We start from the raw sequence: 144,179 nt of genomic DNA on the forward strand, positions 1-144,179 counted from the left end.
TGGGTGCTCGTGTTTTCGTTCACCTTCCTGGAATTAATAAACGTCGACTCCAGCTGGTGTAACTTGGATAGTGCGGAAATAATATGTTTTGATTGAGCGATTTAATTTGTCAAATACATACAAACACACTTATTTCATTTCATTATCATTGGATCATAAATATAAACGGTATAACTGAACTATGACCTTTCATGATGACCTTTGACCTTAGTAGTGACCTAAAAATGTCCTTCGCACATCATGATGATCGCTAAATGGGATCCAGTATTACACCTTCACCCAACTAAGAAACTTGACGAAAAATTAAGATTCCCGAATATTTGGATAATGAAAAAAATATTTACATTGATGGTTTTCCCGACAACAAAAATCAGTATAAAGGTTAAAAGAAGGTTAGGTTAGGTTAGGTTAGGTTAGGTTAGGTTATGTCCTAATAAGCCTCACGTACATACAGCGGTCAAAACTTGACCAGTGTCACGCTCGTGTGGTAATATTATACCAACACGAATGTCAATTTTTCTCTGTTTATATTAGTAAGTTGATGGCCAGCGTATATAAAATATTCATCGCTTGATACAGCCACAAATGGAAAAGAGGGACATACTAATATTGGTGTACAGTATATATATATATATATATATATATATATATATATATATATATATATATATATATATATATATATATATATATATATATATATATATATATATATATATATATATATATATATATATCACACACTTCAACCCTCATATAAATTTAATTCAATAGATCACTTGATGAAATAACAAGTTAGTTAGACAGCAATATATTTTTATTTCTGTATTTGTAGTTTTTAGAGTAATTAATCCGGGTTTTACTTTTTATCTCGTAAACCAATATTATTACAAATACATATAACCCCGAAAATACAACCTAAACAAAATGATTTAAATACTGTAGAATTCGCGTATGATTTAGTGTATCTGTGTATTTTTTAATAGGTGTTTTATACAGTTGTTTTATACGGGTTTTAATATACAGGTACACTATACATACGGGTTACATATACAGGCGGCAATATACACGAGGTAGGTATAAGTATTCATATTTACTCTTACACAAATGTTTTATATACTCTCGCTATACACTGTCTCTATACATGTTATACTAAGCGGCAACGTGATTAATGTCTTTGCTAAAACAAACCCCCGTGTATACTGGTCCTGTGTATACTGACCCCGTGTATACTGACTCTGTGTATACTAACCTCGTGTATACTGACCCCGTGTATACTGACCCCGTGTGTACTGACTCTGTGTGTACTGACTCTGTGTATACTGACCTCATGTATACTGGCTCCGTGTACAGTGACCCCGTGTGTACTGGCCCCTGTGTACCGACCCCGTGTATACTGCATGCCACTGTGTATTCTCTAACCCCCGCCATGTGCAATAGGCCCCAGAGAACCAATGTCCGCTATGACCAACACACAACCCCCCCCCCTCACCCCCTCCTCTCCCTTCCTTTCATCCCATCTAACCCCTCCTCACCCCATCTCCCCCACCTCGCTGGTTTATTGTGGGGGGAGGGGGAGGGGGCTGGACTTTAAGCGAGTGTTTGGTGTTTTAATTAAAGGTTTATACATGTGACAAGGCTGTGTGACGGTGATATCACAGGCAGGTGGTGGTGGTGGGTGGTGGTGGTGGTGGTGGTGGTGGTGGTGGGTGGTGGTTGGTGGTGGTGGTTGGTGGTGGTGGTGGTTGGTGGTGGTGGTTGGTGGTGGTGGTAGGTGGTGGTGGTGGTGGTTGGTGGTGGTGGTTGGTGGGGGTGGTTGATGGGGGTGGGTGGTGGGGGTGGTGGTGGTTGGTAGTAGTTAGTGTCAGTTCAGTTGGTGACTTAATGGTGAGAGGTGAGTCGAGTTGAGTCTCTTCTTCACATAGACTCAGGCAGACTCATCAACGAGACTCAGTGAACTCTTACGATGAGACGACCTTGAGATTGAGAGACCATAACATCAATTAAACTTTCTCCTTTTTACCAACACACACAATAGAGTGACGCCTGAAGGACAGTCTTAACCTAACCTAACCATTATGGTCTTGTCAAGTTCACCATAGAGAAGAGAGAGAAATAAACCCATAGGCTATAATTAAATATAAAACAAACATCCATAAATTATACATAACCACATATAATTCACCAGCTTCCACGGCAATAATTTTCACGACGGTATTATAACCCGGAACTAATAACATCCACCTTTTAAAATATATCCACTTATCTCTCTGTGTGTGTTGTGTGTCCCTCTTCGTCAGCTAACAAGTTCAGGGAGGAGTGTGGTATGAGCGTCTGTCTGTCTCCAGGTGTAACGAGACAGTTTAGTATATCCGATCAGGTAGTTAATTAAAAGTGAATTCGACGATAATTGACTACAGCCTCCAGTGGTCTTTCATCTGACACGGGTAAAACTCCCTACATGGTGTGACAGGTATTCCAACCCCGCCACTGTTTATGTTGAACGAGTGCTCTATCTATCTATCTATCTATTTATCTATCTATCTATCTATTTATCTATCTATTTATTTATCTATCTATCTATCTATCTATCTATACCTATTTGCATACAAGTATACATACATATATACATACATTACATACATACATACACACACACACAGAAGCATACAGTATATATTAAATTCTTCATAGATACATACATGTGTATATATCCTAATTGTCAGTAAATCCCAGCGTCAATAATTCTGAGAGAGAGCCGAGGGGGCCAGCACACCTGCACCCTCACATGTGATAGGTAACATCTGCATAAAAGAATGATGGTCGCGGGGGGACTTAGTCATTCTACCTGCGCCACTAATGAAGGAGGTCACCTGTGTGGCGATACACAGCTCACCTGGGTAACCCAACATGTTTCTTTCATTTCTCTATCGGAAGAGAGGGGTGAGGAAGAAGGAGGGGTGGGGGGGGGAAGGAAATGGGGGAAGGAAATGGGGCTGAGAGAGGGGTGGTGCGAAGGAACGAAGGAAAGAAGAGAAGAGTTTAGATAAGGAGTAAGAGGAGGAGGAAGAAGATTAAAGTAAAGATTACCATAAACAAAACAAGACCCCCCCCCCCTCCAAAATAAAAGTCTTAAATCACTTGGTCACTATTCCATCTACACTTCACCTCCCCGGCCATCCAAAAAAAGTACCTGAGTTATCGCCCGGACAAGCAACCAACCCAAAAAGCACTCCTCTTTCGCACGCTCTTTGCACTGTCCCTGGAGACATCCCAATGGGGTCCGATCAAGCCAGTGTACAATCAAGCCATAATCAAGCCACATCCAATCCAGTCAGTGTACAATCAAGCCGGAATCCACCCAATCAAGCCAGAATCCATCCAATCAAGCCCAGCGTACAATCAAGCCAGAATCCATCCAATCAAGCCAGTGTACAATCAAGCCAAAACAAAGCGAGACATAAAGGGCATCATCTCTTGACACATATCTGGCTAGTCGTCAGCCCTTGATGATCGTTTGAGATGAGTTATGTTGTTGCTTGTGTGTGTGTGAGAGCGAGAGAGAGAGAGAGCGAGATTTTTACTTGTGATAATGGAGCCTGTGTGTGTGTGTGTGGTTTGTGTGTATGTATGTTTGTGTGTGTGTGTGGAGGAGGGTAGCAATGGAGCTAATTAATAAAAAGAGAGAACATGATGTGGACAGGTGAGAGGTAACAGGTGACAGAGGTGTGAGAGGGAAGGGAGAGGGTAGGGAAGAATGATGTGGTAGAGAGCGGAAGATGAAGAGAGAGAGAGAGGAGAATGGATAAGCAATAAGGATGGAAATTAAGAAAAAAATGGAGCAGAAAGAGAGAGAGAGAGAGAGAGAGAGAGGAATGAGGTAGAAATATAATGCAGGAGGAAAAGGTAGAGGAATGATAACAAAGATAGGAAAAGAGAGAGAGAAAGAGATAATGAAGCAGAAAGGGATTTAAAAAGAGGAGCACCATCAAAGAAAGAAAGAAAGAAAGAAAGAACTAATAAAATATCATAACGAAAGACAAACTGAAAGTGAGAGAGAAAAAAGAACAATAAAAACAGAAAGAAACAAGACAATGAGAACACAGTGATAAATCAGAGGAGGAGAGACATAAGAGGAATTACATAGGAAGATGCCTGACACTGATGGAGTCAAGATGATGGATGCTGCCTTGTGTATGATGCTGTGTTGAGAGAGAGTGAGAGAGAGAGAGAGAGAGAGAGAGAGAGAGAGCCACACCTTCCAGTCATCAAGTGAACATACAGACATTGACCAACTATAAGACTGACGTTACATCGCCTGGCGTTCATCTAAGTGATAGATGGACATCAGATCAGCTGTTGAGCGAGAGATTGCGGAGGCGGGTTATTGGACCTCCAAAATTGATGGACCAACTCTCTTCAAACAACGCCAAATTCTCTCTCTCTCTCTCTCAAGCCGTTACCAAACCGTGTCTTTCTTCACTCGTCGCCAAAGTTAATTCACCCATCGTCAAATTTTTCATTAACCAACGCCAAAGTTTTTTCAGACCGCCAAACTTTTCTTAACCAACGCCAAACTTTTCTCAACCAACGCCAAACTTTTCTCAACCAACGCCAAACTTTCTTTAATACAACCACCACCAATTTGCGTGACTACATTGTTGTTGTCAGTTGTTGTTGTTGTTGTTGATGTTAACTGCTATTGTTTTTGTCGTTTTTAGTTGTTGTAAGTTGTTGTTTTTAGTTGTTGTAAGTTGTTGTTTTTAGTTGTTGTAAGTTGTTGTTTTTAGTTGTTGTTGTTGTTGTCATAGTATTAATATTTAATCACCCAACACCCAATAATTACGACAATATGAATCTCCCTACCTCTTTCTAGCTCTGTGTGTCTGTCTCTCTCTTTCTCTTTGTGTGTCGTTCAGTCCCTCTGTGTCTGTGTCTGTGTCTTTCAGTTTCTCTGTGTGTGTGTCTTTCAGTCTCTCTGTGTGTGTCTTTCTGTCTCTTTGTGTCTCTTTCCGTGTCTCTGTCTCTCTCTTTTATCCCTGTGTCTCTCTATCTCTCTCTCTCACACTGCAGGGAATTAAACTCACATTAACGTCAACTCACACACACATTTCCGCCACTCCCCGAGATCCTGATATCCATTAAATTCCATTGAGTCACGACAAAATACGAGAGAATTAGAATTTAATGATGACATTACATTAGCCTGAAGCTTTGACAGGTTACATGCAATATATATATATATATATATATATATATATATATATATATATATATATGAGGATAAATATATGCACACACAACTGTCAGAGGTTATGTTATTTTTTGGTTAATTTGAGTAACCTTTAGGAGATGTTGGCATAGTAATATCCAAGGGCTTCAGGGTTACTTATTCACATCTCGAGGAAGTACAGTTGGGTGTGGTGTGTTCCCTGTAGATGCGAACAGTCCTGAGAGCACACGTACGCACGCACGCACACACTCATCTTTGTTTATTTAATACATTATTTCTCGTGGAAGAATTTTGAAATGATTTAATCCCTATTTACCTCGATTAATTGTGAAATGATTTTGTCTCGTTTGGTGTTGGACATAATATAAGTTAGTTGTAGTCCGTCTGTGTGGCCATCACAGCCTGCCAGCTAAAGGTCAAACACAAATAAACAAGAGAAGCCCTGTAGATGTATTTGACTTTGACAATAACCTTTGCCTGACCTCTCAACATAAAGGCAAGGCGGTGAGAGGTTTGATCTCCGTATGTTCGCCTGAGATCATCTAGAATACTTCTTTACTTACGTTTCAGTGTCTCAAGTCCACTGACCGGTCGAGACAGTACCACAACCTTAAGATTTTATTTGTGATTTACTGGACCTAAAATATAATTTATTCTTCTTGTTTTCTGTGTTGGAAGGAACTGTGTGGTGTTTTACTCTGGTTTGCCAAGTGATGGAGCGGAGACACTACAGTTCACTTCAAGATTCTCACTTTCTTTTTGATTTGTTGGTTCAGAAATGTATTAATTCTTTGCTATACTGTAACTTGTTTGTTCAGAGTTACAGGAGACTCTGTAGTCTTTGTACTTTACACATCAGTTAAATGAAGACAGATCATATATATAAATTATTAAGTTTTTGACGTCTTGAACGAAATTTCTAGTTTTTTTTACATGAGTTGCCTGTTTTTGTTAGTTAATAGCAGTCTCTACCCACATACATTCACGGGGTTTTAAACAAACCCTAAAAACATAGATCATAAATATAAGATAAGCTTTATGTTTGTCGGCTCTGACGCATCATGAATATATTGTTCCAGTTTTTATCTGTTTCTCTCCAACTTTTACAATCTATTCTGGCCGTCACTTCTCCCGTTCGACTTTTGGTGATTCTCACAAAGTTCGATCAGGGATAGAGCCTTTTGTCCGTACTGCTGTGGATATTATCGAAAACGAGGAATAATTTTTGGCTTAACTTGTTGTCCTATCATTCATAAGGTGGCCTTCGTTGGCTAATTATAACCCTTTAATTAACTCACCTGCTCCGTGTCATCTGTTAACGTATCAGAACTCGTCTAACAATTATCCAGGTGGTAGATTAAAACCTGAACGACAGACAAACAAAGGAAGTTAAACGATCATGCAGTTCTACAATACTTTCATAATGTTGGGTGAATTAGTGAGTGAAAGTCGGTGTTGCAGTGCCAATTTTTAAGGTGCCGGAGCTGTCAAAATAATTTCCGTTTCCTAAACCGTGTATATATATTCCTCTTCATCTACGCCACCACACCACACTTCACACATTAAGTTATAGTAAGCTATTAATCTATATCAATCAAGCAATCAATTTTATTTGGCATTAATAATACATATACAAAGCCGAATATAACCCTCATACAATTAATCTCTCCTTCAGATCAGTTTACATTTTATGACTTATTAATATTGTAGAAAGACTTTGATAACAGGTGCACTTGTAAACACTTAAAAAAACAATATTTCCTCTCATAAGTCTCCCTCAACCACTAACATTATCATCACTCAGGTATGTCTCCCTCAACCACAAACATCACCAGGTAAGTCTCCCTCAACCACAAACATCATCACCCAGGTAAGTCTCCCTCAACCACTAACATTATCATCACCCAGGTAAGTCTCCCTCAACCACAAACATCACCATCACCCAGGTAAGTCTCCCTCAACCACAAACATCATCACCCAGGTAAGTCTCCCTCAACCACAAACATCACCATCACCCAGGTAAGTCTCCCTCAACCACAAACATCACCCAGGTAAGTCTCCCTCAACCACTAACATCACCCAGGTAAGTCTCCTGAACCACAAACATCACCATCACCCAGGTAAGTCTCCCTCAACCACTAACATTATCATCACCCAGGTAAGTCTCCCTCAACCACTAACATCATCACCCAGGTAAGTCTCCCTCAACCACTAACATCACCCAGGTAAGTCTCCCTCAACCACTAACATCACCCAGGTAAGTCTCCTGAACCACAAACATCACCATCACCCAGGTAAGTCAACCACTAACATCACCCAGGTAAGTCTCCCTCCCGGTAACTCCCACAACATCACCATCACCCAGGTAAGTCTCCCTCAACCACAAAATCACCATCACCCAGGTAAGCTCCCTCAACCACAAACATCACCCAGGTAAGTCTCCCTCAACCACTAACATCACCCAGGTAAGTCTCCCTGAACCACAAACATCACCATCACCCAGGTAAGTCTCCCCAACCACTAACATTATCATCACCCAGGTAAGTCTCCTCAACCCACAAACTCCTCACCACTCATCACCCAGGTAAGTCTCCCTCAACCACTAACATCACCAGTAAGTCTCCCTCAACCACTCATCACCATCACCCAGGTAAGTCTCCCAACCACAAACATCATCACCCAGGTAAGTCTCCCTCAACCACTAACATCATCACCAGGTAAGTCTCCCTCAACCACTAACATCATCACCCAGGTAAGTCTCCTCAACCACTCATCATCAACACCCATCACCCAGGTAAGTCTCCCTCAACCACAAACATCACCCAGGTAAGTCTCCTTCAACCACAAACATCACCCAGGTAAGTCTCCCTCAACCACTAACATCACCCAGGTAAGTCTCCCTCAACCACAAACATCACCCAGGTAAGTCTCCTCAACCACAAACATCACCATCACCCAGGTAAGTCTCCCTCAACCACAACATCACCATCACCCAGGTATGTCTCCCTCAACCACAAACATCACCCAGGTAAGTCTCTTTCAACCACAAACATCACCCAGGTATGTCTCCCTCAACCAACATCACCATCACCCAGGTAGTCTCCCTCAACCACAAACATCACCATCACCCAGGTAAGTCTCCCTCAACCACAAACATCACCCAGGTAAGTCTCCCTCAACCACAAACATCACCCAGGTCTCCCTCAACCACAAACATCACCCAGGTAAGTCTCCCTCAACCACAAACATCACCCAGGTAAGTCTCCCTCAACCACAAACATCACCAGGTAAGTCTCCCTCAACCACAAACATCACCATCACCCAGGTATGTCTCCCTCAACCACAAACATCACCCAGGTAAGTCTCCCTAAACCACAAACATCATCATTATCCAAATTAACAATTCATTCTGGAGTCGACAACAGAGGCCGGTGTACAAGTTTTTCCACGAATCATAAAACCTTAAGGGACATGTTTGACACGTTTTTGCCCCGATGAGTAACCTGTGTGTGTGTGTGTGTGTGTGTGTGTGTGTGTGTGTATGTATGTGTGTATGTATGTATGTATGTATGTATGTGTGTGTATGTATGTGTGTGTGAGTGTGTGTGTGTCCTCGACGTTGCCACAGAAAAAGATTAATTTCACTCGTCCTTTTGTGGTCTTTTCAGTAGTGAGTGTAAGCATGAATGGAGGTATTGGGTGATGATGAAACATTAAAGAATGAACAGCAGAGAGTTAAGCCGTTCCCTGGATAATGAGACATGTGGATCTGGAAGAGTAGGAGAGTGTCTGGATGAGGAGGAGTGTGTTTGGATGAGGAGGAGTGTGTCTGGATGAGGAGGAGGGTGTCTGGATGAGAAGGAGAGTGCCTGGATGAGGAGAGTGTCTGAATGAGGAGAGTGTCTGGATGAGGAGGAGAGTGTCTGGAAGAGTAGGAGAGTGTCTGGAAGAGAAGTAGAGTGTCTCGAAGAGAAGTAGAGTGTCTCGAAGAGTAGGAGAGTATCTGGAAGAGTAGGAGGATGTCTGGAAGAGTAGGAGAGTGTCTGGGTGAGGAGGAAATCGTCTGGGGGAAGAGGAAAGTCCCTGAAAAGGAAAAGAGAGTCTGGAAGAGTAAGCGTGTATCTAGAAGAGGAAGAGGGCACCTGAAAAGGGAAATAAATACGTGGAAAGGGGGACGGATGCCTGGGAGGGAAAGTGAACATCAGAGAGACTAAAGAAAATCAGGAAGGGAGGGAGGGTATATGGGACAGGAGTTGCAGAGGTGGTAGAGATTGAAGGTATATGGAAAAGGAGATAAAGAGGTGGAAAAGAGAGAGTGTATATGGAAAAGGAGGTTAAGAAGTGGAAGGGAGGAAGATAGGGTATATGGAAGATGAAGTAAAGAGATGGAAGGGAGGAAGAGTATATGGAAGAGGAGGTAAATAGGTGGAAGGGTAAAAGAGTATAAGAGTATAAGGAAGAGGAGGTGCACAGGTGAAAGAGAGATAGTGTATATATGGAAGAGAAACCCTGGCGTGTGGCGCAAACAGTCTGGATATCTGGAACGGGGGCACAAAGGTCTGGAAGGTCAAGCCCTTTCCATGTTCTCACGGTCATTATATCCACGAGTGTGTGGCCAAGCTCGTCTCAAGGCCGCACCTGTCCACGGGCAGGTAGACGCGACAGGTGTGCTTTGGGGGGTGCGAGAAGTGTGAGGGAGGGGCGAGAGGGGTGTGAGGGAGGGGAGAGAGGGGTGTGAGGGAGGGGCGAGAGGGGTAAGGAGAGGTGGGATGGGGGTAAGGGTTGCATGATATGGGGAGATGGAGAGGTGAAAGGAATGGGGTGGGAGAGAACGGGAGATAGTGAGTGGGAGAAGGGGGTGAGTGAAAGAGAAGGAAAGGGGATGGAAAAGAGTGAGAGCGAGAGATAAGAGAGAGAAAAGAGGGGGTAAGTGGAGGGGAGATGGAGAAAAAGGAGGAAGAATGATTGAAGTGGAGGACTGGGAGAACTGTGGTAGGTAGAGACGATAGTTATGTTCAAGATGTGGTCAGAGTCGGGAGAGAGAGAGAGAGAGAGAGAGAGGCAGAGAGAGAGAGAGAGAGAGAGAGATTATGAAGGCATCACCATGACAGGGGAAGCAGTTAAGGAGGAGGGGGTGAGGGGAGACACTATGAGGGAGAATATGAGAAAGAGAATGATGGAAATGGATTTAGAGGGTAAAAGGAGGGAAAAGGTGAGGGTGATCCAGTGACCACAAAACACAGAGGCCAGGGAGGTAAGGAGAGAGGGAAGGAGGAGAGGAGGGGGGGAGGAGAGGTTTAATTTTATGAACACCAAGACAATACACAGAAGGTGTGGAACAGAGGAACCACCTCCAAGGAGATGCTGTAATGCAGAGGGAGGGAGTGAGAGGGGGTGAAGGGTGTGGAGGAGGAAGGTAAGAGATGTAAGAAAGGGAGGGGATGTGGAATTATGGGGAGGAAAATAGATGGAATGGGAAGGGATAGGGAAGAGAAGGGAATGGGATGGTAGGGGTGAGAGTAGGGGAAGAGAAGGAGGCCGGGGGACAAGGAGAAAAGGTGAAGGGGAAGACGGAAGGATAGGGAAGGGGAAGGGAAGAAGGTGAAGAGGGGAGGGGAAAGAGAGAGATGGGAAGGGAGGTTGGTGAAGGGGAAGAGAGAAGGAATGAGAGAAGAGGGTGGAGGAATAGGTGGGATAGAAGGAGGAGGGTGAGGAAGAAGGGTAGAGGAGGGAGAGGGAGGGAAGGGTAGGGGAAGGAGAAATGGGGTGACAAAGGGTCAAATGTTGAGTATGGATCAACCGGGAGGGAGAGGAAAGGTAGGAGAGGAGTGGGTGGGGAACCAGAGGGGGAGGGGAGAGGGAAGTGGACGGGAGAGGGAGGGGAGTAGGAGGGTGACGAGGGAGCGATGGGAGGGAGGGGGGACGAGAGGGAGGAGGGGTGACGAGGGTTTATGGAAGGACTATGAGAAGGAGGTGGAAGGGTGAAAGTATGAGGGAGCGAGTGAGGAGGACGAGAGGGCATTTGGTCTTGACAAATGAACTGAAATCAAGTTAGTTTTTACCTCGTTTCTCACGTTGATTTTAGCCAACAATAACACAGACGATTAATTTATTGCCTCTCTCACCTTTCACACACATATGCACCCAATTATTTACTCTTTCTCTCTCTCAGCCCACCTCTCTCTCTCTCTCACACACACACACACTCTCTCTCTCTCGCTCTCTCTCTCTCTCTCACACACACACACACACTCTCTCTCTCTCTCAGCTTTCCATTCCTCCCTGTCTCCCCCTCCAACTCTCATTTATTTCCTCTCCACTAGAAAGTAAACATATTTTTCAATACTCTCAACAGCCCGCAGAAAATATTGTTTTTCGCGGTATTTTTTTTCACGCCAATTTAATTTTGCAAACCCTGACATATTTCGCTAATAAGAGAGACTTCCAATTTCTTTTTCGAGACAAAACATTCATATTATTGTTGTTGTTTTTTTTTAATCCATAATTGGATCTATTCTCTTGGTCCATATTAATCCATCTTTGGCTTGATAATTAACAGAAGAATAAAGGAAGAAATAAACGAAGAAAGTAGAAGAGAAAGAAAAAAGAAAGAAGATAGAAGGAAGAAAGAAAAAGATAGAAGAAGAAAGCAGAAGAGATAAAAGAAATAAAGAAGATAGAAGTTAGAAAGAAGAAGATAGAAAGAAGATAGAAGAAAGAAAGAAAGAGAAAAAAAGATAGAAGATTGAAGTAAGAAGAAAGAAGAAAGGAGGAGAAGGAGGAGAGCAATACATCATCTAAGTCTGCCCCGCAATACGTCACCGTTTTCTTCAAGGGGAGACTCAAAGAGGTCCACAGACGAAAACATTCTCCCCAAAAGTAATACACGTCAAAGTATATACGTATAGGATTTGCCTCATAAATCCTGTTAGTGGGATTTCAGATTTGGGATTTCTTTCATGACAAATCCTTGCAGGGAGATTTCATAAGAGAGATTTTCTCTAAACAATTCTTATGAGGAGGATTTTCCCTCATAATTGTAATATATAAGATTTTTCTACATAAAGATCTTCGCCAAGAGATTTAACATATGTGATTTTCTCATTAAATCCTAGGGAAGAGATTTGATACACAGGATTCTATTACATATCCTAAGAAATATAGGGTTTTCCCGTTAATTCTGGCAAACAAAGTTCCATAATAGGATTTTCCCCTATAAATACTAATAGGATAAATCAGCTACAGTCCTGTGAGTCCCAGCTAAGAGGTCTCAGAGAAAGGATTTTTCTCCATAAATCCTCGTATATTATTGGTCATCTTGGTGTAATCCTAATGTTTAAAGTTTGGCCAGAGACACCATAAGGATTTACTGAGGAGAGGGGGAGAGAGAGAAATACTCCTTGACTTGGTTCTCTTCTGCCATGATACGACGACGTCTCTCTCTCTCTCTCTCTCTCTCTCTCTCTCTCTCTCTCTCTCTCTCTCTGCCACTGTTTCTCCACCCCTGTCAAGAGGTCATATGTCACTATTATGAATTCAAGAGGTCAAAGGCCATTATAGGTTGAGGTCAAGCGGTCAAAGGTCACTGTAATGAGATCAAAAGGTCAAATGTCACTATATTCTATTGCCAAGAGGTTAAGAAAACAAACGTCACTAGAGCCTGGGGTCAAGAGGTCAAGAAAACAAAAGTTACTATAGCCTGATGTCAAGTGGTCAATAATCCTTATAGTCTGAGGTCAAGAGGTCAAAGGTCACTATAGTCAGAGGTCAGGAGGTTATAGAGCCTTGTTTTGATAGGTCATGAGGTCAGGTCAGAGGTCAAGTTCATTGCACTTGTCGCCTTTAGGGAGAGGTGAGGTAGTGGGTAAGCTCCTGAGTCAAGTGTGGAGATTAGCTGTTATGGCCGTGTCTGAGGAGAGAGTTAGGGAGAGTTAGGGAGAGTTGTGAGAGGTAAAGCGATTAAGGGGAGTGAGGGAAAATCTGATGAATAAGAAGATACATGATGGGGAGGAATAACCCCGTGAATAATAACAAAGACGTGTGTGTGTGTGTGTGTGTGTGAAGCGGGGTAAAAGTTGTTCTTCGCTCCAGGACTCAGTAGGGGCAGGTCAGACGTCCTACCATGATAGGATCGAGCCTCAAGGATCACCAGCAAGTTTTTGTCAAGTCCTAAAAGTCCTGTAATGTTGTGTGTTGAGCATGACCACCTCTTCTACTGCTACCTGCTGGTCACTGCCCCGGGCCCGACTGTGGTTGTACCGGGTGTGAGACTAGGACAGTACGGTGGGTGTGGTTACAGGGTGTGTTGGAGGGTGTGGGTGGAGGGGTAGTACACTAGGAGAGTACTGTGGGTGTTGATGTTAGTATTGTGGGTGTATTGGTGTTGTGGATGTGGGGGGGGGGAGGGGGGCAATACCATATATGTGGGGTAAGACAGTAGTACAGAAGGGTAATATTTCATGTTATTTTAAGCGAAAGTAGTAGTTTAGGATAGTACAGGCAGGCAGTGTCAATGGTGGTGGTAGTAGTAGTAGTATATTTGGATAGTAACGATGGATAGTGTCTCGTATGAATATCCTGGATTTGGATAATAAAGAAAGATAGTGTATGTGATGAAGAGAAGAAGGATGGACTACTTAAAATTACAATCCCTAATCCTAAGACGGAGGTGTCCAGTCGCTGACGTCATCGACAAGTCCTCTGGCTTATCTGAAATCTAGAATAATTGGGGTCTTCATTCTCTCTCCACATCATCTTCCTCTCCATTGCCACCTCTTCCTCTTGTTCTTCCTCTCCTTTCTTATCATCTTCCTACCCTAACCTGTCACTACGTTTGTTTCCCTTGATCTTTTCTTTTACTTCATCACCTTCTCTTCCTTCTACATTTTTATTCCTTCTCTTCCTTCTGATCTTTCTTCTGCTATTTGTCTTTCTTCTTCATCTTCCTCTTTTCTCGTTATTCCTCCTTCTTCCCCTATCTCATTCTCATCCTCCATTTCTTCCACTTCCTCTTCCCTTTCCTCCTCCTAAATCTTTACCATAGTTCTCTTACTCCTCCTTCTGCTCCTTCTTCTCTTCCCTCCATTCCTTACCTCCTCTTCCTCCAGCTACACTTTATGCCTCCTCCTTCTCCTTCTCTTCTTCCTTCTCTTCCTTCTCCTCCTGACAGGGGCTGGCCACCTGGTTCGCGTCTTCACCATTAGGGGAAGGATTAACTGATCTGCTAGCATCTTGAGGCGACAGATTGTGAGAGAGAGAGAGAGAGAGAGAGAGGGAGAGTGCCTGGGGAGGTAGGGCTTGGTCAGTCAGCTGGTGTTCCTGGTGTTGTCTTTTACTGTAGGGGAGACTTTTGATGGTTTATGGAGAGAGGGTAAGGGAGATGGGAGGATAGAGGACATGGCGGGGAAGATGGGAGATGGAAGGGGAGAAAGAGAGAGAGAGAGAGAGAGAGAGAGAGAGAGAGAGAGAGAGAGAGAGAGAGAGAGAGGGGGGTTAATGTGCATTTATACACAAACAAATAAACATAACCTAACACACACACACACACACACCGCTATACCACCACACTACCACTCTTACACCACACCGCATCACTACCACACTAACACCATACCACACCACCACCACACACACACCACACCACACTACACACCACATTACCACAATGTCACATTATAGCACGCCACCACACTAACACCATATCACCACCACACTACCACTCTTTCACCACACCATAACACCACAATAACACCACACCATCACACCAACACCACACCATAACACCACACTAACAATACACCATCACACCACACTAACACCACAATAACACCACACCATCACACCACACTAACACCACACCATCACACCACACTAACACCACACCATCACACCACACCATCACAACACCATAACACCACACACCATCACACCAACACCACACCATAACACCACACTAACAATACACCATCACACCACACTAACACCACAATAACACCACACCATCACACCACACTAACACCACACCATCACACCACACTAACACCACACCATCACACCACACCATCACAGTGCTGCAGGCAGGGCGGGGCAGGTAGTGGTGAGGGAGGGGGAGAGGATCAGGGAGTAATGATGTAGATTGCCGGTGAGTCGCATCCACCATCTGGCTCCGTGTTGGTGCTGCCTCGGGGTACTACAGCCTGTTGCCCAATACCCGGCCCAGGGTACCCACGTCCTCTGTCCCCCGGTACCCCTGCTGAGGTGTTCCTTCTCCCTCCCTCCCTCACCACCCCTCCCCCCCTCCCTCACCTCCTCCTGTTAGGTTAGGGTACTACTCCTCGTCTTGTTCTTATTCTCGTTCTTCTTCTTCCACCACCAAGACTTCCTCTTCAAAGACTATGGTACCACTCCTCTTCTTCCTCTTCCTCTCCTCTTCAAAGGCCATGGTACCACTCCTCTTCTCCCTCTTCCTCTCCTCCTCAAAGGTCATGGTACCACTCCTCTTCTTCCTCTTCCTCTCCTCCTCAAAGGTCATGGTACCACCTCTTTCTCCCTTCTTTCCTTCCTCCTCAAAGGTCATGGTACCACTCTTCTTCTCCTCTCTTCCTCTTCCTCCTCAAAGGTCATGGCACCAATTCTTCTTCCTCTTCCTCTCCTCCCTCAAGGCCATGGTACCACCTCTCCTCTTCCTCTCCTCTTCAGCCATGGTACCACTCCTCCTCTTCCTCTCCTCCTCAGGTCATGGTACCTCCTCTTCGCCCCTTCCTCTCCTCCTCAAAGGTCATGGTACCACTCCTCTTCTTCCTCTTCCTCTCCTCCTCAAAGGTCATGGTACCACTCTTCTTCTCCCTCTTCCTCTCCTCCTCAAAGGTCATGGTACCACTCCTCTTCTCCCTCTTCCTCTCCTCCTCAAAGGTCATGGTACCACTCTTCTTCTTCCTCTTCCTCTCCTCCTCAAAGGTCATGGTACCACTCTTCTTCTTCCTCTTCCTCTCCTCCTCAAAGGTCATGGTACCACTCCTCTTCTTCCTCTTCCTCTCCTCCTCAAAGGTCATGGTACTCACTCTTTCTTTCTTCCTCTTCCTCTCTCTCCTCAAAGGCCATGGTACCACTCCTCCTCCTCCTTGAGACACATCCTCTCACTAACATGGCTGCTTCTGGCCGTGCTGGGCGTGTGGCCACACACACACACACACACACACACACACACACACACACACACACACACACCAAACACAAGCAACTGCACGTGCTAGAAGATCAAACATCTCTCCTTCCTCCCCCATCCCCTTCTTTCCTTACTTCTCCTCCCATCTCTCTCCTCCCATCACTCTTCCTCCTTCACCTGTCCTCTCCCACCCCCTCCTTCCTAACCCTCCTCCTAACCTCTCCTCTCTAACCCCCTCCTCCTCACACCCTCCTCCCTCACCCTCCCCCCTCCTCTCCCCCCTCACCCTCTCCTCCCTCACCCCCTCCTCCCAAGTGAATTAACCCTCTACAATAATAATCATCTGCCCGCTTTAACTTTCTCTAGGCCGCGAGTAACTGTCTAAACACAACCTAAACAGAAAAAAAATTAATCCGAATAAATTTGGAACAAGTCCCTGTCGAAATCCATAATGGTAAGAGTGTTTGTTATCCCGTGGCGTAGTCAGAGAAGAGGATTGCCAGTGAGGTTCGTTCACGAGCGCCAACACATCGTTCATGGAAGCTTCCCCCAAGAGAGAAATTCACTTTTTCTACTTCAAAGAGATGGAAAAGGTGCCTTGAAAACCCTCACACTTAATTTTGTTTTGACGCCCCCCACCCCCCAGGCTGAGACTCAATCAGGGGGAGGGGAGATGAAGTGTGTGACTCCGTGTGTACATATAAATGTGTGTGTGACAGATCGAATGGAAATGCGTACGTTGATTTTCATGTGCGTATCCGTGTATGTGTAATATACTGCATTGTGTATGTGTGTGTCTGCATGCATCAGGTTGTATGAGGGTAAGTGACAAAGTGTACTACTGTAATATCCTTGTGTAAGTGTGTACGCACGTGCAATGATATTAGTACACACACACACACACACACACACATCTGTATACGTGTACGCATTAATAATCACATATTATACATATACCACTATGACAGGCACAAGTGTGGTAGAAGCTCTAGGAAGCACCAGGGGGCACTCTAGTAAACACTGATGGACACAACGAGAGGCCCAGCACGACCCCACACCTGTCATCTTCTAATCACCTCGTACTACCTGCGCTCTAATTTATGCACGCCGACCCAGGTGTTGTATCAATAGGACAGGTATGATAGCACACGCAAATTGGGACTTAAGGGAGTTGTCGTTTATCAGGTGACCAGAAAAGGTATAATAGGGAGGAGGTAAATTGGGGGTAGCAAGGGAGGGTTTGTTTGTCTAAGTCCACCAGGTAGTGTGTGTGTGTGTGTGTGTGTGTGTGTGTGTGTGTGAGGAGCAGATCTTGGAAATATGTCACATTGTAAGGTATTATATAATTAGAGTTTTGCTCTCTCTCTCTCTCTCTCTCTCTCTCTCTCTCTCTCTCTCTCTCTCAATCTACGAGTATATATACACCCTTGTCTTTATCCATTTCTCTGTCTTTATCTATACATCCCTCTCCCTTCCTCCGTAAACCTTTCTCTCTCTTTACCACTTCTTCTCTACGACAGCTTATAGAACAACTAGATGGGATACGTTTGCATATATTTGTATGATTAATCTACAGCATATACCTGAGTAAAAGACTAACCTAACCTAACCTAACCTCCCTTTTGATGGTTAAAAGGACCTACCTGTCATTGATATATATCCAATCACCTTTAGAAGAGTATGAAACAAGTGCTTTACGTGTATGACTCATATAATTCCTGTATTTCACACGTAAGACTCATATAGTACACGTACTTTACATGAACGAGCTAGGAATTATACGTGTGTAACTCCAATACTTTCCCCTTACAGGATTTCATATTTGGGACATTGACCTTCACTCGCCCCCGTGGTCCTCACCCCACGCCTGTGACCCCAGCTGTACGAAGGAGAGGTCAGGGATCACGCTCACATACCGGGGATCTCGCCTCTGACCGTAATTACGAGAGCTTCTTGTGGTGTTCTTTGTTGTGTGACGCTGCTGGTGCTGTGAGGTGCTGTGGTGGCTTCCTGTGTGTGTGTGTGTGTGTGTGACGCTCCGGATGCTGTGAGGTGCTGTGATAGCGTCGTGTGTGTGTGTGTGTGTGTGTTTGTGCCGCTCATGGTGCTGTGAGGTGCTGTGTGTGAGACACTCCTGGTGCTGTGGCGGCTTCCTGTATGTATGTATGTATGTGTGTGTGTGTGTGTGTGTGTGTGTGTGTGACATTCCTGACGCTGTGAGGTGCTGTGGTAACATCCTGTGTGTGCGTGTGTGACGTTTGTAGCGCTGTGAGGCAGTGAGAAGCGCTCGCCACTACATCAAGTCTGTGTCTGTCTGTGTCCCCTTGTTGTTTGTGTATGTATGTATGTATGTATGTATGTATGTATGTATGTGTGTATGTGTGTATGTACTCCAAGGCCACGATGGGTTAAGTTGGTCACATCTCTCATTTTCTTTGTTATTCCTGTTTTTTTTGTCTTCGTTTCAGTTCTCTGAGTTTTGTTTCCAATAACATCGGGTGTCCGTGTTTGGCTTTAAGCTACCGTGTCATGTGTCGTCAGGTGATGTTTTTATCCTTTTTCCTAGAGTGACACGACTCTATGCATTTATTAACCTGAGGTTTTATGGATATGTATATCGTGTGTGTGTTGTACATTATACGTGCAACAGTAATGTAATGGTCAGTGTGCTCTTCTCGCAAGCATGAGGACCCGGGTTCGATCCCCGGGCAGGGTGAAACTATGGGCAAGTTTCTTTAGGCCATTTGCCTCTGTCTACATCTTAAACAAATTCACGCCTAGGTGGCCCTTGGGCCGGCCATCCTCGTACACAAGGAGAAACTGTCATTATTATTATTATTATGCGTGCAACTATACATGCTCTATGTAGTAGAAAGTACATTAGAATAGTATATTAAGATTATAAGGACTGTAGTACACTTTAGATAATATTCCAAGTAGAACAGTACGAAATGTTTGTGTCACTAAAGCATATACACGAAAGTTTTATTACAGAATATACAGAAACGTTTCCCTCATGCACGTATATTTTATACACACAAACGTTTGAGCCACGTAAACACGCGGCAAAATGTTTGAGGTGGAACAAACACACAAACAAGCGTGGGCCACATACAGTAATCGCCGGTACTCTTCACAATCTTCTCGTCTATAACAATAATGGCCGCAATGCTCCTCATTTTTAATGTTTTTTTCAACAGTGAGACCAAAAAAAAAAAAAAAGTGAAGCTCGACCCACCAGCTTAATTATGGCTACGACAAGTTTGAAATTAAACTCCTTTAGTTTCAGAGACAAGTGGAACATTGGAGATTTGTCTGGCCGGGTCCTGGCTTTGTCCTAACCAGGGAAAAGAGTCAAGGAGGTCCGGATACTTAAGAGAGAGGGCATGTGATCCCTCTCTCTCTCTCTCTCTCTCTCTCTCTCTCTCTCTCTCTCTCTCTCTGCTGAAGGAGACGCTGTAGAGGTCCCGAGTACTGAGACAAGAGGAACATTTGAGATTTGTCTAGCGGTGACTTTTCTTTGTGCCGGCTAATGGAAAAGAGCAAAGGAGTTGTGGAGGTTACAGTGTGTGTGTGTGTGTGTGTGTGTGTGTGTGTGTGTGTGTGTGTGTGTGTGTGTGTGTGTGTGTGTGTGTGTGTATGTGTGTGTGTGTGTGTTTCAATTACTTTTTTCATCTGAAGGAGACGCTGTAGACGCCCTTAACACTGAGCTAAACGAGCAAGACCTTTTAGATCTGCCTGATAATGTTTAATATATCGTTAACGTTACATAATTATCTTATCTTGTTGGAGAAGGTGCACCAGGGATCAGAATATGACAGAGAAGATGGCGTAATCGTCTTCCTTCTGCAGGATACGACCACGGCGCCCAAACGACACGTGAAGAACATTTGAAATTTGTTTAACTATCTTCAGCCTTTGTCCTTAATATAATTCAGCGGGCGGAACAGGACAAGGAGGGTATGGACGAGGGTATGGGGTGGTAAGGAGGTGGCAGGGTGGTGGCAGGGTGGTGTGGTGGCTGGGAGGTGGCAGGGTAGTGGCTGGGAGGTGGCAAGGAGGTGGTAGAGAGGTGGCAGGGTGGTGGCAGGGTGGTGGCTGGGTGGTAGGAAGGTGGCAGGAAGTGGTAGCGGGTGGCGGGGTGGTGGCAGGGTGGTGGCAAGGAGGTAGCAGGGTGGTGGCAAGGTGGCAAGGAGGTGGGGGGTGGTGGCAGGGTGGTGGCAAGGAGGTGGTAGAGGTGGCAGGGTGGTGGCTGGGTGGTGGTAGGAAGGTGGCAGGAGGTGGTGGCGAGGTGGCGGATTGATGGGGAGGGTGGCAGGGTGGTGGCAAGGAGGTAGGGTGGTGGCAGGGTGGTGGCTGGAAGATAGTAGGAAGGTGGTAGGATGGTGGCAAGGAGGTGGTAGAGAGGTGGCAGGGTGGTGGCAAGGAGGTGGCAGGGTGGTGGCAGGGTGGTGGCAAGGAGGTGGCAGGGTGGTGGCAGGGTGGTGGCAAGGAGGTGGATGTGTTGTCTATGGTGAAGGAAACTGAGTGGCATTGGCGGAAAACCTGTTGGTGTTGACAAGTGGAGAATAGTGACTATGTCCTGGCTGTGTCCAGGCCAGCTAACGGAGAGAGATGACGTGTGATATTATATGTTCGTGAAGGAATTGATGTTGAATAACTAATAAGCAAGGGAAGAGCTTCTTTGATCTGAGCAAATGAGAGAGAGAGAGAGAGAGAGAGAGAGAGAGAGAGACTCTTGCGTGAGGTGAAAAGAGCCATGACCACCCTGATGGGAGTCACTACCGAGACGAGATGTTATGGTATTATGAACTTTTTTCCAACAGAAGAAAGCGCTGAAAAGACCTGGACCAGCTACTTGTGGTGTGAAGAAGTCGCTGTACTGTAGGTGACGCCAGACTCTTTAGTGGCGCGGATTTACATGTAAAGCGTAAAGAGGTTCTAAACTCATGTACGGTTCACTAACAAGAAACTCGAAGATGTGAGTTCCTGGAAGGAGTCACTGGTGGCTCTTATAATCCTTTGGAGTAACAGATCTAAGACTTATGATAAGAGGCGAAACATGAAATGACTCAATCTCCTTTAAGGGTCGCTGTATATTTCTGTAACCCTTTAGTGGAGAGGACTTAGCCTAGAATCTGGCAGGAACACGACAGCTTTTATGTCCTCACTCCTATGATAGTTCTATCTTTAGGCAGGAGACGTTCTTAGTGGCCTGGACACAAGAAAATTACAAGATCTACTCACTAAACATCCTTCCCAAGACGATACAGACGTCAGCACCCTCGTAAGTCAGACACACACCTCGAGTGGTGATGAAACTCCCGGTGACCCGAGGAAGTGGCTACGTGGGCACCCTGCAGTCAGAAGAGGGTTCAGACAACCTCCTGTAAGAGAGAGAGAGAGAGAGAGAGAGAAGGAGTATCCTGATCATGAACGAGACACAAGCGCCACAGGTTCTCCACCAGTTAAACACCACCGTGGATGGACAGCAGCCAACACCAGGACCAGCGAGAGAGAGAGAGAGAGAGGAACCAACCATTAAATCAACCCCTAAAAGGTAAGCCGCGGGTCTCTGCACGTCGGCCGGGGTTGAGGGGCAAGTCTTACTGCTCTTCGACATGTACCACACAGCCTGGCGATGATTCTCGGTTGATCTAAGGCGTTATTAAGGTGTGGAGATGGGTCAAAGTGGGACGGCCCAACAAAAAAAAAAAGGCAAAAAGATCGAGGGTTTCTGCTTCGTGTTGGTTTGGGGGAGGAGTTTTTGTGAAGCCACCTGGCGCCACTGGACCGAACATACCCGTTGTCTACCTCCACTAAAACACACTTATCATACACATAGGAGACTCTTAAGACAGTATTAAGGGTGTATCTAGAAGGCACTCAATTGAGACCAGAGACACAATTGGGGACTCAAGAGAGATCCGGGGTCTCAGAGACTCAGTAAGACTTTGGCCTTTTGGACACACTCAGGTACAGTGAACTCTCGGTAGACTCGGTGACTTAAATACGAGTTAAATTCACACTTAGAAGACATAAACTCAGATCTTTATGTCCATTGAGACACTTAGAGCTGCAGATGGTCTCTGGGATTTTAATAGACTAAAAAAGAAAAATAATTCGATTAGACTCAACAGGTACTCAACGTTACATGGACTTAAATTTGCAGGAGTACAATTTAAATTCATTACCCATCATCAAACTCTTCATAATGGAGTGAGTACAACTTCTTCACCCTTAAATAAATCTGGTTGGGTTGAGTACGATTTATCTATCCTTTATGGACTCAGTATGTACTCACCGGATGTACTCAGATACTTGATGTTGACTTATCGTTCCGGTTCATAAGCACGGCATCCACTCGCCTCAGTGTGTGGGTATGGTTAGTTAATATAATACAAAACTTGTTTTACATTACCTTGGAGGTTACTATGACGTAAGTATGATTGTCTGTCGATGCCAAAAAACAGATTACTGTCCATGTAAGTGTTGAGTATAATTTAAGTATGAACGTGACGGACATAGTTAAGTATGTATGTGTGTATGATGTATGTATTATTTAAGTATCTTGGAAGTGTGCATAATGTATGAGCTAAGTATGACTGGTCAGGAATACATAAGAACTCTCCATGTGAAGTGTGAAGGCGTATGTACGATCCAAGTATGAAACATGGAGAATACGTAAGAGCTCTCTAGGTATACGTGTGTAGGGGTGAGTGTGATCTAAGTATGATTAGCCAATCACACGCACAATCATCATATATCAACTGACTGAGGGGCGCTGGGTGGGATGTCGACCACACAACTCGTCCCTGAGGGAGAACAGGGGGAGACAGGATAGAAAGGGAGAGGCAGGGAGAGTGAGAAAAATGACTGGGAACAGCGGGGAGAGGCAGGATGGACAGGGAGGCAGGGAGAGAAAGACAGGTTCAGGATTGACAGGGAGAGGTAGATTCGATAAGAGACAGGGAGATCAACTGAGCAGGGAGTCGACCACACAGCTCGTTTGAGGGAGGGAGGAGCAGGAGAGTAAGGGGGGGGTGGAGGAGACACCTGGGGCAGAGTCTACGCCCCCGGGCACCTCGCTAACACCTGTTGTGGGCGTGAGGGAGCGGCCAGGTAGGTACGAGGGTAACTGGGCTTACCTACGTGGATAGCTTGGTGAGTAGGTAGGTAGGTAGGTAGGTAGGTAGGTAGGTAGGTAGGTAGGTAGGTAGGTAGGTAGGTAGGTAGGTCTTGGTAGGTAGGTAGGTCTTGGTAGGTAGGTCTTGGTGGTGGGTGGAGGGTAGGTGGGTCTTGGTAGGTGGAGTGGGTCTTGGTAGGTGGGAGGTCTTGGCAGGCAGGTGGAATGTGGGTAGGTGGGTGGGGTAGGTGGGTGGGTGGGTGGGTAGGTTGGGTGGGTAGGTGGGTGTTGGGTAGGTGGGTCTTGGTGGGTAGGGTCTTGGTAGGTAGGTGGGTCTTGGTAGGTAGGTAGGTCTTGGTAGGTAGGTCTTGGTAGGTAGGGAGGTAGGTCTTGGTAGGTAGGTAGGTCTTGGTAGGTAGGTCTTGGTAGGTTGGTAGGTCTTGGTAGGTAGGTAGGTCGTTGGGTAGATTTAGGTTAAGTAGGTAGATTAGGTAGGTTAAGTAGGAAGGTTAAGTAGGTAGGTTAGTTAGGTAGGTAGGTGCAATAATAAGGTAGGTCGAACTTATTTACCTTGATGGGGAGATAGGTGGGTAGTGAGACATATTTGCCTAAATGTGTTAGTACATACGGAGGTAGTAGGTAGAGCCTTGCCTTCTTGGGTAAATAAGGATATACGTGAGTGAGATATACCTTGGATGGGTCGATAGACGGAGAGAGGTAGGTAAGATTTACCTTCATAGGTAAATAGGGTAGCTGAGGCTTGCCTTTATAAGTAGGTAAACAAAAGAAATTTCTTCGACCAATACTTACAGAAAACAGAACTCAATCTACTTAAGTCACTCTGAAAACGACATCCCCACTACTACCAACACTTAAACCAGACACTACCATCACTTAACACTTACGACAACTTGAAGGCATTTATGTCTACTTAAAATCACCCTTAAGATCCCCCAATTACTTTATATGGTCAAGATTTAAAGAGCTGGGAGAAGATTAAGGTACAGTATTTTTTTAGGGGGAGGTCGTTTTCTTTTTTTTTAGGTATAACTAAACTGGTTTACCGGGATGTGGGGTAACGAGGGAGGAGGGGAAGAGGAAGAGGAGAGGGAGAGGAAGAAGAGGAAGAAGAGGAAAATGAGAAGGATGTTGAGGAGAAGGCAAAGAGGAGGAGGAAGACGAGGACGAGGTGTAGAAGGAAATGGGGAAGAATAAGAAGAAGAGAAGGAAGCGGAAGAGAAGAATAGATGAGAGAAAGTAAGAGGGAAAACGGAAGACCAGGAGGAAAATCAGAAGAGCACAAAAGGAAGAAGAGAAAGAGGAGAAGAAGACAGTGATAAGTTAGAAGGGGAAAGGGAAGAACAGGAAAAAGATGAGAATGAAGAGGAAAACGGGGAGGAAAAGGCGAGGTGAGCCCTTGTGGAGGAGGAGAATAAAGGAGGAACATGGAGGAGAATGAATGAGGAGCATGGTGGGGTCACTTGGAGGAAGAAAAAAAGAAGAGTAAATTGGAAGAGGAGCACGAGGAGAAGCATGAAGATGGAACATGAAGCAGGACGGAGCGTACGTGAAGGAGGAACATGGAGGAGGAGCATGGAGTAATAACTTAAAGGAGGAGCGTGATAGGGCCTGGGGTAAGTCGGTCACGCTTGAGGTACTGCATCACACAGCTGCTGACCCCCTCCCTCCCTCCCTCCTTCTCTCAGCCTCTCTCTCTCTCTCTCTCTCTCTCTCTCTCTCTCTCTCTCTCTCTCTCTCTCTCTCAGTTCACCCATTTCCTGTATTATTATTGTCAATGACCATTGTGTGTGTGTGTGTGTGTGTGTGTGGCCGTGGCCTGAAGGGATCTTAAATAATATTTCATTAACTGCTAGAGTGATGGGTACAACGCCTTCATGGTCATCTGAGGCTGCAAGATTGAGGTAAGTAAGGTCATGTTGCAAGGTGAGGATGATAGGTAAACCAAGTCATGCTGCAAGGTGAGGATGATAGGTAAACCAAGTCATGCTGCAAGGTGAGGATGATAGGTAAACCAAGTCATGCTGCAAGGTGAGGATGATAGGTAAACCAAGTCATGTTGCAAGGTGAGGATGATAGGTAAACCAAGTCATGCTGCAAGGTGAGGATGATAGGTAAACCAAGTCATGCTGCAAGGTGAGGATGATAGGTAAACCAAGTCATGCTGCAAGGTGAGGATGATAGGTAAACCAAGTTATGTTGCAAGGTGAGGATGATAGGTAAACTAAGTCATGCTGCAAGGTGAGGATGATAGGTAAACCAAGTTATGTTGCAAGGTGAGGATGATAAATCCAAGTCATGCTGCAAGGTGAGGATGATAGGTAAACTAAGTCATATTGCAAGGTGAGGTTGGTAGCGAAGCCAATGTTGCCAAAAGAAAAAGATGTAAGTCAATATTAGGAGAAAATAATGGTAGATACGGTTGATTATGTAGCAAAAAAGGCTGATGAGAAATTTAAGTAATGTTGCGAGGATAATGTAACGGGTATTAGGTAGGTTAGATTATTTTGCAAGGGAGTGTATAGATAAGTTATGGATGGTTACAAGGAAGGGTGATATGTACAGTATGTTAGGCAATGTTACAATAATGTAATGGGTAAATTATCTTATGTTGCAAGGAAAGTGTATAAGTCAGATAATGTTGCAATAATGTAACAGATAAATTCGGGGAGGATAGAAAGTTAGATAATGTTGCAAGATCTCTAGAAGCAAAAGCAGAATTTAAGTATAGGAATAAATATGGCAACATAACGAGGTGTGTTAAATGATATGGCAACATAATGAGGTGTAGTAACTGATATGGCAACATAATGAGGTGTGTTAAATGATGTGGCAGCATAATGAGGTGTGCTAAAATGATATGGCATCATAATGAGGTGTATTAACTGATATAGCAACATAATGAGATGTACTAAATAAATGTGGTGATATAATAAGGTGGGTGCTGAGAAATGGACTAAATGATGTTGCATATTAATGAACTGTGTACTAAATGATGTTGCAAAATAATGAACTGTGTACTAAATGATGTTGCAAAATAATGAACTGTGTACTAAAAGATGTTGCAAAAAATAAACTGTGTACTAAATGATGTTGCAAAATAATGAACAGTGTACTAAGTGAAATAGCAACATAATGAACTGTGGACTAAATGATGTTGCATATAAATGAAATGATGTTGCAAAATAATGAACTGTGTACTAAATGATGTTGCAAAATAATGAACTGTGTACTAAAAGATGTTGCAAAAAATAAACTGTGTACTAAATGATGTTGCAAAATAATGAACAGTGTACTAAGTGAAATAGCAACATAATGAAGCTTGTACACATAGGTGAGAGTGTCTGAGGATGTGGCAAACGATCGGTGACCCGAGTAAGGGAGACGAGATCGTTTGTGGCATTGTTGAAGTGACTCAGTGTTGTTTTTCCCCCCAGAGTTACCCCGGGGTCAAGTCTTCCCCGTACTAACAGAGGTGATTACTATGCAGGTGAAGTGAGTGAGGGGGTGAGGGGAGGGGGTGAGGGGAGGGGGGGTTAAGGGGGAGATGAAGGGGAGAGGTTCAGGGGGGATAAGAGGCTGCAGTGTTAGTAAATAATGAACTTACTAATTAGTTCACAGTGAGACAGGGAGTAAGACAAGGCTGTGTTCTATCTCCAATATTGTTTAATATATATTCATAATTCTTAATGAAAGAAGTTATAAGTGAGTTGGAAGGAATAAAAGTTAATGGTAAAGTAACATCAATTATATACTATGCAGATGTTACTGCTCTTATAACGGATAGTGAAGAGGCATTACAAAAACTGGTTCACAAATTAGTGGTAAGAGGTGAAGAATATGGGTTAAGAGTTAGTGCTGTAAAGACGAAAGTAATGGTTGTTTCCAAATTGAAAATAAATCCTAAAATAAAAATTATGGTAGACAACATGGAACTTAAACAAGTGGAAAATGTTGGGTGTTTGGGAATTAGCATTAGCTGTGATGGTAGATGTACAGCTGAAATGGCAAGGAATGGTTGGAGTCCTTTGAAATGTTATAGAGAAATACTTGAAATGTACAGAAAAAGAAAAATGATCATATAATTAGAGAAATATTAATAAGGTTCGCAAAAGCTCAAGAGAAATACTTGAAATGTACAGAAAAAGAAAAATGATCATATAATTAGAGAAATATTAATGGGCAAAGTTGAGGGTAGGAGGGCCAGGGGAAGGCAGAGACTGGAATGGATAAATGAAATTAAAAACTGGGTTCTCTCTGATTGACTGATTATTATTATCTTCATTATTTCAATTACTATTTATTTTCATTTTTTTATGTATACTTTAATATTGTTTTTAACTCATGTCAAACCTGCCAGTTGTGGAGGTTCCCTGAAGACATAAAAATAACGTAAAGCTGTATACATTTTACTTGGTAGGCAGGACCGTCACAGCCTCGTAAAAAAAACACCTACAGAATAAATCACTAAACGATGTTTGCTCGTTTCTAAAACCAAAATTTCTTTCATGTGATTATTTTACTTACCCTTTCAAAACGATAGGAAAAGATCGCTATAGAAATAAATTGCAATATTTTCCATCCCATATTGTTCATTACATTAGCTGGGGATGTCACTGTTAACAGGTAGTGTATGAGCGTGGGTAGCATTACAAACATGTCAGATTGTTTTAATGATTTGGTCGTTTTTCGGCTCGTATAAAATAGTAATGGAAAATGTTATTGTATTTTGGTCTAGTTCATATTATTGTGAAATACTCTATTGTTATTTACCACCCACCTGCCCACACTATGTTATTTTACTGTTTAATTATCCTATTTAAAAGTTTATTCATTAATGCACCAAGTAAGTCTGAAATTACTGTTGCTGTAAAACTGCTACGAATACAGCTTATTACAGCCATCCTTATTGTTATCACTTAATGTACTCAACTGTGTCATAGCGGGTTGGTCGCCACTAGACTGAATATTTGGCTCTATAACAGTTAATATATTTGACTGTTTTCTCCTTCTCAAAAGCTGACTGACACTGTTAAACCACTTGTTATGTAACTTATTAACTGTTTGAGTATTATTGACTCTTGTGGCCAGTTACTGCATACTTTATGAGAGTTGGTGAGTGAAAGTTAGAGCCAGTTACTGTATACATTATGAGAGTTGGTGAGTGAAAGTTAGAGCCAGTTACTGTATACATTATGAGAGTTGGTGAGTGAAAGTTAGAGCCAGTTACTGTATACATTATGAGAGCTGGTGAGTGAAAGTTAGAGCCAATTACTGTAGACATTGTGAGAGCTGGTGAGTGAAAGTTAGAGCCAATTACTGTAGACATTGTGAGAGTTGGTGAGTGAAAGTTAGAGCCAGTTAAGAAAAAGAGGGCCTCATAATCTCCCACACTCATCATTACTCCCACTCACATCACACCCCTTTTATCTGTCATCTTAACTATGGAATAAAGTCACCAATTTACCTTCGCCAGCTCACAAGGTTCGGCTGTCCCTAATAGCACACTGTTGAAGTTAGCTTTAAATGAGTCACACTTTAGCTAAACACACTACAACTGTTAACGTAATTATTTATTAGTATTAATAGTTGTAATAGGAGTAATGACGGTAATAGCAGGAGTAATATCTTAGGTAAAGACTCGACGAGATATTACAGGACCAATAATGGGGATTTGATTGAAGTGAAAAGTTGAAAAGAACAATAACAATAATAAAAACAATAACAATACTAGTAATAAAAATAATAATAACAATAATAATAGCAATAATAACAATAATAACAACAACCATACTACTAATAACAATAATAAGTAAATAACTCGATATCTACAACACAAATAACTTGAGATAACAAAGAACTAACAACATACAGTAAGAATATAATGAAGCAATAAACTAACAAAGCTTAATATCATAATCCGACAGAATCTAATTATATACTGATTGAATACTTGTGTTATTGTATAAAAAAAGGCTTCAGGGTACACTTAGCTGAAGACGGTTGGTTTAATAAGCTGTGCGTGCAATGGTTTCTCAAATATGATTTTATGTAGAGTAAAAACGAGGATAGAGAGTGAGTTATCTGTCGAACCAAGATAGAGAGAGTGAGTTATCTGTCGAACCAAGATAGAGAGAGTGAGTTATCTGTTGAACCAAGATAGAGAGAGTGAGTTATCTGTCGAACCAAGCTAGAGAGAGTGAGTTATCTGTCGAACCAAGATAGAGAGAGTGAGTTATCTGTCGAACCAAGATAGAGAGAGTGAGTTATCTGTCGAACCAAGATAGAGAGAGTGAGTTATCTGTCGAACCATGATAGAGAGAGTGAGTTATCTGTTGAACCAAGATAGAGAGAGTGAGTTATCTGTCGAACCAAGAATGACTTTAAATGGAAGTGAACTAAGATGAAGAATGTAAGGAATGTGACTTTGTTTTTTGAGAATATTACTTTAAATGTCTTGAGAAAGTTAAAGTGAATTTGTGTACTGTATCTGTTTTGTGGATTTTGTAAAACGAATTTGATGGCGTCTTAGTGAGGAATGAATAGTACAGTATGAGTTTAAAGTTAGACAAGGCTGTGTGCTGTCTCCAAACATCGCGTCTAGTACCTAATCAAAATTCAATGTGACAACTTAAACAAACAATGTTCTGGAAATACTCTGTAACATTCCATGCCCTAATATCAAAATCACTGGGGGTCTGATAAACACCCATTGTGGCTTATACTCGGTAATCCTTTTTTGCTCAACCGCTCACAGGATGAGCATGGAGTGCACAATAAACTAGCTGCTGTCCAAGGCAAAATTCGATTCATTCAATCACTCACCTATCCCATCACTCCCCCCTTCTATCCCCTAACCCATCACCCACCCCTTCCATCCTCCACCCTCCAATTACCCAGCCCTTCCATCACCCACACATCAACACCTGTCTCACCCATCACCTACCTTTCTAACCTCAGCACCCCTCCCACCTCACCCCACCCTCCCATTATCCCTCTCACCACCTACCCCTCCCATCCAACCCACCTTTCCCACCCTTCACATCCTCAACACACTTCATCTCTTCACTTCTCACAGACCCAATTATTTATCCTCACTGTATCAAGCAAAAAGACAGATAGTTTTAGGCCAGGTTACACACCACCGTCAACTACATAATTACGTCTCTGACTTGAATGGCTAGTTAGGTTATTAGTATGACCAGCAGCTCTCCACCCCGGGTTTCGAGGGTTGCTGGGGGGGGGCCCTGAGGTGAATCAAAATCATGTGAGTATCTCAAACCTGTGAGCTATCTTCCTGCTTGAGAGGGACCCTGGTGTTAGATGTTTGAGTGGGACTTTGGTGTTAGAGTGGAACTTCGGTGATGGAGGGGGGATGTTTAAGTGGGACTTTGATGATCGAGTGGGACTTTGGTGTTTGAGTGGAACTCAGGTGTTTGAGTGGAACTTTGGTGCTTGAGTGGAACTTTGGTGTTTGAGTGGGACCTTGGTGTTTGAGTGGGACTTTGGTGTTTGAGTGGGACTTTGGTGTTTGAGTGGACTTGGTGTTTGAGTGGGACTTTTTTTGAGTGGGACTTTGGTGTTAGAGTGGAACTTCGGTGATGGAGGGGGGATGTTTAAGTGGGACTTTGATGATCGAGTGGGACTTTGGTGTTTGAGTGGAACTCAGGTGTTTGAGTGGAACTTTGGTGCTTGAGTGGAACTTTGGTGTTTGAGTGGGACCTTGGTGTTTGAGTGGGACTTTGGTGTTTGAGTGGGACTTTGGTGTTTGAGTGGGACTTTGGTGTTTGAGTGGGACTTTGGTGTTTGAGTGGGATTTATTTTTGAGTGGGACTTTACTGCTTGAGTCGAACTCTGGTGTTTGAGTGGAACTTATTTTTGAGTGGGACTTTGGTGTTTGAGTTAAACTTTGATGCTTGAGTGGAATTTTGATGCCTGAGTGGGACTTATTTTTGAGTGGGGTTTTAGTGTTTGAGTCGAACTTTGGTGTTTGAGTGGGACTGAGATTTTTTTACGGGGTATAGTTCACTCGGGCACAGGTCATCGACTCACAATGGGGCCTGAGATATTTGAATAGGAATTTGGTGTTGGAGTGGGATGTTTGAATAGGACTTGTATTGGAGTGGGATGTTTGAATAGGACTGGTATTGGAGTGGGATGTTTGAATAGGACGGTATTTGAGTGGGATGTTTGAATGGTACTGGTATTGGAGTGGGATGTTTGAATGGGACTGGTATTGGAGAGGGATGTTTGAGTGGGATCTTTTAGAGGGAGTTTAAGTGAGTTCCTACAAGAGTATGAGAGGGACCAAGACTTTCGTAACTACACTTCACCTTTCTATCCTTTCTCTCTTAACATGACAGGCATACAGACAGACAGGCAGGCATACAGACAGACAGACAAGACAGACAGACAGACAAGACAGGCAGACAGGCATACAGAGACAGACAGGCATACAGACAGACAAGACAGGCATACAGACAGACAAGACAGGCATACAGACAGACATACAGACACGAGTAACGGTAAACTAGAGAAAGAGGAAGAAAACAGATGATATATATATATCTCTCTCATAATGAGGCAAATACTCTTGAAGCAACAACAAAGAGGACTCAGAAGGGAGAGTAAAAAAATAATCTTCCTTTCCACATGGCGAATAATTTTTAAGCATTTCTAGGAGGTAGCGACGAATTCCCAAGTATTTATGTTTCCAGTAGTCTATTTCTGGTGACGTTCAAGCCTAAGGAAACTTGCGCACACACAAGCCACGACTACCGAGTTAGGATAAAGGATTTGCCTCGATGTTACAATGTGAAATTTTCATTGGCTGTAAGGGAAGGTATTTATTTACGTAGGAATCTTTAAAAAAATTTGACTTGGGAATGCATTGTGACAGGGGTTGGATTAGTATGACGGGGGCTGGATCAGTATGACGGGGGCTGGATCAGTATGACAGGGGCTGGACTAGTGTGACGAGGGCTGGATTAGTGTGACGGGGCCTGGATCAGTGTGACGGGGCCTGGGTCAGTGTGACGGGGCCTGGGTCAGTATGTCGGGGGCTGGACCAGTGTGACGGGGGCTGGACCTCACCTGTCGTACCTTCTTGGTGTTTCCTTAATTAATCATGACTTATGGAGGATTAATCTGAAGCCTCTGTATACTCTTCGTTATTCTCCTCTCTCTTATATCTCTTGTTCTCTCTCTCCTGTATCTCTTGTTCTCTCTCTCCTGTATCTCTTGTTCTCTCTCCCGTATCTCTTGTTCTCTCTCCTCTATCTCTTGTTCTCTCTCCTGTATCTCTTGTTCTCTCTCCCGTATCTCTTGTTCTCTCTCCTGTATCTCTTGTTCTCTCTCCTGTATCTCTTGTTCTCTCTCCCGTATCTCTTGTTCTCTCTCCCGTATCTCTTGTTCTCTCTCCTGTATCTCTTGTTCTCTCTCTTGTTTTTTCTTCTCTCTCCTGTATCTCTTGTTCTCTCTTGTATCCCCTTTTCTCTCTCCTGTATCTCTTCTGTCTCCTTTATCTCTTCTTCTTCTTCTCTTCCCCTTTCGTTTATCTCTTCCCTTTTTATCTCAATAACTCTGCCTTTCTCGCTCTCCTAATTCTCTTTTTCTTTCTATCTCTATTTACCCTTCTAAAAGTCAGTCAGTTTATCTCTCTCTTTCTTTCTTTCTCACAAATGTAATCTCTTGTATAATTCTTCTTCAAAATATCTCTAATTATCTCCTATCTCCAAATTACCTCCCAATTATCTACTATCTCTCAATTATCTCAGAACCTTTTCCCAATTATCTCAGAACTATCTTCCAGTTAACTCCCAAATATCTCCTAACTATCTCCCAGTTATCTACTATCTACTAACTATCTCCCAATTATCCCCCATTTATCTGCCAACTATTTCCCAATTATCTCCCAACTATCCCCCAATTATCTCCCAACTATCTCCCAATTATCTCCCAACTATTTCCCAATTATTTCCCAACTATCTCCCAACTATTTCCCAACTATCTCTGAAGATCAACATTACCATTTTGGCAGTGTGGAGGTGGGCATCTCTCACTCTGCCAAACTTGAGGTATCAGGCCGGATTATCCCACAGGAGAGACCCAGTAGTGAAGATAATGGGGGAGGAGAGGGAGGGGCAGGAGGGAGGGGGAGGAGAGAGGGAGCAAGGGGGGGTGGGCAGGAGGAGGGGTGGCAGGAGGAGGGGTGGGCAGGAGGGGGGAGGGGGGGCAGGGAGGGAGGGAGGGGGAGGAGGGCAGGGAGGAGGGGGTGGGCAGGAGGAGGGGGGAGGTGGGCAGGAGGAGGGAGGGGGCAGGAGGAGGGAGGGGGCAGGAGGGAGGAGGGGGGAGGGGCAGGGAGGGGCAGGAGGGAGGGGAGGAGGAGCAGGAGCAAGGGGGGCAGGAGGAGGGGGGGTGGGCAGGAGGAGGAGGGGGGGCAGGAGGGGGAGGGGGGCAGGAGGGAGGGGGGAGGGGGGAGGGGGGCAGGAGGAAGGAGGCAGGAGGAGAGGAGGAAGGGGGGCAGGAGGGAGGGGGCAGGAGGGAGGGGGGGCAGGAGGGGGAGGGGGCAGGAGGGGAGGGGGACAGGAGGGAGGGAGGCAGAAGGAGGGGGGGGAGGGAGGGAGGGGGACAGGAGGAGGACAGAAGGTAGGGGGCAGGAGGGAGGGGGGCAGGAGGAGGGGGGCAAGAGGGAAGAGGGGCAGGAGGAAGGGGGAGGAAGGAGGGTCATCTCCAAGCGCCACCACATTACCATCTGTAGTTCTGGACAGTCCGAGAGGATTCAATGTGTATCTCTTTCATGCCAGGAAAGAGAGGAACACATCAGGCGGGGGTCATCTCACAGGCAGGAACAAAGATGCTTCAACATTATGGTGCAGAGCGCGTGGGATGCAGGTGGTCGTAGCATATTCTATTGCTCTAGCATGGGTCTCTCTCTCTCTCTCTCTCTCTCTCAGAAGCATTGACATTGTGCCATGATGGTCGTCCTTGTGTGTGTGTGTGTGTGTGTGTGTGTGTTTCATCTCTCCTCAGGGGGTGTTTACGGGGGTGCCGTGGTGGCCGTACTTGTCTCCTTAAGGGGTGTTGACGGGGGCGTTCTGGTGGCCGTACTTGTCTCCTTAAGGGGTGTTGACGAGGGTGCAGTGGTTAGGATCATCATCTCTCTCAAGGAATATCAAGTGACCACCATAGACAACTATTCATTATTAACAACCTGCCATCATCATCATCATCATCATCATCATCACCACCATCACCTTTATTCTCACTTCCTCATATTTCCGTCATTTTCCCTCTGTTCTACTACACATTCCTCGCTCTTCCATTCCTCCTCGTAAGGTATATTCCAAAAATTCCTCAACTTCAGTATTATATTCCTGTCTTCTCTGATCACTCATGCTAACGAAGTAGAGTAACTCAGTACGCGGAGTCCTCAAAGGCAGTGGCTTGGACCCTCTCCCATTCCCTTCCGTATTGCCCATACCGGTCATGTCCAAACGCCTCTTTATAGTGCACCAGCAGTTCTGTCAACGACCACCAGAGGTCACCAGTCGTTGAACTCATACGGGAAGGGGTTGACAAGTAGTGTATTATATAAATAGTCCCGGATATTGAACCAATTAAAAACAGTAGATTTTTCTGGATCTAAACACTTATTTGACGTTGAATCTAATCATTCTTAATATAAATGACTTGTGATATAGTGAATCCCTTAATGAACTACAGTAGTCCATCATATAAGTAATCATTACTCTAAGTGATCCTTGATGTAAACAATTCATGCCCAAATTTATTGACGATTTAATACTGTAATGAAGTGGTTTGTATTTCGATAAGTCCCTGTTTTATAAACCCTTGAGTACGATGACTAATACGATGACTTAACCCTTTGAATATGATGACTTAACCACTGGAGTACGATATTATCTTAATGGGTTAAGCTATCATAGTACTCTGGGGGTTGGCATCGTATGTAAGGGGGTTTAATAGTCACCCTCCAACCCCCACCCATCCCTCTCCCTCCACCCCTTTCCACACCCCATTCCCTCTACCTTCCCAATAAGGCAAGAGATAACAGACGCTCTTTCAATATTCAACAGAACCTAATCACAAACGATAATATTCATGATCTTCAACAACTTCCATCATCTGAATATATTTAGTGAAGGAGAAATGGAACTAATTGGCAGTTCTAATATTGAAAGGCTTCACTTTATACTAAGACGCTCTGTACAGGTAACGAAGCAGGTGGGGTGCTGTGGCTAACTTATCATGCAGGGCGCGGTACACCTGTTCATGATAAATTATGTAACAGTAGTGGTGAAAGTAATTACGATGTTTGAGGTAACGAAAGTGAAATGACAATAGTAAAGAGGATAATAAAACAGGGAATTACATCAGCAAAATTTACGTAGAGACAATAGCAATAACATCAACAACAACAACAACATCATCCAGAACAGCAACAACAACAACAACGAGCAAAAACAACAAACAAGAACAACAAGCAACACCACCACCACGAACAACAACAACAACAAAAATACTAATAAAAACAAAACGAACACTGACAAATCAACAGGAAACCACAATCAATGAATTAACAATATTTACAACAGACGCCAACAAAAAATTAACAACAATACAATAATAGAAGAAAAAACACTAACACAAAAACAAAAACAAGAACAATAGCAAGCAATAACATCAACAGAAAAGAACAAGAACAATACCAAGAACTAACACTAAAAAAAAAAACAGTAAGAAAAAAAAATACAAATAACACCAAACAAAAATAAAAAACAAAAAATAAACAATAACAGCAACAAAAAACACAAAGATGAACAACAAAAACACCAAACCAATCACTCGACAGTACCGTACCCCGAGGTGACATTACTCTTTCATTTCTTTGTTTCCAATCTTTTCTGATCAGTGATTAGGGGCGACCAGCGTGTTGTGTTGGATTGTAAGCTGAACTGATCCTTATCTGCCCTATAGTGTTGTTATAACTCTTATATCCTGAAGCTTTATATCACTCATCAGCTCACTTCACTATTAATAATAATAATAATAATAATAATTAACGGTTTATTGAAAAAGTTCTGCAGCCCGAAGGCTGAAAATATACATTGGACATAAATGACTTATTACATACATTGGTGGTTTAACAAAAGCCTTCATTAGAGAAAGGTAAAGGAACATACAGTGAACATACAGATTAATGTAGGTGTTGAACAGCAAACTCGTAGTGTAGTAACTCCCTCCCAGATGGTGTTATGAGGGGCCTCACGTGGTGTAGTAACTCCCTCACAGATGGTGTTATGAGGGGCATCACGTGGTGTATTAATTCCCTCACAGATGTGTGTGTGTTACTGTGTTGTAGAGAAGCAGTAATTATCTGAGTAGTTGGATCGTTAAGGTGTTTACTTAGGAGGTTTTCTTCCTGGTCGTCTGCTTAACTCTTCTGTTATTCACATTGTAAAATTTATTCTATTTTATCATTTTTACTATTTTTGGTGTTACTATTCCTCTTCTTACTATTACTATTATTACTATTTTCACTGCTATTGACATTACTTAACTTTTTGTCCTATTGTTTGAACTATTGCCAAATAAACTAAACTGTTATACAATATATCTGTTCACATCGAAAATAATTCAAACTCGGTCAACAATTTACTTTGACATTTAAACAAATTCTGAATTCTCCCGACCTATGTATTCAATAATGCTGTTAGTCCACCTCAAGAGTATACTAATGTCTTCATATGTTAAAAGACTACATCCTAAACCATCTCTGATTACGGACTTCAGGTTAAGATTCCCTAACTCAAGAATTCCTTACGACTAAACACATTGGTATAATTTCTCTACGTTAGGTATAATTTATCAATGTCGTATCAGTATTGTTTATCAAGACAGTAATTAGACTCTTGGTGTATAACGAGTTTGTATTATTTGATAATCGACTTGTTGTTAGGGGGAGAGTATTAAACACACACCTAGGCATTTCTTAAAACGCAACTAAGGACACTAACAGATTTCTGCCACTCACAGCAAAGTTTTTATTGATGATTTTGTTTTGAACTTCGCTCCAAAACACAAAAACTCTCTTTGTGTATCAGATCATTCTAGTCAGGTGCTACACGCCAACTATTGCTAGGTTGGCGTGGATGGTTGCTTCCCCAGTAGTGATTAACACCGTCGTAAAGGGTCATAAACAATCCTTGAGACATATGTGTTAAGCTCTATTCGGTACGTTGGTGTAGGTAATGGTGATGGGACGACTGTGGATACCATCAGTTCGGTATTAAGTTATATTTTATCATTATTCAGGTGAGACACAAGGACCCTTTAGTCGAAGCGGCCCTCTGGTGGTGAAAAGCCAGCAACAGCGACCTGTGAGTGGGAGATATGGAGGGTGGACATGACAGGTAGGAGGCGAGATAGGTTACCTCCATCACTGATAACTTTACCACCACTAATATGCTCGGCCAGATACTCATCACTGAAGTATCTATCTCCACCATCTCCCGAGGTACAGGTAAAGTCAATATGAAACTCTGCTCTACATATGAAGTTCCATAAACACTCAGTGCTAATGAACTCATCAAAGTGTGTCACTGTGTACATCATGTCGCCAGAAATCGGTACTGAAGTCTCCCATACACCAACTGAGAGACGCCAGACAACACCGACAGTTGCTGATGTTAACAAACCAAGACAGAGACACGAATTAGAAGATGTTCTCCATTATTATTCTTAAGAAGGAGGGCAGGTGGTCGCCCAGGTGTTGTATTGATCATGTTAGCCTTAAGCTGTAGGTTTTTATGCCACGAAACAAGAGTGCCACCATAAGGTCTGCCTGGGACTGACCAATCACCAGTTACACAGCTTCTAACCTTAGCTCTTAACACCATCTGTTCTGAGCATCTCGTTAAACCTCTTCCATTATCAAGAAGCTTCAGTCCAGCAATCATCTTATATTACGTATGTTAGTTTCTCGATACTTGAATTATACCCTCCACTTATACTGAGATATTTACACACCTGAATCACACAAACTACGTAACATTTACCTGTGACAGTAATTAGAGATAGGTTTGGTCCTGAAGCTTTATAATATAAAAATCTGAACCTGTCTAAAATGTTTAGGAAACTTGAGTTTTGTAATTGTGTCAGATACAGTTAAAATACAGTCATTTAAAGTATTTCTCTTCCTTTCACTGTTTTCCTCGCTGTTTTCTTGATTTTCAGTTTATCTATGTTTATTTAAATATGTATATATATCCAAGATGAAAATCCCAATTTATACTAAACATATGAACAGACTAACACTAAAGAACAACACTATAACAACATTTGCAATACTAAACATTCCTAATCAAAACATTATAAAACTTAAACAAACGCAACAATAACTTTGTCAGTGTTGCTTGTACTGGCTGGGTGGCTATATTGGTGGAGGTGAGGCAGGACTCCGGTATCAACAATTACAGTGTGAGGACCTACAGTACTGACCAACACACACACACACACACACACACACACCCTCGCCGCAGTCATTAGATTTGTCAATGCCGTCACTATGAGTCAGACAATTTTAACCAGTGGTGGTGATCGTCCAAATTGTTCATGGATGTGTATCATGTGTCGCTTAGCCTTTCTCATATACATAACATTACAACTATTACACTTGTACTGATAACCAATACACGATTAAAACTCTCCTGGGAATAACGTCTTCATCTTGAAAAATAGATTGGGTCGCATTTTTTTTTTACCTCGAAAGAACAACACTAACGGTAACCTGAGGATAGGACTTACGCAACACGATAGTCATGTTTACAGAGTGAGCAAGTGAAGAGGAAAATAGAACACGTCTCGAGACAGTTATTGACTTCACTGACGGGCATAATGATGATAATTTACCGATTGTCTTGCTAACAAACACATGGCTGAGCGTCGAAGGAAAACCGTTCATGAGTAAATTTACCCTCTTTTTTGTCTGTGATTCTCGTTGTGAGTGGAATTCAAATTAATCAGAGCACGTGTGGAATGTTGGTGTGAGGAATGTGACCGCCACCTTTTTTTTATATATATACTCCAGTAGAATAAAAGACCAAGCAGTACTATTCAGTGACCTACGACAATAAAAAATTATAGTGATTTACCTAATTCTACTTAAAACTATAGAGGCATAACAAGGCACATCTATACTGCTAATCAATACAACTGCACAGGGACTTTTTGACCACCTTTTACATAGATATAATAATAATAATTCCTATCTTAACTAATATTAAGAAAGAAAAGGTGTTAATATTCCCGGCTTTAGAAGTGAACTGTCGGTTGTCAGGTGAAGAATGTACAGTACTTGATTAAAGAGACTTAAAGACCAAACAGGTGTCGTTTGTGTTTATAAGAACATGTTTAACATTTGATGGACAGTGTGTGTGTGTGTGTGTGTGTGTGTGAATTTCAGACAAATTCAACTAATATTTTCTAATTCCTTACAGTTTACATTGCATAACGTAAAGTGAGCGACAAAACTATTCCCCAGTTTTGTTTGATGACTTTTTATAGGTGGCGAAATAAAGATTTCCCTCGACTACACACAGCCAAGGTCAAAAGTTGGTGTGAAGCAGTGAAACTCTGTCACGGGAATGAGTCTCCGAACTTACATACCCTAACTGTCGTCTGGTGTGGGTGTGCTGTTTTACCTCATTTTTGGGGTCGATGTTGCTTCACACGAGCTGTTGACCCTGACGTACAGTACCTATGAACAGTTGGTATGCCTAACTGAGTAGCAAGATTGATCTGAGATGAGAATACCTTGTGGTGCTATGGTAGCTTCCCCTATTTTCACTTGGAGGTCCTGGGTTTCGAAACACCCCAATGTGGTTTAATGTGATAAATTATTATATTTACTGTAGATTACTGCACTACATTAAGCAATATGATTAAATTTAGTTCCTGGAAACTCAGGATCAATCCTCTCCAGGCCTCTCCAGGCCCACCAACTGTTCAAAAGTTCCCAAAGAGCGTGTCGCAAGGCTCGAGTTATTCCGCGATATAGTCATCCAAAACTGGGAAGATATTTTTGTCGCTCAGTGTACAGTCGCTAACAAAATTCCTGTCGCCTCTTCTGCTGCTCCCGAACCCCGAGATTCAGCCTCGTGAATCCGAAGCATTTATGGACAAAATAATGCACGTGTCTGCTGCTTCTGGTTCATGAGCCTGAATCTCGGGTTTTGTGGAGCAGCATATTTGGCAACAGAACTTTGCTTGCGATTGTATTGTATAGTCAGAGAAAAGAGTCGCTTTACACTCCCTAGCGTTATGTTCCGAAATCCATGACGAAGAATTTGGGTAAAGTGACAGCGAAGCTTCAAGGTTCGAGTCTAAATGGGTTTCAGAGCATAACGCTAGGGGGTGTAACACAACTTTTTTTTCATTCACTGTACATTCACCTTACCACTGCGCCAACCGAGAGTTGTGAGTGACCGCCAAAATGAGCGATGAGCGACCGCCAACTGAGAACTGTGAGTGACCGCCAACTGAGAACTGTGAGTGACCGCCAACTGAGAACTGTGAGTGACCGCCAAAAAGAGCTACGAGTGACCGCCAACTGACCCACCGGTGTTGAAAGTGTGCTTGGAGACTTTCTTAAGAAAACCTCATGATTGAGAAAGTTTGTAAGGCGTCTTCCGAGATTGTTGAGTGTAGTTTAATGGAGAATCTTTCACTTTCTTTCATCAATTTGGTAACAACAATGCATTTACAGGTACAGGTAGCGGTGCAGGTACAGGTGCACGAAGAGGTAGATGTGCAGGTAAAGATACAGGTATGCGTACAATTAGATATAGATACAGATAGTAGTGCAGGTAGAAATTCAGGAAGAGATGCTAGTACAGGTATAGGTCCAGGTATAGATGCAGGTAGACGTAGATGAGCAAGTATATATGCAGGTACAGATGCAGGTAGTAGTGCAGGTACAGTGCATATACAGCTACTAGTACAGGTAAAGGTATATGTGCAGGTACAGTTGCGGATATGTTTCTACGCCCCATGCGGTAACCCGTGTCTCCAAACGGCAGGGTCGCAGTAGTAGTATCACTGTTTATGAATGAATGAGTATTGGTCATGTAACGACGGACGTGATTGGTGGATAGGTTTGCTATAGGTAATATGCTATAGGCAATATAGGTTGGCCGTTCGGAGACATGGGTTACCACAGGAGGTCTAGGAACACATTTCCGCAACTGTACAGTCACTTCAAAAAGTCTTTGTCCTCAGCAATGAGAATGAACCGCTGGAGCGAACCCTGTGTGAGTCATTTAGTTCAGTTATGATTTTCGACCCATAGATGGAGCTTCATACAACTGGTGAAGCCATTCCCGCCTGGCGACTTTATACACAAATCACTAATGTGAGAGCTAGATTAAATTATAATAAAACATTTATGAGACCAATACTTTATAAAACAATATTTGGTTACTATACTCCCTTATCGCATATGTATAGACTATAGAGAAATGTTACAACACAAGTTTCCACATTATGAAGTGTCATTGTTTGGAATTACATATTGATTGTAGCTTTTTTTTTACATATCAGACCTGTCATTAATGTTATACTGTAATGTATTAACATTTTATCACATTTTGCATCATTAATATTAAGTGAGCAAAACCTGATGACTGTCGTATTTGTAGGTCGTAACTTGGGAACTAGCGATTATGAAAGGTTAACCTAACAAAGATCAGGTTAATATTGTTTACCTTGAATCTTTCGCATCTTGAGGTTCATGATGTCTCATTATCTGGTGACGTTAAGCTACAACAGGACACAGTGTATGGGGCCCCACCATCACCCCTACACTGTCGACCTCTCGGGTATGGTGATTTTCATTCAGGATTTACTGTATAATTATCAACCCCTTCCTTTCCTGCAATTGTGTGCAAACTATTATGCTATGACACACACACGCTAGTCAGGAATCGAACCCAGGACCAAGTGAAAATAGGGGAAGCTACCATGGCACCACAAGGTCTTCAATAGTTAAACTAGATTTTGTTGGTTTTACTCACAGTCTGCTCCTTCGTCTTACTAAGCAACGTTTGTAAAATCTTACCTAGTTATGAACTGAGCAGTTTGTGTGAATGATAAAGTAAATAAAATTCATATAGGTAAAAATCACTTTCATTTTACATCTCCAAGAAACGGTAAAGAATCGGAAACTACTAAAAAAAATCGTATACTATTTGGTGTTTCAAAGGAATCTGACTTCATTTCCGTCGCAAATGAGCCGTTGTGGAGATATGACACCCCCCCCCCCCTCCTCAATTACCAACAATATTGGTTGCACAAAGTGGGCAGGACTTTGAAGCAGGGGGGAATTGTGGGGTAAAAAAAAACGAAACGAAACCTAACGTAACTTTATAACCAGAGAAACCAAGGACCTGACCTAACCTCTGTTGTGTATAAAACTTACCTTAATAAACAGATGCTAAAGGATAGTGATGCTACTTGTAGGAGAAAGTGGTGGAGTACGTTCTTATGATCGTTGTATTCAGCTTGAAACAATGTAGAGCGAAATATTGTCGGTTGTTCCTTCTTATAGCCGGCATGAAGAACCCAACTTTTGATATCCTTCTACAATCGTTGTATATTTTGCATATGAACACCTGTAGCACTTCACAGAGGTTGGCAGAATACCATGAGCCTTAAAAATGTCAATGGCAGCGGCTTCGTTTTCAAATACACGATGAATGATTTGCCAAGCTGAGATAGAACACCACTGCAGAGAGAAGCCATCTTGCGAGTTGCGACTAGCCAAATTCATAACTCTGAGCATGCGCAGGAGTATCACGTCACACCGACAGCTATGCTGACTGGTTAGACATAGTCACGTGACACCAAGACTTAGGCTGCGTTCACACCAAACGAGTCGAGTCGAGCCATCAGAGTCATTTGACTTGAGTCAATTTGACTCGTTTCCGTTCACACAGAAAGAGTCAAGAAGAAACACGTTTGTCAGTATCCTGTCAGATGTCAAGCGGAATGGACACACATTCTCTCGCAGCCTTACATACTCTGTTGTGGATTCGGCGGTGTAGGAGGAAGAGAAACCTAGTATGGGTGTATGAACTCAACACCAAAACACCTGCTTTTGGTGCTTTTAGTCATTTGTTTCCAGCCTTGCTAAATCACAGAGACACATTCTACTGTTTCTTCAGAATGACAATGGAAAACTTCAAGAAGCTGGTAAATATGACAAGAATATCTGTAAAGAAAATGGACACAAACTATAAGGTATTTATTTTTTTTTTAAGATTAGCAACAAATTCCAAGCCGTGATCTGACTGGTCGCTGTCCGCCCATCGTCCCCAACACACAAACAAGCACCCTAACAGTTCAACATTCGAGCTACGATACTTCATTTGTCAATCAGGACTGGGAAAGGCTGTCACTGTTTTGTTTAAGAAATTCACAAAACACCTTTCTTCTTCTTCTTCTCCTCTCTGACCATCATCAAAAAGACGTATGCGAATAAAACACATTTTATTTTTTTAATTACACCAGCCTTCGCTCCTTTTGGCTTTGAACTCTTAATATGACGAAGAAGAAAAAAAGAAAAAAAAGTTGCTTCTATCTACCTCAATATTCTTATCTACTGAGGGGGTGAGGGGTCCGGGGTGGGTCGTCAACATCAGCGAGATTACGAGTTCTTTCATATGAACTCGTTCTGATTCTTGCGGGGTTTTTTTCTTATATTTTACGAGATATTTGATATTTTTTTCTCCATGTATTTATTTTTTAGTTTTTAATTTTTGTATTTTAAGAAATTGAGTATGATTTAGATGTATTAAATTAATAATATAATTCTGCCTAAATTTATAGTTTTGTGTTAGTGAAGTAAGTTATAAATATATCATGAAAAATATGAATACTTTAACAGAAGCACTTGGGTTGAGCCCCAAGACCTATCACCCTACTACTACTTTCCAATTTCCTCGCCTTTCTTCTTGCATTATCCACCAACCCCAAGTCCCTCCAAACTCCACTATCATTCTTCAAGTCCAGTTCCCGTACCACCAATCTACGCACCAGCATCAAGATCTCTTCACACTTTACTTCACCCATCGATGAATACTTTGAATTTGAAGTCAGTCAGTCAGCTAAGTAAAAGTTAAAATCCAAATATCTCTTCAGTGTTCAGGGGGATTCGAATATGATAAACTATTCAGAATTTCATTAATTTGATTTCAAGGAACTTAAGAGGATTATTAAGAACTACCTGAAAACGTTTTTATAGGGGAGGGGGGGGGGGCACAGCCGCCGACCCTCAGACCTGTGGATGAGGAGACCTTGATAAATTAAAGGTGTGTTAAGCATAATAAACATCTAGAGACTAATAATTAACGTCTTTAAACTTATAACACTATTTTCAGTTCTTTGGTTTATTAATTTTTTACCCAAATCATTATTGAAATATGTGACTAAATTTAATTTATTTTAGAGAATATTTTAGAGCCATATTTGGGTTCATAGTCCTATCCAATATTAATTTCAAGTTTATATTATTTCAGCTATATTTTTAATTCCTCTGTTTATTTTTATTTTGCCTATAAAAAATATTGACAATTTCATGCACTATAATCAAGGTAATATTTTGTCGATATTACTAACAATTATTTACGTTTTGAACAATTTGCACGTGTGGGATGGTCACTTTTATTTTTCGGGCTATTGTTGCCAGAGTGAGTGGTCGTACTTCAATAACTATGACCCCCAGGTGTATATACTATGTCAGTGTTTATGGTAGGCAGCAATAATAATAATAAGACTACCACTACTACTATTTTGCTGCCACTCGGAATCCAGTATGATGATCATCCAGCTATGATACACTGATATGGGTGATATGGCAGCAAGACATGGGTCACATAAAGGAGGCACCTCAAGGCAATTGAAAACTTTCACCAACGTAGTGTACGTTCCATCGTCCGAGTTCGCTGGAAAGACAAGAGAGCAATTGCCAGTATTCTCACTGACACCAACTGTAGGAGCATCGAGGCGACCATTATCCATGAACAACTACGCTGGACTGGCCATGTTACCCGCATGGACGACAGTAGAATGCCAAAGCAGCTACTTTACAGTCACCTAACGAATAGTAAACGTAATGTTGGCAGGCAACTGAAATGGTATAAGGATAGTCTTAAGACAAACCTGAAAAGGTGCCAAATCGACCCCCTTACCTGGGAGACCATAACTCCGCATCGTAACGCTTGGAGAAGCACCACACGAGAAGGTGTCAATGCTTTCAAGTAAGCCCGACTGCAAACCAAGGCAGACAAGCGCCAACGCTAGAAAGACGCTGCCGCCGTCCCTCCCGCACTAGATGTAGCCCTCTACATGTAAACGACTCTGCCAGTTCCGTGTCGGCCAATTTAGTCACCTCAAAACTCACCAATGTAGGTGATATCCTTAATAACTCATACCATTGTATCGTAGCTGGATGATCGTCATACTCGATTCCGAGTTACAGCAAAGTAGTAGTAGTAGTAGTAGCAGTAGTAGTATCATGATATGTATATGAGTGTGTGTGTCAGACTGTGTATGTACGTCTGTGTATGTATGATTGTGTGTATCAGTCTGCATATGTGTGTCTTTGTGTGTATCTGTGTGTATGTATCTGCCTGTGTATGTATGTATGTATGTATAAGATAGATCCAAATCAACATTACAGATTAGTAGCAGAGGATTATGACGGTAAGATTCGTAGTGAGGAGGAGTTATCGTTATTATACTCGTAGCAGCCAATAGGGGATACTGACAGTTTGAACGTAAATATGGAGAATAATATTGTAGGAAATGACTTATATAAAATTACTTAGTGGCAACATTCACTGATTCTGCCACACAGTTTGTTGAGTTTCTTGATGTTTCACGAGGGTCTTAGTTTTTGCCTTTTTCCGCTCACACAAACTGACATCATACTGACTCTCAAATGTTAGCCTTTAAGAAGCTTTTGTCTGTTTGTTTGTGTATTGATAATTAAAACGATCATCATAGCTGTTACACAAATTGAGAATGTATGTATACTGTAATTAACTCAGCGCACCTTTTAGACATGGTGAATAGTGGAAGCTGTAGTCCATTTTATTTCTGTGATAAATGTAAGGTCAACTTTAGTGCAGTGTGTATGTTGACAAGAAACACCTTAGAATTGTTGTCTTTTCCTCATAAGAGTGGAGACAGTTTTTCGTTTCATCTTTATTCCTTCTTGTAAATAATAAACAGGTGATCTTCACTCTTTCTGTTCCGGACAAACTACACGGGAGGGCTCAGTGGACATGAATGTGCATTCCATGGCTGGTGCACTTGTTTGTACCCGATACAGTAATTCTTACCTCATTCTCGTGTGCTTCCCCAGCTGCTTTAACTTTGTCTATTTCCACTTCTGCCTCCATCTTTGAGTCAGAGAGAGAGGACGAGGTCTTGTATTATTGTCTTTACCTATAAATAACAGGTGTGAGTCTTCAAGAGATTATTTTTCGGTATTTGGCGTAAATTAATGAACACCAAGGAAACAGAGTGGTTAGCTCATCAGCGCACCGATTTACTCACCTGGTTTGATCCCATGATACACCTTGTGGCTCTCTTACAGTCTTCATCAACCTCGACTGGTATTTTTTTTCACTTTTAAGCTTCTCATCTCCTAATTTCCCCGGTTTACTTATGCGTTCCCTTGGCTTACGTTATCGTAATCTGGACAAAGTGAAAAATATAATATTGTTCTCCTAAGAAAATAAAACCAGAATTCATAGTGTTACGAGTTAGAGACCATCTTTTCACATTCACCGTTTACCAGGTGGAGCGCAGAGTCGTTTTAGTCACCCCTAAATATTATTTATAATTTTCTTTAGTTATATTTACTTTTTGTTTTCTCTGAAGCAAGATGTTTGCGGTAACTATTATAAGATCTAATTTAATTGTAACATTTATTATTGTTGATTGGGTGTATTGTATTTGCATTATACTCTTGTACAGTACTTAAATAACAAGCATAATATAATTCAAGGGTCAATTTATAGTAGAATACATAGATCGATATTGTCTTGTTGTTGTTGCTAATAAGCTTAAACAAGATGATTTTCACCATGACACTTTTGTCGTATTTTACTCATAATCGAGATATCGGGAGTAGGAAATCAGACAACTACTAGAAAAGCTATATTACATTTGTTGCTTTAAGAAGGGAGAAGTTTTTGTTTGACTGAGATTACCATCCTTACTATACTTTATTTCTTTCAACTCATTTATTTTCATCTTATTTAGTTTGTTGGGTTACGCCTTAGTAGCCTGTCCATCAAGCATTATTACCTCGTCCGCCATCATTACATCTTCAGAGTGTAGGCGTGGTCAGGAGCAACACAGAGCGACTAATATGATTCCGGATCGATGTGATCTAGATTATCAAAGTAGACTGACAACTCTCAGACAAGGCACAATCGGGCAGATCTCATTGAAACATACAAATTCCTGAAAGGAATCGAAAACATGAAGCCAGGCCATTTGTTTGTGATGTCACGAACCACCAACACGAGAGGCCATAACTACAAACTCGCCAAGTTATCATGCAGAAAGAACATAAGGCAATACTTTTCCATACAGAGGCTGGTAGACCTATGAAACGGTCTATCAGCCCAAGATGTGGTGATTGTGGTAGACTTTGAAACAGTCTACCAGTTCAAGCTGTGGTACTGATTTAGAGAATAGTACTGGGATTCAAAATTGCCCTTCAGAAACTAATCAAGAACACTGGAGGATTCTACACAGGCCACTGGCCTCCTTCCGTCTAGTGAGTGGTCATTAGGTAAATAAGGTAAACAAGGTGTGGTCATTCGAGAACTGAATGTGGTCGTCATCAGCCACACAGTTGTCCATCACAGCACCTTACTAAAAACTAAGTAAACTTTCACTCACCTGTTCGTTAAAGTAAACGACTTCATATTTTCCACGCTTTATTGTTTGCACATCACCAAATGTATTCTTAATGATACTAGCACACAGAATCCTTATCTATCTCGGAAGATAACTCAATAAAGGAGACAGCACCAGAAATAACTTATGGAATTAACCAAAATTTCTAGAGATAATATTTGCATGATACGATACTGCACACAAAAATGGAAGCTAGAATGTACAGAACCTATTAGAACCTGACCCAACCTTACCTAACCCCACCTAACTACTTAACCTGTGCATTATCGTTTCGTTTTTCTTACTATGATCCAAACAGCATCTCTAGAAATAATGAATGAATTCAATCCAATATAAATCATAATAAACACGGCCTATAAGACCGTCGTTCGTTTCTTAACATGTAAACAAAGACCACGGGCGCTCCTGCATAGCAAAATTAAATAATGTGAACCAAAATGCGGTCCACAGAGATCCGACGGCGCCATAATTACAATAAATATTTTATTTCTTCGCCTACAGAGGACGTACAGACGTGAAATTACTGCCATATGATCATTGTTCGCGGTACTTTTACTCTCTTCTTTCATGCCCTGCCCACTAACAAGTAAATTATGATGGAAGGTTAGGCTAAAACGAAAAACAACATTACAATGTTGTCGCTTCGATTGGTAAAGATTTGGAAAAGGTCGACCACGGAATAATAACAAAAATAAGTTTTAATATTGTATTTTGTGGCGTTTCACGCGAATCTGACCTTCGTTTCCGTCGCAAATGAGCCGTTATGGAGATTTGACCCTCCAATTACCAATAATATTGGTTGCTCAAGCGGGCAGGGCTTTGGGTATTATTTTACTTGTCACTAAACAAATGTCGGGAATTTTATAGTTGCAATCGGTAATTTTGACAATTCTATGACGCTTTTCTTCATTGGCATTTCTGATGCAAATTACGTTTAAGCAGGATATTTAATATTTTATTATGCATGTTCGAACGTGGTGGTACGCACCCAGAACATAGAACGACTGTACAGTAGAGCTCCCAGTTAGGTTAGGTTAGGCTATGGTGGGTTAGATTCAAAACTGTTTTTCCGATGGTTTTCGGTGTGTTTTCAACACTTTTGGTTTTTGAAGTAGAGGGAAATTGTGGGGTAAAAACACGCAAAAAAATACATATTACGAAACGAAACCTAACGTAACTTCCTAACCAAAGAAACCAAGGACCTGACCTAACCTCTGTTGAGTATAAAACTTACCTTAATTAACAGATGCTAGAGGATAGTGATGCTACTTGTAGGAGGAAGTGATGAAGTACTGTATAGTGTTGTGATCATTGTATTCGGCTTGGAGCAAGTGCCAAACTCTTGATATCCTTCCACAATCGTTCTATATTGCCGGTAGCACTTCACAGAGGTTGGCTGAATACCACGAGTCTTAAAAAGTGCCAATGGCAGCGGCTTCGTTTTCGAATACACGATGAATGATCTGCCAAGCTAATACAGAACGCACGTGCAGAGAGAAACCATTTTGCGACTTGCCAACTGCCAACAAAAGATCAAAACTTCGAGGATGCACAGGAGTATCACTTGACACCGAGACTCTCGGTGATTGGCGGAACATACACGCGTGAGTCAGATGTAAACAGTGTTTCCTGCCAAAATGTAAGTACCAGTGTGAAAACGATGAGTCTAAAATACTCGAAAAATATACATTTCCGACGGAAACGAAATATTTTTTATTTTTTATTTATTTATTTTTTCTTTGCTTTATCTCCCTATATAAACAAATACTAAGTTTCGTGGTCAGCTTTTTCCGAATCTTAACCCTTCGATTTTATTGCTCAGTATCATCCAAACATCTTCTGAAAATTTGGTGCAAGTCCCTAAATTATTTCCGGTGCTAGCTGTCTTCTCCACCTCTACCCGTATACTGTATATAGTTACATACAGTCATATGTATATTGGCACAAGTGTTAATTTGCTTCCCTTTCCCAGCACCTGCACCACTACCACTATCGTTTACCGGTTCCATGACAAAACCCCAACGGGGTTGTCATTTGTCAACACTAACCTAACCTAACCTAAACATAAAAGTGTTTTATTTTATATTTTATATATGAGACTGGGGTTTTGTCCGGTCACCCATTTACCACCACCATCACCACCACTACTATCACTTCCCAGCACTACCATAATCACTTTCTCCAGCATCACCACCATACAATCACTTTCCCAACAGTTAATAAGCCCCAGAAGCAAGGTGGTCCAGCCCGTATTAGGAGCCTGCAGGGGACTTTATCTGCACCGCTCTCGTCCTCAAGTTTACTGAAGATTCAAGGCGATTCCCTCACTCACTCTCAATAAAGTGATACATCTCCATTTGAATCATTATTCGTAAAATATGATCATTTAAGCCAGGGAAGAAATACTACACACACTAAGTGGCGCTGTGGTTGACAAATTTGCCACAACCTCGGCTCATCGACTCCATTTAATTTCTATCTATAAAATACATTATACGACTAACAAAACATTTTATTTGTATATTTATCCTAGTATTTTAATGTTGTGTTCAGTGAGTCAGTAAAATATTATTACTTTTGTCTACGAATTGTTCCATTTTTTCTTCATAAATTTCTTCATTTTGCTGAGCTATAACTGTACAGGTATCAGTGATGTGGCTTTTGGGTAATTCAGTAATATAATTTAGTTGCCATTATTAATAACTTTAGACAATGGAGAATAAGTTACAATGTTACAGAAGATAATGATAAGTTACAGTGTTACAGAGGATAATGATGTTACAGTGTTACAGAAGATAATGATATGCTACAGTGTTACAGAGGAGAATGATAAGTTACAGTGTTACAGAAGATAATAATAAGTTACAGTGTTACAGAGGATAATGATAAGTTACAGTGTTACAGAAGATAATAATAAGTTACAGTGTTACAGAGGATAATGATAAGTTACAGTGTTACAGAGGATAATGATAAGTTACAGTGTTACAGAGGATAATGATAAGTTACAGTGTTACAGAAGATAATGATAAGTTACAGTGTTACAGAAAATAATGATGAGTTACAGTGTTACAGAGGATAATGATAAGTTACAGTGTTACAGAGGATAATGATATGCTACAGTGTTACAGAGGATAATGATAACAGTTACAGATAAGTTACAGTGTTATAGGGATAATGATAAGTTACAGTGTGATACAGAGATAAGATAATGATATGCTACAGTGTTACAGAGAGATAATGATAACACCAGCCTAATGATAAGTTACTGATGATACACAACATGATAAGTTATATATAATGATAAGTTACAGTGTTATAATCATATACAGCACAGATAATGATAAAGAAGAAAATAATGATGAGTTACAGTGTTACAGAGGATAATGATAAGTTACAGTGTTACAGAGGATAATGATATGCTACAGTGTTACAGAGGATAATGAAACACCAGCCTGAAAAATTCTATATATAATACATGAAGATATATTACAATAATCATATAATATATATCACAATATACAAAGAAACACAACCAAGTGTTTAATGTGGCACGACACGGGACGCTTCTCCTGCATACATGAACACATACATACATACACACATACATACATACATACATACATACATACACGTCACAGAACACCTGATCACGGTATACAACCTGTCCCACACACGGTCATTTAACACATGGTAACAGTGAGTGAGTGAAATGAGTAAATTCTGGTATAACTAACTGATGTATTTCTTCAACACTGAAACAAGAAAATTATACTCATGGTGTGTTGATATATATATATATATATATTTTGCTTCTTATATCACCCAAAGTATAATATTACAACAGAGGCACATATCATCTGGCTCTCTGGATGAGTATAAACACAATTACTAACAACCCTATCTCATGTTGTAACAAGGTATATGATTGTGTTCCTCCCTTCTATAACCTTATCTGGCATCCCTACCTACAACCTCGTCAGTCATAGATCATCTTTCTAAAAATTCGTACAGGTAAAAGGAAAATTCACTTGATATTTGGATAAGGACAACAACCTGACATCACACTGTGTCTTACCTCCATTCATATCGCTTATAAAGATTCTAGCTACTACCCTAACACATTCCTCCTTCCCTAGCACACTCCTCCTTCCCTAGCACTCTCCTCCTTCCCTAGCATACTCCTCCTCACCTAACATACTTCTACTTCCCTAACACACTCATACTTCCCTAACACACTCACACTTCCCTAACACACTCTTCCTCATCTAACATACTTCTACTTCCCTAAAACACTTCTCTTCACCTCTGAAATCTCTCAGCACCAGGTAATACTTAATAAATCGATCCCCATCCTCCCTACCTACCCTACCTCTACTGCTGCCTCACGACCAACATCACACACACACACACACACACACACACACCTCGACCGTGGCAAAACACGATGTAGATTTAGACACAATACTGACTGTATGCGTGTGGCACTTACCGACGAGCGTGACAGCATGCAGCAGAACTAAATATATAATTTCAGATACATTCTCATCTTTTACGATAAAAATGTAAGTAGCTGGTTTAGTGTATTGGCATCGAACAATATGGTATCTATGAGTTTTTGTGTTTTTGCAGAATAAGAGTGATTTAGAGGGTAGGAATGTCCATCATATGTAATTAATCATATAGAAATGACTTAATACACGATTTTTTGGAGGGTCGTTGATGATTTAATTATCTTGCAGCATAATCGTTGACATAATTAGGGTTGAAATGAACTGTAAGTTACAAACCATAAATTCCGTGAAGAAATATGTCAGATAGATACCTCATCTCTCTCTTCCTCAAGGTGTAGTCACAAGTGAAGCGAGTGGTGTTCTCGTTCTCACCTGGTACATGATTTGGTTCTTCCCCCGAACCATCAACACTCATGAAAACATTTTGGCTCACTGTCTTTTGAACTGTTTTGGGAAGGCACACGTGATAAGGGACAGGTTATTTTTTTGTAATGCTTTGGCACCGACAGATGTCCCTCGATCCTCCCTCGTCTCCCAACACATGATATGGCATCACTCACTTGGCACTCTTACTTGGCGAAGACAGGGGTCCTCGAGATGCTCCCCCCAACACACACTCCCCCATGCACGCCTAGTCCACTTAAATACACCTATATACAGGGACACATAGCACTGAGCACACTCACTAACACAGATGGAGAAATGTCCTCACTTAAGTTCCTGCAAGTGGGTGGTGCTCAGCACATTTGGGTAAACGCTAGCAAGACGAGGACTGCTGAGCGTGGTGAGAGAACTGTTTATGGCTCTTGGCTTTACTCCAGGCGGACGGGTGTTTCCCGGGTCGCTTACACGTTTTGGTCTTCACTTCCGACGCCTCGTCTGACTGATCGTTTTCTGAGGGTTCAGTCGTACCTAGTAACTGCTCCATGTATTCGGCGATCTCGGAGGAACCTATCCGCGCTCCTACAGACCCAACGCTCATGGGTTCATCATGCTCATATGCGGGGTTGAAGGCAGCGTAGGTGTTGAGCTCGGCCACCGTGTGGAGGATGGGCTCGTCAGAGCGTGAGGACATGCCCGCCATCCCAGCAGATGGCAGTGTTCCTAAGGTATCTTGCTCTCTCTCGGCGCTCCCGACTCCTGCTCCTCCTTTAAGGTCGTAATATCCTCGACTCTGGGAGGACGAGGGCACAGATCCGCTGAGGTCTCCCTGCTTGTTGCCTCCGTTGTTCCGTGAGGGAGAGTACCCAGAGTAGTGAGAGTCTGTCATGGAGCGACCGTCGCCCTCATCACGTCTGCTCAGCTCAGACACCACACTAGACTGTGGGAGTCCTGCTGACGTGTCTAGGCTAACTCCGATATTTGGAATCTGTGGATGAGCAGACACCCAGGGCTTGGGCCCAAATCTCTTGGGAGGGATGGGTGGTGGCTTCGGTTTAAAGTCGGGTTTAGGTGGCAGAGCTAGTTGGTTGTCGTCAGCAAGAGACAGCTTGTCGAAGTTACCAAAGCTGTCCTCTGATGCTGATTTGCTTTCGGAGTCTGCATGATCAGATGCGACGATGGGCTGAGCAGTGGACATGAGAAGTTTTGACAGAGGAGGAGCTAAACCGAGGCCCAAATTCCTCTCGTGATAGACGTCACTGATGGGCATCTCTCTGTTGAGGCGCGACATCTGTGTGGCAATGATGTGATCTTGGATACTCTTGTGACCCATGTGACTCATCTTCATGGACATCTCATCACCTGAACGGTAATTGTAGAGTGAGTCGTTCTCGTGGATGGTTGCTGCGTGGTTTGTGCGTGGACGTAACAGCTTACCGATGGAGGAGTCCAGCTGCACTTCCGGCATCTTTCTTGCCTGCACCACCTGCCGGGCCTCGCTGACCTCAGAGGTAGTGGTGGAGGTCACGTTGGCGCCAGAGCTAGAGGCTTGACCTTCGGCAACCTCAGCAGACAACTCACGTTCACTACTGCGGTCACGACGACCACGAGCCCCACCCAGCGTAGGGCGACCCACCTCCGTGCGGACACTGAGGCGGTCCAGGGTGTCCATGGTCGCACTCTTGCTCAGCTTGAGTGTGGCAGCGCTGCCCACAGTCGTGTACACACTCCTCACCGTCCCTGTTCTTCTGGGTCCAAAATCTGAATCTGAACTTTGGGATTCAAACCCGGAGGAGGCCTGGGAGTTACTCTTGTTGATGGAGACGTAATGTGGCCTCATAAACCCGGCGCTGACGTCACTCACGCGGCTGTGGGCGGACACGGGAGCTTTAGATGCGATGATGGGCTTGGCCAAAGGTTGGCGCCTCACTGTTGCCTGGCCACTTTCCCAGTCTGTCATGCTACTGGTACTGCTGGAACTGTCGGGTCGTTTGCCGCCCCCGTCACTTGCTGGAGACGCTGAAGTGTACATGGATCGTATCTTGTTCTGGTGAGCAAGAGTGAGAGAAAGGCGCGGGGAGGGCTGGGGCGACCCTGTATCACTTGGGGGCCCGTGGTTAGGACGGAAAGCTTGTGAGTATTTGGCAACGGGGTCGACAGGTGAAGGCGTGAAAGCTGCGTCACTCTCCCGCCCCTTCTGCTCGCTGGTGGAGGCCCGGGCGCCATCTGGCTCACCGCGGTTCCTGACGTAACTGGAGAAGGCACCACGACCCAGTAGGAGGGGGACAGAGCGGTGAGGAAGGAGCGGCTGAGAGGGCGGAGGTGGTGGAGGTGGAGCTGCCACGGACTCGTCCTCATCGTCGGTACTCACTAGGGACTCCAAGCTGCTGCTTGAGTCCACACTGAGGCTCTTTGGGGCATCTTGGGTGTCTGCAAGACAAAATAAAACATGAAGATAATACAGAGACAGCTTTGTCAGGTCTGAACAATCAATTAAGAAACCTTTCTATCTTATAATAAAGAATAAGCGAAAAATCTGGCGATCTGGAACTATCATATTTTATACCAAACGTCCAAATCCTCGGCAAGAATAAGCAGAAATAAAATATCATCATATACAGAGGATAATAAATAAAAAAGATTAATTTTCAGCTATAAGAGTGCATCTCTTTGGAAGAACTTATAACTTACTTAAAAAACTTGAATGACACAATATTCATTTTCTTTATATTCCATAATTAAATTATAAAAAAAGTACACCCAAGCAGTAAATTCTCCTTTTTTATCGTGTAGCGATATTCAAGAGTTAGGGAAGTGCAACAGTTAATAGTATCCAAGAATTAACATCAACAACCAAAAGTTAGCAATAACCAAGACATAGTAATAATCAAGACCTACAGTAGTAATAAACAAGAGTTACTAATAACCAAGACTTGGTAACAAACAAGACTAAGTAATAACCAAGACTTAACAATAACCAAGAATTAGTAATAAACAAGACTAAGTAATAACCAAGACTTAACAAAGACCAAGACTTAGTAATAACCAAGACTTAGTAATAAACAAGACTTAGTAATAAACAAGACTAAGCAATAACCAAGACTTAGCAATAAACATGACTTAGTAATAAACAAGACTAAGCAATAACCAAGACTTAGCAATAACCAAGACTTAGCAATAACCAAGATTTAGTAATAAACAAGACTAGGTAATAACCAAGACTTAACAATAACCAAGACTTAGTAATAACCAAGACTTAGCAATAACCAAGACTTAGCAATAACCAAGACTTAGTAATAAACAAGACTTAGGAATAACCAAGACTTAGCAATAAACATGACTTAGTAATAACCAGACTAGGAATAACCAAGACTTAGCAATAAAGACTTAGTAATAACCAAGACTTAGTAATAACCAAGACTTAGCAATAACCAAGACTTAGACAATAACCAAGACTTAGCAATAACCAAGACTTAGTAATAACCAAGACTAATAACCAAGACTTAGGAATAACTAAGACTTAGCAATAACCAAAGACTTAGCAATAATAACCAACGACTTAGCAATAACAAGACTTAGCAATAACCAAGACTGTAATAAACAAGACTAAGCAATAACCAAGACTTAGCAATAAACATGACTTAGTAATAAACAAGACTAAGCAATAACCAAGACTTAGCAATAACCAAGACTTAGCAATAACCAAGATTTAGTAATAAACAAGACTAGGTAATAACCAAGACTTAACAATAACCAAGACTTAGTAATAACCAAGACTTAGCAATAACCAAGACTTAGCAATAACCAAGACTTAGTAATAAACAAGACTTAGGAATAACCAAGACTTAGCAATAAACATGACTTAGTAATAAACAAGACTAAGTAATAACCAAGACTTAGCAATAACCAAGACTTAGTAATAACCAAGACTTAGGAATAACCAAGACTTAGCAATAACCAAGACTTAGCAATAACCATGACTTAGTAGTAACCAAGACCTAGCAGTAACCAAGACTTAGCAATAACCAAGACTTAGCAATAACCAAGACTTAGTAATAACCAAGACTTAGTAATAACCAAGACTTAGTAATAACCAAGACTTAGTAATAACCAAGACTTAGCAATAACCAAGACTTAGCAATAACCAAGACTTAGCAATAACCAAGACTTAGCAATAACCATGACTTAGTAATAACCAAGACCTAGCAATAACCAAGACTTAGCAATAACCATGACTTAGCAATAAGCAAGACTTACTAATAACCAAGACTTAGCAATAACCAAGACTTAGTAATAACCAAGACTTAGTAATAACCAAGACTTAGCAATAACCAAGACTTATCAATAACCAAGAATTAGCAACAGACGTCTGATGTAAGTATCTCACCGAACAGAGCGAGGAGGGCCTGATGAGCGAATTGTATGTTGCGTTTATTGGCCTGTTTCCCTGTACGTAGCGTCACCTCATCTCGCCCCACCTCCATCAAGTCGAATCCTGAACAGACACAGAGAAAAATAGTCATTACCTCATTATGCTTTATCGCTCCAAGTAACCACTCTGTTTTAAAAGAGCTGTGTATTTTTTTTCTACGAGTTATGTTTTTGTGTATGTAATTGCATGTCTTGTTATTCGTGTAGATTAACTTTTATTGCAGTACAGTATATCTTTTCCCTCTCTCTCTCTCTCTCTCTCTCTCTCTCTCTCTCTCTCTCTCGTTGTTCTTCACCCATAATTCTTTTTCTTTCTCTATCTCCCTATAACTTTGTCTGTTCCTCCTGTCTCCCTTCTCGTTTTTTCTTGTTATCCTTTCTCTACTTTCTTTCTTCCTTCCCTTTCTTCCTCTCCCTCCTTTGTCTTCCTTCTTCCCAGTACTTCATCTTCCTCAAACTTATCCTTTCTTCAGTCAGTCCATATCTCTCTCTTTCTCTCTCTACCCATTTCCCTCCACTTTTCTTCCCTCTTCTCCCTTTCTCTCTATACATTCCTTCCCACTTTCTTCCTTCATCTTCCACACTTCCCACTCCCTGTCCTCCTATCATCAACTCCTCCTCCCCCCCCCCCTTCTACTCCACCTCCCTCCTGCAGCAGTACCTAAAGAGGCGAGAAGTTCATGGCAGCCGTTCACCCTCCACAGTTTGACATGGACGGGAACTTCAATAGACTCGCTCTCTAAGTCCTTCAAGGTAAACTGGGTAATGACGGCCCTCATCACGGAGATCACGTCCTCCGCGTACTCTGGTGAGTCTAGTAGCTTGGAAACCGCCTGTAGGGACGTCTGTGAGAGACCTGTGGAGGAGATAAGAGGTGTGAGGTGAATCTCATGGGTGAGAGAAGAGATTTTGTAAGAAATTTTTACAATATGAAATGAATGGAGAAATCTGGTTATGAGTATGCCACCTGGAGACCTCACTACCTAGTATCCATGTCATCTAGTCCACACGTCACCTAGTACCCACATCATCTAGTACCCACGTCATCTAGTATCCACGTCACCTAGTACCCACATCATCTAGTACCCACGTCATCTAGTATCCACGTCACCTAGTACCCACATCATTTACTACACACATCACCTACTACCCACATCACCTAGTGGCTACGTCACCTATTACCCACATCACCTAGTACCCACATAACCTAGTACCCACATCACGTAGTATGCACATCATATTGTATCCACATAACCTAGTACCTACATCACGTAGTATCCACATCATGTTGTACCCACATCACCTAGTACCCACATCACGTAGTACCCACATCATGTTGTACCCACATAACCTAGTACCCACATCACGTAGTATGCACATCATGTTGTATCCACATAACCTAGTACCTACATCACGTAGTATCCACATCATGTTGTACCCACATCACCTAGTACCCACATCACGTAGTACCCACATCATGTTGTACCCACATCACCTAGTACCCACATCACGTAGTACCCACATCATGTTGTACCCACATCACCTAGTACCCACATCACCAAGTACCCAGAGACACACAGACACACTAGCAGCACTGACCAAGAAGAGCCTGAAGACTGGCGGAACACTGGGTGAGGCGCTCGCCGGGGTCACTCTGGGGGAAGAAGACACTGCTTGGAATCCCGTTGGCCGCTGGCTCGAACCTGAACCCGACACTCATCAGCAGATCCTTCCAGCCCGTGACGTTACCGACTTTGTTCTCGATGGACTTCTGTGTGGTGTACATGGCGTTACGATGACCACGGTGGATGCGTTGTAGGGATTTCTCCACCTATAATAATGTAAGAGACGACCCATGTGTATGTTGCCTTCTGGAACGTTTTATATATATATATATATATATATATATATATATATATATATATATATATATATATATATATATATATATATATATACACGAGCATATTTTGTGTTTATACCAGTTAATATGGTGGAGTTTGTATAGCTCACATACATGTACAGTATATATGCACATGCACACACACACAGTACTGACCAGGTGTAGAGTCACCCTCAAAGCATCTCGGCATTTGTCTGGCGTTCGCAGCAGCTCACACAATGCCTGGCCCATCAGCGCCACCTGTAGGAAGACGTGGAGTGAGTGGAGGGCAAGTAAAGGGAAGGTGGAGCTAGTGGAGGGAAGGTGGGGTCAGGGCTGTACAGCCGTAAATAAAGAGTTTGTACATGTAAAATAAAAGGCCAAGGGACACCAAAAGAATTCAATAATCTTAATAAGATAATGTCTTTCATCTTCTAACTACATCTGGTCAACTTACATAGTCTGGATCTCAACTATATTGTGTATAAGATAAGTTAAACAACAAACTGAAGTAATTTCAATAAAAAAATGGGACAGACAGAAATTTTGTCTACCTTTACTATTTTGACGGGAGAATTTTGTCCAAGGAGACTTTTATTTGTAAGGATCTTCTCCGTGTACCCAAAAAGTTACCTTATTTGAAAGCTTGACGTCAGCGCCTATCAGGAGGAAGCCAGCCCAGTTGGCGGGGTGGGCGAAGTGCTTGGTGGTCTGCACCGTCTGCTGGGCCTCAGATAAAGCTCGACTCACTCGGGCGCCCTGTGGAGGTCATCACATGTTAGTGAGATATAAATTTTTGTCCTGAAAATGGCATTAACTTTTATCCTGTCATGTTACTGTTGCTTAGAAATAACGGCTCATCTGTAGGTGTATATCGCGTGTATGCTGTATTGATATATCAAAAAGTATGGAAATTTATGCTAGTTTACAGCCATAAGACATTCACATCAGCGTACAAATTTAATCAAACTTCAATGGTCAAAGGAAATGGCTACTGTGAATTATTTGAAACATAAGACTCTGCTACAAGTGAGTTATACATTGTATCATTCGCCCTTTATGAATAGGTCGGGCAGGGAGACAACAAGTACCTGAAGGAGTGATGAGTAGAAGGTCCTGAAGAGAATCTTGACAGCGGTGTCCGGAACGGGCCAGAGGGACACCAGAACACACTGGGCCCCGGCAGCCAGCAGAGCACGAGTCAGACCCACCACACCATCACTGTTGGCTCGCCCGTGATGGTCCCGAGTGTGGCACGAGGACACTACCACCAGTTTGGCCCGCAACTTTAGGTTTAGGATGTCAGCCGCCGTTAGCAGGAACTCTGACAGTGCCGGGAGGTCGATGGTGGAGGCGATCTCCGAGCCCTCATCATCTAGGTGCTCATGGATGGCCTCAGGCTGAGAGGAGTGAGACAGCCTCTTAGACGCTCGAGACTCCACAAACTCGCCCGGGGAGAGAATCACAGCCGACAGCTTCCAGGAGACGTGGGAGGCCAGATGGATACACTCGACCTGGGATATGAGCCTCAAAATGGCCTCCTTGTTGGCACACGCTCCCGTCAGTGCCTTCGTCTGTAGCATTTCCGCTACTATGGTGGCTTCCTGCTCGGCATAGGGGATGTCCCCCCACCCCCACTGTTCCGTCACTGTACTCGGTAGTTTAGGGTTACCTATAACAAGTGCAGAGGTTTGTTCACCGCTGGGTTTGGAGTTCTTTGACCTCTGACTTACTCTTAGAGCACTAATAGATGGCACCACGAGCAGAGAATATCGTTCACACAAATAGTCATTACAGTTTGTGCCTTTGAGCACCGGGAAGGGGACGAGGTAAAGGTCCCCTTCTAGTACCAACATCAGTTCTCGCGACACCCCGGCCTCGGGCAGATGGTCTTCCATGGGCGCGATGAGCAGCTCATAGAGAGAGCGCAGGCAGGACGGTCCCTGCCATGTGACCCTCCTGGAGCGAGTAGACCCGGGCCGGGACGCTGGGCCGGAGGCAATAGACCCACTTACTGACCCCAAAGAGAAGAGAGACGACAAAGAGTAATTGGAAGAGTTGAATAAGTGATTCCTGTTGACCATCCTCAAGAAGCCAGTTCGATCGGCTTCGTGGTTGAGCTTGTCGCCGAGCTCCTCCAGGTGAGCGTTCCACATGTCTCCGGCCTCGCTCTCGGTCTCGCTGGCGATGCCCCCACGGGTGGCACCAGCACCACACTCCACCCCGAGGGCGTCACGCACTGACTGAATATAATGCTCCAGCAGTGACCCATTTGTGCCGGCCGCATCTTCCCCACAGTCGCCCTCCCGCTCAGCCTCCACTTCGTTCACGCTCACCTCATTGAACTTGACAATACCTGAGGAGAATTAAGACATTAATTTATGTATTGCTATATAACATAGAACAACCCTTGAAAAAACTAACAAACTACATTATAAGAATTCTGATTTACCATCGTAGTTCCTTGAAAACTTCAGTATTGTTTTAATCACCAGTATTTCCTAACACAAAATAGACACAAAGGCTGTAAATTTGAATATACACACAATATGTTTTTATATAACTAAAGCCTCCAACAGTCAATACAATGACAATAAATCAAATGAACCAAAATACTTACCTTTATTTGGTACTATGAGCCAGCTGTAGAGGCAGCCGGCAGCAATACTGTAGTAGAGGACAGAGGCTTTCTGCCGGTTTACAATTTCAACTATTTGGTCCACAGAAGCCGGAGTGGAGTCCTCGATCCTGGAGGCTCGAGAGGTAGTTGAGGCCCCCTGACGCTCAAACAGGAGGTCGACAAAGGCCCTCGTCCTCCCTCGCTCCGCTACCAGCAAGGCGTCTTCATTGCGGCCCAGACCAACTAAGACTCGCTGTAGCGCTTGATAAGAAGCGGTCTGCAGGTCGAAAAGTGAGAGGCGATAGTCCTGGGAGCCTCGAGCTTCTCTCCGTATGGTATCTAGTAAGTGGGCGGCGCGGTCGAGCTGTGTCTGGGCAGCCTCCAGGTCCCCATGACCCCACAGCGCCATGCCCAGACGATGTCGGATCTTAGCCTCGTCTTCGCGCCGGCCCAGCTGCTCAGCTATTTGAAGGCCCTGCTGCAGGTACGCCACTGCCTGAGTGGTGTTCCCGAGGGCGTGATGAACTCGACCCAGCGACGCATATGCCAGGGTCTTGGCCACCTGCAACACCAGAGGAGACGTTAGGACGGAAATTAATTGAACAAAAAACAAACTCCATAAGAATCTAAATCGACCATTTTCTACATTACTTTAACAAGGTGGATCGTCATAATAAAGTTCTTATCATGAACACATGATAAGAACACCTGAATGGATAGACACGTCTTGAGTAATAGCACAAGGAGACAAACCTTATCGTTCATCTGAGCAGCTATACTGAGGTGCTGTTCGCCGTGTGTCACCGCCTGCTCGAAGTTGCCGAGGGATTCGTATGCGAGGCTGATGTTGCCATGAGCTCTGCCCTGCTCGATTGGGTTGGTCAGTTCCTCGGCGATGCGTAGGTCCAGCTGGTGGTATCTGAGGGCGGTGGCGTACTCACACATCTGCTGGTACACTGTGCCCAGCCCGCACGCCGCCTCCGCCTCGCACAACTTGTCTCCCAGCTCCCTGTAGTAGAGGCCAGGTGGTGAGAAAAAACAAAAGATGATCTGACGTGAAAAGGTACAAGATAATTCAGGTAATATCAGGAGCAAAATCTGTAGCCACACCGCTTAAGGTCTAGTGAGCATCTACACACACATAGACACAACACACACACACACACACTACACAGGAAGATAACTCAGACCCACCTTGCTATCTGGTGCTGATGTTCCATGCATGATATAGCCTGCTCGAAGTTGCCCAGAAGTGAGTGGATGTGTCCCAGCTCGCCATAGGCTGAGCCCTTAGCGGCTGGCGTGTTGAGTTCATGAGAGACGACCAGGCGCTTCTCGTAGCAGACGAGCGCCTGCTGCAGGTTGCCAATACACCGGTGGGAACTGCCCAGACCACGGTACGCTCGTTCCTGGTCTCGAGGGCTCTTGGTCTTGAGAGCGATTGCCAGGTACTGAAAGAGAGCAAGACTTAAATAAGTTTCTCTCTTTTGAAGTTTACCTTACACGCAAATTAATCTTCCATGAGTCCCTCTACATAATTAAATTTCCGTTGCCATGCACGTATATGAATTTGTTTGACTGAACACAGCATTCATGGGTGTAAAATTGAAACCTTTAAAGTAGACAGTATACGAACAGATCCTTTCAGTGTGTAGATGAACTCCAGGAGGACAAATTTATTATTAAATTGACTAACATGAGTGATTAGTGAGAAGTGTTCAAACTGACCTGCTCGTGGCACTTGATTGCCTCGTCAGAGTCGCCGAGGGCGTCGTAGCAGTCACCGAGGTTGCCGAAGGCGCGACCCTTGTCGACGACGGCGGTAGTGGTGGAGAGCTGTTCTAGCGTCGCCAGCTGTTGCTCCAGGTACCCAATGGCGTCCTCGAAGTGGCCCATGTTGAGGCGCGCGATGCCCAGGTTACCAAAGGCCTGTGCCTCCAATGCCGCGTCCTGTAGGGAACCCAGAGTGTAAGACGTTAGTGAGGAGGTCGGGGAAGTGAGAGTGGGGTTGTTTACAAAGGATGGATGGGTAGTGAGAGAATTATCACTGCTGAATATTGATAAAAGAGGAGTTAAGGAAATGGCATAACAGAAAATGGAGAATTAGAACCTAAGAGAGAACAAGAAGTAAAGAACTCTTCCTGATAAAATAAAAATGGGAGTGAAGGAATTATTACTGAAGGAAAAGAATAGACCGCCCCCAGTAGCCATAAGAGGAGGCGTTACCAACAGTCACACCGGCGGGAGGTGACCAACGTGATCTCTCGGTCTGTTTACCTTGAGCTCCTTGGCCCGTTCCAGCTGCTCCTCGTAGCACTTCATGGCATTGGTGTAGTTGGCAAGGGACATGTGGACGGCTCCCAGGTGGCCATGAGCCTTACACTCCCCCTTAATGTCTCCCATCTCTTGTCGGATCGTCAGCTCCTGAAGGGGGGGGGGAGGACCAACAGATGGGCACAAATTAGTTATAAGTATACATGTATTTTATCTGCAGCCATATATCTTCACCTATGTGTGGTATCCTACAGCCATATATCATCCTACACGTACATAATTTCATCTGTGTCTGGTGTCCTCCAAGTGTACACAGGTGGGAGTGACACCGTACAAGTATACAAACTCCCTTATGATCCCCAGCGACCTGCCTCACCTGGGTATGGTATCCTAGGGCCTTGTCGAAGCACTTGAGGAGCCTGTGGGCGAGGCCGAGGGCGCCGTAGGCAGAAGCTTCTAAAACCTTATCACGGGACTGCTTGGCCAGGACGAGCTGCTTCTGGTAGACCTTCACCGCCTCGTCATAGTTCTTCATCTTCATCAACACGTCCCCGATATTGCCCAGCGCCCGAAACTTACCCTGAAGGTGCTTCATCATGTGTGCCAGAGCTGTGGGAGAGAGAGGGAGACAATTAGAAATAGAAGGAGAGAGACAGAAAGAGAGAGATTGAAAGAGAGAGAGAGAGGTAAGGGGAGAAGTGCCTCAGTGATGTGGGGAGGGACAATCGTCATGTGCACCAGAACTGTGAGGAAAAGAGAGAGAACCAAAAAAGTCGAGACGATGGACGGGGGTTGAGGAGGAAGGAAAGGGAGAGAGAAGAGAGTTGGTTAAAGAGAAAGAAAGAGAAAACTATAAAAGAAGGGAAGGATCAAGATGGAGGAGCACACAGGAGTAAACCAGCGTGTAAGCAACAGGGAGAGAAATATAAAGGCCATGCACACATTTTTTAAGTGTGTGTGTGTGTGTGTGTGTGCCGTGCCTCACTGACTTGAACTGATCTTGTCACGGACTTGCTAATCTGTCGCTCTTAATCACATCAACCAGCCAGCACCAATGAAACCTTTCTACAGTCATTATCGTAATCCATCTCTGCTGCCCATTTTCTTCTGTTCTTGCAATTTTTGGTGGAGACTTGTGAGTAGATCCGTCTGTGGCCGGTAGTGGGAGGGATGGGGGGGAGTATACAAATGTGCTTGGGTGACCTCGACGTGTTGCGCAAGGCTGGAGGGGTTGTTGGTCGACCATCTGAAGGTGACCCACATCACTACTACCTGATGTGGCCCCGTATCACCACACACACACACACACACACACACACACACACACACACACACACACACACACACCTACACACACACACGCACACGCACACACACACACTTGAGTCTGTATGTAGGAAGCACGTGTACACCTGTTTTAGCTCTACCTGAGAACGATTATATTTGTCACCCTTCCAGTCCTTTACAGAGAGACTCACGGCGCACAACACTGGCCAGCTGAACATTAATGTACCCGTGATTATTATGCTGGCCAGTGAGTATTACGAGTATTATTATGCTGGCCAGTGAGTATTACGAGTATTATTATGCTGGCCAGTGAGTATTACGAGTATTATTATGAGTATTATGTGATGCTATTGAGACAGGCAGCGGCCAGGCTTGTTATACTGGATCTCTCTCTCTCTCTCTCTCTCTCTCAAGTGTTTAGTGAGAGTGTTAGCGAGTGAGAGGCAACGTGTGGACAGGTAAGCTGAGTGAGTGGGTGGCTGGGGGTGGCTAGGTGGCTGGTGGGTGGCTGGGTGGCCTGTGAGGGTGGGTGTCTAGGGGGTGGTTAGGTGGAAGGCTGGTGGATGGTTAGATGGCTGGATGGTTGGGTGGGTGGGTGAGTGATGGCTGGCGGGTGTCCTATGTGGCTGGGTGGTTAGGTGGGTGGCAACACGTGGAAAATGGAGCAGCATCACACAAAAGCAGAATCGCCAGAATTAAATGAACCTGTTAGGGAGTATAAGGAATGAAGGAAGGAAGTGAAGGAATGGGGTGAGTGAGGGAGGGAGAGGGAGAAGAAAATGATAGAAGGTGAGAGAAGAGAGCTGAGGAGGGAGGAAGGAGTGGGGAGGAAATGTGGGAGGAGTGGAAACAGAGGAATGAGGGGAGGGAAGGAGGGAGGAGTGAGTGAGTGAAGGAAGGAGAGGCAGAAGAAATGAGGGATGGTGTGTAGAAGTGAGGGAGGGGGAGGGGGAGGGAGAGGGAGGGAGGTGTAGAAGTGAGGGAGGGGGGAGGGTAGAGGGAGGAAGGTGTGTAGAAGTGAGGGAGGGGAGGGAGAGGGAGGGAGGGTGTGTATGGGAGTGAGGGGAGAGAGGGGAGGGAGGGTATGGTATGAGAACAGGTGAGGAAATACACGAAGCTAAGGCTGAGATAAAGAAGCAGGAAGGAAGGTGAAGAGATAAAGAGAGATTAAGAGAAGGAAGATGGAGAGATAGAGAGAGATGGAGAGAAGGAAGATGAAGAAATAGAGAGATAACATTACGAGAAAGAATATAAAAAGAGACAAATTAAAAGAAAACTGGAACAGAGGGAAAAGAGAAATATATCTTATGAAAAGAGAAAAAAAGGTGGAGAGATTGAATGTATTTTAAGAGAGAGAGAGAGAGAGAGAGAGAGAGAGAGAGAGAGAGAGAGAGAGACAGACAGACAGACAGACAGACAGACAGACAGACAGACAGACAGATAGACCCATAATGAAAATAAATAAGATGAATGAGGAGGTGTGAGGGTGGTGACGCGAGGCATTGTGTGAGGCAGCAGACAGGTGAGGCAGACAGGTGGGTAAATAAATGAGGCTAACGCAGAGATGGGCAGAGATGCATTATGATGAGGGAAGATGGTGAAATATATAAGATGGAGAGGGCAGGGAGGAGAGGGCAGGGTGGAGAGGGCAGGGAGGAGAGGGCAGGGAGGAGAGAGCACGGAGGAAAGGGCAGGGAGGAGAGGGCAGGGAGTGAGAGAGCACGGAAAGGGCAGGGAGGAGAGGGCAGGGTGGAGAGGGCACGGTGGAGAGGGAAAGGAAGAGAGGATAGGGAGAATAGAGGGTAGGGAGACGAGAGGGAAGAAGGGAAGGGAGTAGAGAAAAAGAAGGCAGACGGATGAGAGATAAATTGACAGAAAGAGACAAGAGACAGGTGGAAAGACAGAGATAAACAAGAGACAAAGTGAGAGACGGAGAGAGACAAGGGACAGATGGAGAGACAGAGAGACACAAGACACAGAGAGACACAAGACACAGAGAGAGACAAGGGACAGATGGAGAGACAGAGAGACACAAGACACAGAGAGACACAAGACACAGAGAGACACAAGACACAGAGAGACACAAGGGACAGATGGAGAGACAGAGAGAGACAATGGACAGGGGGAGAGATAGAGAGAGACAAGAGACAGAGAGAGACAAGGGACAGGTGGAGAGACAGAGAGACAAGAGGCAGTTGGAGAGACAGAGGGAGAGACAATGGACAGGGGGAGAGACAACAACGAGACAGTGAGAGACAGAGGGGTAAGTGCCCTTGGTGAGCGTGGTGGTGGGTCGTCCAGGTCTAGGTTAGGGTGAGCCAGGATGTATTCAAGATACCCTCGACAGCTTCCAGATGACAGAGGATAGTGCCAGCCCTGGGCATAGTGGTGGTTGTTGCCCTGATGGTGGTTGGAGGTTATTGCCCTGATGGTAGTTGGTGGTTGTTGCCCTGATGGTGGTTGGTGGTTGTTGCCCTGATGGTGGTTGGAGGTTATTGCCCTGATGGTGGTTGGAGGTTATTGCCCTGATGGTGGTTGGTGGTTGTTGCCCTGATGGTGGTTGGTGGTTGTTGCCCTGATGGTGGTTGGAGGTTATTGCCCTGATGGTGGTTGCGGTTGCTGCCCGGATAGTGGGTGGTGGTTGTTGCCCTGATGGTGGTTGGTGGCTGTTGCCCTGATGGTGGTTGGAGGTTATTGCCCTGATGGTTATTGTCTGATGGTGGTTGGTGGTTGTTGCCCTGATGGTGGTTGGAGTTGCCCTGATGGTGGTTGGAGGTTATTGCCCTGATGGTGGTTGGTGGTTGTTGCCCTGATGGTGGTTGGAGTTGTTGCCCTGATGGTGGTTGGAGGTTATTGCCCTGATGGTGGTTGGTGGTTGCTGCCCTGATGGTGGTTGTGGTTGGCTGCTCTGATGGTGGTTGGAGGTTATTGCCCGGATGGTGGTTGGTGGTTGTTGCCCTGATGGTGGTTGGAGGTTATTGCCCTGATGGTGGTTGGAGGTTATTGCCCTGATGGTGGTTGGTAGTTGTTGCCCTGATGGTGGTTGGAGGTTGTTGCCCGGATGGTGGTTGGTGGTTGTTGCCCGGATAGTGGGTGGTGGTTGTTGCTCTGATGGTGAGTGTTAATTGTTGGTTTTTACCGCGCTGGTAGTTGTGGTTGTTGTCCTGATGTTGGTTGTGGTTTTTGCCTCGCTGGCAGTGATAGTAGTTGGTGTGGTTGTTGTGGTAGAAGATACACTATGTATGGTTGGTGATATGAGGGATAATGGTTGGTATGGTAGAATACATTGTTGGTGTGGTCAACGGTGTGGAGGTGGTGTTTGAAGGTGTGGTCAATGGTAAGGTTGTGAGTGAGTATGAAAGACATTGGTTAGTGTGGTAGAAGTGGTTGATGACGCCAGCGGTTGACAGTGATAAATAAAAAGGTCTCGGGTGAGGATAATGTGACTGGCTGTGGTAGAGGATGATGGCAGTGTGGTGGGTGTGGTAGAGGCTGTTGATAGCGTGGTGGGTGTGGTAGAGGATGTTGACAGTGTGGTGGCTAACTGTGGCAGAGGAAATTATCATCCTCACGTGTATTAGTTAGTGTATGGGCAGCCTCCTCCTCCTCCTCCTCCTCCTATTCATCATCATTATCGTCATCGTCATCAATTTCCTCTTTCACATTGCATATTTCTCTTTATTATTATCACACCTTATTTTTTCCTCTCTTCCTATTCGCAAGAAGAGTGTGAGCAGTGTTGTGGAGGGAGGGAGGAAGGGAGAAGGAAGGTAGGAGGTAGGAGAGCGGAAAGGAGGAAGAGAGGTGGGAGGGAGAAGGGAGGAAGGGAGGTAGGGGGGAAGAAAGGAGGAAGAAGGGAGAAGGGAGGAAAGGAGGAAGCGAGGTAGGAGGGAGAAGGGGTCATCGGCACGCGGGGGTGACAACAGATGACAGATAACAGAGTGTGGTGAAGCTCTGGCTGATATTTATGAGGTGCGTCTGAGTGTTTATACGACGACACACGTAAGGGAACGACTGCCGGGGAGGAGGAGGAGGAGAAGAAGAAGGATAAAGAGAAGAAGAAGATGGAGGGTAAAAAGGGGGAGGGAGTGGGGAAAGGAGGGAGGTAGAGGAAGATAGACACAGAAAATATACGATTAGAGAGAGAGAGAGAGAGAGAGAGAGAGAGAGAGAGAGAGAGAGAGAGAGAGACTATCACACACCTACGATGCCCCCCTGTGTATCTCTGAATTTACCTGTTCTATAAGACTCAGGGAAAGGCTGTTAGGCTAATATTAGGTTTATAATTATCCTCCTTGAGTCTGAAACCGCATTTATACTCACCTTATTACAACTGGATGGACTAGAGAAATGAGATGGTACGTTTTAGCAAGTTACTCCTTCAAGCTCTGTATACACTTGTTCAAAATACCTCCCACCTTCATGCTCTCTAATACTCGCTAAATGAGATCAGTTTGCGTCCTCAGTGAAACGATTGAATTTATGGACTCAGCTGGAATATACAGGTTGATATACTTACCGAGGAAGTACTTCTGACACTCAAGGGCGGTCTCTGAGTTGCCAAGGGCGAGGTGTGCCAGACCCAGGTTACAGTAGGCTCGACCCATCGACTTGCGGTCCTGAAGATCCTTAGCCAGCGCCAGGTCCTGGTCGTAGTATCTGATGGCTTCCTGCAAGACCAAACACACACGTACAGTCACAGCAACTTGGGGTTTATGTGTGGGAATTTAGTGATCTATCGGTGCTGTTATTTAAGCTGGTTATGTGGTCACCTACAGGCGATACTCTCCTCCCTAACATGCCTACAACTACTGTAACCTTCACTTCAATAGTTACATTATGAGGTGGAACCAAATTTTAAGATTAATTAATCATATCACAAGAGGTCTAGATATTAAATTAGTGATATAACAGAATACATTAGAGTTTATGGAAGTTATATCACTGAGAGATGTTTTTTTAAGTGAGGAAGTTAAATTATATATACTCCGAGAATAACTTTTAATGAACACCACAATGCTGTTAGTTTAACAAATTCAAATACGTCATACTGGTCTTGTTAATCTACACTAAATTGTGAGGTGGTATTTGATGACCCAGTAACTGAGAACACAACCATACTCACCTTGAAGTTGCCGAGGCAGTAGTGGGCGTAGCCAAGGAAGTGGCAGGCCCTGGCCTCGCCCTCAGTGTCATGGAGCTCCTGGGAGAGCATGAGGTACTGCTCGTAGTAGGGCACTGCCTGGGCAAACTCCCCTCTGGAGGAGTGACAGTTACCCAGGTTAAGGAGAGCACAGGCCTCCCCAGCAGTATCTTTGAGCTCCCTGGCGATGTTGAGGTGGGAGTGGTAGTGGAGGAGAGCCATCTCGTGCATCCCCAGCGCTTGGTACGCCACCGCCAGGTTACCGTGGGTTGAGGCCTCGCTCATACGATCGTTCACTTCTTTGCTGATGGTCAGCTCCTGTTTGTGGTACTTGATGGCTTGTTCGTAGTAGCCCATGGCAGAGTACGCGTTGCCGATGTTACCGTACGCCCTGCCCATCCCCGCGCGATCTTGAAGTAGTCTGGCGATGTTGAGGTGCGCCTGGTGAAGCTTGAGGGCCGCGTCGTGGTGGCCCATGAGCTGGTAGACGATGCCCAGGTTGGAACAAGCGCGACCCTCTGCTACCTTATCCTTAGTACTGAGGGCCATATCCAGCTGCTTCTCGTGCCACCGCTGCGCCTGGCCGTAGTCACTCATACAGCGAGCTGCGTGACCCAGCCCGGCGTACGCCCTCGCCTCAATTGTACGGTCACGTAAGTCCTGAGCGATCCTCAACACGTGGTTGTGGAAGGCGATGGCCTGGTCAAAGTTGCGCTTGTAGTGGTGACTGGAGCCTAAGTTACTGTAAGCCCGCGCCTCCTCCACTTTGTTGTTGAGGTGCTTGGCGATGCGTAGGTGTTCCATGTGGCAGTCGACGGCGCTGTCGAAGTCACCCATGGCCAGGTAGACGGCGCCCACGTTGCCAATCTCTCGCGCCTCCTGCAGCTTGTCACCCATTTGTTTCACCAGCTGAACACATTGCTTGTGAGACGCCAAGGCGTTAGGGTAGTCACCGATGGCTGTGTACACATGACCTGCCGACACAAGAAAACCGTCACAACTCTGGAACTCACAAATAACATGGAAAACATCAGATGGTCTCACGAAGCTTGAACCAAGACTAACATCAAGCACCAACCATTGGACCTTCAAAATCGTGGCACCACAGGTTCATTATTGCTTCAATTAGTGGTCAGGGTGTATACACAATGGTGTGGCCAGAAGTACAATCAGTATGATACAGCTACAGTGTAACGAGGTGACGCAGCAAATATCATAAGTGTTGCAAAGATAAAATGGCCAGTGTTTTGGCCAGAGTGAGTGCAAACTTGCGTGACGCATGTAGCGTAGTCAAGGTGTGACAGGAGTGTGGCCAAGGTATGGCAGGAGTGTAGCCATGTGATGGTGGCGGGGGGAGGTCAGGCGGCGAGTGTTTGAACCATAATAAAATGTGAGGTGGAGTGAGTTGTCCGCCGCCATGACCAATAATCAGGAGCATCTAGTGGTTACTGTGCCGCCCACACGCCCACACCCCTGCCCCCTACCCCGTGCCCACACCCAGACCTCGTGCTCACACCCCTGCCCCCTACCTCGTGCTCACATCCCTGCCCTCTACCCCATGCCCACACGCCCACACCTCCTGCCCCCTACTCCTTGCTCACACCTACTGCCCACTACCCTCTGGCCCACACCCCTGCCCCGTACCCCACGCCCACACCTCCTGCCCACCTACCCCTTGCTCACACCTCCTGCCCACTACCCCTTGGCCCTACCCCGTGCCCACCCTGCTACCCCACGCACACTACCCCTGCCCCCCTACCCCCTGCTCACACCTACTGCCCACTACCCCGTACCCACATTTCCTACCCCCTTACCCCTGCCTACACCTCCTTCTCCCTTCCCTTACCCACACCGCCTAACCTTACCCACACCTCCTGCCCCTACTCCTACCCACGCCTACACCCCCTCGGTCCCCGGTAAATGGCTCCTCCCTCGTTCACATCTGGTGGTGGTGGTGGTAGTGATGGTGGAGGTGGTGGTGGTAGTGATGGTGGAGGTGGTGATGGTGGTTGTTGTTGTAGTGTTTATTGTTAGTGGTTGTGTTGGTTTTGGTGGTGATTGTGATTGTGATTATTATTTTGATGATAGTTGTTGTAGTTGTAGTAGTGAGGATGGTTCTACAAGTAAATTGGTAGATGTTGTTGTTATGATCGTGGTTGTTGTGGTGGTGATTAGTTTTGGTAGTTTGGATCACTCTCTAATTATTAGCTTTGTTATAATATCTGTTGTAGTGATTGTTGTTGTGGTGTTAGCTGCGACGCTAGCTTAGCTTTGGTTGTGGCAGCTGTTGTGGGTGTCGTTGTGTTTCAGGGTTTTGGTGAAAGCTGTGACGGCGGTGACTGTAATACTGAAAGCTGTTTTTAGTTGTCATTAGGAGGCAAGCAGCTACAATAATAATAGTAGTAGTAGTAGTAGTAGTAGTAGTAGTCACTGAATGCCGCATAGATCTGCGGCTCAACTAACCCAACACAATTAGGATAGCTACTTATGTATTAGGATATTTAATATTAAGGTAATAAAATGGTGGCGAAGGTATGGCTATTGGGGGAGGCTGGAGGCCATTTTGAAAAAAGAAAAGAAAAAAGAAAGTAGTTGTTGTTGTTGTTATTGTAGTTGTTGTTGTAGTTGTTGTAGTTGAAGTGATGGTGGTAGTAGTGATTGTGATAGTGGTGGTAAAAGCGGTGGTAGTGGTAGTAGTGGTAATAGTAGTAGTAAGTCCTTCCTCATTGTGAAACCAGAACATTATGAACGGGCAATGGAGGAGTTCGGTCAAAATAACAAGGGATGGCCAAAGACACCTAGGCACAGTAATCGGCACGATGGACTTCAAGACCGAGTATGTAACGGAAAAGGTGAATGAGTGGGTTAGGGAAATCCAAGCTCTGTCTGAGATTGCTAACACAGAGCCACATGCGGCTTTAGTGGCATGGAGTCAAGCATCACTGGAACTACCTGATGCGCACTATCCCTGATATCGGGCCCCTCCTCCACCCTCTGGAAGAAGCTATCAGCGTCAATTTCATTCCCAAATTAGTGAAACACCCTCACTTAACCCCAGCAGAAAGATCACTCCTTGCACTACCACCGAGACTGGGAGGAATGGGATTGACCAATCCAGAGGAGATTGCGGCCACCGAACATCAAAACTCAGTTAAGCTTACGGCAGCCCTCACGGACCACATAATAGCTCAGAACGCAATAGGGGAGGTGGATACCAGTGAAGTAAACAAGATTCGAAGGTCCATTACGACAGAACGACAGCACGGCCAAGGTGATAAGTTGCAGCAACTGTTGCTGCAAGTACCAGAGAATTTGAAAAAAGTTGCTATAGCGCAGGAGGTGGGCGCCTCGAACTGGTTAACTACGTTACCGATAAGGGCAAATGGTTTCAGTCTCAATAAACAAGAATTTACAGATGCCAATGCTCTAAGGTATGGTAGGCCAGTAGAGGGTTTGCCCTCCCAATGCGTGTGTGGCTCTTCCTATGACGTCGATCACGCCATGGTGTGCAAGAAAGGGGGGCTTCATATGCATGAAGCATGATGAAGTAAGGGATCTCACAGCAAATATGTTGAAGGAAATATGCCGTGATGTCAGGGTAGAACCGACCCTCCTTCCATTGGACGGTGAGAATTTCCAACATAGGACTTCAAATACATCCAACGAAGCCTCTGTTGATGTCAGTGCTCGAGGATTCTGGACGAGGGGACAGCGAACCTTCTTTGACATCAGGATTTTTTATCCCATGGCCGCATGTCACCGTAACCTAGCTCTCGATGCTGCACACAGGAGGAACGAGAGCGACAAGATAAGGACATACGGGGAGAGAATTCAGAACGTTGATCAAGGCAGCTTCACTCCTCTAGTGTTCACAACCTCTGGTGGGATGAGACCAAGTGCAAGATGCTTCTATGCCAGACTCACGAAAGGTGCTATCCGAACAGAAGCAGCAGCCCAGAAGTTATGTTACAGCCTGGATGAGATGTCGACTGTCCTTCTCTCTCCTTAGGTCGGCTTTGCTCTGCCTCAGGGGAACGAGAGCATCGGCCCCAAAGCCAACAACAGTTGCAGATATTGACTATGTGGCAACAGTCAGTGAATGCCACATAGAACTGCAGCTCAACTAACTCAACACAGCTAGGATAGCTACTTATGTATTAGGATATTTAATTTTAAGGTAACAAAATGGCAGCGAAGGTATGACTATTAGGGGAGGATGGAGGCCATTCACGAATAAAAATTAAATAAATAAATAAATAGTAGTAGTAGTAGTAATAGTAATTATTTTAATAGTAATAGTGGTAGTGGTAGTGGTAGGAGCTGGTCTCTCAGGTGTGCGCGACAGGTAGAACATTAATGCCATTTGCTCGTTGACAGTATCGCGGGCAGCATCTCCGTTGATTTGCACTTCCACGAAAATCCAGTCATGCTCTAATGAATGACTCGGGAAGGTGGAAGGAGGAATAAGGCCTTTATTATTATTATTATTATTATTATTATTATTACTATTATTATTATTACTATTATTATTATTATTATTATTATTATTATTATTATTATTATCTTCTTTGTCTCTAGATTCATTATTTTAGTTCTGCCATCACCCTATAAGTCTGTCTGTTTTGGGACATTCTTCTTTTGATTCTGTTCTAAGTAACTGTTGACCCTGTACTTCTACCCCTTCTTCCTTTTTTACCCACTTTCCTTCTTAACTCTTCTCTCTCCCTTATTCTTTTCCTTCCTAGCCATCCCTTTTCTCCCCCCTCTTTCTCCTCAATCCTACTCTCTCCCCTCCTTCCTTCACTTCCCAACTTTCCTCTCTCCCCTCCCCCAATCCATCTCTTTCCCCTTCTTTGCTCTTCTATGTTCTTCCTTCTCTCTATTACCCTTCTCACCTTCTTCCTTCCTTCTTCTTTCCTTCCTTTCTCTATCCTCCTCTCCCCTTCCTCGTCTCATTCATCTCCCTCCCTCTCTCCCAAACGACCCTTCCTACAACCTTCTCTCTTCTCCTATCTTCATCATCGTTCTCTCATTCCTTCTCTTCTCTTCTTATTTTTTAACTCTCTCACTTTAGTTCCTTCTTTTTCCTTTCTCTTGAGGTGGACGAATAGATGATTGCTGTTGTTGTTGTTAGTTGCACGCACACACACACACACATACACACACACATCCCTAGCCCGAGAATTGCTGTTCGACATCACAACAGCATCCAGCCCATACGTGCACGAACTGATCGCTATAAGAACAGCCCAGTCCCAACCATTGTAAAAATTATCAATAACTTGTAATAAACCAGTGTATTCACTCCCAGTAAACACTACTCCTTGCACTGTCACTATGTTGAAATGAACTGTAGTTTGAGCTTTTCCCCATTTAGTTATTATATATCTTATTTGTATCACTTATGTTACTTGTATATATTATTTGTAATTCGAAACCCATTCCCCAAATATAACTGTATATTTTCAGCCTCTGGCTGCCAAGCTCTTTCAATAAACCGTTAATTATTATTATTATTATTATTACACACACACACACACACACACACACACACACACACACACACACACACACACACACGCACACGCACACACACAGGCTCCTGGTTGGCAACACTTTCACCCCCTCACAGAAAAGTCATCTCAACGCCATATTTTTTTCTCCTCTTCTTCTTCTTCTCAAGACTTAGTTGTGTCCGGCAAGAGTTTTATCTTCTGTAAATAGTTCCAGCAATGAGAGTTAATGACGGAGGGAGTTCTATTGTCCGCGACTTTTATACTCACAGATTGTCGCTTCTCGTTATTTTGAGGGGAGGGGGGGAAGGGGGCAGGAGGTAGAGGGTAGGGGGGGAAGGGGCAGGGGGTAGAGGGGCAGTGAGCAGGGGGAAAGGGGGGGGGTCGTTTCTTTTACGTTTCGCTAACAACTTTCTGTTTTTGTTCACTTACGACACAAATGTTAATGATATAATTTTTTTTTTAAACTCAGTCGTGAAATATTTTTAGGCATTTATAGTGTTGCCATCGTCTGTCTGTCTGTGTCTGTCTGTCTGGCTGTCTGTTCTGAATCATCACAGGTATACATGGATCTTGCTGTAATATTACTGTAAGAATTTGAATACTCTAATCTAATGCTCTGTCACTTTTTGAACCGGTTTATGTATTGGCTTTATGTTTAGTTCATTAAAAAGTTTTCGGTTAGGTTAGGTTAGGTTAGGTTAGGTTAGGTTAGGTTAGGTTAGGTTAGGTTAGGTTTGGTTAGGTTTGGTTAAGTTAGGTTATGTTATCCATTGCCTACCCTTTCAATTCATTATAAAGGGATTAACATTTGCAGTAATTTTTTGCAGTTTAGATCAGCCGGTACAAAAGAAATGTAGTAATCCCCACTATGTTCAGGCCCTTGAGCAGCGTGTAGCCTTGTGAGGGTGTCCAGGAGGTAGTGAGGATAAGAGGGAGAGGTATATGAGATAAATATGGGGAGACAGAAAGGAAGAAGAGGGAGAGGGAGGAACAAAAGTGCTTCGGAAGGAGGCGGGGGAGATGAAGGGGAGGGGGGGGGGGGCGAAGCATTACGAGGTGGGGATGAGAAGTAAGGGAGGTGTGAGGAAGGTGTGAGGAAGGTGTGAGGAAGGTGTGAGGGAGGTGTGAGGGGGGTGAGGGATACACTATTGGGCCATAATGAACCGTGAATGACTCGTGATCTGTGGTGGTGATACCTAAGCAAGACCACGCCCACCTCCTCTGTAAACACTGTCAACACCGAGGCAAGACCACGCCCACCTCCTCTGTAAACACTGTCAACACCGAGACAAGACCACGCCCACCTTCTCTGTAAATATTGACAATATACACCTTTGACTTTGAAAATACCCAACGTTCCTTTGGGTATGTTTGTAAACAGGCGATATCCTCATTTGTAAATAAAACACACACACACACACACACACAAACACACACACACTGAAATACCCAAATATGCTGACCTGCAACAAACACCCTCCTCCCCTCCCCTCCACCCACTGCCTTCACCTCATTCTCAATCCATATCTCCCTTCGTCCCTCCTCTCCCCTTTCTCTCTCTTCCCTCCTTCCCCAGGGAGAGGGAGGTAGGGAGGTCCGGTTAAGGAGAGGCAGAGATAGCCATCCTCTAGTCTAGGGAGCTGTGTCGCCGTTTTTACACGTCTGATCATTCCTTATCATCTCTCATCTCAACACACCTCATCATGTACAGTGTGTGTGTGTGCGTGTGTGTGTGTGTGTGTGTGTGTGGTTCCCACACCTAAGCCCAGAACAATAGACACAAGCGGTGTTTTTTACCAAGTATTGCCAAGGTATTGTCCCGCCTCTCCTCGTTTGCTGGTGAGGCGATAAGGTGTTTCTTCAACCCATTGTATCCACACCTTCGGCGTCTTCTAACATCCCAGTGCCACCTCCTCCACCCACCCATTGCTTCTACTTTGCCGCCCCTCCACCTACAGTACATCTAACTCACCTCGCCACCCACGCCACCCAATCCCCCACCCTCGACTTCTCCAACAATTCCAATTACATTGTTATCTATCTATCTAGCTGTGTGTGTGTGTGTGTGTGTGTAGAGGGACTGGAAACTAAGAAGTAACGGGTACTGATTCCAAGGTGTACAATAGGTAAGGTTACCACAGACGTAGGTTATACTGCACTGTGGGACCCAAGAACACTCACCAAAACAGAGCGATGGACACCTGTTTTATATATAAGTTAAGGAACATTATACCCAGAGACTTCCATCCGAGAGATTACCAAGGAGGAGAAATAAATATTGTGTATGTTCTCTTGATCTGGGTGTAGCAAAGTCCGTGTGGTGGGTAGGGAGGTGTGGATGGTGGTACAGGTGTGGGTGAATGTGTGGATGGTGGTACAGGTGCGGGTGAGCGTGATGCAATAGATCTGTGTAGAGGGAGAGTGATAGTCGGGGGCAGACAGGCGGCAGGGTGTCGTCCTCCCGGGCATTGTATGGATATGAGCACTGCTACCATCACCACTATCACCACTACCACCAATCACCACCACTACCATCACCACGGCCACCACTTGACAACCATGCGACCACTGCCACAACCACCACCACGACCACCACTAATGATATACCTGCAGCAGTAACATAAACACTACTACAACCACCACTACCAATTTCAGTTGCATTTACAGTAGCAATAACACAACAAGGTATAATAGCAGTAGCAGTAGGTTGAGCAAAACAGCAGCAAGGGCAGCAGCAGAAGCAAACAGCAGGAACACCAGTCAGTGGACCTATCGGAATACATCGTCCCCTTACTATCCCTAACAGCCAGCATCGCTCCTCCTGCCATGGCATCCCTGCTATTGTGTACAGCCACCACCTCATCCCCCTTCTTTCCACTCACCACCACTACTCTCCCACCATCCTCCCGCCACCACCACCACCACTACCTCCACCTCTCATATTCACACTTATAGCCACACCGCCTCAACTTCACGATCCTGCCTCCTTACCCCCCCCCCCCTACATCCACAGTCTTAATACATCCTTCCAAGTACCCTCATTCATCCTCGTATCTACACCTACACAAAGCTTCACTGTGTTACACCTTGTACCTTAAACATATCGGCACAGTCTCCAACACCTCAGCTTTATTTTCTCGACCTAACTCGCTATTTTGTGATGCATTGGCGACGAGACCAGGAGCTGAGATGAGGTGTTCCTTCCTTCATCCTGTAGTGCGGTGAGGTTGGTGTCCCCTTGTGGTAGTACTAGACAGGTGTAGTGGTGGTATACACACACACACACACACAGGGTCACAATATATATGAATGACCAGCATAAATAACTAACGGTACAGTCTTCTGTGTGTGTGTGTGTGTGTGTGTCCACCACTGTCACCACAGTACCGTACCATACCATACCATACCATACCATACCACCGCAACATCATCACCACCATCACCACCACTACCACCATCACATCACCACTACTACCACCATCACATCACCACCACCACCACAACCACCGCCACACCATCACCACCGCCACACCATCACCACCACCACCACCGCCACACCATCACCACCACCACACCATTACCACTGCCACACCATCACCACCACCACACCATCACCACCACCACACCATTACCACCGCAACACCATCACCACCACCACACCATCACCACCAAACCACCACTAACAGCAACAAACTCAACAGCGCCCACGGTCACACACAATGTACAAGTCTTCGATACACAAATGGCCTGCAATCTGTCACTCCATAAAGGGGGGAGGCTGGAGGCAGGCAGGCAGGGGGACGTGGGGGAGAAAGGTGTTCATAAAGGGGAAGGGGGAAAGGGGAATAGCTAAGGGGGTCATTGGCCCATTTCCTGGAACCTGGAGACTACTGTTGTGTACCACCAATTTGGGTCCCCCCCCCCTCTGACAAGTGAGGAAATTGAGTACTTGGTCATGAAATCTTTAGTGTACCACCAAAACCGTTTTATCAGAAATTATCATGAAGATAGATAGAAATTACCATTGCAATAAATATATTTGCCAACTAGACATACAGTAATCCTGACAGCTCTGTCCTCTTGTTCCACCTTAATACAACCCATGTTGTACTGCTTCCCTCCCTTATGTTTATCAACTCCACTGAAAATCATTTATATATTTATAATATAAACGTAAAAAATAAAAATAAAATAAAATAAATGAAATAAAATAAAGGTGTTTCAATTTCAATATCAATATCGTACACTGTAAAGCGAGACTAGAGTTACAGTCATCCCAGTGGTCGTGTGATGACCAACAGATGACCAAACTTTACGACATCCTGAGCTCAAGACCATCCTGGGGGTCCTAGAGGAGGGAGTGTGTAGGATACCGCCATGGCCAGGTTGACGCAGGATCTGTCATCTTCAGAGGAAGGCGGCGATCTATTGTTCTTCTCTGCCACCCCCTGACACCCTTACACCATAACCCCCCCTGACACCCTTACACCTTAACCCCCTCCCCCTGACACCCTTACACCATAACCCCCCCTGACACCCTTATACCTAACCCTCCTGACACCCTTATACCTAACCCTCCTGACACCCTTGCACCATAACCCCCCTCCCCTGACACTTACACCATAACCCTCCCCCCTGACACTTTTACACCATAACCCCTGACACCCTTACATCTTAACCTCCCCTGACACCCTACACCACAACCCTCCCCCTGACACCCTTACACCATAACCCTCCCTGACACTTACACCATAACCCTCCTGACACCCTTACACCATAACCCTCCCCTGACACCCTTACACCATAACCCTCCTGACACCCTTACACCATAACCCCCTCCCCTGACACCACCTTACACCATAACCCTCCCCCTGACACCTTACACCATAACCTCCTCTGACACTTACACCATAACCCTCCCCCTGACACCTTACACCATAACCCCTCCTGACACCCCTTACATCTTAACCCTCCCCTGACACCTTACACCATAACCCCTCTCCCTGACACCCCTTACACCATAACCCTCCTGACACCCTTACACCATAACCCCCCTGACACTCCTTACACCATAACCCTCCCCCCTGACACCCTTACACCATAACCCCCTGACACCCTTACACCTTAACCCCTCCCTGACACCCTTACACCTAACCCTCCCCTGACACCCTTGCACCTTAACCCCTCCCCTGACACTTACACCATAACCCTCCCCCCCCTGACACCCTACCTTAACCCTCCACACCACCCATAACCCTCCCCCTGACACCCCTTACACCATAACCTCCCCTGACACCTCCTGGCCCATCAATTGCTCAGTACTCAGCACCCGCCTACGTGCCAGGGAGAAGTGTGTGTACATCAACCAACTATATGTGTACAGTATGTATGTATGTATGTGTAAATGTGTTCATGAATACATCCATCGTATGTTTACATGCTTGAGTGCATACACTGAGTGTTGCGTGCATACATGAGTGTGTCCACATACATGAGCGTGTACATACATGAGTGTGTAAACATACATGAGTGTGTAAACATACATGAGCGTGTACACAACCATGAGCGCGTACACTTATAGGAGTGCATACACATTTCTGAGTGTATACACATATAAGAGTGTGTACACAACCACGAGTGTGTACTAACCATGAGTGTGTACACATACATGAGTGTGTACACATACCCACACCAGGGTCAGGCAGCATCACCAGTATAATGTTAAAAATGTTACAATGGAGAACCTGAAGCCATTATCACCCAGCCATCATCATCATATCGCGTTGTATAACCTCTACGAGACTGCTCACCCTCCTCCTCCTTCCCTCCTCTCATCTCCTCCCCCTTCACCCCTTCGTGTCCTTCCATTCTCTCCTCCTCTCCCATCCACCTCCTCCTTTTCCCTCCCACCATTCCTTCTTCTTTCTTCCTCCTCTCCTCTCCCATCCCTCCTTAGTGCCCCCTCCACTCATCTTCACCTTTCCTTCAACCCCCATGATAGTGTCCTATCTGACTACCTCTCCCCACTACAACCACTATTGTCACTGGTCATGCTGTTGGTGGTAGACAAGAGGAAGGGGGTAAGGGAGGGGGTGGAATTTAGCTGGTCGGAGGGTAGGGGGTAGGCTGGGTGGAGGGTAGGGAGGCAGGCTGGGTGGAGGTAGGGTGGGTAGGTCGGAGAGAGGGGAGGGTAGGCTGGGTGGAGGTAGGGTGGTAGGGCTGAGGGTGGGGATGGGCAGGCTGGGTGTGGAGGGTAGGGTGGGTAGGTCGTAGGGTAAAGGGGTAGGCTGGAGGGTAGGGGTGGGCAGGCCAGAGGGGTAGGGTGGACAGGCTGGGTGGAGGGTAAGGTGGGTAGGCTGGGTGGAGGGTAGGGTAGCAGGCTGGGTGGAGGGCAGGGGTGGGTAGGCTCGGATGATAAGAGGCCATAACGGTGGGCAGGCCAGTAGGAGCAGCAGGATGGGCAGACGGCCAAGGTGATGGCAGGAAGAGATTGGATGGCAGACGGGATATGAAGTGATGGAGGGCAGGCTGTGATGGTAGGCAGGGATGAGGTGGTATGAGGTTGGCGGAAAGGATGCAGGCCGGGAGCAGGGATGGATGGTACGGGGGTGGGAAGGCAGGATAGAGGGTAAGAGTGAGTGCTGGTGGTAGGGGTGGGCAGGCTGGTGGAGAGGGAGTGATGGCATGAGGCTAGGGGTGGGCAGGAGGTGAGGTTGGGTTATAGGGGTGGGAAAAGGAGTTAGACCAGGGTGTGCAGGCTGGGTGTTGGTGTAAGTTATCTCCTCCCTGTTTCTCAGTGTATCACAGTGGGTGTCTCGCTAACCCATTACCACCGCCCACTCACCTACCACCGCCCACCACTGCCACCCACACACCCACCACTGTCACCCACTAACCCACCACTATTCATTACCACCACCCACGTACCCCCACACCAACTGCCGTCACCCACACACCCACCACTGCCCACAGACGCCACCCACACGCCCACCATTACCCAATACCGCCACCACACACCCACTACTGCTAACTGCCGCCACCCACGCCCCCACCATTACCCAATACCGCCACCCACACACCCACTACTGCTAACTGCCGCACCACACGCCCCCACCATTACCCAATACCGCCACCCACACACCCACTACTGCTAACTACCACACCACACACCCACCACTGCCATCTACCGCCACCCATACATTCACCACCGCCCACCACTGCCACCCACTCATCAACCACCTGTTTCCTACACACTTTCACTGCCTACCACTGCCACCCAACCACCCATTACTACTACCCACTGATACCTACAACTACCACCCACTACCACCCATCGATTTCTCCCACCTACCACCACCACCATCTACCACCATCACCACTACCACTCACCCATCTTACCACACCCTCCCCCACCCACCCACTTCCTTCTACCCACCACCCACCCACCAACATACCCCCCCCCCCGCCCACTCTGGTACGCCCCCACAACAACATAGACTTTTCATTTAATCCATTGTGGGTATTTTTCCTTGGCAACACACAGAGAGATGCAATGTGTCCTGAGCTCCCACACGAGATTAGTAGCATTACATTGACCACTCCAGCCTCTCTACCACCACACATCCCGGGTCTTATAACGATGTTTAGGTAAGATGTTTATTTTGATATATATAAGAGGAACTGTTTATCTTTTTTTATATATAAACATGGATGCTGGAATTCGAATCTTTGAGTGTTTTGTTTGTGTGTGTGTGTGTGTGTGTGTGTGTGTGTGTGTGTGTGTGTGTGTGTGTGTGTGTAATAATAATAATAATATACTCTCTTCATAATTATTACAAGAAATAATCGTAAAATAAGGAGTACCGGTATGACATGTTATTATTGTTATTATTATTAGTATCATTAATATTTATTCTGATTTTCAATACGCTCTTAATTTTCTTTACGGCTACAGGTGTCATTAATCTTCTTTAACTCGTATTTACCTTACCTGGATCTCCCACCACAGGTATCGCATGACAGCACAACGGTATTAAGGGGTACAAAATCCCAGGAAATCATAATAATAATAATAATAATGATAATGATAATAATAGTAAGATTATTATTATTATTATCATTATTATTATTATTATTATTATTATTATTATTATTATTATTATTATTATTATTATTATTACTATTCCTTATCACTATCATTACTATTATTACTAGTAGTGTGTATTAGTATTAAACAAAATAAAACAAAATCTTGAAAAACCTGAGAAAAAGAAAACAAAAGAAAAAAAAATCTTGACAGCACTCAACCCCCTCCCTCGTGACGTCACTTAATTGGGGAAATTGTCTAAGCGTCAGAGAGTTGAGAGACGCGCGTGTGTGTTGCCTGAACCTTCCTGAGTCAAGCTTAACGCTGGTATTGGTGAGGTGAGGTGTATTGAGTGGTGCTTGTGTTGGGGAGCGGGGGAGAGGGGGAGGGTAAAATGATGGGGAGGAGCGCTGGAGGAAGGAGGGAGGATAGGAAGGAGGGGGTGATAAAAGGGATGGATAGTAGGGGGAAGGAGGGGGTAGGAGGGATGGTAGGAGAAAGGAAAGAGGGTAAGAGGAATGAAATTGGAAAGGATGGTAGGATAGGAGAAAGAGACAGAGAGAAGGAGGGACTTTGGATAGATGGAAGGGAGGGTAAGATGAGGGTAGATAGGGCAGAGTAGCAGGAGGGAGAGCACAAAGGGAGAAAGGAGGAAGGGAGGGTAGAATGACAGAAAGGAGAGAAGGAAGGAGGACAGGATAGCATGGTAGGAGGAAAGAGGGAAGATAAAAGGAAGGAGGAAGGGAGAGAGAATGGAGAGTGAAGGAGGGAGGAGGGAGGGAGGGAGGGAGGGTAGGCTGGTAGTAGTGAGGGGAGGGAAGGAGGGTAGAAAAGCAGGAAGGCAGGAGGGAGGGAGATTAGAATGGCAGAAAGGAAGGAGGGAGGGTAGGATGGCAGAAGGGAGGGAGGGTAGGATGGCAGAAGGGAGGGAGGGTAGGGTGGCAGAAGGGAGGGAGGGTAGGGTGGCAGAAGGGAGGGAGGGTAGGGTGGCAGGAGGGAGGGAAGGAGGTTTTGATGAGGGTTTGTATTGTTGAGGTCCTCAGCTGCCAAGCAGGACATGCAAGTTGGGTTAGTAATCTCTCTCTCTCTCTCTCTCTCTCTCTCTCTCTCTCTCTCTCTCTTTGTTCTTCACTTTTGTTATCCTCGTATCTGTCTTGTCTTCTCCTCCGTCCTCCTTCTCTTCTTCGTTCATTAATTCTCTTTCAATATCTCTAATATGCTTCATCATCCGTTATTACTACGCACGTCATATATTTGTTCTTCCTCTTGTGATTCTCTTTCCTTCTAAATATAATTATTCTTCTGTTCTATGTCTCTCTTTTTGTCTTTATTATCTGCATCTTCATCACAATACAAGTGTCTTCTCTCCCTCCCTCCCTCCCACCCTCCTTCCATTCTTCCTTCCCACATCTCCATCAATCCTCTCTTGTCTATTTCCCCTTCCACTTCATTCTCCTGTCTGTTTTATTCATCAGTATCCTCTTATTGTGTATTCTCTTTATGGTATTCATTTATCAAGCACTCTCTTATTCCAGTAAGTCACGACTCTATTGTCCGGTGAAAACAGTTCCATTAGTCCTTATATTATTGATTATTGTTATTTTGTATTTTTTTTGTGAGTCTGAAATAGTCATTAAGTGTTGGGTCACAGTTGTGTGTGTGTGTCTGATGAGCGTGGGTTGAAGCATGTACCTGTATTGGTAGTGTATGTACGTATGAATGTATATATGTATGTATGTATGTATGTATGTATGTATGTATGTATGTATGTATGTAGCGTAATATATATTTGGACATACTGGCAGGTGTATATAAGCACTTTAGAGGTAATTAGCCACTTAACAGGTAAAAAGAAAGTACTGGCCGGTCAGTAGACACACTGGTAATACCATCAAGACTGACATATTCACTGGCAGTGATCAAGGTAATTAAGTACTGTCCAGTAAACAGAGGTACTGGCACATAAATGTACTGTAGGTCTTGCCGTCTAGGAGCTTGGAGGTACAGCACCTGGTATAAGATGCCACAAGCTAGTCGACACAGGCACAGGTAAGTGGACGACAGAGCCATGCAAGAGCTGTTGTTGAGTAAACAATACATAGAGACTAAAGAGGCAACATCCATGTGGTGGAGGTACAGTGCTATACAGTACATACTATGATGCTAGTCCCCGGCCAGGTACACAGACACGTCAGCAGGAGAACACAGACACTAACAGGGTAATTAGACTCAGATGAGGTGATAGTGACTTACCTAGGCTGGTGAGGGCGGAGGCAGCGGCCTGTGTGTCTTTACACTTCATGGCTAACACCAGCTGGTAGCGGTGTGAGGTGAGGGCTTCCTTGTAGTTGCCTTTACTGAAGTAGGCGCTGCCCAGGTTACCGTGAGCCCGACACTCTCCAGCGATGTCCCCCAACGACTTGGCTACTGCCAGGTCCTGCTGCATGTATGACACCGCCTGTGTAGGAAGGAAGAAGTCCCCAGTGTTAGATGAAAGGTGACTATTAATAAATTTCAGAAAAGTTCATATTCTAAAATGAAGTGACATTTGATAAAGGTTGCCTGGAAAAGTACTAATTGTCAGGTTACAGGTTGTTGTAAGTGTGTATTTCCGGGTTACGAAACTAACTCTTAACTACTGTGGGGGAAGAGTTTGACGTCCATGTGGTAAGATTATATTACAGGAGGGAAGCTGTGACCACCATCAGGCCTCCCACAGCCTGGCCAGGAACGTAATAGAGTATTTACGTACAGGTTGTGATGGGGACAGGCAGATCCTTTCTCACAAAGATCTAAGGATTATACTCTGTCCTTTCTGCTTGAGGGAGTGTGTACTGTGTTCATAAGCGGTGGTCAGGTGTGTGTTGGTTCAGGTAGATGTTCCGGGAGCTGAGAGGACACATACAGAGGCTTTGTCTGGTGAGCTTTAATGCACTTATCATTTGGAGAGGTTTACAGCAAGGTCTCTTTGGTGAAATGATTCATAAGTTCGTCTGATAAGCTTGCGTCAGATGGCTCGTGTGGTGAAGCTTAAATATATATCCAGTTTGTCCACAGCTTAGGACCGTACCGAGGAAATGAAAAAAAAAATCACTGCAAGCTTTGACAATGAACCTCACCTGGCGTTCTCTTGCAGCAACATGTTTATGGAAGCTACCTCAGGCCATGATCTGCGCCAGGCAAGCGTTTCCTTATCTTCTGCTTATAGTGGCACTGTCTTAAGGTACGAGCATTAGCATTCTCGCCCTTCTTCCATGAGACGTAGGATATCAAAGTTATATGTCCGCCATCTACCTGCTGTGTACCGTGTTGCTCAAAACCTTCACCTGTGTAGCGGGGGACTGAGGACTCTCACCTGTGTAGCAGGGGACTGTGTTCCGCCTGGGTGAGGACGCATCATCCACACAACAATACGCCTGTCGACTCTTGCCAGGCAGCGGCGGTGGCGGCGGTTATGTTAGATTGCCAAGTTTTTGTGGCGAGAGAGGCAACCAACCTCTGTGTGTGTGTGTGTGTGTGTGTGTCCTAAGTAGCTCTGATGTTTGGAGTCTTTAAGATGTTTCTTGTCAGACCTTCTGAAACTTTTTAATACCTACAACTCAACAGCTCTACTTAACAACCTTTTGAAGCTCTTTTTTTAGTCTCTCCTTTTTGTTGTGCCTTTACAAACCTTCTTCACATCTTCACCTAAATTATTCTACAAGGCGAACACTTACGAACCTTGTGAAGCATCTCTTTGTGTATCTTAAATTGTTACGAGTGTGAGGAGACTCTCGACGACTTTTTTTTAGTAAATGTGCCTCAGTTAGAGTAACAAATGATACCAAACCTTTATTTATCCTTCTATTTAACTTAAGTGGCTTTAACCCAGAATTAAACGCCTAGTTAATGAAGGTTAGAGCCGCAGATTGGTCCTGTAGGGAGTTTATTTACAGCTGACCTTGCATCAAGCACTACAGTACGTACACAGTTAGGAGCACCAGTGACCTTGTATAGATATATGCACCAAGAAGCCACTGACTTTATCAATCAATCAATATGGATGTCCTAAAAAAGAACTCTACTGACCCATAAGAGGGAAGGGACGGTCCAGTATCTTAGAGTTAAGAGCTGAGTAATGGTCACACATATATAATATAATACTGACCTTATCCAGGGAGTTGAGCGCCCAGTAAGCCGAAGAGAGCGCCGAGAAGACTGAGCCCCTGAGCTTGAGGGAACAGGTGCCGATCTTCAGGGCTGACTCGAGGACTACCACCGCGGCGGTGTAGTGACCAGCGGCCAACAGCTCCTGACCGATGACAGAGATGATGACGAAGGGGCTTTTGTCCAGGCGCATCGTCTGTAGCTGATGGTAGGTCGGCTCCAGGGTCGCTGTAGGGGGAGGAGTAGTAGTCAGATTGGGTCAGAACAGGTCACCTTGTGTTAGACTGGGTCATAGCAGGTCACCTCGTGTTAGAATGGGTCATAACAAGTCACCTCGTGTAAGTTTGAGATCAACAACATGGGTGTTTGTGTTTGAGAACATCTATTTGTTTTGTACATTACGCTTTAAGTCATTCTACTTTATTGGCCCACGTAACCACTGTATATAATAAGTTGTTACAAACGTAACAGCTCGGGACCTGATCCTTTGAGTCGTGAAGTATCATAGGAACCCCAGCAGCCTGTAGCGTGTGAGCACTCCAGAGAAGATTTTGATTAAAACACACTATCTACACCTGCTGACACACACACCAGCTGACACACACACACACACACACACTATCTACACCTGCTGAGACACACACACACACGCACTATCTACACCTGCTGACACACACACACACTATCTACACCTGCTGACAAAAGGACGTATAAAATAGATGAATTAAACTGCTAGATGAAATTTATACACACTAAAGTATACTAATGCCTCATCGTATCTTAATGGGACATGATCTTACGCTTATACTGTACTCACAACGTTACGCAGGAGTGAGCCCGGAAACATACATATTCATTCCACATATCATACTACAATGCACTAGATAATTACTAAGGATAGTAGGAACGAATCTTTTTTTTTTATGTGACATTTCCGTATTAAGATGATGGGTTATGATAAGCAGAGAGAAAAATAATAATTTCATTTACAAATTTTCGTGAAGAGCCGTTAAAACCGTTATGACCGTTGGAACCGTTTTTTTATTAATTTGAATAACTGATTAACTCGTTTGTTATGTGATTTTATTATTTGTGTTTTTACCGATGTTTTATTGTTAAGGGCGTTTATTGATGTTATGTATTATTATTATTTTTTTATTATTATCATTATTATTGTTTTTTTAGTTATATACTGTATTTATTTGAGTTTTTACACCCAAGAGGTATCTCAATTGTATCCTGTATCCCAACTGTATCCTAATTATTTAAACTGTAACCAGACACAGAAATAAGTGATATAAAATAAAGTAAACTGAGATCAAATATAGATAAATTCATGCCACAGGAGAGAGAGAGAGAGAGAGAGAGAGCGAGAGAGAGAGAGAGAGAGAGAGAGAGAGAGAGGATATATACCAAGGTAGGGTGGTAGATCGATTCCAATACGGAGTTAGAAATAAAGATAGGTGTAAAAGAAGAGAGATACCATGATAGATAAAAAGAGAGAGACATGTATTAGGATAGAGATAAAGAAAGAGATACCAAAATACAGATAGAGACAGACAGGTACCAAGACAGAGATAAAGAAGTAGAGAAAGATATCAAGATAGAGATAGAGAGATAGAGAGAACTACCATCAAACATCTCCAACACTCTACCACCCTCACCAGACTACACCATTTAGTATGCAAGTGTAGTACACATAAATTCTACCCAATTGTTTAATAAAAAAGGAGAGAGAGAGAGAGAGAGAGAGAGAGAGAGAGAGAGAGAGAGAGAGAAAGAGAGAGAGAGAGAGAGAAACACTATTGTAAGCTGGGATCGTTTAGTATGAGAGGGTGGTAGAAATAAATTACTATTGGAACATTAACAAACAAATACTAATTATGAATGCTAGAGCGAACACGGAACGCTGCTTGGGTTCCTTCATGGGTTGGTTGGCTCGTGTCTCTGGGGGTCTTGGGTTCCTTCATGGGTTGGTTGGTTGGCTCGTGTCTCTGGGGGTCTTGGGTTCCTTCATGGGTTGGTTGGTTGGCTCGTGTCTCTGGGGGTCTTGGGTTCCTTCATGGGTTGGTTGGTTGGCTCGTGTCTCTGGGGGTCTTGGGTTCCTTCGTGGGTTGGTTGGTTGGCTCGTGTCTCTGGGGGTCTTGGGTTCCTTCATGGGTTGGTTGGTTGGCTCGTGTCTCTGGGGGTCTTGGGTTCCTTCATGGGTTGGTTGGTTGGCTCTGTGTCTCTGGGGGTGGTTCCTTCAAGGGTTGGTTGGTTGGCTCGTGTCTCTGGGGGTCTCCTTCATGGGTTGGTTGGTTGGCCTGTGTCTCTGGGGGTCTTGGGTTCCTTCATGGTTGATTGGTTGACTTGTGTCTCTGGGGGTCTGGGTCCTTCATGGGTTGGTTGGTTGGCTGTGTCTCTGGGGTCTTGGGTTCCTTCATGGGTTGGTTGGTTGGCTCGTGTCTCTGGGGGTCTTGGGTTCCTTCATGGGTTGGTTGGTTGGCTCTGTGTCTCTGGGGGTCTTGGGTTCCTTCATGGGTTGGTTGGTTGGCTCGTGTCTCTGGGGTCTTGGGTTCCTTCATGGGTTGGTTGGTTGACTTGTGTCTCTGGGGTCTTGGTTCCTTCATGGGTTGGTTGGTTGACTTGTGTCTCTGGGGGTCTTGGGTTCCTTCATGGGTTCTTGTGTCTCTCTGGGGCTGGTTGGTTGCTCGTGTCTCTGGGGGTCTTGGGTTCCTTCATGGGTTGGTTGGTTGGTTGGTCCATATTACTTATACTATTGAAGGTGGTTGAGTCCTGACCAAAACTTATCACCTCATCGTTGGGGTGTGTGTGTGTGTGTGTGTGTGTGTGTGTGTGTGTGTTGGTGGGTGTACTGTATATACCAATAAAATATGATGATTTATTTACATTATTATTAATATTTTTGTAAGATCATCCCTCGTCAGTCAATCACTCCTGCACATCTCCTTGGCTGGTGTTGAGAAGGTACAATTATAAACCTCAGTACGGTTCTTCAGATGCTGTGTTTATGGACTGTTGTATGTGGCTATGAAACACCTGTGCTATATATACAGTACATACTTATTAAGGTCCCACTGTAGGAGATGATGAAATACAGAATAACTACAGAAATACAAGAACACGGTATATTTCGATCATAGCCTAAGGTCCTCTTCGACAACGTGTTATGATCCCCTACAGTGTGATGTTATGATTTATGTAGGATTATGTTATTTCTTCAGTTATTTATTAAGGTGTTTTATTCTTGTGTCAGGTAAACAAATAAAGTGAAAATTCCCATTGTAGAAAAACAACGATAATTTGATAAATAAACATACAGCCTCTCTCTCTCTCTCTCTCTACGTGGCACCACCGAGACAGGCGCCTCCAGCAGACTATGGAAGGTGAGGCGTAAACCGTAGTGCATTACAGTCGTCCAGGAGGGAAGACTAAGTACACAGCAATACCGGGAGTCTGAGAGCTTCCTTTGACCTTCTACTGTATATGACATTTGCACCTCACCTTCTACTTGACCTTTCTCTTGACCATCTAGATTGACCTTCCACTTGACCTTTTACTCATTCTCCCACAGTGGCTCATAACCTTGAAAACGTATTATTATTATTATCATTATTATTATTATTATTATTATTGTTTTGTTGTTGTTATCGAACGAGCTTTGTCTACCTCTATATTTACCTCTCTGGTTCCCACTGCTGAAACATTAAAGCAAACTGGCCTCTCCCTTCCCTCCCACCCTCCCTCCTACGTCTAGTTCCTTAACCCCACAACCAAAACTTAGTAACCCACAACTATAGTCTCGGTATAATCTTGACGCCATAGTGACCACAAACTCGGCATCCTATTCCAGCTAGTCAGTTCTATACGTTGTTACGTGTCATCTATGAGAGAGAGAGAGAGAGAGAGAGAGAGAGAGAGAGAGAGAGAGAGAGAGAGAGAGAGAATTCAATGTAGGGAAGATGTGTGAACCCGAGGCTTGGGAGTATTGAGGTGGGGACTCTAGTTAATCCTTTCCCCACCTCCTTGACCTCCTGAGTCTTTTGGCTGTGTGCAGGGAATAGGGCCGTCCCTTCGCTTCACCGCCTACACCCGAGTCTTCTTGGCCAGCCCTGAATCTTCCTGGCTGGTCCTGAATCTCCCTGATTAGCCCTGAAGCTTCCTGAACCAGCCTGATCAGCCTTGAATCTGCCTGGTCGACCCTGTATCTCCCTGGACAGCCCTAAAGCTTCTTGGATGGTCCTGAATCCCCCTGCCCAACCCTAAATCTTCCTGGCTGGTCCTGAATCTCCCTGATCAGCCTTAAATCTTCCTGGCTGGTCCTGAATCTCCCTGATCAGCCCTGACCAGTTAGTTCTCAGACTCTCAGGTCAGGCCATAATGCTCCTCAAAAGGCCCGGCTCTGACATATGGGTTACAGTACATGTATTCTTGGCCAGTGGTAAGACTGCTTGGTTAAATAATTATGTGGCTGGCCTGGCCACCTATGAGACTGGCCTGGCCACCTATTAGACTGGCCTGGCCTTCTATGATACTGGCCTTGCCACATATGAAACTGACCTGGCCACCAATTAAACTGGCCTGGCCATCTATAAGACTGGCCTGACCACCTATGAAACTGTCCTGGCTACCTGTGAGATTGGCCTGGCCACATATGAAACTGACCTGGCCACCAATGAAACTGGCCTGGCCACCCATGAGGCTGCCTGGTCACACGGTGCTGGCCAAAACAAGCTGGCCAGAGGGAGGAGTGTGCTATGCCAGCCACTCAGGTGCACTGGGGAGAGTGTGATCTTACCTGGCAGCCTGTTACTTGCTCAGCCGTGCACCCTCACCACCGCCACCCACCACAATCCTCACTGATACTACCACAACTACCGCCACTCACCACAATCTTCACTGATACTACCACAACTACCGCCACCCACCACAATCCTCACTGATACTACCACAACTACCACCACCCACCACAATCCTCACTGATACTACCACAACTACCACCACCCACCACAATCCTCACTGATACTACCACAACTACCACTCCTCACCACCACCCCACTACCACCACCCACCACAATCCTCACTGATACTACCACAACCACCACTACCGCCACCCACCACAATCCTCACTGATACTACCACAACTACCACTACCACCACTCACCACAATCCTCACTGATACTACCACAACTACCATTACCACCACCCACCACAATCCTCACTGATACTACCACAACTACCACTACCCACCACAATCCTCACTAATACTACCACAACTACCATTACCACCACCCACCACAATCCTCACTGATACTACCACAACTACCATTACCACCACTCACCACAATCCTCACTGATACTACCACAACTACCACCACGCACCACAATCCTCACTGATACTACCACAACTACCACTACCGCCACAATCCTCACTGATACTACCACAACTACCACTACCACCACTCACCACAATCCTCACTGATACTACCACAACTACCACTACCACCACAATCCTCACTGATACTACCACAACTACCACCACCCACCACAATTCTCACTGATACTACCACACCTACCACCACCCACCACAACCCTCACTGACACTACCACAACTACCAACTCCACCCACCACAACTACCACCACCCACCACAACCCTCACTGACACTACCACAACTACCAACTCCACCCACCACAACTACCACCCCCACCTACCACACTCACCACTGATACTAACACAACCACCAAGCACATCCTTCGAGTATCAGTGATGAGACTCGTACATCCCTAACTCGAGGATGACCTTATCACAAACTCCTAAAAAACATAAGAACTTAATTTGTGCTGATAATCGTCTTTATTATTATTATTGTTGTTTTTGTCGTTGCTGTTGTTGTAGTTGTTGTAGTTGTTGTTGTTGTTATGAAAGCCACAACAGGGAACAAAAACTACAGCAAGAGAGAACAACACACAGTCAGCCACACCTCTAGTACAGTTACACAAACACTCCTTCACCAACTATTATTTTTACCTATTTTGTTTATCATACAAGTGAGTGAGTGAGGCAGGGAGATCCACCCAGCCACAGTTCGGCCACACCAACACCCACACCCCCTTCTATGTTTTCCTGCACTCCATCACCATAAATCACCACTAACTATCTCGCTTGTATTTGTGTGCTTGTGGTGCCTCCTGCTGGGTGGAGATGTTGTTGTACGTCCATCCGTCCGTCACTTTGAGTATAAGTAAATATTGTCCATGTAATAACTCGAGTTCTATTGGCTGTATTGAGGGTAGACTTTATACATAGGTTATTTATACACTGATGGTGAACTCTATTGATTTTGATCTTGGTGAGGGGGTGGAGAGGAGGAGGGTTGTGGTGGAGGTATTACAGTATTAGTATCACGAGTTAAATACAGTGCAGTATATCTCCTGTCCCTCCACTCGGGCGAAGACGAGTAACTCAGTTATTATTATTATTATTATTATTATTAAAGCACTTTACAATTGATTAAAGAAAGATGCATTAATGGGTTTATTCGGCGTGTATTACCGTGTTAATTTATTAGTAGTATTTGTGTTGTGCTGAGGGTCACAACTTATTAATAGTTTTGAAGTGTCTCCAACATACACAAGTGTCCAGCGTTGCTTGATTACATAATATACAGGTTTATTTGTCTTATCAGTATCATTTTACATTATATATATATATATATATATATATATATATATATATATATATATATATATATATATATATATATATATATATATATATATATATTAAAGAAGGTCAACCTTGGACAGACGGAAAACACATTTAAATAATTTTCAACTGGTATTTTCAACAAAAGCAGATGGCGACCATAAGTCGTGTGAGTCAGGGTTGGCCTGGCTGTGTGTGGGAGATAAATTATGTATCTTATGAAATACGTCAAACTTAAATGATAATAAGAAATCAGATTTGTCGATGCGGGTGATTCAATCAAGGTATTTGAGAATGTCTGCAATAGGTTCCTACATAACACCAGGCACCAAACACTGAACAAATCACAAGTAAATACAAGGTAGAACAATTAAATAAGATATATGAAAACGAACGAAAATTTTGTCATTACTTAAACAAAATTATGAGAGAAAGCGGTGCATAATGGAGGATTAACTATAAAAAAAACATCCTAGGCGACACGCGGAAAGTCACTGCACATGATGGACGACTCGGTGGGCGGAGGATCAACGGGTTAAAGAGAGGGAGGAGAAACCAAGGGAAAAAGGAGAGGGCAGAAGACGTATAAAAGGAGGTGGAGTTAATGGGATGAAAGATAGAGAGGAAGACGGGAACAGAAGAGAGAGGTTCAATGGGAAGAGCCATTAGGCGGGGAGGGGGAAGGGAAGAAGAGAAGTCTCACACACACACACACACACACCACTGGATCCCGCTGAGTATCGACACCACCATAAGTAATACCCAGTGGAATGCACTCCAGCCCCTTCTCTCTCTCTCTCTCTCACACACACATACACACACAATCCCTACCTTCCCCCTCCTCCCTCCCAGTATCACCCACGGAGAAGACAGTGGTGGAGGGTCCATAGTGACTTGTACCCTGTGTATTCAGTGTCACTCTCAACACCCATCACAACTCACCTACACCTGAGATCACACTAGCACAACACACACACACCTCAGATCACCCCCTCCCCCCCCTCTACCCTCCGGTTCATTGTCCAATTCTCAACGATCAAATCTAAGATCACTCTTAACTCAGTCTACACTCCCCAGTGATCAGTTCTAAGATTAAACAGTTCCTAAAGATCACAGGTAACTTTTTCTTCAGCGTACAGTTGGCAGGAGGCACTATACAAGCGTCCAGAATAACACACATGGCTGGGGTCTCGTCCAGAAAGATCAATTAATTATGTTTAGTGAGAAATTAATAAGAAAATCAACTAATAAATTACATTTAGAAGGTAATTAAGAGAACACGACAATCAACCCTGATCTGTGGGTTTACAGCTAGTGAAGCACCCTGTTGCTGCTTCTTACCTCAGTGAGTCACGAGTGTGGCAGAGGCGAGGGTTGGCCGGAAGTAAAACGAAGTCAGATGAAAATTCGGCTGACAAACGAATGCTACATCTCTTTCTTTGAGACAATTTAACCATTTAGAGGGAGTTATGACTGTAGGAACCCAGAGACCACCCCAGCCTCTGAGGTCACCCAGTGTATTGACCAATGAAAGTGGAGATCATTGTGTATGTTGATTAATGATTGGTTATAACTCCATTTAAGGCTACCAGAGAACAGTTAAATCACGTGTTTGTGCTGACCAATGAGCGGCCACATTTGCTTGTGTGCTGACCAATGAGAGTTGAGATCTCCATGATGTGGTCAAGACACATGAACGATCGGCATGCGTTTTGACCGGTCAGAACGTCAAGTGCATCCACCAATGAGAGGCCAGATAATCTTGCCTTTGACCAATAAGTGGCCAGATCACATTCTCACTTGACCAATGAACGTGGGGATCACCGTGTGCGGTGGCCAATGAGCGTAGGGATGAGGGCATTAGTAAGCACGGTGAGGCGAGTGATTTGATAATGGAGGAGTGGAGTGGAGGACGCGGCTTAGGACTCTCCTCCACTATTGTCGTGTCAACAAGTATATACCTCCAACCAGCGTCCCCGGCCACTCACCTTCCGTCCGTCCCTCCCTCCCTCATCACCCCACCCCCCCACACCATACCAAAGTAGATACCCTTAACAACGGACACCCCCTCCCCCAAAGTGGTCACCTTCAAAATCAGATACACTGAATACTTTCCTACCGTCCACCCGAGTACGAAAGCCACTTGAAAATGGACATCCCCGGACAATGGACACCTTTAATAGTGGACATCCATCACACCGACCAACCTCCCTCGGTGTCCTATCCCACATCCCCATATCGAGAATGCATACCCTTCCTCACTACAGTGTCCAATATTCGGCTGACCCACAGAAGGACACCCTGGGACAGTGGACATCCCGATCGAGACTACCAAAGAAACCATCAACGATAGAAAACATGAATAACTGAAACCAACAACTGTAGTAATTATGAGAAGTAGAAAATACGTCTAACCAAACCTATTAATAGTAAAACCCGCGACTAGTAGAGACCAACCCGAGACCCGAGACCAGTTTCTAAGGTGAAGCGTGGTTGCCTCTACGACTATGGTTCGATACCCACTTAAGTCAGATGTGAGTAGGGCGTCGTGGAGTGTGACTCGACCTAACATAGCAGGTTTATTCTCCGGGTACTCCAGTTATTCCTCCTGTGCTAAAACTGGACCAATGGAGGATAGTCATTACTGGACTTCAAGGACGACCATTGAGTTATGACTTAAGAGTGATTAGTGACCTGTTTTCTGATGGTGTGTGATTGATAGTGCGATTGAAGAGGGTTTTTTTTTTTAGGGGGGCGTCCAAAGCCGATACCCACCCTTTTCTCCTTTTCTTCCCCCTCTTTCCCATCCCTCTTTTATTCCCACTCTCCTTCTCCCTGCCAACACATGCACTCCTTCCCTCTCACACTTCGCTTTCTCACTTCTCTCCCTCCCCATCCCTCTCCTCCTCTCACTCCCCATCCCTCTCCTCCTTCTAGTCCTCACATCACTAGAGGAAGGGCTCGCGACCAGGATAGCGTAGCAGACACACTTTGCATGTATAATGTACCCAGGCAGCTGACTCAATCCCCCGCGAACTGTAATACATCGGGGGTGGTGGTGGTGGTGAGGATTGTAATGGTGGCGGGGTGATAGTGGTAGTGGTGGTGGCGGTAGTGGTGGTGATGGTGATGAAGGAGGTAGTGATGGTAGTGATAGTGAAGATGGTGGTGAGGAATCTTGAGCCACTCCTTATAATCACACCTTTCCTCACCCTCCTCTTCTCTTCCCCCGTCACCCTCCTTCCCCCTCTCCTCATCCGGGTCAGTGTCTGTGCTACAAACACCACCACAACCATTTTTCCATCACCCTCATCAAAGAAAATCTTCCCCAAGCAGAAATATTTAAAAAAAATCCCACTTTAAGTAATCCCTAAACACCTCAATCCACCTTCTAAATTCCCATACCTTTAAAAATAAATCCTAAATCCCCCAAAATATGTCTTTAAAATAATAAACTAATCGCGAATCCTTTTTGGAAGAACTTAAGAAAAAAAAAAAGATTATATAGTTAGTTGTGTAAATTGAAATTCGTATACCAGCCATTAATCCAAACAGATTCAGAGCCGCTGCTTGCCTTATTTGGTGTGTGTGTTACCTCACCCAAGACCCTCTATAGTTATTGAATTGATACAAGGCGCCTCTCCCCCAGCTCTTGTCCTCATCCCCACCCGAAGAAGGAAGGGTAGAGGGGAAGGAATGGGGGAGAGGAAGAGTAGAGGGGGAGGAAGAGGGTGAATGAGGACGTTTTTATTGGGAGAATAGTATGTAGAGGTTGAGGAGCTAGAGAGAGAAATAGAAGACGGAAAGAGAAAGAAGACATGAGAAACAGAGGAAAGGGAGGAAGAAAAAAAGGAAGAAGAGGTAGACGACGAGGAAGTAGAAGAGAAAAAAACAAGATGAAGAGAGAAGAAAGAAGCAGAAAGATGTAAAAACAAAAAGCAGCAGAAAGAAGAGAGAAGAAAAATAAACAAGAAGAAGAGAGACGAAAAACAAGAAGAGAGAAGAAAATAAATAAGAAGAAGAGAAGAAAAATAAACAAGATGAACCATGAAGACAAAAGCTCAGAAGTCAACGGTCGCCGCGGCCTTCATGACCTCAACTGGTGAAGGGCAGCAAATTAATCAAACTAAGAAGCTCCCAATAAAGAGAGAGAGAGAATGGCCATCACGACCACAACTTAAAACTCACTCTTACGGGAGGATAAACAGTAAGAAGATCTGTCATTAACAACACAGACAGACGGACAGACAGATATCTTCAAGTCATTCGTTGAAGGAGCTTTAACAAACGAATATATCTCCAGTTGGTTCACAAGATGTGTCCAAGTGGCTAATTTGACATCTTCAGGTGACTCATAAGACGTCTTCAGGTGATTCGCTCTACGTCTTCCGGTGACTCACTCTACGTGTTCAGGTGACTCACAACACGTCTTCAGATGACTCATTAGACGTCTTTAGGTAACTCACAACACGTCTTCAGGTGAGTCACTCGTTGAACACCGATGCAAAACACAGTTTTGATCAACACTCGAAATCAAATACCACTTCCCTTAAACCTATTTCCAATTAGAAATATGGACTTCAAAAGACAAAAAAAAAAATCCTTCTTCCCAAATTGGAAATGGAGAATGACCATCAGTTTAGAGGACACATAACACTAAATCATTCTTCCGGAAAAAATGCACATCACGAACTGCTGACTCCAACACGTGAGAAAGCTTAGGTCAGGGAGACCCGACCTCTACTGGATTTAATTTAGTCTCCCCTAAAAGAAAAAGAAAAAGATGTAGATTATCTTTGTCACACATTCGTTCTCTGGGGAGAATAGGGCCATAGAGAAGGTCTTTTGTTGTTTTAAGTCAATAGGTTGAGAGAAAATCGTCCTCAGAATACAAACACATAATTTCTGTCCACTCATTTAAGAGAGATAGATACAAACAGAAAGAGAGAAAGGGGGAGGGAGATAGAGAAATAAAGAAAGAGACAGAGAGGAAGGGACATAAAAATAAAAACAGAAAGAGAGAGAAGGAGAGACAGTAAGATATATATATGGAGAGAGATAAAATAAATGTAAGAGAAAGAAAGATAAACAGCGAGAGAGCGGGTGCAAGGGACCTGACAGACAGACAGAGATGGAGAATCCTCCCACCACGAGTACTGGATTAAAAACGTGATAAAGTGTAGGTGAGGGGAGCGACCTCCAGCAGGCAGGTGAGAGGAGGGCGACCTCCAGCAGGTAGATGAAGGGGTCGACCTCCAGCAGGCAAGTGAGGGGGCGACCTCTAACAGACAGGTGAAGGGAGCGACCTCCAACAGACAGGTGAAGGGAACGACCTCCAACAGACAGGTGAGGAGATAGACCTCCTGCAGGCAGGTGAGGAGAGTCGATCTCCAGGTGAGCACAGTGCCAGGTTGTGGATGATCTGCTCTGGCACCCCGGATGAAAAGGTTGTGCTCGGCCACCAGTGTAGCCTTTATGAATAATTAAATTATGGTAATAAAGAGGCCGACTACACCACGCCGCCCCTACCCCTTGTGTCACCTCCAATCTCTCTCAGGTCTCGTGTGTGTGTATGGGATGGAGATGCAGGAGAGAGAGAGAGAGAGAGAGAGAGAGAGAGAGAGAGAGAGAGAGAGAGAGAGAGAGAGAGAGAGACCAAATGCAGATGAGTGATGGGTTAACGTTGGCTTACACTCCCTCGTCTCCATATTAGACAACTTAACGTCAAAATATTAAAGAAAAAAATTATTCATACTTTAATTCTTAAGATTTTTCGTGAGATCCAGATGTGATTTAACCCTGAAGTCCCTCATAAGAAACTCTCTTTAGACACATATCAGGAATCTTATTAAGGCATGAAAAATATAAAGAAAATACAGAGGTCAGTGGCAGAGAGAATCCCAATATCTTGTCTTTTATCCTTCACCTTGTCCTTTTATTTTTCACTGGAAATTTGCATAAGAATATCATGTGGTAGTTTCCGCGGACAGATTTGGGATTTGCGACTTTCTTAACATTTTTCCAGAGGTTAAAGATCAGAGGTCAAACAATAATTGGAGGAGAGGGAAACATTACACAGAGAGGGAGAACATATGATTATGCAGTATTTTTCTTTGTATTTATTGTACAATGGAGTCAACTGCTGCCACACACACACGTTTTACTGAGATATTATTATTATCATTATTATTATTATTATTATATATGTTTTTTTTTTTCATTTTACTTCAATAGTCGATAGATTTTTTGAAGAATGCTTTTCGACGTTCCGACATCTTGAGGAATGTGTGGCGGAAGGTTTGAATTAATTGCTTGAATTTTAATATTTTTTCTGGATGATGCCCCCCGTCACCCCTCCTCCCTCACCCTGGTCACCCCTCCTCACTCCCGTCATCCCCCCTCCCTCACTCTGGTCACCCCTCCTCCCTCACCCCCGTCACCCCTCCACCCTCACCCCTCCTCCCTAACCCCCCGTCATCCCTCCTCCCTCACCCCTCACCGTCCGTCCACAAAGCACATTGAAAAGAGGAACACACCCTGTCTCATCACGCTCGTCAACAGGACCACACCAAAAATAAAAAAAATAAAAAAATAAATAAAAACTTACACAAGCAATCAAAAGATTCTGGCGTTCATTTTCTCTTTTGTATAACGATGTTTATGGAAGGTCGTAGTGTGAGCTGGAGAAGTCAATAAACTAACTCCACCTCCTCACACACACACACACACACACACACACACAAACAATGAAACAAGATCATCATTTTCTCCTCCTCGTCTCCACCCAGTGTCGCGATGGCTTGTGGTCGAGGAGGTGTCTGCCTGGTGAGCGAGGAAGAGGACTCCTTAACCAATCTGTCCTTATCTCTTTAAGTTTAGGACATACGGACGCCACCAAAAGCTCCTTAACCAATATGTATGTATGTATGTATGTATGTATGTATGTATGTATGTATGTATGGATGGATGTATGTATGTATGCATGTATGCATGTATGGATGAATGGATGGATGGATGGATGGATGGATGTATGTATGTATGTATGTATGGATGTATGTATGTATGTATGTATGTATGCATGGATGTATGTATGTATGTATGGATGTATGTATGTATGTATGTATGTATGTATGCATGGATGTATGTATGTATGTATGTATGTATGTACACTACATCTCCAGGTGTTACTCGTCCTCCAGCCGCCAGTACATCAACAAGTGTACATCACTATACACATTTATGGCGTCATTACTAAGCTCCAACAACAGCTGGTGGAGGAGGAACAGCACCAGCTCCAACAACAGCTGGTGGAGGAGGAACAGCACCAACTCCATCAACAGCTGGTGGAGGAGGACCAGCACCAGCTCCACCAACAGCTGGTGGAGGAGGACCAGCACCAGCTCCATCAACAGCTGGTGGAGGAGGACCAGCACCAGCTCCACCAACAGCTGGTGGAGGAGGAACAGCACCAGCTCCACAACAGCTGGTGGAGGAGGACCAGCACCAGCTCCACCAACAGCTGGTGGAGGAGGACCAGCACCAGCTCCACAACAGCTGGTGGAGGAGGAACAGCACCAGCTCCAACAACAGCTGGTGGAGGAGGAACAGCACCAACTCCATCAACAGCTGGTGGAGGAGGACCAGCACCAGCTCCACCAACAGCTGGTGGAGGAGGACCAGCACCAGCTCCATCAACAGCTGGTGGAGGAGGAACAGCACCAGCTCCACCAACAGCTGGTGGAGGAGGAACAGCACCAGCTGGTGGAGGAGGACCAGCACCAGCTCCACCAACCAGCTGGTGGAGGAGGAGCAGCTCCACCAGCTGGTGGAGGAGGACCATCAACAGCTGGTGGAGGAGGACCAGCACCAGCTCCACCAACAGCTGGTGGAGGAGGACCAGCACCAGCTCCATCAACAGCTGGTGGAGGAGGAGCAGCACCAGCTCCACCAACAGCTGGTGGAGGAGGAACAGCACCAGCTCCACCAACAGCTGGTGGAGGAGGAACAGCACCAGCTCCACCAGCAGCTGGTGGAGGAGGACCAGCACCAGCTCCACCAACAGCTGGTGGAGGAGGAACAGCACCAGCTCCACCAACAGCTGGTGGAGGAGGAACAGCACCAGCTCCACCAGCAGCTGGTGGAGGAGGAGCAGTACCAGTTCCAACAACAGCTGGTGGAGGAGGAACAGCACCAGCTCCACCAGCAGCTGGTGGAGGAGGAACAGCACCAACTCCAACAACAGCTGGTGGAGGAGGACCAGCACCAGCTCCAACAGCAGCTGGTGGAGGAGGACCAGCACCAGCTCCATCAACAGCTGGTGGAGGAGGAGCAGCACCAGCTCCACCAACAGCTGGTGGAGGAGGACCAGCACCATCTCCATCAACAGCTGGTGGAGGAGGAACAGCACCAACTCCAACAACAGCTGGTGGAGGAGGAACAGCACCAACTCCAACAACAGCTGGTGGAGGAGGAACAGCACCAACTCCAACAACAGCTGGTGGAGGAGGAGCAGCACCAGCTCCACAACAGCTGGTGGAGGAGGACCAGCACCAGCTCCAACAGCAGCTGGTGGAGGAGGACCAGCACCAGCTCCATCAACAGCTGGTGGAGGAGGAACAGCACCAACTCCAACAACAGCTGGTGGAGGAGGAACAGCACCAACTCCAACAACAGCTGGTGGAGGAGGACCAGCACCATCTCCAACAGCTGGTGGAGGAGGAACAGCACCAACTCCAACAACAGCTGGTGGAGGAGGAACAGCACCAACTCCAACAACAGCTGGTGGAGGAGGAACAGCACCAACTCCAACAACAGCTGGTGGAGGAGGAACAGCACCAACTCCAACAACAGCTGGTGGAGGAGGAACAGCACCAACTCCAACAACAGCTGGTGGAGGAGGAACAGCACCAACTCCAACAACAGCTGGTGGAGGAGTGACCGCAGATCAGGACTCAGGTGGCTGAAGACCAGGAATGTGTGGAGGGAGGAGAAGGGAGGTAAGGAGAGAGAGGGAGAGCAAAAGGGAGGTAAGGAGGGAGGGGGGAGGTTGAAGAGCGAGGGATAGGGAGGCGAGGAGGAGGAGGAGTTAGCGGGTGGGAGAGATTACAGATGTCTCTTGTAGGTATCATCACAATAGTGGTGCTACAACTGACTGCCGGGAGGAAGGAGCAGAGAAGGATTAGGGCCTCCTTCTCAGAGAACTTGGCTTGGGGCAGGAAGGAAGGGGGGTAGGAATGGAAGTAAGGATGTAGGGAAGAGAAGGAGGCAAAGAGTAGTGTACGAAGGGAGGACACAAGGAGGAAAGGGGGCAGGGAGGAATGTAGAAAGGGAGAAGACAAGGAGTGAGGAGGCAGGCAGGGAGGGGATAAGACTCCCCACTGAGGGAGTGAGGCTGGGGGACAAAGCTAAGAGATGGCTGGCCAGATGCAGCCCCACAACCTACACTATAATCCTTCATAACCTCCACCCCGAAGTCCGGGATCATCCTTCTCCCTCCTCATCCTCTTCCCCCTCCTCTTCCTCCTCCACTCATTCCTCGCGGTTCATCTTCGTCCCTCGCGGTGCCTCTGAACACTCGCGGTTCTTTTGAGAACTTGCGCTACCAGATCCCCGTCTGGAGGTCCCACACCAGAGTTTTCGTGGTCCTCGCTAGCCAAGCTTTCCTCGACCTCTTACGTGTAATCCTCCAAGCTCATGAGGATTTTGAACTCGCGAAGTCCCTTGAAAACTCACGTTCCCAATTACTTGCACTTCTACTGTAGATTACCAGCTGGCAACAGACTCCGCAGACATCAGCCACCACAGGGTTTGCGAGCCAAATGTCCCCCGGATCAAAAATACTCACGCATCTCAGAAAACTCGAGCTATTAATTGCTTTACTCTTCAACGCTGCCAAGTTGCGAGTCTTGCCTTTCCAAAACACACACCTCACAGACCACACCTTACAAAGACGTGACGAACCAGATCTCTCTCTCTCTCTCTCAACTCTTTCCATACAGCTGTAATATCTTCTCTTGTTCTTTTTTATACAACATCCAGGGGTAGAATTCCACAGCTTAGGGTAGGAAAGGAAGGAAGGAAGGAAGGAAGGAAGGAAGGAAGGAAGGAAGGAAGGAAGGAAGGAAGGAAGGAGAGAGAGAGAGAGAGAGAGAGAGAGAGAGAGAGAGACCTGGCAGCCAAAGGGTCGGGTCACACTATCTTACTGCCACCATCATCCTCCGCGCGTCTCTGTCATCAGCAACCCTACACGACCATCCCTGGACACCTACGGACACTTTCAATGGACTTTAGACACTTAGATATTTTATTCTGTATTCTGAAGACTTTAAACACATAGATATATATTTTATGATGACACTATACATATACTATTTTACAAAGACTCGTACAGCCGTGAAGCTTTACCACAGGGCTTTTAATACCTAGGAGCACTTTCAGAAGATTTCGAACACCTTGAACCACTTGACAGGATTCGAACACCTTGAACCACTTGACAGGATTCGAACACCTTGAACCACTTGACAGGATTCGGACACCTTGAACCACTTGAGAGGATTTCGAGCACCGTGAAGCAATTTTAGGTGATTTCGGACACCCTGAAGCATTTAAGAAGTTTTCGGATACCCTGAAGCACTTGAGAAAAAATCGGACGCACAGAAGCACTTGAGAATTGATTTACGCAGCTACACTAACAACTAAAATCAGTAGCAGCAACACTCACGAGGAAACACTTCCTGTATAATAACTTTCAGAACTCTCGATATATATGAAAGATTCTCTAAAGTTTTGACAGAATTTTCGAACACCTGTTGAACTTTTAAAGCACATATGGACTGTTATAGGACCTGCAGTAAAGGCTTCAACACACGCAAGTTACAGAAAAAAAGGAAGTAAAATTTTGATTCATTTGGACCAATTTATGAAACCTTGTTGACGAAACACTAAATGCACTTCTAGTCTCTGCAACAACACCAAATCTTTGCTTTACTTGTTGAAAAATATGGTCCTGGCACAATGGTGTTGAGCTGTCGACATAACACAAAATTCCACTGAAGAAAATTATATTATCTGGTATAATAACTAACTGGACAATATCATGTCGCGGAAGTGTCCTGGGGCACTAGTGCTGCCATCCCTCCCCCCACCATGCCTGACATCACCCCTTTTCGCTTCTTCACAAGCCTTTACCATAAGAATGTTGCCTAGCAATCAATAGCGCCTGGCGTTCCTGTACACCTCACACAGATATGCTAAATGAATCTTCGCTATAAGAATGTTCGCCCGCCCTCTGCTTCCAATGACTCTCCCTAATGGACCAAGCAAGTACTGTGACCCCTATTTACTGTGGTAAAGGAGCTGGTAAGTGACGGGCTCTGAAGGTTCTTGGTGGTGTCTTGGTGCGTCCTGATGGGCGAAGCAAATCGCAATCCAGTTCCAATGGTGTCTGTCTTGTTCATGGTGGGAGACTGTTGGTTCTGGTGAGTTTACTGTGTCTTAATCCAGCTCTAACTAGTCCTACCACAGCCCCGAATAGATGGTGGTAACACTGGGAGTAATTGGACATCATATCCCTCGGTAGCTTTACAGGACTAGCAAACTCTCACCTAGTTCTTATTTCTGCTTATTAATAGCAGAGACTCAGGAGGTTCTCAACCAGTTCTAGTGTGCCCTGACAGGTTCTGATCAATCTAAACAAATCACGGAATTCCCCTAACTAGTTCTAGCTTCCCCTGAGCAGCTTAAATCTACGTAATCCTCTCGCAGGTCATGGGTAGCCCTGGCAAGCTTTACCCTATACGACAGTTGACAGTGATTTTACTAGTCTTGAGCAGCTTAATCCCGCGGACTACTGGCCCATGTTGGCCTTCAGGAGTCTAGTGTAAACGTGTTAGACTCGACTGACTTAACCCTGTAGACTGTCATTAGCAGTTCTTAAGGTTCACAGACCACTATATTTTTTCTTATTGTAGGGACTGAAGGTGAGGTGTGACTGACTAGTTTTGGCTAGTTATCAAGGCAGCGGGTGGAGAGGTAAGCTAGTCGTGGCTAGTTTTCAGGGTGGCAGGGCTTGTCTTGGCTAGTTCTTAGGGTGGTAGGATTTGTCTTGGTTAGTTCCCAGGGCAGTAGGGTTTGCCTTGGCTAGTTCCCAGAGCGGCAGAAGAGATTAGCTAAGCCTGGCTACTTCCCAATACAGCGGGGAAAGGGGAGGCTAGTCCTGGGTAAGTCCCAAGGCGAGGATAAGAGAGGAGCTAGCCGTGGCTAGTTGGTGAGGGGGGAGAGGGCCTAGTCGTGGCTAGTTGGCGGGGGAAGGGGGGGAGACCGTGACGCCTCGGCCGCTGTGACGGACGTTTACGATTGCAGGCTAATTCTGTCCTGAATGATCCCGCTGACTTTATGGTTGTTTACTGAACCCACCAGAGACTACCACTGTGCTGCCTTGTGTGGTCCCCCGCCCACACACACGCACACACACACACACACACACACACAGGAGAAGGGTGAGAGAGACACTGTATGCTGTATGGAGGTGAGGGTGAGGGAGACACCGCGTGGAGGTGAGGGTGAGCAATCAGCAGAACATCACACAGCAGAGGACAACAATCAGCAGAACATCACACATGTAGGCCAGCAGTCAGCAGAGCCAAGATCCAGCAGAGTATCAGAGCCTGGCCTGCTGACCCCACCTGTTACATTATTTACCCATTGTCCAGGTGAGCCATAACTCGTTGCCGAGCCCTCCACGCGCTACCTCGCCTGGATAAGACCTCGAAGGGTACAAAGGTAAACTAATTAACCTGAGTCAGCTGTTGACCTCCATGTCTCATAGAGTGATTTCCAGATCCCGAGGCCTAATTTTCTTACCCTGGGCTTAAGTCCGAGTGTGAGTTAGTCTGATAAAAGTGACTCCCAGGGTTCAAGGCTTACTATTATCAGCTTTCTCGACATGGATTCAAGTTAGGTGTTTGTTAATCCAGGTGTTTGTTAATCCAGGTGTTTGTTAATCCGGGTGTTTGTTAATCCGGGTGTTTGTTAATCCGGGTGTTTGTTAATTCAAGAGTTTGTTAATCCAGGTGTTTGTTAATCCAGGTGTTTGTTAATCCAGGTGTTTGTTAATCTAGGTGTTTGTTAATCCGGGTGTTTGTTAATCTAGGTGTTTGTTAATCCGGGTGTTTGTTAGTCCAGGTGTTTGTTAATCCAGGTGTTTGTTAATCCAGGTGTTTGTTAATCCAGGTGTTTGTTAATCCAAGTGTTTGTTAATCCAAGTGTTTCTTAATCAAGAGGTAAAATATTACTCCCACTCATCTTTCTGATATAACCAGGAAGGAAATCAAGTACTTTATAGATGTCAATAAGTTAAACCCGTTGAAGCTTTATTTTTAGTACTGCAGTCTTATCCATCTTTCTCTTTATACCTTAATCTATATACTCTCTCTCTCTCTCTCTCTCTCTCTCTCTCTCAACACATGACCTCCTCCTTCACCAATAAGTCTCACCCCACCACCTTTATCACCACCACGGGGCGTTGGCCGAGTCCTTTCCACAGAGTCTCGTCTTTAAAACTTTCTAAACTCAGTATTATTTCTAAGGTCTTTTTTGGTTATGGTTCCACCTTTTTTTTCTGACATATAATATATTCATAAGCTTTCACACAGTCATCATATACCTCCACACAGTCATCATATACCTCCACACAGTTATCATCATATACCTCCACACAGTCATCATATACCTCCACACAGTCATCATATACCTCCACACAGTCATCATATACCTCCATACAGTCATCATATACCTCCACACAGTCATCATATACCTCCACACAGTCAGTCATCCCTCCACACAGTCATCATATACCTCCACACAGTCAGTCATCATACTCATCATATACACAGTTATCATATACCTCCACACAGTCATCATATACCTCCACAGTCATATATACCTCCACACAGTCATCATATACCTTACATATACCTCCACACAGTCAGTCAGTCATCATATACCCCCACAGTCATCATATACCACACAGTCATCATATACTCCACACAGTCATCATATTCCTCCACACACAGTGAGTCATCATATACCTCCACACAGTCATCATATACCTCCACACAGTCAGTCATCATATACCTCCAGAGTCATCATATACCTCCACATATAACCACTTATAAAATGAACCAGCACTACCATCTCCATCTCCTCCTCCTCCTCCTCCTCCTCCTCCTCCTCCCTCCTCCTCCTCCTAACATCCTAAAACCTAAAGTACCCGGTAAATCCATGCATCCAAAACAAGCAATTTCGACTTCTTTTTTTTTCATTGGGTGGGTGGGTGGGTGGGTGAGGTGGGTGGAGTGGAGGGAGGAGGCTTTACTGAGAGTATTAGTGAATATATTGTGGGCAGGAGAGCAGTATAATCCTGGTAGTAGATTTATCCTCGTGTGTGTGTGTGTGTGTGTGTGTGTGTGGTGACCAGGTAGGATCGAGCGATAACATCTTGTGCGTGGTGACACTTACAGTAGACCTGAACCATGTCTCCCCAGTCAAGCCATAAACGACACTATACAACTCTCTCTCTCTCTCTCTCTCTCTCTCTCTCTCTCTCTCTCTCTCTCTCTCTTCTATCTTCAACACGTAGCAGAATAGGAGAAGACAAGGAGGAGGTATAAGAAGGAGGAAGAGGAGGAGGATAATCGATAGGTTAAAGAAAGGGAGGGTTGAAGGGATGGTAAAGACAATTAGAGATAAAGTGGTGTTGAAGGAGAGGTGTAAAGAAGAAAGAGAGGGGGGGAGGAGAAGGGAGGTGAAAGGGAATGATGAAAGAGAAGGGGTTAAAGAGGAGAGAATAATGGGTATGAGAGAGATAGAGAGAGAAAATGAAAGAACAAGAAAAGGAGGAAGTAAAAAAAAAAAAGGGATGACATGAATGGAGGAAAGAGGAAACAAGGAAACAAGAGGAAAGGAAGGGGGTTGACGTAGAGAAAAAGAGAGGGAAGATCGGTAAGGAGTCTTTGGGGGAAGGGAGTGAGGTAGAGAAGGGAGTGGAGGGAGTAGATGGAGGGAAGGAGTAGAGGGAGGGATGGACATGGCTGGAGGAGTTGAGGAGGAGAGGTAAACGTGTCACCCGTTCCCCCTCTTACCCCCCCTCTTACCCTACCCCCCTTACAACCTTACCCCCCTCTTACCCCCTCCTCCCCCTTCTCTTACCCCCTTACCCCCCTCCCTCCCTTTTACCCTACCTCCTTTACCTTTCCGCCTCTCTACATCTGACACACACCTAGAGAAACGGTCATGTAACACACCCTCTACACGTCAATCTCCACGCCCACCGCGCCCGAACAAGCGTATGACCACCTACTGTACCTAGCGACACACCTACATCTCCAAGTTCACAGTCACGCCCACACTACACAAGCAAAAAATAAAACAGTTTCCTCCACAATGTAAACAAACAAGGAAACGCAGAAGCTACTTAATTGTGTACTGTACATAACAACACTCCCAATGTCTGTCTTTACGCCACTATCTCATCACCTGTGTTTTAATCGTAACCTGGAGGTGGACACAGCCTGGCATCCTTAGATCTACTGTATTGTACACACGAAGGACCTCAACAAATTCACAGGTAGAGAACTTACATATGAGCAGATCCTACACACAGGAGGAAGGACTCTTACACTACACACAGGACGAGGGACTCACCTTTGAGCGGACTCTTCATGGCGGCCTCGACGAGTCCGGCCAGTAGTTGAAGGGACTTGGGATCCTGGGCGAGACCACTGCTGAAGGCGGCCAAGGCGTCGGCATGGCGCCCCAGACACTGTAGAGCCACGCCCTGCCGGTAGTACGCCTGCCGGAGGAGGAGGATCAAGTTAGTCCTTCGTCAACGCTCACAACATAAATATACTAGTGTATTATAGTCAATGGTCTGGTATATATTGGTTAATACATCTAATACATTGTATATTCTACAATTAGTAATACATACACACATACTGTACATACATACATACATACATACATACATACATACATACATACATACATACATACATACAAACAACATACATACAGTACATACATACATACATACATACATACATACATACGGTTCACCTACACATAAACTACAAGATAAAGGTTATGTTAGAACAAGAGATACAAACAGTACACTGGCAGGACACCTCACGCCCCCCAGCATCCACGACGTACAAGTAAGGCGCACTGTGGAGACTTGCGCGCCATCTTGCGGGTGCGCCACACACTGCGCAGGGTGAGCCAGGTGACCAGAGGGCGTCTCCGGCCGCGGGTTGCCCCCTTGTTGGCACTACCACCTCCACCACGAAGCAGAACCATGGCTCCCACAACAACCTCTTCTTTGGCACTGTGTTGAAGCACTACAGGGTATGGTCAACGCTGCATGGTGCCTCTGCCTCAACCTTCCTGCCTGCTTCACCACGCCCGGTCACTCCTCACTAGCTGTGTCCACTCCACAGCTGACCTCCAGAGTGTCACTGTCTTACTCGGTCTCACTGCTTAATGTCTTCACTAACACACAGGATTTGGGCAACATAATCACCAGCCTTATTGTAATGTTCTTTGGTATTTTTTCCTGAAATACAGTATACTTATATATTCATTCATCTGTCTATCCATATAATTTTCTATCGATTGCAATATACTCGTATATCTCCATCAAGTCGTACCTTCAGGGGAAAACAAAATTACTATTTATCAACTCTCTTGTATGTCCAATGAACAGATCTCCAGCTAGGAAGCTAACGTCTTCACGATCCATTATTTACGAAAATAAAAAACAGGTACTACAGTGGATCAAACTGTGAGCAGTAGTGATACACAGCGTTGGTCACTTAACACCACACATGAATCAACGAGATGAGCCGTTTTTAACTTGTGTGTGTGCGTGTGTGTAAGTGCGCACGCGCACACTTTCGCTCTGGTAAAATGGTGAGTGTATAGGTAAAATACTAAGACTAAGCTAACTAAGTAAAGCATTGAGCTAGTCTGTGAACCAATGTGGTAGTGTATAAGTGAATCATTGTTATAATGTGTAGGTGAAGCAGTGAAAGTGAAACTGTCCGAAGCAAAAAAAAAGTAAGTTAATGAAAAGGAAACATATTGCCTTAGTGAAGCAGTGAGATGACGGAGTCCTGGGTATATTCACTCTCGAATCTGGTGAAGAGTTGAGCTAATGAGAGGTAGAGATGGTGAATTAGTGAAGTAATAAGGCAGTAAATCAACCTCGTGAAACAGTGAGATGAAGGAGTCGAGGGCAGGTGAGGCATCCTGGGCACGCATGAGATCAGCGTGAGGCGTGTGATTAATGATTCAGAAGTGGGTCATGAAGCAGTGGCAGGAGGGTGGTGATCAGCGTGAGGTGTCGCTGATTAATGGTTCACAAACCCCTCCGCTGGCCACCCCACTGTCTAGAAGGATGCACCTCTACACTCTTGCCAACCGTGTGTGTGTGTGTTTGTGTACGCGCGCCCGTATAAATCAGTGTGTGTGCGAATGTGTGTGTGTGTGTGTGTTAAGCCTAAATGAAACGACACTAATAAACCTAGTCTTATAAAGATAAACAGGAGTACCACAGGCCGAAACTTTGGTCCTACAGCATTTAAATATTTACAATCTTTATCAATCAATCGCCAAACAAATCAAGATTCCCTTCCACGGCTCCCTGGGTCTACTCCAAACAACCACATCGGAACTTAACAGCTTGAAAAGAGTTTATTACTACATTTTTTCAAATTGATATTACAGGTACTAAACAGAGGGAGCTGAGAGTATGTAACATGCCCCTGGTGCTGCAACCAGTGAGGTTCTCACACAAGATCAAACCGACGTAGACCACATCTCTCTCTCTCTCTCTCTCTCTCTCTCTCTCTCTCTCTCTCTCGCCCTCTCTCTCTCACTTAACTGTTTTAAAGAATATAGTGCTATTCTGAACAAATGTAAGCGACTGTGCTTAAAAGGGATTCGTGATAAAATTTGGTAAAATATTGACGCGCTCGATAAAACTTCCAAGTGTATCTGCTTATGCCTCGAATGGAGAACAATACACCTCTGAATAATACAACAACCTCCTGCTACTTAGAGAACTATAGGGAAGTCAGCAAATACTTAAATGGCGTGTAAAAGAGATTCAAAGCATGTTGCAAGGCTTTAGATAGCATTAAACTCATGCCTGGTAAGTATGGAAGACCGGACCGTTGTCGTGGTACAGTGGCCCACAGGTATAGCATTCCACCCCTCGGTGGCCTTACCGAAAATGTGGCGACGTCAGAATCACAGCCGAACCTTCTTTGCAGAGATTACATTCATCATATAGCTTAGCACAAATCTCGAGTACATATATTACCGAGAAAAAATAATTATATATATATCGTTGGCAATATGATCGGAAAGGGCACACTATATTTGTGGGCAACTGTACCTCCGATATTTGGAAAACTCAAGATAGAGACGAGTGCAGCGGGCTGGAGGCCGCAGTTGTGGAGATTGGAGGAATCATCTAATGGTTTTGCGACAACTTCGAGAGGTAAGCGTCAAAGATTAAACCTTAACTCACATATTTGGGAAACTCAGTGGATGTAGGAGAGTAAAGGGCTGCAGGCCGTGTCATGTGCAGGCCGCAGTAATGGTGACTGACACATGAGCTGATGGAGGAATCCACATTGGCTGCACAATCAGCTAAGCGACGCGTGACTTGACGGCAGGAATCTACCGGCTGACATGACGCGCCGGACCTGCCGTGCAACAGGTCTTACGCCGCCCCTGAGGCACCACCAGGGGTCTCTCTCTCTTCTTAACCATAAAAGGGTTAAAGGAGGGATGAGGGAGGGGTTTGGAAGTGACGTGAGGAATGGGGGGTGGGGGGGCGGGGGGGTGGAGGTAAAGCAGAGGCGTGACGTGTGATTCAGGTTTAAGGAACTAAGAACGAACCCCATGACCACCAACATCGACGACTCCAACATGACAACATCAGAGCGACAACCACCATCGACCCCTCCAATACGATAACATCAAGGGCAACAACCACCATCGACCCCTCCAATACGACAATATCAGGGCAACAACCACCATCGACCCCTCCAACACGACAACATCAAGGGCAACAACCACCATCGACCCCTCCAACACGACAACATCAAGGGCAACAACCACCATCGACCCCTCCAACACGACAACATCAGGGCGGTACGGAATTCGGCCCTTTCATAGAATTGGAAAGCGGTTCTCTCGGTGTGACTTGGGAGTTCCTTGGAGACACCCAACAGGAGGGATATCTGTCACTCTACACTCCTTCTATCTCTCTCAGTCTCTCCCTCTCTCTCTCCTTTATTTCAATGTTATTGCCATTGTATCTACTTCTTTTGATGCTGTTACTCCATCCATTTTTGTTTGCGTCTGTGCACCCCATCGCTGTATCCGCATTTATCCACTTTCACTGTAACCAACTCTCAATCTTTCTCTGTACCCATCCACATCCACGTCCCAACACATTCACTCCCCCGCCATCTCGTGTCTTTATGTGCCTGTCATAACCAGGTTTACTTATGTAAAGCACAACAAAATATGTAGATAAGTCGTGGTGGTGGTCCTGGCATCCTGAGACCCTGGACCCTGGGACCTTGGAACCTTAGGACCCTGTAACCCTGGAACCTTGGGATCCTGGAACTCTGGGACCATGAAACCCTGAGACTGTGAGACCTTGGGCTCTAAAACCTTGGGACCTTGAGATTCTGGGACCTTGGGATCCTTGGACCCTGAGACCTTGGGACTCTGGCACCTTAGAATCCTGGGACCTCGGGACCTTGGGACCTTGGTATTCTGGGACCTAGGGAGCCATAAATATATCAACAGAAAGATTTTAGTACTAAGATGGATCATGAAAAGATAAAGAACATAAGAACGGGGAGTTGGAGGCAGAGAGTGGGGGTAGAGGGTCTGGGGGAATGATTGGGGATCCAAGATGGGGAGGGGGTAGTGGGGATGAGAGGTTCGCCACTGTTGACAAACTTTATCAACAGTCATAAACTTCCAAGTGGGGGAAGTAGGTCACTGCCTACGTGTGTGTGTGTGTGTGTGTGTGTGTGTGTGTGTGTGTGTGTGTGTGTGTGTGTTATCATGTTTGTTTACGTGTATGTGTGTGTATGAGATAATTTTCTGTGGTGTATATGTGTCATTGCAAAACACACACACACACACACACACACACACACACACACACACACACTAGCCAAGATGGGAATTTTTATGTTCGTCTTTTACGTCATTAGAATGCTGAGGACCCGCTGAAGCTGATAGTGTGGCCCCGATGGTGTGTGGGACGTGTGGGGTACTGTGGGGGCCTTATAGGACACTGTGGGACTATTTTGACACTGTGTGGGCTCTATGGCTGCACTGTAGAGTCTGTGGTGTTCTGTTGGGGATTTATAGCGCATTGTAGGGGCTCTGTGGGCTCTCTGGGTGCTGTGGGTCATTATGGGTACGCCGTGGGTTAGGAAAATTCGACCACTGAATGTTTTCTCACTCGTTTATTCGTTATCTCTCTCTCGCAACCACCAGAAAGAACACTCAGTTGGTAACTACGACAGTCTATCGTTCGCCCGTCTCCCGCCTGCAGTGGTGCTTGTGCTTGTGTGTGTGTGTGTGTGTGTGTGTGTGTGTGTGAGAGGCATCTCCTTCTATCGTTCCTTCCTTCCTACCTTTACCCCTTTCCTCCTCCCTTCTCCTCTACCCCCCTCAATCTAGCAAGGTACTTTACCCTCCCTCCCTCTCTTCATCCCTCCTCTCGTCCCTCCTTTACATCACCCCTTCATCCCATCTTGCAAGGTTCTCCTTCCCCCTCCTTACAAGGCCTCCACCTCCCCCCACCTCCTTGCAAGGCCCTCACCCTAACAAGGAACCTTCCCCCCTCTATACTGTCACTGTAGGTATGGCGGGAGATGCACGACCCCAGGACAGGCCGCGTGTCCTAAGATATGGCCATGAAGGGACAGCCACGAGGATATGTATACAGATATGGACAAGGGTACATTTCCATACATATACCGTGATTACACTACCCGCACCTCACACGTGGCCACGAAGGGAGGGATACAATTGTGGCCGTACCTGTAGGGCCACAAATTTTGTCCATGAACACAAGGCCACAAATTTTGCCCCATGAACCAGCCAGGGAGGATATTTAACGTCCCGATCTCTCATGCATCACAAACTACCCGACCGTCGAGTTTTTAGCCTCCAGAGCCGCCTCACAGCCACGACGCCTTGTCTTAGTTATGTCTTAAATTATTCTCTTCAGTCATGAGCTCCGAAACACCAAGGGTAAGACATTTGTTCCTTCATGCGATCTTGTGTTTATGTTTAAGATGTGGTTGTTTATCTCTGAGTTGTTTCTAAACCATGGGTGTCCTCACGGCTAGCAGGACACTATGTCTAAGTCATGAGTTGTTTGAGACAGCCATGTTAGGAGGCAGGACTCAAAGGAAGCCATCAACCATGTCCATGTGTTAAGACATAGCTACTACTGTCTTAAGGAAGGTGGCGACACCCTGATCACGTCACCTCACCTGCCCCCCCCCCACGTCTAGGGTGACAGATGATGGCCTACCTGTCACCTTCCTCACCTGTCACCATTCCTTCCTCCTTCTGTCACTAACATCTTCCTTCTTTCTCTCTCTGGTACTTTTTCTTGCCCGTTTCACACTCTTCCTCCCGTCATCCTACATACCTATGGTGCATCCCAAACACAACACCCCTCTCCATCATCCCACCCCTCCCATCACCCCACCTCACCCCTCCCATCACCCTCACCTCTCCCATCATCCCACCTCTCCCATCACCCCAACTCATCCCTCCCATCATCCCACTCTCCCATCCCCCACCTCACCCCTCCCATCACCCCACTTCCCCATGTTGATCATACCCCCCTCACCCCCCCTTCCCTGGCTGCAGAATGGTGAGAGGAACAAGTTGGTGGTGGTCCAGATAGTGGGTGAGAGCTGACCATTGTCGGTGATAGTGTGAAATAAACATGACCATTACTGTAACGCCCTCCTTCTTCTCCCCACTCCTCTCTTCCCTCCCCACCTCCCTTCCTCCCCAACCTCCCTCTCTTCCCCTCCCCAACTCCACTTCCTCCACACACCCTCCCCACCAACTCCTTCTCAATACCCACTTTCTCACATCAACACCCATTCCCCGCCACCACCCACTCCCTGCTGCACCCTCCAACGCCCACGTGATCCCCCACACGCCCCCTCCCCATGGCCACCACCACCACCGCAAAAAAAACAAGAACAAACGCCCTGAAAGACAAAAGACTGGGACACGTACCAACCATCGGATGGGCACTGTGAACTAGGACATGGGACAACGTGGCCCTGTGTCCTACATGTCTATCTAGCCAGCCTTGGTGGGTCACACTGTAACAATATATATATATATATATATATATATATATATATATATATATATATATATATATATATATATATATATATATATATATATATATATATATATATATATATATATACCCCTTCCCACCCTATTTTCCAAGGGTCGAGGCCCAAATATATAGTTTTACCGATGATAAAACCACAGACGGTGAACTGTGAAGATAAAAAACAGTTGGGAGTGTTCTAATAGTTTCAGGTCTTCCTTTTGTGGGTTTTAGTGTCACTTACCGCGACCTTATTGTGATACATTCCACCAATAACTTTTTTACGTGGACCAACAGCGACTTATAAACTTTGCCTCACCACAAACTGCCACAGACAAGGAAGCAATAAAACTCCCATTTATATATTTTTTTGTTTTTGTTTTTGCGTTTGAGAACAACAGATAGCCAACCGTTCAGTCAACCCATGAGTCTAAAACTGTTAACTAAGACAGAAGGAAATATAATTGAAGATGAATAAGAAATTGATGTTCCAATTTATTTTGGTTGTCCTTTTTTTATCATGACGCGAGGTACAGCCTATGGAGGAAGATAATGTTGACCAAGACAGATGAAGACAAAAGTAAGAAGTAAATAAAATACTTCCAGTTGCAGAAATCTATTAGTGTCTGTTATTGTATGTGAGAAAATTATAGACCTCTACCTCCTGTGCTGCCACCTAGCGGGAGACACAGCAACCGGCCAAAAAAGACATAACAACTAACCTCGGGATACAATATATTTTATCATACTTATCAATATTATAATTATCTTCCTAATTCTTCTAAGTTTAGGAGAGATTTTTTTTTTGACATTGTAATAACCTTAAGGAGATAACTTACTGTAACAAATGTCAACACAATACTCTACAGCTGCACATCTTAACACATTTCTCGCACACAAACACCTCCCCGACGCAACACAATACTCTAAAGCTGCACATCTTAACACATTTCTCGCATACTAACACCTCCCCGACGCAACACAATACTCTACAGCTGCACATCTTAACACATTTCTCGCACACTAACACCTCCCCGACGCAACACAATACTCTACAGCTGCACATCTTAACACATTTCTCGCACACTAACACCTCCCCGACGCAACACAATACTCTACAGCTGCACATCTTAACACATTTCTCGCACACTAACACCTCCCCGACGCAACACAATACTCTACAGCTGCACATCTTAACACATTTCTCGCACACTAACACCTCCCCGACTCGAGGGTGTCAATTAAAGCAGTCATGACAAACGCGGCGACCATCATCTCTGATCACACCAACTGATGCACCGATAGTGACGCCCAAGACTAAGCAGCGGCTATACACCTCAACAGACAACCTACTTGTTCCTCGCTGTGGTTCTGCTTATAATGAGTTGAGATAATGTTCTCTCTTTCCCCCCTCCCTCTCTACCCACTACCCTCCCCACGACCACTACCCACCCACGACCACACTACCCACCCCGATCACTACCCACCCACGAACTACCCACCCGACTACCCACCCACGACCACTACCCAAACCACTCCCACCCACGACCACTACCCACCCCACGACCACTACCCACCCATCCACCCTATACCACAATACCCACCCCACGACCACTACCCACCCACGACCTACCCACCACACCACTACCACCCCACGACCATTATCCTCCCCACAACCACTACCCTCCCCACGACCATTATCCTCCCCAACCACTACCTCCCCACGACCATTATCTCCTACACCACTACCCACGACCACACGGCACGACCACTACCCACCCCGACCACTACCCACCCCACGCCATTATCCTCCCCACAACCACTACCACCCACGACGACCACTACCCACGACCACTACCCACCCTACGACCACTACCCACTCCACCCAATGACCACGACCACTACCCACCCCACGACCATTATCCTCCCCACAACCACTACCCTCCTTATATTATCAGTTACGAGAACATCCATAGTACTAACCTAACCTAACCTAACCTTTCATACTGTGGACAAACTTGAGATGAGACACGAGGGTGATGACGTCTATAAGGTTCTAACTCAAGAAACACAAGTGAGATCATTACCGCGGCCCAGTTGAAGGTTCAGATGGCCAAGAAGACGTGATCGAGTACTGTAACAACCCACGTGACTCAACCAAGTACTGTAACAACCCACGTGACTCAACCAAGTACTGTAACAACCCACGTGACTCAACCAAGTACTGTAACAACCCACGTGACTCAACCAAGTACTGTAACAACCCACGTGACTCAACCAAGTACTGTAACAACCCACGTGACTCAACCAAGTACTGTAACAACCCACGTGACTCAACCAAGTACTGTAACAACCCACGTGACTCAACCAAGTACTGTAACAACCCACGTGACTCAACTGTAACGTGATTAACATTATTTATGAATTACAGGACACTTCACCTTACAGATACAATATACGTGATTACAATACAGTAAGCTATATAATACACATAATGACCGACAATATCCTACATTTCAAAATACAATATAAAACACATTAGAGGGTCATTACCGTAGTATAATTAAGGTCAGGTCATCTTGTATATGTGGAAGAGGTTGACCCTTCCTTCACTCATATCAAAGATAGAGAAAGGTGCACTAAATGTGGTAGTGGTGGTGGTGGTGGTGGTGCAACATTACCAGGCAGCCACAGGAGATGGATGGTGCTGTTCTCTACCCTATCACTACCTCTTGCCTTACCTAACACCCACCACCACTACTACTACTACTACTACTACTACTAGCACCATCACTACTAGCACCATCACCACTACCAATACCATTACCATCACCCTTACGACCACCATCATCCCCATACCCAACAGCACTACCACCATCATTACCCCTACCACCACCACCACCACCACCACCATCAGTCCAGGGAGATAGATGATCTGGCCCTGTACCCTACCACCATTACTTACCTCACCTCACACCCATCCCCGCCACCACCGCCACCACAACTGTTACCCCACGCCTACCACCACGCCCACCACCTACCCCACGCCCACTACCACCAATTAATTCCACCCCACGCCCACACCGGCCACTACCACGCCCATCACCTACCCCACGCCAACCACCTACCCCACGCCCACCACCACTACCACGCCCACCAGCCACACTCCCACCATTACCCTCAGCACATCTATTAATTTCATAACCACAACAACCACGGCACTAATGTATCCCCTCCATTATAACACTCCTCTTCTACACCACCACCACAGATAGGTCACACCACCAACGCCACACTAATACATCTAAGCCATATCACCACACCACCACACTACACCACACCACACCACACCACACCACATCACATCACCACATCACATCACCACACCACACCACACCACACCACACCACACCACCACACCACATCACATCACCACACCACACCACATCACATCACCACATCACATCACCACACCACCACACTACACCACACCACACCACACCACATCACTACACTACATTACGCCAACGCACCAAGTCACCACACCATACCACATCACACTAGCACACCTGAGACACAGTGGAGGCCAGGAGCAGGTGGAGTCAACAGGTGAGATAAGCCACAGGTAGCATAATGAGCACGACTCTCCCGCCAATATCTACTGTAAATAAACTTCGCCGAATTCTCATGAAAATATTGAAGCGTGAATAAAGACTTGCGTCTCATTAAGTGCGGCGACAACATTCCTCAGTGTCTAGGGAGGGGCTCTTCACTCCCCTCTCCGTCTCTCACACCTCCTCAAAGCCTTGCCCTACACACCTCCAAGGTAGCGACGCTGAAGTGGATGATATCTCGCATGTTGTTTGTCAGTTATCATTGTCGGCTGTGCTCTCTAATTATCGAACGGGGGAGGGGATGGATAGGAAGAGGGGGGAGAATAGAGGGAGAAGGGGAGCAGCAGGAGAGGAGGAAGGGAGGGAGAAAAGAGGGCATAAAGGTTAAAGAAAGGTATCTTTAGAAGATGCCCCCCATCTCCTCCCAGCAGAACACCAATGGTTGGGGAACGAGACTCTCAGCGAACCTCCTCCTCCTTAACCCCCTATCCCCTTCCCCTACTTCCTCCCCTCCCCCTACCACCCCCTCCTCCTATATCGTAGCCCCCCACCTCCATCGATTCCACCAATCACCAGTGAGGGAGGCATGGGGGCGTCAGCCACAAGAAAGGGGGCATGGATGGGGCTGTCTACATCCGCTCGTGGCTCCCCTTCCCCTCCCATCCCTCTTATTCCTCCCATCCATCACCAAGGAAGAGGAGTAGGAGGAGAGATAAGGAAGGTGGGGTCGTCTTAAGATGGAGGAGGAGGAGCCGTCTTAAGGAGCTAGGGGGAGTTTTAACCCTTTCGCTGGCATTTCCGCACTTACCATTTTATTCTGGCTACCGTCAGACCATTTTATTCAGCTTAGGGTAACCTCCCGTAGCCAAAGGGTTAAGGAGACGGGAGAGGACCGTCTTAAGAAGGAGGAGGAAGAGGAGGAGAAGGAGGAGGTAAGGGGGCCATTTTAAGAAGAAAAACATAGATAGGGGAGGTCTTCACTCACGCGAGGTTGGGGCGTCGTGGGCTTATCAGTGGTGGCCCGAGACTGTTGCCCCGACGCTCGTATCTGTCGCTGCCGGGAGGTGTTGTGTACGTCTCTCGGTGGTGATACTCCCTCCTCTACTAACTACCACATCGCCAACACTATCACCACACCGCCATCACCACCACACCGCCACCAACACGCCATCACCACCACAACCACGCCCATACCATCTACCCTGAATCTTGGCCACCTAGACCCCTACACTAGGCCATCTGGACCCTTATACTTGGCCATCTGGAGACTGTCAATCGAGCTACCTAATGACGAAGTGAGAAGTGGTAATGAAGGCAAGTAGGTGGAGGCAGGTGAAGGGCGGAGTGAGGAACAGGGGGGGCAGGTAAGGGGCGGAGTGAGGAGCAGGGGGACAGGTGAAGGAAGTGGGAGTAAGGAGCAGGGGCAGGCAAGGAGTGAGGAACAGGCAAGGGGATGTGAGTGGGGATGGGAAGTGTGGGGAGACGGAGACGAACTGAGGGGGGGATGGAGGGGTAAGAGAGTAAGGGATAGGGAGAAGTAGGAGGGACTGGTGGGATTGAGAGAGGAGGAAGGAGGAAGTGACGATTAACGTGAGAGACTGAGGGAAGAGGGAAAGGAGTAGGAGGTGATGATAGGAATGAGAGAGAGAGAGAGAGAGAGAGAGAGAGAGAGAGAGAGAGAGAGAGAGAGAGAGAGAGAGAGAGAGAGAGAAGAGGAGTGGAGGAGGCTCTTCCCTGGTGAGAATATCAGGTGTTGCTGAGTAGTGATAATGTTCCAGACTCATCAAGACTGACAACCTGGGGATAAGGCTTGTCACCTCCGCCACCACACACACACACACACACACACACACACACACACACACACACACACACACACACACACACATAAAATCCCAACCTCTCAACCCATCTAATTTTGACATCCCTATTTAATCCTATCTCCTCCTTCTTTCCTTTCCTCCTTCATGTTGCCTCCTCAGCCCCTCCATCATCCACGCCTTCCCCCATTATTCTCACTCAGACCACTCCCTCTACCTCCACTCTCCTCCCCCACTCCCTTTCCCCACTCCCCACTCCCTCCACCAGTCGAGGCTGTCACAATCCAGCAGAAAATGACTTTAGATTAATGAATGATGCCGAGAACTGGTCAGTCCAAATTTTTTCCCACTGGATCTCACTACCTGGAACCTGCTTACGAGAAAGAAAGAAAGAAAGAAAGAAAGAAAGAAAGAAAGAAAGAAAGAAAGAAAGAAAGAAAGAAAGAAAGAAAGAAAGAAAGAAAGAAAGAAAGAAAGAAAAGGAAAGTAAGAATATGAGAGAGAGAGAGAGAGAGAGTCCACCATTAGTGAAAACCTTATATCCATGTTGCTGTTTGTGATGGTTAATAAATAAAAAAATTAACAACAACAATGATAAAGATAACAAATGATAAAAAGGAGAGCGATACCTGTAACCACCTCTTATTCTACTTTCCCTTATCTCTCTCTCTCTCTCTCTTCTTTATTCTTACTTCCTATTCTCTCTCTCTCTCTCTCTCACATCACGAAACTTCTTCCTCCCTCTCCCTCTCTTGCCCCCCCTTGCTCCTCTCTCTACCTGTTCCCACACACCACACAGAAGAAAAAAGTTAAGCCAGAAAGTTTTAGTCCAGCGGGAACTTTTTTTTGTGTGTGTGTGTGTGTGTGTGTGTGTGAGCATCGAGGCTACCATTATCCATGAACAGCTACGCTGGACTGGTCATGTTACCCACATGGACGACAGTAGACTGCCAAAGCAGCTACTTTACAGACACCTAATGAATAGTAAACGTAACGTTGGCTGGCAACTGAAAAGGTATAAGGATAGTCTTAAGACAAACCTGAAAAGGTGCCAAATCGACCCCTCACCTGGGAGTCGATTACTCCACACCGTAATGCTTGGAGGAGCACCACACGAGAAGGTGTCAATAGTTTCTAGTTAGCCCAACTGCAAACCGAGGCAGACAAGCGCCAGTGCCGGAAAGACGCTGCCGCCACCCCTCCCGCACTAGGTGTAGCCCTCCACACGTGCAGCATCTGTGGACGACCCTGCCGGTCCCGTATCGGCCTCTCTAGTCCCCTCAGAGCTCACCAATGAAGGTGACATCCTTAATAACTAATACCATTGTATCATAGCTGGATGATCGCCATACGCGATTCCGAGTGACAGCAAAGTAGTAGTAGTAGTAGTAGTAGTAGTAGTAGTAGTAGTAGTAGTAGTAGTAGTAGTAGTAGTAGTAGTAGTAGTAATATATCTCTATTCGTAAAATAAGATTGTGAATGAAATGAAAATATGAAAGAAAATTTTTGAATGAAATAAGAACAAGAGAATTGAATGAAAGAAATGAAAGAAGTATAGAATGAAGCTAGTATTTATTAAAGCAATTATTTCTTACATCAATCCTGAAGAATAAACAAACGGCAAAGGGAGACCAAGAAGAGGAAAACAAGAAGAGAAGGGAAAAAAGGGGGAGAAGGGGAAAGAAAGAAGAAGTAGAGGAAGGCGAAGAAAGGGGTGGAAAGATAAGAATGAAAATATAATGACAAGGAAAAAACAAGACTTTTTTTTATAACTGATGATGATGATAATGAAAACAGTGATGGTAATGATGATGATGATGATGATGATGATGACACTGCAACCTGAGAAACAAGGGAAAAAAAAGAGGCTAAAACAACCCAAATGCCCCTGATTCTTGGCCAATCCAAACACCGACCAGCATTCACACGACACACACACGCACACACACACACACACACACACACACACACACACACACACCGCCCCTCCCCTTCCCTCCTTCATCCTTCTACCTTCCTTTCTCTCCTCTCCTACTTCTCAATCCTCCCTTTATCATCTTTTCCCCTCCACACTCTCTCGCCTCCCTCCTACTAATCCATCCCTACTTTCCCTAATTCTCCATTTTCCTCTCCCTTCCTCCCTCTCCAGTCCTCCTCTGTCTTCCTCCTTCTCTTCTATCATCTCTCCCCTTTCATACTTTCCCTCCTTCTTTTCCTCCTCCTCCTCCCCTTTTCCCTCCTCCTCATCTATCATCTCACACCCCCTTCCTCTTCTCCATCTCTCTTCGCCTTCTTTCTTTTCCTTCCCTTTCATCCCCCCCTTTCCCCTTCCTTCCTAACTTCCCTCCCCCACAATTACTCCCCAACCCCACCCCAACCCCCTTCCTCCCAAACTACCCCCCTCCTCCTATCACCACTCCCCCACCTCCCCCCATCGCCCTCCCCCCCTCCCATCACCACTCCCCTCCCCCACCACCCTCCCCCCTCCCCTACCCTCCCCCCTCCCCACCATCACCCCCCCACTCCCCCCTCCCCACCATCACCCCCACCTCCCACCTCCCCACCATCACCCCCACCACTCTAGCACTACTTCCCGAGAACAGTTTGCCGGGTCTAGTCAAACAAACAAAAGCAGGCAGAACAAACATGAGGTCGACGCGGCAGCCTTTGTGTTCGGCGCCACGATCATCGACATTACCGATCTATGGTCGAGTTACACACACACACACACACACACACACACACACACACACACACACATCTCTTTTCCCTTTTCCTCCCTGTCCTTCTTCATTAAACCTTTTCTTTATTATTCGTCTATTTTTCGTCCTTTTCCTCATTTTCCTTCTAATCCCCTTTCCTTGTTTCCCCCGGTTCTCTTTTCCACTTTTTCCAAATCCCTTTCCCTTGTTTTCTTTTCCCTCCAATTTTCTTTCCTGTTTTCCCCCCTCTCTCCTCTCCTCTCCTCTCAACCACTTTTTACCGTCTAGTCTGTTTTTCTTCCCTTTCCTCCTTTTCCCTTTTTGTCTGTCCTCCCTTTTCCTCTCTTCATTTTTCTTTCCTCCCTTGTACTCCATTCGTCTGTTTTCTCATTCCTTTATAAATAATAACATTATCCTGACCTAACTACTTTTATCTAGTCAATGTGGAGAGAGAGAGAGAGAGAGAGAGAGAGAGAGAGAGAGAGAGAGAGAGAGAGAGAGAGAGAGAGCGGCTACATAATAACACTTGTACATCACAGGAACAAAATATATTTATCTTCGTTCTCCACCACCTAAGCCTCCTAAGGCCTCCCTCACAACACTGACTGACAGGTGTGCCTTTAATACACCTGCCTCCCTCACAACACTGACAGACAGGTGTGCCTTTAATACACCTGCCTCCCTCACAACACTGACTGACAGGTGTGCCTTTAATACACCTGCCTCCCTCACAACACTGACTGACAGGTGTGCCCTTAATACACCTGCCTCCCTCACAACACTGACAGACAGGTGTGCCCTTAATACACCTGCCTCCCTCACAACACTGACAGACAGGTGTGCTCTTAATACACCTGCCTCCCTCACAACACTGACTGACAGGTGTGCCCTTAATACACCTGCCTCCCTCACAACACTGACAGACAGGTGTGCCTTTAATACACCTGCCTCCCTCACAACACTGACTGACAGGTGTGCCCTCAACACAGTCTCCATCACGCCATCAGTCCCATTAAAACAACATCTTTCCTGGCGTCATCAGTCAACACCTTGTCAAGAGCCGTCAGAACAACTTCCTTCGCGGACTCATCAGTCAAGTCAATGACAGGAAGTATCTCGCCGTCAATACAATTTCTTAACAACTGACAATATCATTTATCATGAATGACATGTGTGTGTGTGTGTGTGTGTGTGTGTGTGTGTGGTCAAAGATGTATTCTCTGACAGCCAAGTTAGCACACAGTCAAAGAGATATCTCATTTACATTGTAACTATACAGAGATAAAACCTTCTCTCCTAAGTACTGTTTACAGTCATGCTCTCAGGATCAGGGGTGTGAATTCTCAAAGGCGCTCCATGTTAATATTTTGTCTTGTACTGATGCTAAGTGGACGTATTTAGTTAAGGTTGAGTGTCGGAACCCATTTAGTTAAGGTCTTATTGTGATTCTGTCTCCTAATTGGTGCTAAATGAATATACTGTATATACTTAAGATAAACTTCTGGATGCAGTTTTAATGATCATTTTTATTATTATTATTATTATTATTATTATTATTATTATTATTATTGTTGTATTATTATTATTATTATTATTATTATTATTATTATTATTATTATTATTATTATTAGTAGTAGTAGTAGTAGTAGTAGTAGTAGTAGTAGTAGTAGTAGTAGTAGTAGTAGTAGTAGTAGTACCATCATTATACAGATTAAGTTTTACTAGAGCGACCCGCCTGATAGTGGTGTCCCCGCCTGGCTCAAATCACTGTCTTCAAGGCGAAAAAAAAAATCCCACCTGAACCTGTTTGTCGCACCTGCTCATTTAATGCTAAGATCTCCTGGACGCCATATACGTACAGGAAAACGGACGCACGTACAGGAAAACGGATGCACGTACATGGAAACGGGACACACGCACAGGAAAACGAACAAACTTATAGAAAAACACACACACACACACACACACACACACACACACACACACACATGGACGTAAACAGGCAAACGAACACACACATACAAACGGACACACATACAAACCGACACAAGTATACAAACGGACGCCCGCAGTCAAACAGATGCAAGCACGCAAGCACAGACAAACGGACACCACGCAGGGCCGGTAAAAAAAATATTATATAACAAAACTTTGGACTAAGTAGACGAACTGCCAGACCAGAAACATTTTATAAAGTTATTGATGTTAGAATTCATATGTATACTGTGTTGCATGTATACTTTGAAAAGTAATAGAATGTTACGCACAAGAGAGCGAGAAGTGAGAGAAACAAAGAGAAAGAAACAATAGAGAGCGAAAGAAAAAGAGAGTAGAGAGAGAAAAGAGAGAGAGAAAAAATCTAGAGAGAAAAAAGGAGAGAGAGAGAGAGAGAGAGAGAGAGAGAGAGAGCAGGAAGGGTAGGTCAATTACCCCACTGCCACTAATATAACTGTATGGTCACGTGCAAATAACAGCCTTCAAGCTCAGAGGTTTTCTCCTGTCAACTAACTCGCCTTTAAGCAGGAGGTAGCGGCTGTCTGCAAAATGGCTGTCTGTACGTGAAGCTCTGTTACGGCTGTCTGTACGTGAAGCTCTATTACGGCTGTCTGTACGTGAAGCTCTATTACGGCTGTCTGTACGTGAAGCTCTATTACGGCTGTCTGTACGTGAAACTCTATCAGTACGTAAGCCTGTCTATCAGTGCGTGAGACTCTATAGTGATGATCTTGTCCTGGTACCGGGAGCGCGAGAGCCCTGGACCCCGGGACGGCAGAAAAAGCAGGACAACCACTTAAAGATGACTTGCTGATGTGCCCCGCCAACACCGCTGCTTCTCCCTCACACTACACCCCATTATCTCCCCCTTTTGTTCTGGGGAGACACGACAGTTAACCTCCCCGGAGCCCCCCAGACACCCCCACAGCCTCCCCAGAAAGGGTGTGGGGGAGGGTTAAAAATGTTTGCCTCACAAGAGAAGAAAGACAGAGAAAAAAATACTCAATTACTCGGTACAAATTCCATTTCTGCTTCCTACACCTTACACCTCCATTATCTTCCCCTTTTGTTCTGGGGAGACGAGACAGTTAACCTTCCTAGAGCCCTAAGCGCCCCGGTGCCTCATCTCCCAGGGGTGAGGATGGTGAAAATGATCATCTCAGAAGGAAACAAGAGTTGAAGGTGGACGCATGTGACCCCCCGGAGCGGCGCGCCATGGGAAGCCAACACCTAGCGCTAATTGGTGCGTCGCTGGCCAATGACGAGACACTTCAGGGCCTCACGCTCCTACCCCCCCTCCCCCCTCCCTCCTTCTCTCCTCTTCCTCCGTCCCTCCCTCCCTCCCTCTCCCCTTCGACCTTTTCCCCATACCTCCCTTACTCAATTCGTTCTCCCTCGACCTTCCTATTCTCACCCTACTCATCCCCGTCACTATGCCTCTTCCTCACCATACCTCCATCACCACAACGCCCAGATGTGGTGGTGATGGCGCCCCTGTTTTGCTGAGGTGCCATATTCTTCACACTACTCTCACTGGGATGGTGTCAGGTGCTGGTGGTAGGTCCTGCTAACATGAACAGTCGCGACCCTCTCCCTTGTGTGAGTAATACACCAGTCTGCCACACTATCATACTTACATACTTATACATGTATACATATATTCACCCAAATAAAAGTAATGTATATACGAACAATGCAGATTTTTTTTATTTTTCAGAATATAGAAATTAAGACTGGCCAGATAATGAGAACACATTATAAGAGTACATAATAACAGGACCAGGGGAAGTCTGACTGGGATAGATGGATGAAATTAAAAACTGTTCTTCTCAGAGAGTTACAAAATCTAGGAGGATTGGCAAAAACAGTCAAAAAACGTTTGGAGTGGAGGACCGTGGTCACTAACCCTCAGACGAGAGGATGGAACCTTGATTGATAGTAACCTTAGTGTAGTGGTTAGTAGACTCGCCTCGCAAACTAGTGGAACCACGTTCAATCCCCGGGCAGGGTGAAACCATGAGTAAGTTTCTTTACGCTATTTGCCTATGTCTACCCAGCAATAATTGGAAACCTGGATGTTAATCGATTAGCGAATCGTGTTCTACGGTAACGGTTAGCCAGTACAATTGGCGAGTTGTCCGGTCTTTCTGGGTTATTCCTTGACAAAAAGTTATACACCTCGTTAACTCAGGGTGTGTATGTGTTAGCCAAGGTGCTGATGTTGACAAGGTAAAGAGGAATACTGACGATGGATTCTTAGATTGGCGCTGGTGCTGGCGACAACGTGCTGAACGATGCTGATTGTACACCAATCAGCCATTATGATAAACACTTCTCTGGTATCAACAAAATTTCCTCTTTCAGCTCTGACGCTCCTAAGACGGAATGTTGTATAATAAACTGAGGTATTCAAGAAACTTTTTTTCAGTGTTTACACGAAGTTACATTTATTTCAAAGCTTTAAAGCAGAAGAAAATACGTTATATGACTCTATAACAAATCATAACTCAAGTTCAAGATTAGTGTTGTGACTTAACAGCTAAAACATAAAACAGTCGCTGTTGGTCATGCCAGCCTACAGTTACTCTTCATCAGTTCATTATCTCCCAGTCAATGCTGCTTCCTGTCTCTTTAGATCCTTCCAGTTAACCCAAACCCTTTTCGTTTTACCTAAATCTTCATTACCCTCTGCCTATCCCTCACCCACTGATAGTGTTTTTAACGAGCTGACAATTACGTTCAATGCTCTGTGTCGTGCCTAACCCCACCCCCCTTTCTTCAGGCCTCCCACCGAGTATGCGGAACTCACACCTTCTGGAGAAAGAGGAATCTGGGACCCAGTTCTACATTCTAGTTACCTCTAAAACTGGCTGGAATTCTTGGCCCTCCCGTAAGAGTTCATCAGTCTGCCGAAGATAAGGGCCGCGACTGCCCGCCATTCCTCTCCGTCTTCTTGTATGACGTGATTAAGATAGTGCAGGAAACGACCCGCAGTGTGCCGCTAATACGATCCTGCAGTTCATACGACCCACTAGGAGATGACAAGACCGCCTGGAAAACGTCGTCAAGCCTCGGGTTTGGACAGCGTCACCTGATGAATATATTACTGTTGCTGGCTGCCTGGGGGAGGTGTGTGGGTGGCTGGGGTGGGTGGCTAAGGTGGGTGGCAGGGGGTGGTGTGTTCCAGGCCAGAGAGGGAGGAAAGGGAGGGGGAGGGGGTTAGCGGGTTATGTTGAAATAAATCTTGGTGGTATTCCGAGTTCAGCTGGTCTGATAGAGGTCCCTCAATGTATCTAACTCACATCCCAAGTTACAGGGTAAATAATCTCCTAACTTGTGGTGAAGACCCAACTAACAGTATCTGGTGATGTGAAAACTCAAAATTTAGAATCAAAATTCTTAGGACGTATCGAAATACTAGCCTTAGGTTTTCGTCCCTTTGAATAGGATTGTGAGGTAAGAAAGTAGTCCAGAAAAATCCTGGTCACAATGATCTACTGAAAGAGGAAACACAACTTTCAACTCACACCTCGCTAACAAAATCGTAAAATGTATTGGAGCCTCAGGCATGGTGGAGTCTGTGGGTCACTGAAGAACCTGTCGCAGGAGACTAAATCCTGGAAGAATGCAGTCACTGAGAAAGCCATTAACAAAAGCCTCAAGCCAGGAGACAGAGCGGCAACTGGAAGACCAAAAGCAGTAACTGAAGCCTACAGCATATAACAGTCCACAGCCAGTGAAACAGCCATGACTGATAGTGCCTCAGGCTGGATCAGTTTGTAACAGCTCGTAGAAATAATTAACAAGCCTCTAGCCTGAAGGACAGCGGTAACTTGACATAGGCTCCAAGCCTGGAAGACGATATGGTCACCAGAATAACCAATAGAAAAATATCTCTCACGCCCATAGGATTGTAATCGTCTAGGTTTCATCCCTGGTAGAAACTGCAGTCACTGGAATGGTTAATAAGAACCTGAGTCTAAAGTCTAGAAAACTACATTGCTGGAATGAGCAGTGAGGAGCCTGCAAAACACTGCAGTCCCTCGAGAGTCTTTATGACATACACTCAAGTCCATGCTCAGTGAATTGGTTTATAAGGAGCATGAACGATGTATTAGGATATTTAATTTTAAGGTAATATATGGCGGCGAAGATATGGCTAATGGGGGAGGCTGGAGGCCACGTAAAACAAAAAACAAAAATGTGCAGTGGAACGTTATGTAAAGGATATTATATTAAATCTAGAAGAATCCGCTGCTGCAGAAAGCCTAGCTATCAAGCCTGAAAAACTCTACAGACCCTGGAAACCTAAATATCCTGCCGGAAGCACTCTATACCTGTTGGAAGCTTGTGTGTCAAGCCTGGAACCATGGGACTGGTGGAGGGGGGGTAGAGGAGGTATGACGCGGGACATACCACTCAAAAAGACTGGTCGTGTGGTGGTGAAACTTTGTCGAGGCGGTGATAACGAGAGGCCAGTGGAGAGAGTCGAGAGTGTGGCTGAAGAGTTGATGTGCACAGGAGATAAAAGGCCAGACTGGATCGCTGGCAGGAGCAGCTGGTTGGCAGGTGAGCAGCGGGATGCATTAAGGTGCCTATCGCAATATAGCTGAGAGGACGATAGGTGGTGGTAGAGTGGTTCGATACATCTCTCTCTCTCTCTCATGGAAAAGGCGTAATGGGATTGATTCCTAGGATAATAACATTGAACAGTAACAGTATGTAGGACTTTGGCACTGTAAAGTGGCATCTCTGACACCAAGGCAGTGGAGTACCACAGGGAGTAGGGATGGGGACCATGGAAGAAGCGACGTCTATGATGGAGCGGACAGCGTAGCAGCCAGGGTGGGGGTGTAGGCTGATATCTAGGGTGAGGTTGGAGGCATTTGATAGATAGGGTGAAGAAAGAAGAGAATGACATGCAGGGTCAAGGATGATGAGTGTGACACACTAGGATGAGGGTGAAGGAGTGTGGCAGCTAGGGTGGAGGAGTGTGGCAGCTAGGGTGGAGGAGTGTGGCAGCTAGGGTGGAGGAGTGTGGCAGCTAGCTAGGGTGGATGAGTGTGGCAGCTAGGTGGAGGAGTGTGGCAGATAGGGTGGGGGACCTTCCCTAGCCGTCCATTAGTGGTGCCTCGTAAAGACGTCAGGGGAGGTCGGATCAGCCAGCGGTGACATTAACGTCGTCACCCCCCCCCCGCTACCCACCCCCTCACCCTAAACACCTGCCAACACCCTAACACACCTGCCAACACCCTGCAACACCAACACCCTAACACAACTGCTAACACCCCAAACACCTGCCAACACCCTGCAACACCTGCCAACAACCCTGAAACATCTGCCAACACCCTCAAACACCTGCCAACACCCTCAAACTCCTGCCAACACCCTGACACACCTGCCAACAAACCTTAAACACCTACCAACACCCTCAAACACCTGTCAACACCCTGCAACACCTGTCAACAACCCTCAAACACCTGCCAGCACCTTAAAAATGAATCATAACTAACACATAAAACTTAATTTAAACTCATAAAACAGACATGAAATCCCAAATAATACGGAAATAAAACATTCAAACACACATAAAACACACAACAGCGCTAACACACAAACAATACAAAAACACACACAATTGATAAGAAAAATGCACGAAGTACATCAGAAAAACAGGAAATGGGTAAGAAAAACAAAAACATACGAAATATAAAAATTAAAACAACAGGAAATAGAAAAAAAAACACCAAATGTAAGGAACAACAAAAACTCACGAGATAATAAATAAAAAACACCAACTAACACAATCTACACAAACACAAGAAAAAACAAATAAAAAACACACGAAAAGACAATTATTTATTTAAAACATCTACCAACTGAACAAATACAATAAAACAAGTCGACCATAACAAACAGGTCGACCATAACAAACAGGTCGACAAAAGAACAAACAAGTCGGCCATAACAAACAAGTCGACCATAACAAACAAGTCAACCATAACAAACAAGTCGACCATAACAAACAAGTCGATCCATAACAAACAAGTCGACCATAACAAACAAGTCGATCCATAACAAACAAGTCGACCATAACAAACAAGTCGACCATAACAAACAAGTCGATCCATAACAAACAAGTCGACCATAACAAACAAGTCGACCATAACAAACAATCGACCTCATAACAAACAAGTCGATCATAACAAAGTCGATCATAACAAGTCGATCATAACAAACAGGTCGACAAAGAACAAACAAGTAGATAACAAACGTCGACCATAACAAACAAGTCGATCTGATAACAAACAAGTCGACCATAACAAACAAGTCGACCATAACAAACAAGTCGACCATAAAAGTCGACCATAACAAACAAGTCGATCATAACAAACAAGTCGACCATAACAAACAAGTCGATCATAATCAAACAAGTCGACCATAACAAGTCGACCATAACAAACAAGTAGACCATAACAAACAAGTCGATCATAACAACAAGTCGACCATACAAACAAGTCGATCCATAACAAACAAGTCGACCATAACAAACAAGTCGATCCATAACAAACAAGTCGACCATAACAAACAAGTCGATCATAACAAACAAGACCATAACAAACAAGTCGATCATAACAAACAAGTCGACCATAACAAACAAGTCGATCATAACAAACAACCATAACAAACAAGTCGACCATAACAAACAGGTCGACCATAACAAACAGGTCGACAAAAGAACAAACAAGTCGGCCATAACAAACAAGTCGACCATAACAAACAAGTCAACCATAACAAACAAGTCGACCATAACAAACAAGTCGATCCATAACAAACAAGTCGACCATAACAAACAAGTCGATCCATAACAAACAAGTCGACCATAACAAACAAGTCGACCATAACAAACAAGTCGATCCATAACAAACAAGTCGACCATAACAAACAAGTCGATCATAACAAATAAGTAGACCATAACAAACAAGTCGATCATAACAAACAAGTCGACCATAACAAACAAGTCGGTCAAAACAAACAAGTCGATCATAACAAACAAGTCGATCATAACAAACAAGTAGACCATAACAAACAAGTCGACCATAACAAACAAGTCGACCATAACAAACAAGTCGACCATAACAAACAAGTCGACCATAACAAACAAGTCGACCATAACAAACAAGTCAACCATAACAAACAAGTAGACCATAACAAACAAGTCGACCATAACAAACAAGTAGACCATAACAAACAAGTCGACCATAACAAACAAGTCGACAGCTCATTTTTCGCAGAGTTCTGTGTAATAAACATAATAATAATTTCAATCAATAGCATTTCTTTCATAATCATAATTGTAATTGAACACGTGCAACATAATTGTGATTGTAATCAGTTATAAAGTCGTTGTAAGTGACCCATCCCTTACATGATAAAAGTTGAACAAAAACTCCATCGGCCACAGGAGATAACAGTCCATAACTGGGTGGGTGAGGGAGCCCCAAGAGGCCACCAGTACTAAAGTGTCAATCTTGTATCTATTATCTAAATTATTTCACGCCGGTGGGAAGCCTTTTATGGTAATGGTCTCCTTACCTCATCTGGTGGTGATGGTAGTAATGGTAGTAGTAAAGATGGTGGTGGTGGTGGTGGTTGAGGTAATGGTGATGGTGGTGGTTGAGGTAGTGGTGATGGTGGTGGTGATGATGGTGATGGTGGTGGCGGTGGTTGAGGTAGTGGTGATGGTGATGGTGGCGGTGGTTACGGTGGTGGTGATGGAGGTGGTGATGATGCAGGATGGTGGTGGTGGTGGTTGAGGTAATGGTGATGGTGGTGGTTGAGGTAGTGGTGATGGTGGTGGTGATGATGGTGATGGTGGTGGCGGTGGTTGAGGTAGTGGTGATGGTGATGGTGGCGGTGGTTACGGTGGTGGTGGAGCAGTGATAAGTACAGGCTCTCTTATATGCTCCAGTCACTACCCATCCTCCTCCACTACCACCACTACTACCTTCTCACCACCACCCTTCCAACACCACTAACCTACCACCACCACCATTATCATCAAATACCTACTTTCCACCACTACCTCATTTGCTCACCACCTGACAATGGCTACTACCTACCCCCCCTCCTCTCTGCCAAACCATGGACATCGTGACTTCACTCCCCCCCTACCCCCTCTAAAGCCAATGAACCTCTCTCTCCTCTTCCCCCTCTCAACTTTATTATCCTTCTCCTCCTTCATCTTTCCCCTTTCTCCCTTCCCCTTCTCCCCCTTCCTCTTTCTCCTTTCTATATATATATATATATTATTTTCCTCTCCTCTCTTTTCAAATAATCTCATTATCATTATTCGAAGTGGTACCACATGGTTATTATCATTATTATTACTGAGCATATTATTAGTACATATTATTATTATTATGGGTAGTAGTAGTAGTAGTAGTGGTAGTAGTAGTAGTAGTACCTCCACCCCCCTACTCCTCACCTTATACCTCCCCTTCCTCCACCACCTTTTGTGCTCTTAACTCTTCGAAGGCTGTTCAGGAGTGTTGGAGTGCCACTTCTCTAACCTCCTGTCGCGTGAGTGTTGAGTGCCACTCTAACCTCCTGCCAGTGTGAGAGTGAAGGAGTGCCACTTGAACCTCCTGTCAGTGTGAGTGAATGAGTGCCACTTAACCTCCCGCCAGTGTGAGTGAATGAGTGCCACTTAACCTCCCGTCAGTGTGAGTGGTGGAGTGCCACTTAACCTCCCGTCAGCGTGAGTGTTGGAGCATCATGCTTGGATCACACCTTTGACCAGTGTTGAAGTCACTCTCACAGCGAAAGGGAGAGAGGGAGACAGTGAGGAGACAAACAGATAAAGAAGAAGAGACACGTAAACAAAGACAGAGACAGAGGAAGAGGGATAACTATACCTCACAAACAGATAGATAGATAGACAGATAGATAGATAGATAGATAGATAGATAGATAGACATAACTATACCTCAGGTTGTGTACAGTAAACACACATAATTATTAATACCTTTACACTACACAGTACATCAAAGTCAATACTCATTATGTCTTGTCAGCTGAGTGAATGAGAAACGTCAATCAGGTATTTCTCTTCTTCATTTCTAATACTTGTTGATTCTCCTTTATTTACGTCACCCGTTCATTACCACGTCACTGAGAATGTTTTAAGATTCCAGCAATGATGTGTTTACCGAATGTTGAATTTATCTATAATTCATAAATGTTTAATATATTTAATCCAAGAACAGTTTTCCCTCAATATTTGCAACCAGATATTGAAAGAAAATGTTATATCTTAAAAACGTTGACTGTTGAGTGACTGTATTGACTGTTGACGTGTACACAGTCAAGATATTTCACCCTGACAACGTTGTAACTTATGGCGGCAGTGAAACTAATGTCGACGTTCTAACTCTAACATTCTTCCCTAAAACGTTTATATCTTGAAGGATTGTGTGTAATGTTTACTTAAGAGCCATAATAAGACATTCATATTTATGCATGTGTTTATGAGGGATTAAAGAACGTCGACGTTTTAACTAACACATTCTTCTCTAAAACATTCACGTCTGGGCGGGAGGTCACAGCACTATACACACAATGTTTAGGTAAACACATCTCAACACTTTACGTCCATTAAGACATTCGTGCTTGAGGAAATGCCGTGACGACTTCGTATAATGTTTACCAATGAAAGATGTTTAGCCGTTTAGATACTATTTTTCCTAGAGGCCACTTAAACATCTCCGAAAAATATTCATACCTTCTGCTAAGCTAGATGTTAGACAAGTTATCATAACATCCACAACTAAATAACATTGACCACTTAAACATTGACACGTAGAAGAATGATCTATAGAAAAAGAATGTTTATAACCTTCCCCCATTTTAGAGCATAAACCTAACATTTACTGCCGGACAATAGTGTTCCCTAAACATCATAACAAGACAAAAGGTTTATGGGTAAATAGTGTTGTTGTGTTTGTTGTATCTGGTAACATTCTTGACTAAAACATCGATATCTTGAGAGTCGAACACCTGGACGTGACGACTCCCAGGGATAGACTGGTAATGGAGGGAGGGAGAGGGAGGGAGGGAGAGGGAGGGAGGGAGGGATGCTTGAGTGTGGAGGGCAGCGGGCGATGATTTACATACTGTATGATAACAGTGATACGCCACCTCACTTTACGACCAATTACCCCAGCGACCAAGAGTACCTCCTCCTCCTCCCCCTCTTCCTCCTTCTCCTTCTCCTCTTCCTCCTTCACCTCCTTCAGTTCTTCTTTTTCTCCTTCCCATCTCCGCTTTCTCCTTCTCCTCCCCATTCTCTTATTCGTCCTCTTCCTCACTTCCTTTTCTCCTTCCCACCTTCATATCCCTAGTCTTCCCTACCTTCCTCCTCCTCTTCTTCTTCCTCACCTCCCTCCCTCTAACCAACCCCCTTTCCTCCCTTCTCTGCCTCTCCTGCTCCTCTTACTCCCCCCCCTCCCCTTCCCTTGCCCCTCTTCCCTTTCTCCTCTTCCTCCCTCCTTCTGTATCCCTCTAACGATTCTCTTCCTCCTCATCTCCCCCTTCCCTAATTCTCTCCTATTTTCCCATTCTTCCTCTCCTACCCCTCTCCCTTTTCTCCCCCTTCCTCCTCCTCCTCCTTCCCCTCCCCCTGCACCCCACACCCTCACGTTCTTAAGTGACCAACGACCATATTTACTGTAACCTCCACATGATAAATATTATAATGATACGAATGTTACCATCACTACCACTACTATCACCATCACTATCACTATTACTACTACCACCATCACTACCACTATCACTACTACCACCATCACTACCACTATCACTACTATCACCATCACGCCCACTATCGCTACTACCATCATCACTACCATTCCCATTACCATTACTATCACTAATACTATCACCACCATCACCATAATAAGCAATTCAATCTATTACTTTGCTATGTGTGTGTGTGTGTGTGTGTGTGTGTGTGTGTGTGTGTGTGTGTGTGTGTGTGTGTGTGTGTGTGTGTGTGTGTGTTCTTTAATATATCACATAATATAGAAACATTTATATCTGGTCTTATCGACCAACTTTCCTCTTCACACACACACACACACACACACACACACACACACACACACACACACACACACACACACACACACACACACACACACACCAAGTATTAAGTTTGTGATGTGGTTCTTACTATAGTGGCCAGGAGATAGTGGAGGCCGACCCAGTATGTGTCTCCTCTCTTTATGACCACAGTTATCTCCTACCCTTACCTCCCGGAGATAAATGTTGTGGAAGAAGAGATGGAAGAGTTAAAAGACAAGAGGAATGACAGCAAAAGGAGGATGAAAAAGAGTTGGAGGAGGAAGAAGAGTTGGAGGAAGAAGAAGGATTAAAAGAGGAAGAAGAGTTGGAGGAAGAAGAAGGATTAAAAGAGGAAGAAGAGTTGGAGGAAGAAGAAGGATTAAAAGAGGAAGAAGAGTTGGAGGAAGAAGAAGGATTAAAAGAGGAAGAAGAGAGATAAGAGGAGGAAGAAGAGTTAGAAAAGAAACAAGAGTTGGAGGAGAAAGAAGAGATGGAAGAGAAAGAAGAGTTGGAGGAGAAAAAAGAGTTGGAGGAGGACTAGGAGACTCACCAACTCTCCAACATACTCCGAGTCTCCAACAACTGGCTGGAATGCGGGATTTTTCAGTCTTGGAGACATTTTAGTGAGGAGGGTATGGTAGTGGTGGTGGTAGTTAAATAGATGGTAGTAGTAGTAGTAGTAGTAGTATTGCTGCGGGTTCAGAAAATTTGACAAAAAATGGCTATAGCGCACCCAGAGGTGGAGCGCCTCGAACTGGTTAACTACGTTACCGATAAGAACCCAAATGGTTCAGCCTTAACAACAAGAATTACAGATGCCATTGCTCTAAAGAGTACGGTTGGCCAGTAAGATGGTTGCCCTCCCAATGCGTGTGTGGCTATTCCTATGATAGCGATCACGCCATGGTTTGCAAGAAGGGGGGCTTCATATGCATGAGGCATGACGAGGTAAGGGATCTCACAGCAAATATGTTGAAGGAAATCTGCCGGGACGTCATGGTAGAACCGACCCTCCTTCCACTGGATGGCGAGATCATCCAACACAGGACCTCAAACACATCTAACGAAGCCCGTGTGGACGTCAGTGCTCGAGGATTCTGGACGCGGGGACAGCGAGCTTTCTTCGACATCAGGATTTTTGATCCCATGGTCGTTTGTCACCGTAACCTAGCTCTCGATGCTGCGCATAGGAGGAACGAGAACGACAAGAGAAGGGCATATGGGGAGAGAATTCAAAATGTTGATCAAGGCAGCTTCACTCCTCTAGTGTTCACAACCTCTGGTGGGATGGACCCAAGTGCAAGATGTTTCTACGCCAGACTCGCGGAGCTGATCTCCGAACAGAAGCAGCAGCCCAGAAGTTATGTCACAGCTTGGATGAGATGTCGACTGTCCTTCTCTCTCCTTCGGTCGGCTTTGCTCTGCCTCAGGGGAACGAGAGCTTCTGCCCCTACTCCGTCAACTGCTGCAGATATCGACTATGAGGCTACAGTCACCGAATGCCGCATGGATCTGCGGCTCAACTAATTTAACACAGATAGGATAGTTGCTTATGTATTAGGATATTTAATATTAAGGTAAATAAATGGTGGCGAAGGTGTGGCTATTGGGGGAGGCTGGAGGCCACGTTTAAAAAAAAAAAAAAAAAAAAAAAAAAAAAAAAAAAAGTAGTAGTAGTAGTAATAGTAGTAGTAATCAAGGATGTAGATACTGAATAAACAAGCATACACAGAGACTCAAACCAACAAACAGACAAACACAAAAACAAACGCTATATCTCCACCTCTCCCACAAAACGGAGATAATAATTCAAACAAAATCAAACACACAAAACAAAAACAAACAAAAAACAGGAGATAAACTAAAGACTAGATATTAGAAGATAGCAAACCTAAAAGGTGTTCTTGTCGGGGGTTGTTGTTGTTGTTGTTGTTTTGTTTCTTTAGAATAGTTAAATCTGTTGTTGTTGTTGTTGTTGTTGTTGTTTTGTTTTGTTTTAGAATAGTTAAATCTGTTGTTGTTGTTGTTGTTGTTGTTGTTATTTGTTGTTTTGTTTTTCTTAGAATAGTTAAATCTGTCTTCTTGGTGTGTGAACGGATTAGAAATCTGACATTTGTTCTATGTGGGTTAACATGTAGGTTAAATCGGTGTTTGTTTGTTTGTTTTGTTTTTGGTGATGTTCTGGATGTGTGGGAGGGGGGTGTGGGGGGGAAGGGGAAGGGGGAAGGGGAAGGGGATGGGGAAGGGGAATGGGAAGGGGAAGGGGAAGACAAAAGGGAGATTAAGGAAGGATGATGATTAGCGATGGAGGAAGTCAGGAGGAAGAGAGGGATTAGGAATGGAGGAAGATTAGAGAAGGATGGATGGAAGGAAAGAGGAAATAAGGTAGGTAGGTGAGAATCCTTTCCCTTTCCTAGATTCTCTTTTCCTCTCTCCATCTTTCTCTCCCCCTCCTCCTCCTCCTCCTCCTCTCTATCCACGCCCTCCTTTCTATTCTCCTCTTCCTAATCTTTATCCCCCCTCCTCTCCTCTTTCCCCTTCCTCCTCCTCCTCCCTCCCCTACACGCCTTCACACCCTCATAGCTTCCTTCTCCCTTACCTACACTTCTTTTCCCTCCCTCTCCATGCTTCTTCCTTCCTCCTTCCATACACTCCTTTCCTCTTCCCACATCCTTCTTCCCACATCCTTCTTCCCTCCTCCTCCTCCCTCACATTCTCCTTCTCCCTTCCCCCTCCACAGCCTCCCTGTTCCTTCCTTCCTCTCCCAGGTAATACACTACACTCGCCTTTAATACTCCTACACCCACGCCTCCTACCCCTACACCTACGCCTCCTACCCCTACACCTACGCCTCCTACCCCTACACCACGCCTCCTACCCCACACCTACGCCTCCTACCCCACACCACACGCCTCCTACCCCCACACCCCACCCCACTCCCCCCGCCTCCCTACCCCCTCCTCCTTCCCCTACACCCACGCCTGCTACCCCTAAACCCACGCCTCCTACCCCTACAACCACGTTTCCTACACCTACACCCACACGTCCTACACCTACACCCACTCTACCTACACCCACGCCTCTTACCCCTACACCCACGCCTCCTACCCCTACACCTAAACATGCTATCATTACACACTCTACACCTGAGATCACCATATACACTCCCAGTAAAACCGAAGCATACTTACACCCACACCACTCAATAAGTCTTAAAATACACCTACACCCCTATACACCCACACAAGCGAACCTCCACCCTCCCTCCCTGTGTCCCTCCGCTTACACCTACAAAGTCATGCTCTCTCATCAAAACTCTCACGAACACTCGAGAGTTTTTCTTGGTGAGTGTATGAGCGCAAGATTGTCAAGAAGGCGAATTTTAAGAGCGCAAAGTGGAGAAGAAAGTGGATCTTAGAGCGCGAACTTTAGGTGAGCGCGAGATATCAAGGATGACTTTGAAAACGCCGGTATGTGAGCGCCAGATTGTGAGGCGAAAATATATTCAGCGCTAAATTGAAAACGCGAGTCTGTTTAACCGCAAAAATTTTAGACCCCATTTCTTGAGAACGCCAGCGTATTATCACACGTTTGACCGCAAGTGAGCGTCGAGAATCTATCCGCAGATTATGGAAGTAGAAACCTGTGACCGCAAATCGATAACGGGAGGTGTCTGACCGATACAGCGTAACCGCAAGCTTGACCGTGAACGTGTGAGTGTGACCGCAACCTTCTCAATGGTGATTATCTCTTGTTTGTTTTGTGACCTTCCTCTCTTCCTCCTCTCCCTCTCTCCCTTCCTTCCCCTCACTCATCTCCCTTCTTCCGTCCCACCCGCCCTTCCTCTTCCTCTCTACCTCTTCTCCATCCTCTCCCACCTTTTCTCTTCCTCCCTCCCCCCCCCTCCCCATCCCTCCTCCCCCTCCCTCCTAACGATGTGTCGTGTCCCCAGTCTTAAAGGATTAGTTTGGACAGAAATGCCAGTGTAGGGAGGAAGGAAAGGAGGGAGGAGGGAGGGAGAGAAAAGAGGAAGAAGAAGAGAGTGTGGGACGGAAGGGAGAAAAAGGAGGGAAGATAGGTATGGAAGTAGGAGAGAGAAAAAAAGAAGAGAAGAAGTGAAGAGGGAGAGAAGGAAGGATGATATAGACAAACAGAATATAGAAAAAAATAAAATTAGGAGGAATTTGTAAATAACTCTCTCTCTCATACACACACACAAAGGAACATACAGACAGATATACAAGCAAGTACAGATAGATAAACGGAAAAAAACAGACAAACAATGAAACAGACAGACAGACAAACAGATAGACAAACAGATAAACAAATAGACAGACAAAGGGAGAGATAGACTACCAGACAGATAGACAAACCTACATACCTAGAGACAGACAGACAGACAGACAGACAGACAGACAGACAGACAGACAGACAGGCAGACAGACAGACAGGCAGACTATCAACATGTTAGTCGGGTTATAAGAGAATATTGAGGATGACGCCCAATATTTTTTTATTTTTTTTCGTTTTTCTCCTGTTATCTGTAATCTGTCTACACCATTACGACGGCTAATTAACTGAGACCCAACATCCACCTGTCGAACCAGCCCGTCACACACACACACACACACACACACACACACGTCCTCTGATAATTCAACTATTTCTTCTTTTTTTTTACTTCGTACAAAAGCAACGCCTCAGACCGCTACAGATACTGGAACTAATTAGTGTATTTTCATAGCCAATTTGTCATTAAATGTCTCTAACTAACCTTTCTTTGTCTTATAACAACATGTAACTAATAAATAACTCAGTTAACTCAGTTGAATAATATATTAGTTTAATTATAATAATTGTAATAATAATTGTAATAATAATAATAATAATAATAATAATAAT

The 144,179-nt window shown here is 45.0% G+C and overlaps 1 protein-coding gene across 1 annotated transcript; it reads right to left on the reverse strand.

The window, feature by feature from the left end:
- Nucleotides 1–52,011: 52,011 nt before the first annotated feature.
- On the reverse strand, nucleotides 52,012–116,052 carry LOC121877971 (tetratricopeptide repeat protein 28-like). Its single transcript, XM_042383933.1, has 21 exons — nucleotides 115,841–116,052; nucleotides 115,185–115,406; nucleotides 111,758–111,929; nucleotides 111,248–111,395; nucleotides 88,837–89,063; nucleotides 86,943–87,147; nucleotides 71,070–72,061; nucleotides 70,464–70,614; nucleotides 65,034–65,266; nucleotides 64,661–64,807; nucleotides 64,112–64,333; nucleotides 63,578–63,834; nucleotides 63,137–63,392; nucleotides 62,384–62,945; nucleotides 60,855–62,119; nucleotides 60,397–60,522; nucleotides 59,941–60,024; nucleotides 59,481–59,712; nucleotides 58,543–58,737; nucleotides 57,838–57,945; nucleotides 52,012–55,880 (listed from the first exon to the last, which is right to left on the reverse strand). The coding sequence occupies exons 1-21, from the start codon at nucleotides 116,050–116,052 to the stop codon at nucleotides 53,827–53,829; spliced, it is 8,070 nt and encodes a 2,689-aa protein (XP_042239867.1). The 3' UTR covers nucleotides 52,012–53,826.
- Nucleotides 116,053–144,179: the final 28,127 nt, after the last annotated feature.

The sequence above is a fragment of the Homarus americanus genome, unplaced genomic scaffold (assembly GCF_018991925.1).
Source record: "Homarus americanus isolate GMGI-L3 unplaced genomic scaffold, GMGI_Hamer_2.0 scaffold13464, whole genome shotgun sequence".
Taxonomy (NCBI): Eukaryota; Metazoa; Arthropoda; class Malacostraca; order Decapoda; family Nephropidae; genus Homarus; species Homarus americanus.

Bases quoted from the DNA above. Each gene is read 5' to 3' on its own strand.
- LOC121877971 (XM_042383933.1), bottom strand. From the start codon at position 116,052: ATGACCCACAGCACCCAGAGAGCCCACAGAGCCCCTACAATGCGCTAT. The intron at 65,267-70,463 runs GTAAGTATATCA...TCTCTCCCACAG, and splicing joins GTGTCAGAAGTACTTCCTCG to CTCTGGCACACATGATGAAG. The intron at 60,523-60,854 runs GTACTTGTTGTC...TGACCTCCACAG, and splicing joins TCTACTCATCACTCCTTCAG to GGCGCCCGAGTGAGTCGAGC.